Below are 121,473 nucleotides of genomic sequence, written 5' to 3' on the forward strand. Positions count from 1 at the left end.
ACAATTATAAAAATAGTCTCGCGAATGTAGAAAGGCGCAAATGATCACCTAGCAACGGTGAAAGACCTAATAGGTATGGTATTCCTAAGATTCACAAAACTAACGTGCCCTTAAGACATATTGTTAGCAGCATAAACTCACCCACGCATCTACTGTTCAGACTTTTGCTAAATATCCTAAACGCATTAGAAGGAACCACGGATTCTTATATTAAAAATCCAAGTTACTTCTTAGAAAAATTAAGGTTTTTGTCCATTGTCATTGGATCGTTTTGGCATTTTTGCCGAAAATAGCCGTAAAACGCCATGATGGCACGCGCCGTGACGTTGTGAAACAATAGAAAATTTAAACTTTTTAAAGTTATTTTCGTAACTTTCAATGCACAATCGAGTTGAGGCAAAATAAATTTATCAAGTGAAAATTATGGATGTTATGTGCAAGGCACCTTTTGCTTAGAAAAATTAAAGTTCTGTGCATTATCATTACACATTGCGTTATTTTCACATTTTCAACAAATATGCCTATGGACCGCCATGACGGTTGAAAACAATTGAACGTTTGTTTGCGTGTTGACGTCGCATCGGAGACTTTTATTTCACTTAACGCATTCAATTCATTGCGTAAAGAAAATAATATCAAAATCTTTCCAGTGACAACGTTACAGTCATAATGGACTGTATTCCCCATTGAAACACGTAATTTAAGATGATGATCCATATCCAGGGTAGTCTGACATGGGTTTGCTGTGACACCAGGAGCACTTGATCGGTAAAGAGCATGGAAAACACTGAATATTTGTGATTTTCATGAAAATTGCCGTTATACAATCGCAAGCGGAGAATATATTAACGTTCAACTAACCTGAACTAGCCTTGCATTCCTGATGCTTGCAAGAATTACTTGTGGACCGAACGTTCTAATGGAGTTCCTCAAGGGTAAGTTATTTTCATTATCCCGATTGTTTTCGTTTTAATATTCGTCTGGGTGGTCCACTCACATGGCCGTTTTCCCCATTAGATATTGTAATATAATAACTCAACGTGAAAACCGTTTCAAACTGAAAAAAAGCTTGCTCACTTGAAAAGTTTAGCAGCAATTGTTTCCGGGTCAAGTTTCCCCCACGATTACTCCCTTCATCAGAATTTTCAATTATAGATACAACAGTAAATCTTCACTGACCGAAGTAGTCGTGATATCATTTGCATGCTTTGTATATTGTATTTTACCTACCCCCATTTAAGGTAATTTCTTGAAGAGTTTTTGCGAACTATTGACCTAACCGTGCAGTTTCTTGTACTTAACCTGCACGCAATCGTCATAAACTGCAGAAATTTACATTTATTTTTGAATCCCTTTTCTTCCAACGTTTATGGGAGCTTCTGGTTCCAAGACATTTTACGGGCCCCGCCACATCTCCTGCATACTTATATATTGTTTTTCAGGTCCCCTAATTGCGAGGAAAATTATTTCTATTTTTTTATTATTTTTTTAAATTAGGCAATATCGCGGTAACTCCATAACAAGCAAATTTTAAACTCGCATTTTGTTAGGTTTCGCAGAGGAAAAACCTCAGGAAAAAGTTAACTGACATCTCTCATTTCTTAATGATTAAATCTTAATGTAAAGATCTTTCTGGCCGGTTTAGAGTCAAGGAATAACGCATTCTGGCATAATAGAGGTGAGATACAGAATAGGACTTACAATAAGACAAATATTGCTATCTTTTTATTCATATTTTCTTGATCTGAATTATGGTCAAAACAGGTGTGGTTGTGTTCTAAAGATTGAACGTCATTATTATTATAATATTTGTTTTATTTTTTGAACGGAAGCCTCCATGTATTAGTAATCTTGTGACGTCATTATTTTTGTGCCATCTTGTCAGAATATAACATGCGTCAGTGTATAATAGGTACAAAGATATAATGTAGTCCCGTTAGGTGAGTAATGTTCTAAAACCTCTGTTAATATAAACTTAACCTCAATTGTTTGTTGTTGATATTCAATAGGCATATTTTATTTTATTGCTATAGTTATAGTTGGCATGTTGTAACTTAGAAGTTGCAGTCCTTTTATAATCCAAGATGCCAAAAACATGGGAAACCCTAGGAGGTATCCTGAACAAGGAAGTTCTGGACGCCATAAAAAGCTTAAATTTTCCATTTATGACTCCTGTTCAAGCCGCAGCTATACCTCAACTTTTAAATAAGAAAGATGTTGCTGCTGAGGCAGTTACTGGTAAATATAATATCTGATTTTTGCAAAGTAGCATGCCATGAAACATTCAATTTTTAAAATTTTCTTTACCCATCTCCCCCAACAAACCAGAAACATTTCGCCCAATAGAGCTTGATTTAAGTTGCTAAAATTAACAAAAAATCGCGATGTAGGCTTTGTTCCAATAGGGCAAAAAACCAATTTGAGTTTATCAAAAAAGGTCAGAAATATTTGCAAGAAATTCTGATCAGTACACTGCTTCTAACAGTCCAGAATCAGTTTGTCTCTATGTTGCAACAGGTTTGTAACTAACACAGATTATTAATTTGGACTCACTAGTATGGTGAAATTTTAGGCACTGAAAGGTATGAGATAGAGATGAAATTTTTCTATGCTGCAAGTGCCTGTGAAAATCCCATGGAAGTATCTTTAAATATCTCAGAAATCACCCTAAATACCTTGGAAATGTTTCAAAACACCTTGCAATACCTTGAGAATATACACCAAAGTATCTCAGTGATCTCCCTGTAGTTAAGAATATAGTTATCTCATTATAAATCCAATTGCATTTACACTCCCTTTAAATCTCTCATCTAATATATGAAGATAATTACATTTAAGATAATTTTTAATGTGATAATTTCATCAGGATCTGGAAAAACACTAGCCTTCTTGATACCAGTTCTTGACATCCTAAAAAAGCGGGAGTTAGAAGAAAAATGGCACAAGCATCAAATAGGTGCAATTGTAATATCTCCTACCAGAGAACTTGCCTTACAAACCAAATTAGTATTGGATCAACTTTTAGAGAATGTCACTGTAAGTTATGAGTTTTATTCATGTAGAAAATTAATTATCAATATAAATTTATTCTCCACAGAACTTAAAAGAAATTCTATTTGTTGGAGGTAATAGTGTTGAAGAAGATGTTAAAAATTTTAAGGATGTTGGTGGCAACATTGTAATTTGTACCCCTGGTCGTCTAGAAGATCTTTTAAGCAGAAGGCAGGATATCAATCTACCAACTGCAGTTAAAAATCTAGTAAGTGGACTATTTAAAAATATTGTGTTGATTTCAAAATTTTAGATTGAAAAATTCTGTTATTTCAGGAGGTATTAATATTAGATGAAGCCGACCGGTTGCTGGATTTAGGTTTTCAAAAGTCTTTGGACATAATCTTAAGTTATCTGCCCAGGCAAAGACGAACAGGACTGTTTTCTGCAACGCAGACGAAAGAGGTTGTACTTCATATGCTATTTGGTCTTGAAACAAAACTTTAATCATAAATCATGAAAATTTCAGATTCAGGATTTAATAAGAGCGGGTCTTCGCAACCCAGTTCTTGTCAGCGTATCGGCGAAGGCGCAACAAAGCACTCCAGATTTATTACAAAACTATTATATATTAGCTAAAAACGATGGTAATTATTTTTTAAGCCATATTATCTTTCAATTAATAGCTAATAATTTAGTACTTCATTGCAGGCAAACTGGGGGCCCTTCTTTCATTTCTCCAACAGAGACAAGTAAAAAAAGCTATTTGTTTCCTACCAACTTGTGCTTGTGTTGATTATTGGTCAAAAGTGTTCCCGCACATTATGCCTAAAGACATTAATCTCCCAATACTGGCAATTCATGGAAAAATGAAGAACAAAAGAAAAAGCATATTAGAAAATTTTAAAACCAAGGAAAAAGCATTGTTGTTGTGCACAGACGTTATGGCCAGAGGAATTGATATCCCTGAGGTATTGAAGTACTAAGTTATCTCATACATATGGCTATTAGCCTATAAGAAGTTATAAATCGTTGCCATTATGATTGAAGTACACAAAATATTTCAAGCATTATAAACGCAAACGTACGTGATTGCCGAAAATGCGGGAGGATGCTTTTTTACTTTCAACTTGATAAGGTGTTTTAAAGTTAAAGCCAAATACATTGAGTGTCCAGCTCATTTTAAAAATTTGCATTTGATATTTTCTGAGATGTTGTTACCTAGCTTGTTATTAATTCTGTACAATCGAATTCTCATGTTAGCGCTTTCTCCGATATTTTCATTTCCTCCAGGTGGACTGGGTTCTGCAGTGGGATCCACCGGCAAGTGCCTCCTCATTTGTCCACCGAGTTGGAAGAACGGCACGGCAGGGCCAAACTGGTAGTGCCATAATTATTTTATTAGACAATGAAGAATGTTACGTTAACTTTATTGAAACGAACCAACGGGTGAAACTAAATCGAATAGATGACGTTTCCTCAAGAGGTCATGTAAGTAGTGTCATTGCTCCTCTTTTTATAAGTAACCTTCTTATAAAAATAGTCGAAACGGAATATTTTTCAGTAATTTTTGAGAACTCATATTTTGAGAATATTCCATTTAAAAAAAGTTAAGTTTTACATAGTACCGTTTTATAAAATACCTTGTATTTGCACATTTATTAAAAAATAAATTTCAATATTAGCTCTACAACTTTTGTATTTAAGACCATTAAATTTCAATTAATGGTTTTATTTAAAAACGTGGTCATCACTTACATTTTTTCTATATTTGGCATTTTTGTTCAAATATTTACGAAAATGTGATTCAGTGCATACAATATTTACTGACTAATTTGACCTTTTTTGGTTTTCGTTTGGTTTTTTGTGAACAGCAGCACCTTTGAGACAGTATAAGTTTCTTAGAAAAATAAACTTCTTATTTAGATAGATGACTTACGGGAAAATATACGCAGATTGCAAATGAAAGATCGAGTATTAATGGAATTGGCCACCAAAGCTTTCGTATCACATGTTAAAGCATATTCGAAGCACGAGTGTTCCCTTCTTCTAAGATTGAAAGTAATATATCTATAGTTATTCATGTCTTTTTGCTTTTAAAAGTTTTTTACAAATAGGAATTGCCACTCGGTGCTTTAGCTGCATCGTATGGACTGCTGCAGTTACCTAAAATGCCGGAATTAAAAAACAGGGACTTATCCGATTTTCCAACAGTAGATAATTTTGATATAAACAATGTGCCTTACAGAGACAAAACTCGAGAGGCTATTAGATTGAAGAAGCTTAATGAATACAAACACACAGGTTAGTTTAAATTACAAACAGCGTTTCTTTCTACATAGAAAATATTACCCATCTAAGTGGATAGGAAAATCCAGATGAATTTGTCAGCGTTCGCTAATATGCTCAAAAGTTAAATTAGATGCTAAAATGATGTAGATTTAATTTTTTCTATCCTTTAACACGAACATCTAAGAACTCTTCCAAGAAATACAACAATATACCTCAGAGAAAACAAAAATCGATGCATACTGTTCAAATTCGTTTCTGTTGTATTAAACATCCAGCACAAAAAAGGTGACAGTCGATTATTATTTTTGTAACTCGCATGCTTCGAATTTCATGAGATTTTTCATCGGATGCTCCTCAGCTTCTAAAGTGTAATTAACATTTAGGAATTTGGCCAAATAAGAAAACGAAGTTCATTAAAAAGTCAACCGAAGCCTGGTCGACAGCCAAAAGATGCAAGGAAGCTCGGAAAGAGAAGCGTTTGAAAAGAAAACAGGCAAAAGAGACATCCAAAGCCGAGGGTAAAGGCAAAGGAAAGAAACGTAAAGGTAAAAAGACTACTAAAGTTTCACATTCTTCTCAGCTCACGATTTAAACATAGTACAATAATATGTACTCGTATATTATTGTATTGTGGTGTTAGATTCTACTTTAAAACGGCTATTGACGATGTTTTTTAGAAGTATTTTTAGAATCAAAGATATATTTAATCTTAAGTTTGCAACAAAAAGATTTTGTTATGACACCATTTTTCAAATACAACACTCGACAAATGAAACGGAAACAGTGAAATTTTGGGTTGAATTGAAACTCAAATTTTTCGTGAACCACTGATTTGGTTTCTATACCTCTTGAAGACTGTGATTGGCCAGGATTCTTTTTTATTATCAGCAGCGATTTTCCATTGTGAATGTGCAGAAACCTTACTATCCCTCATAATTCTTCTATTATCATCGTCAGTACCTTACGCTCCTTTACTAATATCACCAAAATTTTATTTCAGGCATAAGCGAAGAAGACATGGAAGAATTGAAAAAAGATATAGCATTATTTAAAAAATTTAAAAAGAAAAAAATTTCCAATGAAGAATACGAAAAAGCAATGGGTCTGTTGTAAGTTACATATTATGTTGGTTGGGTAATAAAAATATATCAGTTGACACTAAAATAATTTTAGTGCCCATTTTACATATCTCGTTAACAAGTCTTAGCCATAGCCGAAGTGACTTCATGTAATTCTTATGCATATTCTAGTATATTCCCCCAAATATAAGAATCACTTGTTCTTTATATCGTCAAAATATATTCATGATATATGCTGATATGGCACATGCAGTTCAATACAGGTTAAAAAAATGTTTCCCTTGAAATAAGAATTGACGTGTATCACCAAACATTTTGAAATCAAGCGATATAGGAAATATTCAAAGAGGCTCGTTTTCGTTAGACTCCCTCTATATTACTATTACTATGTATACACACACGTGTATTACACACATTATACATGTATTTATGTGTGAATGTGTCAATTTTTAACGACATAGTGGATACCAATTGAAGTTATAGAAAACTCCACCACCTTCGGAAAGACGAAAACGTCGACGCAGAAAAGGGCACCATAAATAAAGAAACATTTATAAAATAAATGCCAATGAGTTGTTTTGACTTCTTTTATTGTAGAACGCCTGATCGAATGTTATAATCTGTACTATACAATATAAATGTTAAGCTAAAATTTCTTATTTCACGCCGACCAACTTTATACTATACATATCTACATATAAAAGTTCGCGCAATTTAAATTAGAAGTTGGATAGACGGTCATGGTATGGTAATGTTGTAACTCAAGATTAAATTAAACTCATTTTTAAAGGCGACATTGTTAACTTCTGAAATGAGCTAAACAATAGGGTTACTTTCCCACGTTAGTAAGTTGGGAACAAAAATATAATTACCAATCTACTAAAAATTTCAAATTTGTTTGTAAACTGTAAAATGAGAACATTATAATGTGCTTGGGTCTCCGGGTTTCTACGTCATCACAGTTATTTTAATTCCGTACCGTATTATGGGACTAGCTTCATATAAAACCGCTCTGAAATGCACGAATAAATCGGATTGATCGTCATTGTTCATCCGATCAATTTTCGACGTCGATTCAATAAGTCTACAGATAGAAATGCAATATTGTTGATTGTTCCTACACTACCAAAAAACTGTGTTTATTGAATGTTTTTCCATATTTTTGACTCAGCAACAGACAAAAATTTACGTTAGATAAAAGTTGCATCTTGTTCATCGTAAAGAAACCTTTGCAAAGCTGCAACATTTCTCCGAGATGTTTAGAAAAAATATTAAAATTGCCCAAAACTTCAATCTCTTCTGTTTCCTAAACTAGTTGTAATATTCAATATTTTACAAATTGGGTAATTTTCTTGTAATTTTTTTATTGCTTAGGGTGTCTTAAATTTGAGGCTCACTATTGTGGCCTCGGGAAGCGTAAAAGATACGATCTCTTTGAAATAGTTGCGTATTTGAGTAATTGTTATATTTCAGTGGAAACCACTGGGAATTTTCTTACTGTCAAAATTACATTTGATTGAAAAGGTGCAACTTTGCCACAAAGATTTTAAAAACTATAGAAAATATTTGACACCTAGATTCTGGTAATGACTAGTTTGCGGACTCTGCTTACTTTGACATAGAATATTAACATTGATTTTAAGACGCAATGCTTATTTAATGATTAAATACACAAATAATATATGATTTTATTATGCAATATACTGATTAAATGTTATCAGCAAGAACCAGTTTTGAGAACGTTAAAACATACTTTGCATACCCGAACAGGTTTATTTTCTCCAAATTTAATAATGGGCACTTCTTGAGAGCTGCATTTTGAACATAAAGCTCTTCCGCAATGTCGACAGTGATGAGGTCTTTGGGTAAATGAAAATCCTGCAAAATGTCAAATAATATGTTAAAAACACATAATAAAATGCATTATATCAAATATTTTTATTATCGCACCACGCGTATATTTGAACGTAGTCTTAACCGAAGAGTTCAAAGTTATCCCATCAATCCTTTCACATTTTTCCAATCTTATCTCTAAAAAATACCTTTTCCGCATTCCTGGCAACTATCAGGATGTGCCCATGGAGCTGGTTGAACCAACTGATCTAGCAAACGGGTGAGTAACTGTTTACTAGGAACTTGATAATTGAAAATGGTCACTCGATCTCCATTTTCTGTACCGAGGCAGGCATTCGCTTTGACCAGAACTCTGAAACAGAAATTTGTTTTTTTATATAAATGTAAATCAAGAAGAAACAGTCTCTCATACATAATTTAATTTGATTAAATAGGGTCAGATATTTCCTAGATATAGGATAATTAAATAATAATGAAAAATGAAAATGTTCTATGATGGGCGAAGATTTTTAATAATTGGAATAGCATAGAGTTTCTGAACACCCTCTATACATTCCAAGGAAATTATTAGTAACCTGCAGAGATTTCCATGTCCTTTCATGTAGGCTAGGAGCAAAGGCGAATTCCCATAAACATCAGGTGTATTGATTGGATACGAAGTCATACACTCCAGAAATAATTCGCAAATTGTGGCAGCGTTCTCTTTTCCATATCGACAAAGTTCATGGAGTGGATTTCGGCCTTTTATATTCACACATTCAGCATCTATCGAAGATTCTGTGAGGAGCACACGAACTACATTTAAATGTCCCTCCCTAAAAAACAGAAGAATATATTTAATTAAAGGTAGGCAATTTTTCATAAATTTTCTTCTTAGGATCACTAGATCATTGACCTGACAACTTTATCTGAGTGGTAACTTCCATGGACCCTATGAAATGATCTAATATTCAGTCTTAATTCCAACATTTCTACGGATATTATCCTTTTGATAAAATTGTCAGAATTTTGATTTATTGGCCCAATGAGAAATAAAATCCTTTTGCCATTTTGTCACGAAACTGCTTCACGACATACATATAGTGAATTAAGACAGGTTTCGTTCGAAGCGCTAATATTCTGTTTTCGACTAAACGCGATGTCAGACGTAAGTGACGGGATTTGCCCAAAATTTCGCATGTAAATATGTTTCTTTACATTCAAATTTATACCTGACTGCTATATGAAGTGCATTATCTCCTTCCTTATCAACTGCATCGTAGTCCGCGTTATTTTGCAATAATGCAAGAACAACTGTGGCATTTCCCGCTTCTGACGCTATGTGCAATGCGGTTCTTTTCTCTGAATCTTTATCATCAACCTAGTAAGCCAAACAAACATATTAATAATAATTGGACTTCTATATTGGATCAAAAATTGGAGTTGACCGGTTTTTATACCGGACCGTTCAAATACAATCCTGTATATCATGATACCACTAAGAATAAAATAGATGATAATTTCTTACCCGAGCGCCAGCTAACAGCAAACTTCTGACTAACGTTTCATTTCCATATTTGGCTGCCAAGTGTATAGGAGGTGTTAACTGATTATCCTGAACCCTTGAATTCACATCTACATTGACAGTTAGAAGAAAGAGTGCACTGTCCATATCGCCCTTCTTGATGGCCACGTGCAAGAAGTTTTGACCTTTACTGTCACATTGTTCTGCGGCTGAGGGAAGTTTATCTAATATTGCCTGCGCAGCTTTGTGGTTCCTGTTAAAATTATGAGAGAATGCGTTAAGTATAATCAGCCTCGGTATTAGCTGACTGACGTCACTATTTAGCAACGACACACACAGCCCTTAAATTCACGGAAACAGTGACTCCGTCAAGAGATTCATGAATAACTTGTCAGTGGAATAACAACAACTAAGTACTTCCAAAGAACAACCTTAGAGTCTGAAAACTGAGACAAATATAAGAGAGAAACCTACCTTAATGTTAATGCTGCAGCAAAAGGCGACAAACCATTTTTGTCCAAACGAGCAAGGTCGATTTCAGGCACAGTGAGCAAAAGCGCAATTATATCATCTTGCTGATTCTCAATAGCAAGGTGCACTGGTGTTCTCGAATCGGCATCTTGAGCATTAATATTGGCTCTATGCTCTATTAATGTTCTGAAAGAAGCATTAAACATTAAATACTAACCAGAAGAATGCACAGGAACGGGAAGCCAAGTAAACATTTTCAGTTATTGCTATTTTAAGAGAATAAACCTGTGTTAAAACATATTGAGAAGTTTTCGTTTGATTTTTGATTATTTGTCATATTTTAATTATTGCCTTGTTGGTAAAAAAACTTTTACTGCCGCTGATGTATTAAATTTGCAGTGAATAAAAATGCCCTGACTTTAAAAGTGATTATTTACGGCCTGTTTTATATCGTTAAAATGCCACTTTTTTAACACAATAAGTGAAGTATAACCGATTACTTAAGTTTCTGTTTACCTTGATATACTTTCAAGACCCCACATGCAACATAAATGGAGTGGGGTATGGCCCTCCACAATCTCGTCAGTGTTCTCTTCTTTTGGACCTGGAATACGGGATGCTTCCAAATCGCAGCCTGCTCGTATCAGAAAAATTGCAACGGTTTCTTTATTTTCATCTATAGCTCGGTGCAAAAGAGTTTGTTTGCATCCGTCGGGCCCTGGTCCCCAACAGTCGGTATCAGCCCCATGGCGAACAAGGATACTTGCTATTTGTTCTTGACCTTATTATAAGAAAAAGATTCATTATTCAGTAAAAATGGTTTTCGCATGCAGGTAACGAGAAAGAAAAGAACAATGACTAATAATTGCAAATCGGATTCACGATATTTAACGTATTTTTCAACTTATCAAATAAAAAAGTTAATGAGGATGTTCAGTTATTAAAATCGATAGAAAAAAATCGTCTTACCAGAATCTAGAGCGGTCCACAAAGGGCAATCCCCAAGTTGATCGGGGGCCGACATATCAACCCCTTTAGAACAAAGGGCATCCACGATTTCAGGTAGCCTTTAATAAGATAAATAAATTAAAAAGCGATTGTCAATTCCTAGCTTATTTGCATAAAGCATACCGACAGTGTATGGCCAGCTGCAATGGAGTCTCATTTTCAGAAGTTAAAGCATTTATGTCAACCCCTTGCTCAAGCAAATACGCAGCAGTAGTCGCATCTTCCTTCAGTATTGCTTGATGCAGTAACGTGTAATCTTTTCCATTTCTAACATTGATGTCCGCCTTGCCTTTTATCAACAACGGTACCAATTCTCTAAATCTCAGCTGCAGTGCCAAACTTATAGCAGTATCCCCATTAATATCTCGTAGATTAAAGTTAACGGGTAACCTGAAGACAATTCTGTTATTTTATTTCATTATACTTGAGTTTAATATCTACCAGTCTACCTTGTGTCTTCGTTATTAGATGTTTGCTCTAAGGATTCGTTGTGAGCAATCAAAGCTCGAATGCATGAGACGGAATTGCTTTTTACTGCATAGTGTAGAGGAGATTGTCGTAATTCGTTTGACAAAAGGTTGGGATTAGCTCCCAAAGATACCTGTAAATTTTGTTAATTTAATTCATTTAGTGAGGTGGTTGGTTAGGTATACAAGGAGGGCGAAAAGGATACAACAACGATCTGAATTAAATCTATAGGGGGGGCCAAAAAATTGTTTGGACACGAGACGCTTCATTTTTAAATGTTCAAATTTTGACAATCAAACATATTTTATGTCGTCATTATTGTCACAGATATGACATCACATTCTTTTACATTATACAGAGTGTTTCTAAACAGATAGCAAAAATTTTAATGGGTGAATCTTGAGTCAAATTTAAGACGAAAAGTTCATATAAAGATATGTTTAAAAATGCTTCGTCTTTGACCTGCAAGATGTTAAAAAAATACTTTTTATTTGTTTTTTAATTACTTGTTTATTTTTTATCGAAACTTACTGAAAATTTGTATATATCATCCGCCGAGTATTTTCTACGAACAGAAATTTTTTGACTTTGATTTCACATACAGGGTGATGCGGATTGATGAGTCTTGAGCTCTCATTTATCACATTTTTTTCTGTTAATATTTTGATTTTTTTAGACAAATTTCTGAAATCCGCATTGAGTTTTCTCACTTTTCAGACTCTTGCAAAATTTCGCTTAAATTAAATTTTCTCTTTTTATTTTTTGATTAGCATTGATGTTAATAACTGCATCTGCGGGAAACAGTTGCTTATTATCGCGAATATTACCTAAACCATCGTTTTAAGCGAAGTTTTGCAAGAGACTGAAAAGTGAGAAAACTCGATACGGATTTCAGAGATTTTTCTAAAAAAATCAAAATATTAACAGAAAAAAAATGTGATAAATGAGAGCTCAAGACTCATCAATCCGCACCACCCCGTATATGAAATCAAAGTTCGAAAAATTTCCGTTTGTAAGAAAAACTTGGCGTATGATAAGTACAAATTTTCAGCAACTTTCGATAAACAAAATAAACAAGTAATTAAAAAAAGTGTTTTATTAACACTCTGTAGATCGAAGACAAAGCATTTTTGGACATGTCTTTATATGAATTCTTCGTCTTAAATTTAGCTCGGAATTCATCCATTAAAATCTTTACCGTCTATTCAGAAACGCCCTGTACAGCCACACTAATAAGTTTAAATGTAGGCTAAGGACTAGGTAATGGGCGTAATTTTTGAGTAGAATCAGAAAGTAAAGCGAAATGAATAGATTCCCGTAACAAAATGCAACTGTAGAGTCGTAGAGCCTTACAAATGTGATATAAATAGGTATGTCTATATTATACCAGATTCTCACCAATGCAGCTGCAATTTCTTCGTAACCTCTCTCACACGCTAAATGCATGGCGGTCTCTCCTTCGACATTAACATGGTTCAAATCATGCACATGAGAGGCCAAATGTACAACACCTTTTCTACCACCGCTCATAATTAAAGTTTGTAACAAATCGACACAGCCGTGAGATGAATACACAGTATCCGTCGAAGCGGCCTTTTGAAGTAGAGCATCCACGTAATGAGTTACATCAAGTTCAAACTTGTTATACGCATAATATAGCGGTGGATGTTCCTCGTTCGTTTTTACGTTGGGGTTGACCTGTTCCTGCAAGATTCAAAATTCAGTTTAGATTCGAAATTCGATGGGCAGGATGGGCACAAAAGATAGACCAATTCCCTACACACAGATTTGTCAAACAAAAATGGAAAAATGCTGTTTGAGCGCGAAACGTGATGTCTTTTTCATAGCCCTTTTTGACTTGGACACGTACTATTTAGAGCGTTCCCATATTTTAAAAATACAGTTTGAAGTTAGAGCGTAGGAAATAAGCGTTGACCAGGACGTCTCAGGTTAGTTCAGGTTGACCGTAGCATCACAAGTTTTTATCTCTATTAACCCATTCGATCAAAGGGTTAACGCTTAGTTGGTAAATATTACAAATCACTGCTGATAGAACCTATCCTGGCCGCCTTTTTCGGAAAGGCGGCAGAGCTCAAAGAACTCTGAGACCTCGAGTTGCAAAGTTCCGTCTCGTAAGTTTCAATTAAAATTCAACAATCTTTCCAATTAAAATTGACGCGAGGGCTCTCACAGGCAACGTTGCCTGATTGCAAACATATTTCAAATACTACAGGATCTATGATTCCCACAAAAAACAATGTTAAGTAACTTTAAACTACTGCGCATCTATTGTGATGTCACATCGCGACTCGCGGTGTTGCCAAGACTTCAATTGAGAAATTTTAGCGGTTTCGCCAACTTAATACTACATGATTTATGATCGGGTTAGTTCAGGTTTTCATCTATGCGTGAAATCTACAAAAATCACTATATCTAGACAAGTTACAGGAATTACAAGCATTTTGACCGGTGACCATCTGTGCGTAGCGAATTACCTAATTCTGGAGCATATCACTATGAGCATGTGAAAATAACAGAGATACTCACGTGTTGGAGTAATATGTCAAAAACGGGTGCATTATCCGCCTGTATTGCTATATGTAACGCAGTAAAGCCAAGCTTATTTTGACAGTTAATGTTGGCGTTTTTATTTAGTAACTTTTCAGTGACTCTTTCACAATCTTCCAAATTAGTAGCGCCAGCAACCAAATGCAAAGCGGAATCATTCTCGTTTCTACGAAAGAATATAGCTCATTACTTTCCTGGCTAGTTTAGACGTGACAATATTTCGTTCCAACCTGTCAAATAAACGTTCAAAAACCAAATTGCGCCTGCGCAAAATTATAATGGCAGTTAAAACAGACTTGAACTATTCAGACGGCCCACCATTCCAACTCAACGTGGAATCTGTTGGCAGTCGCTTGTAGATGGTTTTATTGGTATTTGTTAAAAAGTATACTTAATTCGTCACTAATACTTATTTGATGTATTAGGATGTATATAATACATAAATGATAAATTTTAAAGCACTATCAATATTTTTTTTAATTTTACGTACAAATAAAACTTCCACTGTATACGACATAAAAATCTGTCTTTGAATCTCAGTAAATGTTAAACTAAAGAACATCGTACGAAAGCAATTTTCACTGTGCACTTAAACACATGCATAGGCAAACCCTTAATTTCAATACAAATCGTTTTCATCCCTATTTCCTGTCATAAAAGTTGTTTACTTTTTACGATCTATATATACAGGGTGTTTTTTTTGGTGTGCCTACCATTGCTATCTCTGAAATGGTGAGAGTTACAACTTCGAATAAGTTAGACTAAATTGCCCTTTATGGAGCTGATTAAGAAAACCACTGCAAGGTTGCCACATCTTCAGTAGTTTCCTAAATATTTGAAAAAATATGAAAATGGTCCAAAACTTCAATCCCCCGTATTTCGTATACTGTTTGTTGCAAAAAAGAAATTTAAATTACAAAGTTTCACGACTTTTTACTCTCTACAAAACTATATTTAGTCTAATTTAATCGAAGAGGTAACTCTCCCCGTTTCGGAGATAACGATGGTGGGCACACCAAAAAAAACACCCTGTAGATCACTAGGCGCTAATGGGTTAAGCAAGGCTTACAAGCAAATGTACATATACAGGGTGATTCACAACTTATCTATACAATTTTAGAGGTAAGTGTGTCATGAAAAACTAAGTCGATTTTGTAAGAAATTTTTTTGGAAAATTCTTATAATTTTCGCTGGAAAAATTGTTAAAGTTTAACCGTTGTATAACTGGACGACTGTAATATTTACGTTTTTCTGCAGAATCCCTTTTAGATTCATCAACCTTACGTATAATTTATAATTAGGTCTACCACGTGTCAATGGTTGGGAGCTGAAGACATGGGTGATCCGACTTAAGGGTAACAATTTATAATGCCAAAATAGCTTACATATGTAAGCTCGCTTCTTTTATTTCGGTTGATACAAAAGTGCCCTTAAGTCGGGTCACCCATGTCTTCAGCTCCCAACCATTGACACGTGATAGACCTAACTATAAATTATACGTAAGGTTGATGAATCTAAAAGGGATTCTGCAGAAAAACGTAAATATTACAGTCGTCCAGTTATACAACGGTTAAACTTTATCAATTTTTCCCGCGGAAATTATAAGGATTTTCCAAAATATTTTCTTACAAAATCGAATTCGTTTTTCATGAAACACCTACCCCTAAAATTTTATAGATAAGTTGTGAATCACCCTGTATTGACATACTATTAAATAACCCAAGTGTTGTGGGATAAAGGGACTAGCATTTAATTGGATCAAATCATACTTTATTAAAACAGATTTGTTCTACCTATCGGAATAAAAAAAATGTCAAAATAGATGTGCCACAGAGCAGTATCGTAGCTTTAGTGCTGTTTATTTTTTATATTAATAATTTAATTAGATTAAAGTAATCAGGAAATACGCCAAATGACAAGTATCTCCGATGATACTAGTGTAATATCAAATAAAACAAGACGTTGGAAAAATCATGGCACATGCTAGCACTAGGCTAATATTACATGAAGCAAAGACCAACATCCTACCATTAAAAACATTGGAAAATTTCCAACTGGATAAATAATATACAATATTATCTTGCATTGTGTAGCGTTCGTACGACCTATGAGCTGTACCCTTACAAAAAGCCGGCCGTAAAGTTTTTTGCATGTTTTGAAGGGATATCATTTCTTAGATGATTCAGTTGTGTTTAAGCGCGAACGCGAATAAGATGTTTGTCGTACGAAATAAACTAATAATCGGTTGTTCTTTTGTTTCAAAAACTCATAAGATACTTCACTAGTGTAACTGATATTTAATGAGTGATAGTTAGAGGTGCATAACTGTAATTTGGTGTCGTGAAAAACTTTTTCTCTTTTTGCAGTGAAAGTGGAAGTTGTGCTCAGAGGTGCGTTCTACCCCCGCGACCAAGTAGAACGAGGTCTTCATCTGTGCTCTCTCATGTTAAATCGCTACGTTAAGGGGCTGTTTGACATGAGGAAGTCCGATAAGATGCAAGAACCAAATCCTTGGGGGGGGGGGCTCCTCTGAAAGAAGAGAGCTGCTATCAGGCGGGGCTACGCATAGGATGCAGCAAGGGGAGTAGAAGATAGGGGGTAAGTAGCTAGTTTCATTTAGAAAATAAAATTCTAATTGATGTTTTTTGTTGTCTACAGGTAAGTTTTGACACGTCATCGAAAATGATTTAAATGAAAAGACACCGTTGGATGGTCCCACGCATAGGATGGAGCAATGGGAGTAGAAGATCGGGGTAAGTGAGTCATTTCATTTCAAAGGGCAAGTTCTGATTGTTGTTTTTCATTGTTTACAGGTAAGTTTCGGCATGTGGATGGTGCTGTGTTCAGGATGGGGCCATGAAAATATTATAAAACATCGGGGTGAGATTAATACAAATTCCACTAAAACAAAGCTTTGTTCAAAGTAACATAAAAGTTACGGTCCTTTAAAGAGGTCCGATCTAGCGCCAACGCAGCGGCTACTTTTACACTGCGCAACAAAAATGTAGTCGATTCAGATATATCGCCCCTAAAACCCCCAAGTGCAAAATTTTGCTCAATTACTGCTATTACAAAAGAAATTTTTTTATTTTTTTATTTAACTTTGAAGCCCTGCATTTCTAAAACCTTCAACTTTTGCATTGGAAGGCAAGTTGGACTAAATCCTCGTATATCGACCTGAGAAATAAATGGTAAAGTTTTGTGTAGATTATTCTAGAAACGTCCTGTATATTCACATTAATCTATATGCATTTCAAAAGTACTTACCGGAATATTACTTGTTTTTAAGAATCAAACTTGATATGTAGACACTTTTGGAAAGTGTTAGATAAAAATACGTACCTTGTAAACAGGGTAGCATCACAATTATTTTCAAGAAGAAAGAATGCAGCAGCGCTGTCACCTCTTTTAATTGCTCTGTGTAAAAGGGACTCTCCATTTGGATCCCTTATATTGATATCTGCATTATGTTGCACTAGAGTTGCAGCAATACTTTCATTTTTGCCTCTCAGAGCAAGATCTAGCGGTAACTCATCCTGCTGCGACCATACATTGACCACATCAGAAAGCTGAAACAAGCAATTACTTAACATTAGGGTAAACATGTCTATGTATACAGTGCGATTGTAAAAAATCTCAATCATTCTCACTCTTCTTTATTTCTTGATTTCGCAACATGAGAATTAACCTAATATGAATTTTTAGTGAAAGAGTTTAAATCTACCAGATTTTTTAATTTAATTCTTAATTATCTTTCTTTAATTAAAGTGGAAAGTTAAATTAAGTTATAATTATTAGCATAGATGGTATAAGTTAAGCATGACTGGAGTGTTTCGATAAATGCTTAACTGCCGTTGACTGCGTTAAATGTAAGCAAATTATGCATTCGCCATATTTTCAAGAAACATTGGTTTTGAACTAAATTTTAAATCTTTTGGAAATTAAGCGATGGTACCAAATAAAATAATACGCATCTATTAGGTGCTTCAGTACTCGTTGACATTTGCTAGATTCGGCTCATGACATCTCCTTGTCCGTAAAAAACTCATATTACAAGTCACCTACTGGACAAGTGACGTCAATAACTATTTCTTATCAATACACAGAACCTTCTGTGTTGAAATAATTTCACTTTTGGCCACTGTGACGAGTCATAAGTCACCCAACGATGGACGCAACATGCATAAACCTTTATTGGTCCTGCTAAACCACTTTTATCATAAGAAAGGATTGCGAAGCGCCAAAAAGTTTCGCCAACGGTAGGTACGCTGGAACAGCACTAATGATTTATTATTTCATGGAATTTTATGGAAAAGATTAAGCAAGGATGCAGGATATATATCAAGATTGGCTGGCTATTTTTGTACAAAGTGGTTATGCGTTGAAGGTCAAGAAATGATTTTAGCTCCACAGAAATCAAATAACGCTGGTGGAAGTAACGAAGTCTAAAGAATTAGTGGCCGCAAAAATATAGTACGAGCCGACCTTCAGACCGACATTGCCACATTGCATTTTAAACAAAATTTTAGATAAGTGCATCATATGGACTAAAAAAGTATTAAAAACGTATCGAAAATAGCCAATACCAAGAAACGTTACATCCATACATACGCAGCTATAATGAAAAAGTTTCATTAGCAATTTCAATGGCTCAGGTTTGTATTGCATTTTACAATAGACGTGTTAAAACAAGTTTCAAAACATGGTGTGGCAACCGCGGACTTAAGATAGCAATATTGTTTTCGGCTCGCGACTAATGTAGTCGACTGGTGACTGTTGATAATCGAAATTAAAGGAATTAATATTCGAATTAAGTATACCGTTGAGTTAACAGCAGCTTAAGTGACGAAGATTATCAATTACCGGTGTCCTGCAAAGTTTAAGAGATCCGCATTACTTTAAATAGGTGTTTGAATTGAGTGGCGCCAAAATTTGATTTTTAATTCTTTGGATCTCTTGTTCAGGTAAGTGGGTGTTCTTGGAATTTTAATTCTTTCAGATTATTAGCAGCGTAAATTTAATCCTATATATTATGAAAGTGAGTTTATTTCATTTACTATATTACTTTTAACTTCAAGGGCGTTTACTCTTACAGTCGCGTTAATTAACATAATCAATACAAACTTTAGATTAGAAATGTCACGTTACAGAAGAAAAACATTACTAAATAAGGATCATTATTTCTTTGCTTGTCTTATTTGTATTTTGTTGTTTTGCTGAGTACAAAAGGAAACATTGTTTCTATAGGAACGTTTTTGTTAATCCCTGTTAACGCTAAATCATATGCATAAGTTTTGCTTCTCGCATAGATGAAAACATTGAATAATCTATCATAAAGGTAAGTGGCTCCTTCCACTTTTGCCTCCAAATGAGTGCGGTAAAATGCACTTTCCCGCATGCGAATAAAGTCCATGGCCCTTGAAATTTAATCCTATTATTATGTAGGTTCATGAACTTTTCGATGAACTTGGTGTCAAATTTTTAATTCGTTTTTATTTAAACTTACAGCACAGAAAATCAACAAATAAACTTCCTCCTAGTGCACCTCTAACCGTTTATTTCTGAAAACCGCAATTTCATGTTTAATTTTGAAACGAATGTCTTTAGTAATTTTTATTTTTTTCTACTGTCTATAGAGTCCAGAGAGATTTATTTTTGATCCATGAGTATTTTCATGAATTTCAGTGTGTCAGTGTAACCGCTGGCTTAAAATCATATGTTACACTGAGAACAATGTGCATATACGATAAACGCTCCATCATTTGTGATTCAGAACATGATTAATTATTTTAACAATAAAGAACTTCCATATAAAGCAGGTGCCCCGTTAAAGCACATATTTGACCCATAACAGATTCACTTTGGCGTGGTCACATTTAAGACCCAAAATAGCACTATAGTGGATTATAAAGGATCAATTAAGGAAGTTTTATCGATCGAAATCAAAATTTAGAGCGTAACAAGGCCTCCAATTGACATAAATTAACTATATTACCTATAGCCAAATGAAAAAAATTCATTCATCCATCAATCCTCTCCTACTACAAATAATAATCAATAATTTTATATATTACAGAAAAATAATAGAAGCAGACACCGCAGGCACTAGAAAAGAGGGAGAAGGTCTCAGCAACGTACTTAATATCCAATGTATTGAAAAATTTATCTTCAAATATGAATTGATGGGCACAAATTATAATGACATGTTTAAATTCGTATATAAATTAGACGACTTCCTGCGTTACAGAGTTCTAAGCGATGGCAGTCAACTCCAGTTGTACCGTGATCCTTATTTTATTAATTCAAAGTAAGTAGTATTGCATTGACATCTCACACAGGGTGTGTCTCACGTTTTATGATCAGAACTTCAGGGAAGTTAGAAAAGAGCAATTTGAGTTGTTGCACAAGTCTTATTTCTTTTCATTTCCGAGTTACAGGATGAGAATATTAAACAAAATTAGCAATTTCCTCTTTTTTATTTCTGTACCTTCAAAGTGCCTCAAACCAATTTTTTATGATATCTATTATTTTTATTGTATCTCTGATGTATGTATGATTAATGTCCACAGCTCAAATTCAAGTGCTAATAGGGGACAAATAACAGAAATCAAGTTTACGACGAAAAAGAAACTGGAGTGAAAAAATATCAAGGAAGGAAGGAATCATAATTATAGTCATTTTTCTTTTTTCCAAGGAATAATTATTTTTTATAGGATTATTAGTACTAAATATCCATATTCCTATTGATGAAATTAGTCACTCAATATTATTTAGTCTTGTGATATTTCATGAGAATATTTTATGTATCGAACTTAGTTTAAGACTAAGAATTCGGAAATATAAAAATTTAAGATTTATGTTTATATGAGCAACACGTCTAAAAATGGTCTTTTATAACTATACCTGAGTATAAAACCTGGGGCACCCTGTACAGAATATTTTTCCCATTAAGCAGTGTCGTGTTAAGTCCTAATTCAATTCAACTTTCTATGGAACTTATTTCCGGAATATCATACATGCAGGATGCCTTTCCAATGTTATTCCAAGAAGGATGTTATAGCTATCTTTGTAACCAAAAGAGATATAAAAGTGTAATTGTTGGTGACAAATTCAGATTCAATACGGCATCAACATATTGAAATTATTTTTCACCTTACTTTATTTGTTTTGATACGAACATGAAATACTTATTTCAGTTTTTAAATGTTACTTTTTCTCTCTCCAATGATATTTCCATGATATAGGTTTCAGGTGTTTTAACTCGGCGTTAATTTTCCACTGTAAGTACGCCCCCGACTTTTTTTAATTTAATGCCACGTGTTACTAATGCATACTTATGCATTTAAAAACTAATGAGCTCGGAACTCAATAAGAATTGTTGACATTTTACTAAATAATGGTAAATAATGTAAAATAATTAACTTTTTCTTGGCTTCTATCGACACTTTATCATTGCCGTTTTTTGCCCTCTGTAACATAATACTATCATACTTAACTACAACGTTTTGATTTCCTGCAATCATCGTCAACTTAATTTATTACGAAGTACCACGAAATATTATAATATACAAAAATATTACATGAAAGCAAAGAAAGACGTGACGACATCAAAATTTCCCATAACGTACCATAGTAAAAAAAACTTTGTTGCTGCAAGTTCGAAAGCAAAGTCGTTTTAAGCGCTCTTAAGAATTTCAAATGAACATCATTACAACATTAACCGCACCATTTAATTGTCTAAAGCAAAATTATATAATTAGTTTATATAAACTAAATAAAATGACCCATAATATAAACCAATTTCAAACCAACAGTTATTTTGCCGCTGATGATTGAACTGGAACATGTAATCGTTGACTAGCAGTTGAATGTAGTAAGTAGAATGAATATTACGTAAAAGTATTTAATAATTTGTGGGGACAATAAACCTTAAATAATTTAAGAGATATTGCATTGCACAGATGGCCGTTTTTCGCACTTTCCAGGGCACTAGCTCCCAAGCTATTTAAAAATATTTTTGTAACGTAATTAGTTTCCCCATTAAAGTGTTTTAACAGTGTTCGAGTTTCATCTTTTTTACAATGAATAATCAAGTTCTTATAATATGTAAGAAAAATAAAATTCCAAACATTCGCTATTTTGCATATATTTCCGGAAGTATTCGTATTCTTTTCAATTTTAAATTATATTCTAAACGAGCATAAAATTGCGCAACTTTATCTTAATTTAACCAACCTCCTATCTCTTATAGTTATCGACCCGTGTGTGAGCTCCAAAAATCACCCCGTGTATGTTTAATAAACTATCAGAAGAGTTAGTGGATGTACATGGCATATCTTTTTAAGTGGTACCACAATTGTTATCTTTGTAACTATAATAGATTTTGCATACCCATTGTACTTTCTATTCAGTGATGCCGTTCCAATCTTAAGAACAACTTCCAACCTAAACTGATTAAACAGTAGGTTTTTTCATTTTCATTGCCCTTTTCTAGATAATAATCCTCATAATCAAGAAAAGCCAAAGTCGGAGTTTCAGTTTTTCCCCTTAATCGGCAAAACTAATTCGCCAGTTCGTCACCCCATATACTAAAAGCAGAGCTAATCAAATATCCTTCTTTTATCTGAGCAGTTTAGCTCATGACGAGTTTCCTGACTGGGAAGGTCATAATATTTCCTTTCGTAAAGATAACAGCATGGCGTAAATTAAACAGATATTCGAAAAGTTCATTAACCTTTTGGATCTAGATCCAATCAACATCAACTGTTAGGTTTATGGATTTTTATTGTTATGCACATAACTCCCACTTTCCGTTTCACGATTGATTGGTACGGGGTGTTGAACACATATTTTAAACATGATTAATATATGCTATAGGTACGTACGATTTTACCTCTCAGCATTTTATGGACCTGGTCCAATCTACACAGTGCAAAATCAAAAATACTTTGGAAGGATTGCAATAGTTTGGGCTAGAACTTATAGCAAATTGCATTTTGCAAATTATGATCTGTACTACTAAATGTGACGACAGTCGGAAAAGGTCAAATATGAGGCATTTATAAGCACATTCTACTTGCATAATTATCAATTTAAGTCACACTTAGATATAGACGACATAAAAGCGTCACTTATCGTCCTACGAAGAATATGATAATTAAAATGGAATAAACTGTCAGTGGCCACATTCAGCTGAGGTCAAAGTTGTACAATTATAGGGCAGCTGTTTCAAATTCGCCACAAAAATAGCGTAATATGCTATTTGGCAAAAATCTCAACAGTTGTACAACCGTTAACTCTACTGAACGTAGCCACTCTTTCATAATATAATTTTATTATCTAGGTATAGGTAATATTTAATTGTTTTATCACAGATATTCTTCCTTCTGAGAGTGTGTTGTGCTACAAATGTGTCTTCGCCCCATACGTCTACTTGATAAATAACACATATTTATGTGAAGATTTTGACTTCTCTGAGAAATTCATAGTGGATTGTCGCTATTCAACACTCTGCCTTAAAAGGAATACACACGCAAATATAAATGGAGGTAAAGTATGTAGTGGTAAGGTTTGATCATTTTTCTTTAATAAAAGATCACAGCGGGATATTTCTCATTGCTATCTTTTTCAGGCCCTGTTTTATGTTCTCTCAAAGCTAATAATTAAGCGAGTCTTTTTGACAAAAATTATATATCCTACTCAATTTTGAACTTTACTGGTCCACATTTTAATTTCATTGCAATTCATAGATTGCTAAACTCAATTTTTTCTTTAATGTAAAAGTTCTTGGATTCTGTCAAACATTATCTTGTATTGAAGCCAGCGGAAACACTTCCCCATAAAAAGACGAAGAATGTTAATAAAAATCGTGTACTAAAGTAAATCAAAAAACGAAACATTTAAAGTATTCAATACATTAAATCAACTCGTAATATTTTGTCGACGGAAGACTTCTTAAACAAGCTGTTCTTTTAGTTCAAATAAACGGAACCGAGAGAGATTGCGCTTCTCAAAAGTTGGACACTCAGTTTCTGAGTAATGGCAAATGGCATGCAGAAACTAGGGTTGAAGAGCCTTATAAGGAGGGATGTACGGAGAACCAAGACAAAGGCCTTAGAACAGCGGCCATCGAGCATTGTTATTGTAGGGGAAATCTATGCAATTCTGGCCATTCTCTAGTAAATCAAAGCCAATTATATTTATATCATAAGATATTTCTCTATTATATATTATCCAGCACAATATTTAGATACATAACGTGAAAGTGATCTTTAAATGTGATAAATAATAAAATGATTAATGTGTTAACTTAATAAACAGATAAGCTTACATATAATTAAGACAAAATATATAAATCCACGTCACTAATTATTCTCTCGTGGTCAAAAAATGCTGTATGATAACAACAATGCAGGGTATCACAGGTTCTATAATCAGGACTTCAGGAATGGTGTCAACGCATCTCAAACAATAAACAATATCGAATGACTAACCAGCGGGGGACATATAGGTATTGAATACTAATAATCCGATAGGGAAAATTATAAGACTACTTATAGCCCAAAGAAGTATCTTGATATTTTTTCGTACATGTCACTGTTTTGCCAAAAATTTAATTTTTATTGTTTTTTTCCCTTTAGCTGGTTGCATTTAAGCTGTGAATATCAATAATAGATATACAGAGAGCTGCATGAAAAACAACTAAAGCTATTAAATCGTTTTTCGTCAATCGATTTTCAAAATTAAAAAAGAAAATAAAACAATTAAGAGCACTCTACAATTAGAGTTCACCAATAAGATGCGAAGTTGTTAATTAAGCACCTATTAATTCCAAATAAAAGCCAATTTTCCAAGCCACGATTTCTTTGATTTATATTGGACTAGTTGGTTAAGACTGTTTTCCCCTTATAATGTAATAAAAGTTTAATCAGCTTACCCTATTCGAATTTTCCACAAGGCACAAAAAAACGACATCTTCCCTCTGTAATCTAACAGCACTATGCAAAGGCAGCTGCGTTTTACTTTTTAGCATTTGATACAGCAAAGCACCACTCATGTGCTCAAAATCTGAAGAATTTAAATCATCCCAGTGGGTAGATATTAATCCTAAAATAAGAAAACTGTAAGAAGAAGGTTCAGGGATTCCTTATAAGCTAAAAACCTGAGCAGTATTCCCTTAAACTGGTTGCATGAATTTCCTCAGCTACACTATAGAATTTGACGCAGTTTCTAATGTTAACCACAGATATTAGGTACTGTTCGCAAGTTTCTACCAGACTATCAAGCTTAAAATCGTATGCTTTCTTGATAAGTTTGACTGCCATTTCATCGGAAATCAGACTCACTTCGCTCTGAAATTTACCTTGTAATTTAATAAATATCACATTTCATTTATAGAGTATCTACTAGGCTGCTATCTACTCAACTAAGATCTAAGAAATAAGCATCAATCATCACGGAATATATTACTTTTCACTTGCCATCCATTTAATTAATTCCATTGAGAGAGTAAATGAAACCCCAATATCCCTTTAATACGTGTATCAGTTGATAATTCTAAGACTGAGTTGTTAGTAATTTTAACCCTCGTATATATTAAGGAATATATTTCTTATGAACTTGTAACAAAATTTACGAGGGTCTGTTTCACATGAGCCAAGCTTCAGCCACGAGTCAACGATTCGACCTTTCATTTGTAACTATCGCCAAAACAAATTAAAACTTTATTTACGTCCGACTTGATCAGAAAGGGTTCTTTATGATGCTGATAGAAATTGATTCGTTATGATCCTAGTAGATCAACGCAAGGGGAATTGACAATAGCTGAATATTGACTACCAAACATGCATTTCTTTTAACAGGTGATTAAAGTATTTCAGAGGTATTTTAATTGACTTAAAAACTAAATTATTAGCAAATTAACATGAAATCGGCCATGAAAGTTGTATGTAATGGAGTTTTATTCGGCTCATCTATTTATGGGCTCGTACGCAAACTCGTTCGGCTATAAAATTTTACATTACGTAATTATTACATAAATAATCGTTAAATTATATTTTGTAGTATTTTCCTGTTCAAACCGAATTTTTTATTTTAGTTGTTTTTCGCCCTCATCAACAGAATTTAAAAAAACAGTAGTTATCTATACAGCGTATTTTATAAACAAATTTGTAAAAATCATCACCAATTTTACAAGGTTTATCATTTTGTAATAATAATTTATTCAATGTATCCACCAACCATATCCACACATCTTTTGATCTTTCGTCTAAATTTCTTCGAATAAATAAGTATTACAAAATGGTAAACCTATTGCTAATTAGTTTGTTTATAAATCTGATGCGTTAAATTTAACGTTTATTGTTCTTGTAATATTTACGCAATGTTGTTCAATTCGACATATTCTTTTTTCGAAAAATACTTTTATATTATATAAGAATATATAAGTATCATCTCCATACCAAATTACCGAAGTACCGAGATGTAAAATTGCATTCTAAACGACTTTTTTTAGTCAAATTTTTCCGTACCTTGAAGAATGAAAACACTTTATTGGTGATGATTTTTACAAATGTATCTATAAAACACCTTGTATAATATGGAATTCATTAATTTGTTGTATACCATAGTTTTACAACAAGCAGAACACGTCATTCAAAAAATTTTGGTCTATTTATCCTCTTCTCACGTCTATCCTGGGACACACTGTATATACAGGGTGTAACATATGATCATGTGAAACTTTTTTGCTCTGTATATCTAAAATGGTACGTTTTTCACCATGGCTCTATTGGTATTTTTTTATTATTTTCCAGAGTATTATCTCCTCCTGAAACATCTCTAAAATATGTTATACCCTGTATATACATATATTTACATACATATGTAACGTATATATATGTAACTAGATTGGTTTGGATTTAGCCAGCAGTTTACCTGATCCAACAAACTCACCTTATACAGCCACAAAATAATCACTACACCAACTTCAACATCAATATCTGTCCAATCAAGTTCAGACCTGTTTTCAAGAAACTCCTCATTCCAAATCTTTGATCTAGCCGTAAGGACTATTTTATGGGCTGGCATTATTCTGTCTGGAATTAGCAAAATGTTTAAAGTATTAAACTGAGATCACTAAGCAGAAAGAGTGTTTGAGGTATATTAATGCAATATACTGGATGAACCAAACTGTGTGGGGGGTCGCAAATTCCACACTACCTATTATTATCGCGAAAACCATAAAAGAACAAAGGTCTGGCCAGTAAATTTGCGTATTTAGGTAGCTTTCAAGTCAGTTTCGGAAATTCCAAATACTTCCAGAAATATACGGAAAAAAACAGTAAATTGCGATTTTCTTAGTTATTTTTTCTGGCGTTGTGGCTTAAAAACAGGAAAAAACACCAAGATTACTTCCTGAAAAATAATATTAACGCGTTCATTTTAGCAAAGTTATTTTCACTCAATTTTCACTAATAACGCCAGGAAGAAATTACTATGAAAGCCACAATTTCCGATGTTTCTAGATATTCCTGAAAGTATTAAGATAATTATATCTATCCAAATAGACAATTTTGCCCCCATTTAAACCAAATCATATCTTTTGCTTGTGGTTTCAGAGGTTACAATGGTGAACCCTGAACTTGCCACTTCCTCTACATACAATGCGTTTATTTTCCTTAATTCAATTTAAAATGTTTGTCATTTTTGTGTTCTTTCTTGTGCAAATGAATACTCATGTCCATGAAGCATATCTTTAATTTCCTTGATTAGGAACATCCGGTAGCTGCAACAAACGCTTAATACTTACGACTTACCAAATAATTTAATTTCAATGTCACTATATTTCTCAGAATTATATAAATTTGAAATAGTGGTAACCAGTCTTGAGGCGAAACTGTTGAGAAGGTCATTATCAATAGAATCTCCACTGGTAGCAGTAATATATGTATATCGTGATTCCAGATCTCTATATTTAGTTTGTAATTTGGAGTACTCCTGTTTCAGCAAGGAAAGATGTTGTTGCAATTTGACTACTTCTGAGTTCGCTAAAAAAATATACAGATATCACCAATTCAAGTAGAAACATGGAGATTGGAGCAAGTAGGAGAAGGATAGCGCAACGTTTAATATGTCACCGACAAAGACCAACAAATTGCCTCAAAGGTACCAAAATCGATACTAATCTAAATATCGAAGTGGAGAGGCTAGCCAGACTGACTCCGCCCACTTCTTTGATCTTTGTTAGAGGTATATTAAACCTGTGCGCTCCTCCCAGTTGTACAATCCCTATATTTCCTCTTGAATCTGTATACTTGCTACAAATTATACATAAACAAAGCTATACTCAAATAGTTAGGCTTTTTCAAAAGTAACTGATAAGGGCTTAATATAACCTTTCTGCCATTTGTTGTTTGAGATATTGACACTCGTTAACTTTTTTAAATATAGACCTATTTTTGTTCACACAACTTTATTTATTACTATAAATAATATTTTTTGAGCAAACTTCCCACAAAATAGTTTGAATACAATATATATTATTATTATATATATATTATATATATTATATATATATATATATATATTTCCATGATTTCAGAGAACTCATATTTAGGATATTCTTAGGCCGATTTTCAAAAAAATGTTTCTCAGTGCCGTATTCAATTGCATTGTTGAAACTGTGCCATAATTCTGGACAGCTCAACAAGAATTGATGAATACAAATTTGTTGGATTTCTGGTAAAAATCAATTGTGTCCAAAATTCAACAGTCTTTATGTCTTCTTCTAATTTACTGCCTGGAAGAGTCAAATTTATTAAATTTAGGACTCTTTCTCTATTATACAAAAGAAGTGAAAAACATTCTTTCTTTATTTTTGACCACTCGAAAGTTTAACTTTTCCTCATGTGAAAACTAGATGGTCGAGATGATAAATCAAAAGGTGCCTACAAAATTAGCCCTTAAGTATAGAATGGTGGTAAATTTACTAATCACACATAATAGTTTGTTAGAAGTTTCTGTAATGTTAACACGGACATGCCTTCTGACTGCGATTAAATAAAAGCAAGATTAAATTGTTAAGATTAATTGATTAAATATCTTGTGAGAAATCATTTTAAAACCCTCATACCAAATAAAATTCATATTGAGTTGTCTTTTTTGATCAGAACTTCTTTGAGTTTTAAGAAAATACTGAGGAAATGATGGAAAAAGGTTGACAAGTGACCATAAAAACACAAAATGTTCTATTGCTTATACACAAATTAATTTGTCAAGATTATCGACCAATACAGCTGATTGTGGCAGGAAGTTTGACATGTCCATTGGCTACTTAAATTTATCATTATCCTGTCAGTTAAATCCTTGCATACTTGCTTTAGTGACTAATTAAATGAGATGACAAAGTATGCAATGGATAGTCAAGAATCTGCCAAAACCCAATTTTGATTGCAGGACTAGTCACTTGAGTAAATATGAGACACATAGGATCATGAACTAAAAATTGGACGTGAATAATCGCTAATTTCTAATTTAGTGGGAAGTATAATAGCACTTGTAAAAAATTCAATCTGACCAATAAAGATTCAATACTCGCAATAACTTTTCCTAAGTTGGGACATACAAAGTAGGCCACTTTGTATAATATCAATCCAGTTTAGTTCTCGATAGAAACCTGTTTATAGAAATAGATAAACCTGTTCGATAGAAATACTGTTTTGTAGATACATCATATAATAATGTTCATTTGATCTATTTTGACATTAGGTAGTGAACAAATCTTTGAGCCAGCCTAACTAATTTCTCAACTAACTGTTGCCCACGACTTACCCATTGTTTAAATATCTGCTAAACTGTTCAACAAATTACACAGTATCAACACTCCTACTTATTAGCCGAATTACGGACGCCCAGATCCAGTATTCCAGTTCTTTAATCCGACTTTTAAGTAATACTGATAATACGAAATAATCTTAATGCAAATATTAAAAAATATAATCTAATGATAAAATAACATAAAAATTATTTAGATTTTTAATTTTTCTTCGATTTGGTATTCTCGATTTTGGTTATGTTATTACATTATTATGATCTTCTATTTCTGTTCTGTATAAATCTGTCGTCCGTAAAGCGGTATCAATAGGCGTTTTCGAAAATAACGATCTGGATTAGATTGATCTCTATCAACTGATTAGCTGATTTTCATCGAAGTTGATGCTCGCCAATCATGTCATCAGTAAACGCAGTACCTCCTCCTGCATCCAATGTCGTTATTATATTTTAATTTTTTTTCGTTTTAAATGTTGCGCATGCCTGCCACGCCTGTCTCAGGCAAATAAGTATTTACCACTTCCAAAACGAATATTGTTATTTGAAAATAAAATTGATCAAAAACGAGGTCTAATATTCTTCCATACAGACGCATATCACTTAACGCAGTTAAAATGAATATACTTTTTTGTAATCACTCTGTATATATATATATATATAGAGAGAGAGAGAGAGAGAGAGAGAGAGAGTGATTATATATACATCTATGTAATTATCAAAATTCTTAACATTGAATCTCCAAGTTAAAAAAAATATTAAAAAATTTTCTACAAAATCTACACTCGACACTTACTCTTTAATTAGCAAACACTCTGAACACATGCCGTGTCGGCGAATCATCCGTGCTATTTTGTGTCGAAGCATGAAATATGTATTGTTAAGATTTGAGTAATATTGTTAACAAGTTGGTAATTAGCAAGTAACAAGTTGAAATAACGAGCAAAGTAATTAATAAAAAATTAACAACAGGCCGTGAAGTCGATACAATGTGATTTTAATTGATCTAATTTTCCATCGAGTAGCTAATTTTATCTGTTAATGTAATCATTCTACTTTTAACTATTTTTATTGCTATAATTTTCAAACAGACTAAGTTAAAATAATTCTTAACGAAAGTTCATCAGAAAAATCACCTCTTTTCAAATACTGCGTAAAAAAGTATGTGTTTACGAAAAAAACTCATTCAATACATAACATTTTAAAAAATTAAAAAATAAATTTCTAATTGTAACAATTTAAGATCCCACAATGAACTCTCCAATTTTATTTCCCGTATCTTCACTCAAAAAATAAGGCGCGAGCTTGAAACACTCTGTAGAATATAACCAAAAAAGAAGTTCATATTTTTGGTGTGAGAGATCCCCAAAAAAAAAGATTAATTTCCATTGATTTTTGAAAACTTAACAGCCGTACTTCTGAAATAATGACTTATTGAGCTAAAAACGTGGATTCGCCCTTTCGAGCATAATATAACTACTTGACTTGTATACTGGTAAAATATGAAAAACCTAATTAAGTTTTAATGCGTTTTATTATCACTCCATTAAGTTAAATACATTAAAGCTAAAATATTACAACAAATAAATAGCTATAACCATAAGAGGCAGCGAAATATGAGTGGTAACTACCACCGCCAAATAGCTGTAAATTAATTAAACAATGGAAAATGCTATAAACTTCAAATAAATTTACAGTGTATAATTTGTTGAAATAACTTAGCCATTACGAACTAGATCAAAAAATATTTCATTTAACTTGATGCCTCATCGACTGACTTTCAATATCCATCTTTCACTTTGTGGGAGAAAATTCCGTAGGTACCATGACTCTGCAGTGCATTTCTCTAATTAAGGGTACTGTGTAGGCAACGCATTCGTCCCAACCAGGAGATCTCCAGGCACTTTCTCTCGTCTCTTTCCTTTTGTTTAAGCTTTCGTAACCTAAAGAGTTAAATAAAGTTTAATAACTCACATTTGCATGGACGTTTAAATCTAAAATTTTCAAAGAGTAATTATAAGTCATTCAAATTTTGCATTTATTCGTTACTCTAAGGATTTTCATTCAAGCTGCACACTTACACCAAATGTGATGCACGTTGTATAATCGTCCTATTTGTGAAAAGAAGCCAGCAAAAGCTTCGTCGTTGTTTTTCCTGAAGTTGATAGCTCGGGCCCAGTTGTTACCCCATTCAATCATGGTTCCTAAAAAGAAGCAAAATATAATACTAATATGTAAATAGATCTTCGTGGAAACCGTGATTGAGATCGGATTAATCCTTACCGGAGATTAATCTGATCGGTTGAAAATCAACAGATAGGGGTTATCCGATACAGATCATCGTTTCTAAAAAGACCTAGCATTTGCTCTCCACTTAATAAATTGAATCAATTATCCATTCAAATTCGACTTTGATATTTTTAGCATGACGTACTTAAGTGAGATACGAATAACTCAATCAAAACTTACCGGGTTTTAGTGCATAACTTCTGATTTCATATATATTTTTCGATTCTCTGAGCAAAATTTGTGGCCAATAACTGAAAGCCAAAAGATATTGCAAATGCCGTGCACGTACTAGTTTTCCCTGTTCTATCCTTAACTTGTCATAATCCTAAAACAAAACGAATACTTAAAACTCTCATTGAAAATACACGTCAGGGGCCTTTCGATAACAGTATATTCTGTATCTTTTATGTATTCAATCAAAGCCCACAATATTTCCACTATACGATGAATCGTTTATGCGTTATTCAGTGTCAAAAAAAACTTTAATCCAAGTTCTCGACATGTCATCTGCTTATGTTCATAATAGGACGCAGGCATAACAATTTAGTACCTTTTTTTTAAAGCTATTGATGAGACGACCAAAATATCTAATAATATATAGGGTGTTCCATTAGATTATAGTTAATTGCTGTTAAACCATTTGGTGCAGAAAAACAAAGAACTACGCCACTGAATTCTACAGCAAAATTCTATCAGAATCCGTTTTTAACTTTCTCGATATCTTGGTGGATAAATAAATTACAGAGTGAGTTCCAGCCTGACCTTTGCTTATCATGGCCCATAGGGATAAATGTCACATTATAAAAGACGTAATATTTTAATTGACAGTGCTTTTTAATTTTATTTCAATTAAAGTTGAAAATAAATGAGTGTGTAGTACCAAATTAAAGAGAAAAGAACAAACTACGAGCTTGAACTGGTGCGACAATGAACTGCCTTATGAAACTTGTTTCTTATCATACTATTAAACAAAGATTTTTGACTCCGATACCTGCCACTTTGATTTGTGTGCGGTAAAATGCTACTTTCAACTAGCAAAATGCGTACAGTATAGTCACTTATTATTGTTTATAATTTTTATTATAGCCACTGCGTGCAGCTTTGTATGCTTATAGGAAAAGACACTTTCTCACGTGTTTGATACAATATTTTTTCTACGAGCGGATGTGTGTTACTTTACCGCACGCGTGAATGTCATTTCGCAACTAGTTGTGAAATTAAAGCAGGTACCTTTATTTCGTAGTTCAGTAAACAAATGGAACCAGAAACAACAATGGATACAGTTTTCGTAATCGAAACAGGTTACAAAATGGATTTCATTTCGCATTCGCGATTTCGAAGGCTACTACTTCGATGACTTCATTTCGTAACTCCATTAATAAATGGGTCCATAATAGCAACGGTTGCTGTAGTTCTACAGAGACAGGGCAGGGCGCCGCTTTAATATGTTCAAATCTCAAACGCACCACTGTCTTTTTCTTGTAATTTCTTCCCGTACCTGAAAATTAGAAAAAAAATATGAATGAAACTCTTTCGTGTTATGTTCCGGAACCAAGCTTAGCTCGTCCTACAGAATCTCATTAGTGTCACAAAACTATTAATTTCCTGATTAATTACAAATGGTACAGGGTGTCCCATTTTTGATGACTTTACCGGGCATCTAGCTTTATAATAAAGATAGGAAAACTGCTGTTTTCGCGAACTGTTGTTACTTTTTGTGTGTTAACAATGGTGGAAATAAATTTGTCATGGCTATACTGCGCAGAACATTATGTGATGGTTTCAAAGAACCTCTGAACAAAAAAAAGTTATTTTCATATATCAGTGGTTAGGCAGACGCATATTTGGCGGTTTTGTATATTTAGGGTGTTAGTTAAGTGTCTAGACAAACTTTAAAAGACGAGTCTTTGAATAATTTAAATTAATGATGGCGCTACAAAAAGTTTCACTCCTCAAACTTTGTCTACATACTTAATTAATACCTTGCAATTAGTAAATTTTTCGACCCATTTGAGCTATCACATACCAATGAATACAAGGAGAAATAACTCTTACCTCGTCAATATTTGTGAGGTGATTAAATACATCAATCTGATGAAATCCACCAGTAAATTTCCATAAATGAAGAGCTTGGTCTTGATCTCCTACATTTACAGTCCAGCTTCCAACTAATGCAACTGAATCTTTCAATTTATCTTGGCCTTTTACCCATTGTACCATATTATTTCTGAAAATGTAAAATATGTCAAATCTGGATCTTTTCCATTAGAAATAAAACATCCGTTCAGATCAGACACAGTTATATTATATTCAGGGTGTCTCCTTTAAGTGTTATCACTATTATTATTGGCGTAACCGTAAGAAAGTCGAGAACATGCCTTCATTCGTTAAACCATAAAAAATATCAACAAAATCTATAACATTAAAAATTCCTGCTGCGTCAGCATGTAGAAATTATAAATTCAAGACCTATAGAAGAGCAAGAAATTTAAGACCGAATAATATTTTAGTGGCCTATATGCATGTGGGAATTTTATTATAAGTCACATATCCGACGATGGGACATATATCCGAAGTCTACAGAATGGGGTAATTTTCAGAAACAAATGCTATCCAGCGTGAATAATCATTGAACTCATTATTCATCCTCGATATTATTCGTTGCGTTACAGAAATTAGAAAAATTAGGTTTTCATTTTTAACATTAGAAGTTTTCAATCTCTAATGAAAGGGTAAATCCAAATTAAGTAAAGTGATTTGTATTTCAGAAAATTCAAATGAAAAACTAGGAACATTTCATTGAAGAAAGTCATCATTTTAAAGGAATACTTACACATTATTTAAATAGGGCTTCTTAGAGTCTGGCCTATAATTGTGGGTTTGTAGAGAATAGATCACCTCTTTGTCACTGAGCATTCGACTATGGCTTTCCTTTGTAGGTTCAATTTTTCTTACAAAAATTTTTGACAGCCAGGCATCACTTTTGGGTGCCGACGACGAGATATGCCTTAAATGATGTGAAAAGATTTTTTTTTAATTCAACTTAAAAAAGATTTTTTTTCGGACGCATTTTTAAGTTATACCTGTTAAAAGAAATTTATATCCCTTAGTCAATAGTTCCCACCGAGGGACCCCGACCGGAGCACTTCCACGGTCGGGGCTCACCGGTCAGAACTTGACGTACCTAACAAAAAAAATAGATGGTATATACATATACATATGTATAGAATATGTATTTAGAATGGTCTATTTATTGTGCTCTAATTACAACTTCAAGCATTATTTGAATATCTCATTTACATCTGTTTCCACTATAAAAATGAATTTTCTATGTAACTAAGTAATATTAGACCAAAAATGTTGATAACATGCTAATGTGCGTTGCAAACTTGTTAATAACAGTTTAACTCATTGAAAAACTTAGCATTTATTCATATTCTGACACCAAAAGTTTCAAGACCTAGTAGAAAACAAATGTAACAGAGCCCAAAATCACATATTTATTAAAAGAAAAAACCTAATGCCACAAAAAATTTCTAAAAGGGTGCAATCAAAGGTAAAATGATTCGCTAAATCCAAAAATATCAAAGAATGCAGGGTATTCTATTTAAAAATCAAAAAGTAGGGCCATTTCTGGTAAAACCTGAAGTAAAATATCATTCAGAATTACCTATTTTTGCTATGAAATAGTAAAGCTGCGAGACATACCAAGTTTCTGGCAGTGTAGTGTCTGTGTACATATTGTAAATAATTATCAAAAATTTTTTAATTTGGGGCTAAGTATTATACAGTCTATTACCGCACAATTATGGAAATGAATGCTCATTGAAAGCAGTTTTTAATGTAACCCAATCCATTTTATTCTTTAAATTGATGTGGTAACTAAATCAAATTCAATGATTCAATGGTTTTGAGAAGTTCATGCAGTTTTACGCAATATATATATTTTTTAATATCCAACGTAGAATTGGTAACATTAATAATGTTTCTTGTCAGACTAGAAATGTTTAAAAAATATCGAGCCTTCCTGGATGCTTAATTCTCCTTCGTCAACACAGAATATTGATTCTGCATGAATGAGCCTTTAAAGTGTCTGCCATTTTCATGTGATTCTTTCATATTATAGCAAAATTAGAAAAAGCCATTTAGGTGTGAGCCTCATTAGGAAATGCAGTCTGCATCAATAGTGTCACATTGCGGAGCCTCACTTTTGCTGATTGGACAAAATCCAAAATCTCTCCTTACACAGAACTCTGCGCTTCCTAATTAGTTTCATTGAGAGTAGCTATTTTTATCAGTCATTTAATCCACAATCATTATTGTAAACAGTTTCTTAAACTCTACTTGGGCACTAGAAATTTTACTGCTTTTAATGTATTGCTTCGCTTTAAGAACTTACCGAAAGTTTTGAAAGGTGGATTTAACCAATTTCAAAGGTATAGCCATGATCACGTTTAATTAAGTGTGTGAGTACGTATGAATATTCTTCAATCCCAAAGTATTTTATTTTTAATTTAAATTTTTGCCTCTAATGTCAGGCAAAGGTTATCAGCAGTAATGACGCGACGAGACGATGAACGACGAGTTCGAATTCGTTAATCGAAAAGAATCGAAACGTTAATGACGTTGGTTGACAAGTCCCCCCGGAGTAAACAATGGGCACATTCCTAAAATCATCGTAACAGTTTGTCCGAGCCCTTAGTAAAGGGTGAATGTCACCCTTAGTTAATTTTAATTGAGCATTTTCACCCCTACTTGTTTGTGAGGCTTTAGTCTCAAACTAAAAGAAATAATTAACAATTTGTCTCATTTTACACTGACACCGGGGAACACACCAGTAATTAGTGGTGACAAGTACTGGGACTACTGGGACATTTCTCAAATTTACTTGAATTACCTTTTAACACCAAAAATAAGGAAAAAGTTTATGTAAATATGAAGAGATCCATAAACGATTCACAATCGTTGGAAACACAATTTTAAGTTTTAATTTTCTTTTCTGGGATGTTTTAATTTATCAACAAAAAACTTAACAGAGCCACCCAAATGCAGCTAGTCTTGGAATATACAATGACCCTGGCTTGGTGCATACCCTGATGGATTTTGCACTACAGGAAAGTGTCCTTAAGAAGGGACATGTAGTTTGCAAGGACATTTACACTAGATTTTATTCAATTTGGGTATCTTTTAATAACCGGTCAATCAGTGTTTGTGAAATATAACAAGAAGGGAATATCCTTTAGAAAGGACATAGGAGGTTCATGCATTATTTATTGCAGGTTTTGTTCAATTAATGTCTCTCTAGATATTTGGTCACCCAGTTTTTGTAAAATATGTGAAGGAAGTGTTTATTAGAAGGGACATGACCTTTTCAAATTCAAAAAATTATTATGTGCACTGTATCAAATGCATTATTACTCCGAAGTTTGGTTAAATTTGAATCACTCTAGATACATGAACAATACTGTTTAGTGCAATTTTACTAGAGGGAAGTGTCCTTGAGAATAGACACGGCAAGTGCTGGATTTATTAGTGTATCAGGAGCATCAGCCACACCATGTTTGGTTGGATTTGGGTCATTCTGGACACCCAGTCTATCTGATTTTATGACATTTTGGTAGAGCAAAGTGTCCTTTAGAGAGATCATGGGAATATCAGTATCTCTCTATATATGCATGGTGTTGGGATTGAATATTCACCAGTTAAAGTTTCGCATCATTTGAGATCATAGCTCCTATAGACATCAATTTCTCTTTAAATATTCTGGAGTTAGAAGTGTCCTGTTAAGACAGTCCAAATGTGATCATCTTTGTAGAATAATCAAAATACTTTGATGTACTACACTTTAAATGATTACCAAAGGGTTGCACTAAACCCTATTCAACTATTTTCAATTTTTCTATGAATTAAAAAAACTGTTATGCGATTTCAGTATGACTAAATATCCAGCAATCTGGAACAAAATCAAGAGGATGGTCCTCCCAAGCTGATGAAATTTGTTTAATAATGCAAACAGTTTTAATGAAGTAATTTTCTTTTATTTTTCCAATAATATCTGTAAAATGCAAACAAAAAATGAATAATTAAATACCTTTTCCCAGCAAACATAATATATGTATTAAAAATACACAAATATTGCTTATTATAGTGTTAATAAATAACATTGTTAGGGCCTTTATTGTCTTAACATCCTATTAAGACATAAAGACCGACGACACATATAATAATGTATAAATATAAATTAGATATAAATATTCCTTTTAGAGAAGTGGTTTCAATTATACAAAGTGCCCATGAATTAATAAGTGTGCCACATTAGAAATACCTTTTAAAAGAAAACCAAATGGGTATTAATATTATGTTTACGTCATTAATATAAAGTTAACTACCTTATTGCAAAACCACATAACAAAAGACATACAAAAAAAGTTTAAATGACAATATGGCGCCAAATTTATCAATGGTTTTTTTACAACTCAAAGAGAACTGGGGTGTAGAATAACGGGCATAAAAATGTATTTTGTAGACCGCATATCAATCTGCAAAAGTTGGCTATACCGGCTTACGAGTGACATTAAAGAATATATGAAATCTGTTTCGTCGAACAGTTATTGGTGTTTAACGATATTTTATTGAATTTTTATTTGAATAACTGCTAGGGTACATTAAAAATAGCACCCCTTAAAGAGGCAAAATCCTTAAAATTTAATATAATTACAAACATCTCCTTGGCAGTTTTCAAAAACCTGATTTTAAGATGATCACTAGTATTAAGGCCGGGTCTATAAAACTTAAGTAAAAATTAGAACAGAAGTGTACAAATGCTCCCTAAAATTCTGTCATATTTATCACAATGGGGAGCAAAATAAAATTACCTCAATAAATCAAGCTACATATCCTTCGAACACACTGGCACCACGCGAGCAATATCTTAAATTCTTGAGATTGTCGTCGATTATATTCGAAAGAGAATTTCATGACCTAAATGCTACGCATTTGTGAACCCTTTATACAATATTTCAATGACGAAATTCTAGACATAAGTTTGTAAATTGATTTATCAAGAGACTGAATATTCTCATGCATTAATGGAAATAGTCCATAATCCATTGCAAATGACTACCACAAGTCTTGACTACATTCAACTAGACCTTAGACACTATACGAACAGTGGTCAAGTTCGTTACAGTACTTACCATTGCTAAGGTACTTAATGTCGCTTTAAGGCCACCAATTCACTACTATTTGATAAATAATTAATATTACTAATGGACTGTTATTGAGCATTACTTTATAGTATTTTGATTATAATAGTAAGTACTTATTACATACACACATACATATGTATACATTATATATAAATTTGCGTGTGTATATCTCGTTACCTTATTAAATAAGTTATCTATGTTATTTAGGTATGAGTAAAAATCTATTTTAAGATTCTCGCATAAAATAAATCTTCTATTCAAGTAAAACCTACCTTCCCATTATTAGTAAAATATCAATATTGCTTTTGGTTAATTCTCTTAAATACACTGTCTCCGTGGTGATGTCTTACATGGGAATCTCGGAAACGATGACAGTTACAGGCATATAACAACTATAAACAATCAGAATACTCACTCTACCCCACCTAACTCTCACTGATTTTTTGCTTTTAATGGCGAAGTTTTCGTGCTCATTCATTAAGCCCGTAACTTTTTCGTTTTTAGAGATTTTCATATCAGACATCCTTTTCTTGAACATATTGAATATCTACGACTGAACCTAAACAAAATTCTAATATTTATAATTTAATCATTTCAAAGGCACTTATTTTGATGAAAATACTTTCATTTGCTCTTGAAATTCAAGTTATAAATACGATACTGTGCCATTGGCGTCTAAGTGACCAGATCTCGAAATATTCACAATATTTTCAGCTATCCTTTAAATATCAAATTACAGACATCTTATACATATTACAGACAATAGTTCTCAGAATTACATAAAACAGCTTCCATTTGAATTGAAATCGAACTATGATTCAAATTCAAGAATTGATTCTATCATTTTTACTTCAAAACGATTCGGTTGCCTCGTTAAAATAAATTTTTGTAATGACAACTTCGCCAGTGCTAAGAGTCTGAGTGCTGACGTTAGAGCAATTTTCCTTAACTTGAACGACATCACTTTCGCTTAAAACGCTGCTAACGTACTGATTGGTCGGTGACAGCATTCGTTCTGATTTTACTCCGTTGATTTTGCTACAATGACAGTTGCAGGTACATTTGACGACATTACCGTCCATGGGCAAAAGAGTAGCAGAAGTAAGAACTGATTCTAAAAAAGGGGGCGAAATTGGATTAAAGTTAATAAATAAATAAATTTTGCGAAGGGAGATAAAGGGGCTTCGAAAATTGACTTCAAACTCGAGAAGTATAAGAGTTAGAGGCTTTTACCAAAAAACTTTAAGGATAAATCTATAATAATACAAGCTTCTGAATAACATCTCGCAACTCTAGTAGTAGGCAAGACCGTATCTGACGTTAGCAAGTAATATTATATTACGGCACCGGTTTCCTAGGAACCTTAGCGAAGTCAATGTTATCAAATCAACTTACCTAATTTGTCGATTTTATCAAGTCTATCTATCTTATTGTCGTTTAAAATAGAATCGACTAACTGCATGGATTCGGTTAAGCTAGTGGGTTCTGAATTCCGGGGAGACGTCATGTCACTTAAAAGGCAGATTTCAAAGATTCTTATATAAAAAATCTCCACACAAAACGTACCTATCAAAACTTGGATAACCATCGTCATTTTCCCCGTCTTCATCAGAACTGTCATCTTTTTCTTGCCCGAGGCTCTCCAACTTTTCTAATTTTTTTGCTACTTTAGCTGAGGACTTCAATTTTTCCTTTTCTTCATCAGTCAGTTCAATGTACCTAATATAATTATAGAACAATGGTAACCATATTAAGGCTATCTTGAAAAGTATGAATATGACCCCGTACCTTAGCAGCCTCACTTCCCTATTACTAAGAACTATACTTTTGGCTGCTTGTCCCATTTTGGCCCTGAGTTCCTTCACTTCCGTTTCGGTTTTTCTTTGTCGTTTCTTTAATTTCACATCATCTGGGTTTATATGAAGATACACCTTGAAAATTTAACTTTAGATCCTTCCTATGACATATCAAACGTTTTATAGAATACCTGCTCATCGCACAAATCCACCATAAGACTTCTATTTTCTTCATTTATGGCCCCCAACATGGGATAAAACACTTTCTCGTTTACTAAACTTAGAACATCAGCTGAGGCATATAAGATCATTTCTCGAGTTAAAGGTCGTCTTGACCAATATTTTTGATCACGCCTATAAATATTAGAAACTAACGATAGGTTATTGTTCAAAACTGAATTTTTTAAATTTCCACAGTTTGCAAATATTATAATATTTATGTAAATCTCAATCCAAAATTTTAACCATTTTAACCATTGTAAAACAAAACCGAATTAAATTTTTTTGCATATTTTTGATGAACAATCCTGTATTTCATTAACACCTTATGTATTAATCCTTTAGCAGTATTACATATCTTAGTCTTTCGCAATCAATAAGTGTTTATTAAGTACTACCTACTATTTACCTATAAATGTTTTTAAGTTGATCCTTCATAGGATTTACCGGAGCTCCGTAGATTTCGCAGAGAGCATTCAACGCGACACTTTTAGCTTTATATACGGGACGCCCAGTTTCTTGGAAAGTTAAAACGGCATGTGCCGCTTGAGTGTCGAATACGCATTTTAACGATATGTTGAATTGACGAAAAAGATTGACAGAATCATTGCGGCAATCATGAACGATCTGCAAAAAATTAAAAACTAATTTATTTATCATTATTGTAGATTTTCTTTAGATTTAGCAGTAGTAGTAGTAGTTTTAGATTATTAAGCATTTACCTTAATTACTTCCGGACTTTCAAGAATCTTTCTCAAACCAGCATCAATCATTTGTGGACAAGATATTAAATCGAAAACATATACAAATCCTGCAGTTGTGGCTATTTGCAATAAGGTAAGCTGGCCTTTAACCCCCAAATTTATTCCTTCGCAGTCGAATCCCACTATCACTTTTCCATTAGTGAATGGCCACTCAGGGGTTTTATTAGTTTGGACCTTAAAATAATGAACAGTACATATTATCTTGAGAAGAAATGTAGCAACTTGAGGAAAGAAAGAAAAATGTGCGAAAATTTGGATTCGTTCGTTAGCCCTGTTTTATGATAATTTATATATCAATATACCGGGTGATTCACGGTCGATAGTAGATTAGACGTTTCCGTAAGACTGATATCACGATCTTTCTGAAAATTTGCATATATAGATAAATGAACTTGCTCTATCGACTTAAAATATTTTCAGTAATGCAGCGTAGCCGGTTCTATCAGAAAGTATTAGCATCTCCGATATTTTAAATGGAACATCCTGTATATTTTTGGGTTCTATATTTCGTTCCAACAATTTCTGTATTTAACTTCCTATACCTCTATATATATCTCTAGCAGTTTTCGGAATATTATTTAATTTTCTTATTTTTTGTTCAAAATGAGGCCTCTAATAAAACCTCTGTTATAACGTGATTTGAATTTACAGAAGGACAAAATTTGAAATATAATTTGTGAAAGGTCCATCAATTTGTCGCATGTAAATGAGAATATTCTGTCTTGTACAGGGTGGCTCAAAATTAATGGTCTTACGGGTAGACGGTAAAAATGTCTAAAGTGTGTTTTTTTAAATGGAACCCTCTGTATATTACTAACCATTACTTGCCACAGCTGAAAGCCAATTAAATTTCCTTTAAAATTATGTGTTATGCCCCTATACCTAAACCATCATATTTCAAAAATAAATGCTGTTTTGTCTAAATTAAATGATTTAATGATAATTGCCAAAGGTGGGTCTGCGACGCTTTGATTGTTGAAAACTATGCAATTGTTTGAAGAGTTTGAATTCACTATTAAAAAAAACGCAAGAAAAAATAAAAATCGCAAATGATAAGAAATAAGTTGTAGGTAGGTAATATCTAGATTAAAATTTAATATTGCATGAATCTTTTTTACGGTGTTCTATCATCACTCACCTTATTATTAACTTTCCTTTGTAAAATATCTTCAATCACCATCTGGCACTCCTTTACACTACAAATTACTCTAGTATTCTGAAACAACTTAATTTTCCAGGTGTCATTATAAGGCTGCTGATTTAACATTGTTTGTCTATCTCGTCCTGGAATAAACACTTTTTGAAAAATTGTTAAGTCACAGTAATTGTGGTATGTCATGGTTACAATAATTAACCTGACTAATATTAAACCGAGACCTGACCAATACTATCATCATATTTTAATCTACATTGGCGAAAAAAACCATCCTTCATACATATTGCATAATAAAGTTCTAAAATCTATAATGGTTAAATGTTTCAAATCAAACATACCTGTATTTTCTTGTAGCGTTTTTAGCACCAAATTATTGATTCGTTGTTTAAGACTTTGATTGTAATTCACTTGCTTGCCCATTGAATTATTTGCTTTACTCTCTTCATTAGCCAAGTTATTTATAGGTGAGTCATTAAGTTGTTGGTTCTTAATAAATGATCTTTGCCTTCCTGAAAAAGTGGTATAAAATTGCGACTTAGAACAAAAAAGCGACTTGCACAACATATTCTGCAAATACAAGGTATCCCATGTTTTATGATCATAATTTTGGGAATTTCAAAAAAGAATATTTTAAGCTGGGTTGTTTATGCAAACAAAGTCTTTTTAAAAGAGGTAATTGTATTTATGCCGAGCAGGGGAGAAGACTTTTTTAACCTGCTGTCATACTTGTGGTAGGTAACTAATTATTACCTATTTTAAAATTAGCGTCGTTTATATCCTCTTCGGTCAAAATTGGAGGCTCAGGACTTAACGATTTTTGTTGCTGAGCTTCAATCTGCCTTTGTTGTAGCTTTGGTTGTTTCAATCTATAACTAATAGATCTTGGGCTCAATGGTAAAGAAGGAACAGGTGACTCAGATTTCGGCGACAGACTTTTTTCAGACTAAAAATGACATTAAATTATACTTTTCACAGAAATTGTTGGAGGTCATTAAACAACCTTCTCAAAAGGTATTGATGTTGGGGACTTCATTTCATTTGGTGGTTTCTGAGTATTATTGCTTGAAATATTTGTAAAATTTTTCTCTTCATCATTACTTGTTTGCTGCTCATTTGCTTTGTTTTCTTTTATTAAACTAACCTAAAAAAACAGTGAATTATAGGGAAAGTATAACATATATTTTGATTTTAAAACTCACCTGGGCACTAATATGCTTTTGACTTATCTTAGGCGTTTGCAATAATGTGACCAAATTAGATTGTATATGGAAACTATCAGAAAAGAGCCTTAGGAAGCTAGAAAGTTGTGTGGGAGTATTAAAAAGATTGGACCAGAGGCTCTCAGGAAGATTACAACTAACTATTTGGAACAGTTGTTCAACTAGAATAGGACCCTAAAAGAAAGTAGGCACAGGATGAGATTGTTATATAAACCATCAGGATCTTTAATAATGGGAATAACATAGATCTAGTAAGTTATAAGTATATCATATCTAAGTAAGTAAAAACTACCTACCTTAACTTCTATGCATTGAGCCAAAAAATCTAAAAGAGTTTGCGTCTCTTGAGGATCTATCTGAACATCTGGATGGAAGTGAAGTTCGGTATTTGGACAATTTAAACGAACCTTAACCATTAACATTTATGCAATTACTTTTATATTACCTTAAAATTGAATAATGAAATATACATACCTGATTATAGTTAGTTAAAACAACTGTTTCTTTCTCATCATCTATCAAAAATGTTTCACTCTGCTTTAACAAGAACTCCCTGAATTCATGAAAGTGCTGCCCTGAAACATGACGAACTTCTGGGGATGCTTGGGATCTAGAGCAGAAAAGCAGATAATTCAAATAATGTTTTGCACTTGATTAATTTGAATAATATGCTCATACCTATGACCCAATAAACTTCTAATAGGTACTTCTGTACCCTCACCATACTGAAGAAGTTTTTCAGAAAAATATTCTACTGCTTGTGTATTGTAATCTTTGCCATCTGGAAAGTTTATTTACAGCTATGAGATCTTGAAATTAAAATATTATAATATATTGGCCATGGGACTGGTGACAGAGAGAAAATTTTACATCTAGGTACTTACTTGCAGAGCTCTTGCTTCCAGAATGTTGAAAAGTGTTAATGGTAACATATTCACCTTCTAGAGAAAATAAAGAAGGATACTGAGCCAAGAATTTCTTAAGCCCACTTTGGGAGCCTCCAGCAATCTGCCTCATTTCCTTGGTAAATCCCTTGGAACCAAACTGGCAACTTAGATCATGCAAAGTACGTGGTTCACCTTTATCTAACAGCCGTTCAAAGAAAAACAACAAAGTCATGTTACGAGCCAGTTCATATTGCATAGCTTCCATTCTTGATTAATAGCAAAACTTTTTGGTTGGTTGTCTTTTTCCTATAGAGCCCTTTGTGGTGTTTTTTTGGGAATAGATATGTTTCTTTCCAGCTCTCTTCAAATTTGGCAAACAGTGTTTAATAAAATATAGAAAAATAAGGTTTTTAGGCTGTCTTTAAAGTTGTTTTTGTATCAATTTTTTCTTATGTCTTGACCTTTCCTTAGATTTTTTGTTTGCAGGAATGTTTCCTTAAGCGAAAATAAACGTAGTAAACAATCGAATAATAGTGCCTTGCCCTAAATAGTGTTAGAAAAAAATTGTGGAATCTTTTACTGATGAGTTGTAACTTCTTAGTCGGTGCCGTTTCGTTGTGTTTCAAAAGTAATTCCCAGCTGAATTAAAGTACACAATACGCACATGGTATTTAATTTTCAAAAAAACATGATCATTTTAAAGGGAAATTAACAAAAATAGTAAAAATAGCTGGAAAAATTTTAGCCTCTCACAACATCAAAATGGCTTGCGCCATCTTGAATATTATTTCTTCTTCTTCTCTTGAATGTAGCCTCATCAACAGGAGGTTCAGCCAATTCAAATTTTTTAAGTGTCTGACAGAGCCAAACAATGTCGTTCACATGTCAATTTATTTTATTACATTTGCGACATTTACAACGTGCCAGCGTAAAATGTAGATTTAATGTCGCGAATGTTACAATTGTAAAATACGTCGATTTAGGGGACGTTAGGTACTTCTTTACGTTTTTCTTTACATTTTCATCATGCTAAAATACATTCGAAAGTTTCAAAATAAAAGGAACAAATTCAAGAGAAAAGTTTTTTGGAAACAATTTATTCTTAATACATATAAAGTTAACGGAAAAAATATACCACAAATATAAACAAATGTAAGCTTTACATTGGCTCATCGCGCGGAAAAGCACTTGAGAAGGAAAATGCTCAGAGAATGCCTATTTTTGACTTATGATGTCTGATCAAAAAATATTATGAATTTAAATCACGTGATTTTTAAATTATACAAATGTAAAAAATCACTTGATTTTTGTGTCTTAATACGTTTTGAATAGAGTTGACAGAACGTTAGTTCAGGTTAGTGGTTGCCTGTGACGTGACACGTGACTGACGCCATAGTTCACCTTAGGAAAACATAAACAAAAAACGAACAAATTAACTGAACTGGCCGCTGGCGTCAATGGACACAACACTTTAAAAGTAAATAGAGTACACCCAGTGTTTTTTTAACTTTAGCTATCATATGATCATATTCATATTTTGTCAGGTGTTAGAAATTTCCACGCCACGAGTTCTTGCCCAACAAATTTTTAGTTTTAACTAACCTACAAAACGGGCGAGTGTAAACCATAATCAAATGACAGGGGCCCCAAGATGTTTCGATTTTTAAGTGGTAGGAAAGGTAGGAACACGCGAGTCGATAGAACAGATGGCAAAAGTAGCAATAAAAATCTAGTTCAGTGTAAAGTGATACTTCTGGATGGGACTGACTTGAGTGTGGAGCTCTCGGTAAGTACTTTGCTGAGATCATTTGAGCAGACAGAAGTTGATCTTGTGATCTTGGTTAATGATCTGTTGGAGATAGTGGTAATATGTATGGTGTGCCAAAAACAGAGACCAATCCACTAACCACAAATCCTTTGAACAGGAAGCAAATTGGATTCCTACTTTTCAAAACTTTAGAATATATGTGGCATTAAAATTCAATTTCAATTGCCACATTTATAGCAAACTTTTCAAAATGAATTTAAATGTAAAATTTGACAGATTTTACAAACTATGCAAGCTAAGTCATTAGATAGGCCTTGAAACATTCAGATAGGAATGTATCATCCTTTTTCTGTAACTTGAATCTTAAGGAACTTATGTATGTCCATTAAAATATTTCACATTGCAAAAGCCAATATTTTGGAAACCATTGATTTTTGGAATGTTACATTTTCTGAAATATTTCTAAAATTTTGAGGTGAATTCAAAAATTCAATAATAAATAGAGTATTCCATTTAATTAGTATATTATCCAACAAGTGACAGATATAGCATTTTCTGTAAAAACAGCCAGGACCGTACCAAATGAGGTAAAGTTCAGATTGGTAATATTCTTGAATTGCAAAAACTGATTATTGATGAGTAGTACTATACAATTCAGGTCCAGAGCCAGCATTTCAGATCCACCTGGGAGACCTCAGTAAACTAAATCCGTATATATGCATGAAAAGGCAGAGGGAATAAAGATGAAACATGTAAACATGTTTGGAAAAAACACTAAATGAAACTTAAAACCCAAATGACCAAATTTTAATTAAATTAAGAAATATCCAATTTGAAATAGAACAATGTGAAGCTTTTTAAATTCCAAAGAATGATTGTTTTGTATGTTTTACACACTAACATACTGATCAACTCCGGATATGTAATCTAACTTCGAAATTTCTTTGTGGAAGTACAATGAAAATCCTATGAACTTCATTCTTGTTTCCCCTTCTAGTTCCCTATCTAGGAATGCGTTTTTATTTAAAAGCCGACATTGAAATACTGTAATATGTTAATTATTAGGCTGTTTCACATGAAATGTCCGATTTTAAGTCTTAACTTTTCTTCCGCCTTTTTTTGCATCAAGACTTTTTTCTAGTTATGCGCCAAATATATCGTTTCAAACCTGAGAGTGTGCTGTTTCTTATCTGATATTTTTTGTGGGATTGTGTACAGTTCTGACACATTTTTGGACCGATCATGTCTAACATGTATCCAAGAGATTTTCGCGTCTTGTACTTGTATGAGTGGAAAAGTGGGCATAACGCCGTAGAAGCTGCCCGAAATATCAACTGTGCGTTTGGGGAGGGTTTTGCAAATGAACGCACTATTCGTCGCTGGTATGCCAAATTCGAATCTGGAGACGAGAGCCTGGAAATTGAAGACCGTGGTAAACCAAAGAGTGCCCTGAATGATGAAGTTTTGCAGGTGCTGGTTGGGGCAAATCCCCGCCAAACAGTCCGAGAACTTTCAGAAGAGCTAAACGTTAGCATCGCAACAATTTCTCGGCATCTAAAGCTGATTGGGAAAGTAAAGAAAATGGATAAGTGGGTCCCGCACGAGCTTAATGAACGGCAGAAAATTACGCGCCAGGAAATTTGCAATTCTCTGCTGATCCGAAACGACAGAGACCCGTTTTTGGATCGCATTGTAACGTGCGATGAAAAATAGATGATGTATGACAACAGACGACGCTCTGCACGATGGTTAGATGCCGATGAGAATCCAAAACACATGCCTAAACCGAGTTTGCACCCAAAAAAGACGATTACTGGTCTGGGTACGGATGGTTACTGGATACGGTGGTCAATGGGGGGCGTAATCCATTACAACTTCTTAAAACCGGATGAAACCATTACTGCAGAGAAATACTGTGCCGAACTTACCGAAATGCATCGAAAGTTGTCTGTTAAGCAACCGTCATTAGTCAATAGAAAGGGGCCAATCCTTCTTCATGACAACGCGCGACCACATGTTTCGCAAAGAACCGTGAAAAAGCTCAGAGAAATGGAGTACGAAACACTACCACATCCACCATATTCGCCGGACTTGTCACCGACGGATTATCACTTTTTTAAACACCTAGACAACTTCCTCGCCGGAAAACGGTACCTTGATCAAGCCACTATAGAAAGTGCCTTTAAGGAGTTTATTCAAAGTAGAAGCAATGATTTTTATGAAAATGCAATTGCAAAACTTGTCGCTAAATGGCAAAAGTGTGCAGATTGTAATGGTACATATTTCGATTAAATACATATAATAATTTTTGAAAAAGTTATAGTCTCTTAAAAGTCACGAGTAAAATCGGACATTTCATGTGAAACAACCTAATAATTATACAGCAAATTATTTGTACACATGCAGTGACAGCCAGTTACATTTTTTGTAAATGTAATTTTTTTTATGCGTCTGTGATTTTTCCTTCTCTTTTGCGCCTTTTTACTCTAATTTTACTGTAGGTGTTTATGATCACATGAGTAAAAGTACAATCTAAAAAAAACTATGCAAATCAAACGAATATTAGTACACAAATGATGTTGTTTACAAAATTTAATGCTCGTCCACGCTTGTAGAATATTATACCTTCCGCATTCTTTCACCTTACGGTCGGATTTTTAGCGAGTTTGCATCTTACTTCCTCTTTTACAACCCGTATGAATGTGGACAGTAGGCGTTATCTACCCTTAAGAAGATATACTATAGATAATACACGAAAAGACAAATATTTTGGTATGAGTAACTTTTTTCTTGGAAAAAATGGACTTTTATTGTTAATTCCTCCTGGCTTTTCATATACTTTTGAAGTATGAAAATTCTGCCATCATCTGTTGATCGACTCAAAAAAAAAGAACAATCCGGTAACCTAAATAGCTATAAGCATGTGCATGACATAAAATTTTGGCCAAAAAAATAAGTGTCATTTAAAAATTCTTTTGTATTAAGTAATAGCGTTTATTATATTTATTCATAAAATATAGAACTGCTATCAAAATGTTGTTATCATCTACTTTGTTGATTCCAATATCAGGCTATCATTAACTGTAAACAAATTTTAAAATTTACTAAATATTCAAGTGGTCAAAAAATAATAAACCAGCTACATAAAAAAAGATTAGATGACAAAATATTTAATATTTCGTCATTTAGTGGGGATGAAAGAAGTTCAGACTATTACAATGGTAATATTACAAAAAACAAATTCATTTTTAAGACACAACATAAATTCAAATTCTATTCATCTTTTTATTTAATTTTTTATAGATTTTTATAAATACGATACGAAAATGTAATTTAAATTTATATCATATAATCTAACATAAAATTGAACAGGACGTTCAAATAAACGCGATTTTTAAAGAACAGGGGCTTATAAGCAATGTTCCAATGTCTTTCTTGCTTACGTCTTACATCTTACCATTACGGACCTAGGAATCGGGCTTTAAGACGTTACAAATTAGAAAAAATACTTATTATATTTAGAACGTATTTATATTAAATCTCCTTGAAATCTCATGACCTCTTTCACAGAAGACAATCGACTCGGTAACCGAACATTTCAGAATAGAAAGTAATATTGGTGCTACCACGATATTTATCATTCTCAGAACTGGGTACTTATAGCAATTTTGTAATTGTTAGAGTCATTAGTGACCTTTACAATATTTAAGTGGGGATTCGTAAGCGTTAGTTGACGAGTTTTTATTTAAAATATTTACATTGTCCATTGAAGGAACCCCAATTTTAAGACAGTAAACGGATAAGAACATCAAGTCAACTGTTAAGATACATACATACATAATAAGGGTTGTAAGAAGCTTATCGAAGAAATGCTGTTACAACATGAATTTTGTAGTATTATTATCTTTGACCAACGCCTATGCCAAGACGTAGTTTACTTTTTCTTAACATTTTGAATTCATACACAGGGTGTTACCAAAGTTCAGGTAAAAAATACGGTAGTATATTTGATGGCAACAATTAAGTTGAGTGTGTTAAACACCTAGGTACATAAAAAAATTTAACTTTAAAACTTCGCCAAAATATAATCTTAAATAACTTATTTTTTATTCTTTTGCTAGTTTTAATTTTTTTAATTTCGTTATTTTGTTTTTTAAGGCATATTTTGCTGTTATTCTTTGCCTACTCCGTAACTTTTGTATGGTCATTTCAAACCAGGCGTTGTATTGACGTTGCCACGAAATAATTCGTAAATTTTTGAAATCACTCTGAAGGAATGTCAGCAGTCGAATTATTGCTCAATCGTTTTATCTCAACCATCCATTTGAAACTACGTAACCATGATCTAATCTAAACTTTAGGCTATTAACCAATTTTTAAATACTGAACATTACAACACTTTTGAAAAAAAACCTCACATTTTGCTAGTCTAATATTTGAGCTACCGTACGAGTTAATTAGTAAATATAGCTAATTATTTGCGTTGGAAATAAATTTTAGTGCTCTTGTGGGAGTCTTCTGCTCTGCTGAACCATATATAAAAATTACAATAAATACGCAGCAATTTTATGCTTAGTTACGTCGCACATTTTTTTTTTTTACATTTCGTCAGCGTGTTAAGTTTGATCGTTCTATTGATGCCCGTTTGGCATTAACATATCTCCTCTTATTTTACAGAAAAAAGCCAAAGCGAGAGATTTGTACGAACAAGTCTTTTATTCGTTAGATTTGATCGAAAAGGACTATTTCGGTTTGCAGTTTACGGATGCTAATCACGTTAAGCATTGGCTGGATCCCACCAAAACGATTAAAAAGCAGATTAAAAGTAAGTAATCTACTCTAATTGGTACACCTATTATTTTTACTGGTAATATCTAAAAGTTATACCGAATGTTTCTACAAAACAAAGGGGACCCCTTCCATTTTTGTAATTTTTTTAAAGTAAAAAATTTGAAGTTTAGATCATGGAATATGTTCACAATTTGCCATTTTTTTTGTCATATGTAACAGTTATTTCTGACATCGAATTTAATCGGAAGTACCCCCCACTTCACTATTTTAAGCGTGAGGTTACAGATATTTTTGCATATTCGAAAATGTAGTGTCCTTTGCAACGATTCTTGGCAAGTTGATATTTGGTGCCAAAATGGCAACAAGCGACGCTTTTTTGAACTTATCAAAATGGCGCCATATTTTCCTTTATTATTGTTTTTATTAATGTGCTACAAATAGCATCGCTTTTTTACATATTTTTGTGTGCATAACAAAGTGAATAGCACATTAATACAAATATCAACAACGAATACGTTAGTAACATTATAAAATGTTCAATATTGTGCATGTAGGGTTGTACTGATAAGGCAATAGATCCTTGATGGGTTGGCAAAATATTAAGTATTAATTCCACTCAATGTCCGAGTCCAGGGCCAAATGTTTTCCCCTTGAAATTAAATTCATTCCAAAATTTTTTCGATTTATTTCAAAAATTCCCTAAACCTAGAAGCGGTTCGTTAGTAACTGCAGTTCCGTACATTTTTTGAGGGCGACCATCTCGGAGCTAGTTGTAGCTACTCGCATTCTCGCCCCATTTAATTCTGAAGGTTAAAACATATTCGTTGGAGAATTCTTAAACGTGTCTTTTATGGTTTTAAACCAAATTTTTAAAATAACTCTAAAACAACATATGCAATAATCCTTGGTTAGAAGTAGTACAGAACGCGTTCCGCTAGATAGAGCTAGCTCTTATAGAATGGTTTAACTAAAACTCGATAGGTGGCTCTTTAATAAAAAATTCAGTTAGAAATTTTTGCATTCACCATTGTCAAGAAATTTATTAACCTTTAGCTCTATAAATAATCCTCACAGAGGTGTACCCAGACTAACCTGAACTAATCCAAATAAATTCAAGGGACCTGAACAGGAATTTTGAGGATTTTTAACAATCCTGAAGTGACCTAACAAATACGAAATTTTATATTAACTCAACGTGACGTGTCGTTACACGAAATTGATTTTTTGGGCTACTAAAAGTGTCTTAACTGTTAAGTTTTTGAATAAACCTTACAGATCATGTTTATGATTTTTGCTTAAAGGGATCGGTCAGTCTTGACACCTTATAGGTGATTGATGAATTCTTCAAAATTCTGGTGAAAATGGACAACGCTTAACTTGGGTTTGGTTTTCGTTGTTTATTGCCGTACATAATCAGACTTTATTTTTTCAATTTTTCCATTGTAGTTTCTCTAATGCACCCCATATACAATGTAACATCCCATACCTGCGAATTTTATTTACTTTTAACAATATTTTATAACTATTTCAGTTGGACCTCCTTATACTCTCAGATTGAAAGTCAAGTTCTATTCATCCGAACCCAACAATTTAAGGGAAGAGTTGACCAGGTATCAATTCTTTTTACAGCTCAAATTAGACCTCGTAGAAGGCAAACTAGAGTGTTCATATGAAACGGCTGTCAAGCTATCAGCATACGCCTTACAGTGTAAGTTGCTTGCATTTTAACGTGAAATTTAAATGAACTATTATTTCTAGCATTCACAGTAAAAATTACACATATTCTACATGACATAATGAAGACTTTTCTAGGTTTTGTTTATGATATACAGCAATATTTTACGCACTTGAAATATAATAGATATATCATGTAAATGGTATTAGATACTGAAAGGGTAAATGTTCTTAATAATATGAGAAAGCGCATTCATACGGTTCTAGAATTTCTTAGTTTCCCAGTTGTAGGGTATTTAATATTTTTCCTCTATATTTTCTACAGCTTTGAGGTAATCAGCATAAAATTTGATTCATTTTTATTGAAACTAACTCAGCCTTAACTTAATTAAATATCTGGAAAAATCTCGGAGTTAAGGAGAAAAATGTTTTAAAGTGTGAAATTTTAGCACCCTTTAACTCAAAAAACTAAGCACTGTGTCTAAGCAATAGTAATGATATGTTAAGTTTAGAATTTTTAACGTTTTCACAAAAGTAGATGCAATGAATATTAAGTAAGCAATAATATAACAAAATCGATATTTGCAAGCTTTGCGGTCGTTCCACTGGTTGCATTTAATTATTACAGGTTGATAGAGAATGAAATTGATAATAAATAGCTACAAAACAAAGCAGATAATTGATGAAACAATTTTTATTTGTTGTTTGTTTATTTTACTCAAAATGTAGAATACAATAAAATCTCTCATATATGCTTTTACACAAAACATAATTGTGTTCTAAAACGTTGTAGCCGAGCTCGGGGATTACGATGAATCACAGCACACTCCTGCCACTGTGTCCGAATTTCGATTCGTTCCCAACCAGACGGAAGAAATGGAAATAGATATAGTCGAAGAATTTAAAAAAACTAAAGGTTTATCACCCGCTTCCGCAGAACAAGCGTATTTGAATGAGGTCAAGTGGCTTGAGATGTATGGAGTTGACATGCATACAGTTTTGGTAGGATCGTTTTTGCTTATGCTATCATCATGATTGGGTAGTATGGCTGTTCTTCAGGGCAAAGATGGAATGGAATACAGGCTTGGTCTCACTCCTACTGGAATTCTAGTATTTGAAGAACCCGATATTAAAATTGGACTATTTTTCTGGCCTAAAATTAGTAAGCTGAATTTTAAGAAAAAGAAGCTAACGTTAGTGGTTGTTGAAGATGACGATGAAGGAAGGGAGCAAGAGCATACATTTGTTTTTAGGTTCGTAATGTTATTTCTTCATTTAAATTTTTTTATATTGTATTCATCAAGGCATAAGCAATACTTATACAGTGTGTACCATTCGCTACTAGGCTTGTCGTTGTTATCAAAAGTTCAAGGTTCGAAGAATCAGAAATTTACAGTTCTGATTGTTCAAAATTTAAAAAAATTCACAACTTTTATAGTAGTTAGGGAGGATATAGGCAGCTCGTCATGAACTGAAACATTCCTTAAGTTTTCTTGACCTGTTCCTTTGAATGTTTAGTGTTTATGAGCCTATCTGCAGATTCATTATTATACGATTTTGAACTGGATATCTCAAAAATTGAGGGAGAAAATATAAAATTTTAACATCCTGTATATTTCAACAAAAACGAAACTGATAATAGTTTGGCCTGGGATCCTGTGCCCACCGTAATGGGGAACGTTTCTCAGTAAGGCAGTGTAATCTCTTGTGATAAATATGTTGGGGTTAGAGGAATTTCTTTGATCTCATCACAACAGTATTGTTTTATTTGTAGATTACATAACGAGAAGGCGTGCAAACATTTATGGAAATGCGCAGTTGAGCATCATGGCTTCTTTAGATTGAGGGCACCGGTGAAAGGTCCGTCAGCTCGCCAAAATTTCTTCCGCATGGGATCACGATTCCGGTATTCTGGGAGAACAGAATATCAGAGCACTTATCAAAACAGAGCTCGAAGAACCGTACAACTAGAAAGAAAGCCCAGTCAGAGGTACGCATGACTTCTACGATAACTACTGGCAGCTTTATAAGTTCACATAAAACAAATCTGAAAGTTGATTGAAGAATCGGCCTATCAGCAAAGGTTGCTACTGAATTTAATCCAGGATGTCAAAGGCCTCTAGTCTAAGCTTGATCTATCAAATTGGCCAGTAGTAGGCTCATCATTCTAATATACATATGCTCGCCGGAAAAATATTGTTCTTAACACGTGCGACAGCATCTTTAGAGCATTCGATTCCTGATTGAACTCCGCTTTGCGCTGTTTGGGCAACTGCAATCAACATGTAATGATGTATCACTTTCCGCACTTGTTAGGCAAATAACCAATATCGCGATATTGCGCACCAATAATATCGTATTGGGAGATGGAGCAAAAAAAATCTCGAATTCTAAAATCATGAGGCTAAATCTCTCGGCCGTGTGTATTAATTCCACGCGATGCTTCTTTTTAAAAAATTGGAGAATATCTTAATGTATACTCTGCCCCAGTATTATTTTAATGGAAATGTACCTATGTATTTTCAAATTTTCTTCTGTTGTAGATATGGACGACGTCAAAGCCATGTTCTTAGGGAAAGACAAAAACAACACGGAACTCAGCACAGTGAAGGTATGTTTCTGACATAATTAATAAATACATATTTGGGCTCACATTTCTAGTTAAGTTGCCAGCAACATATAATAAACCTTTTGTTGGAGGATAAATGTTTCTCATCTGTATTGTCGCACTTATTTTAAGCGTTTGTTTTCAATTCTTTTCCCTTTTAACTGACTTCGTAACGCCGCTAGTTTCCGAAATCTCTTCACCAAATATAAAAAAAACTTACTCTGTATAAGGGTTTTTTATTTATTTTTTTTATTTTATTAATTTAAATTTTAATATTTTTTTGTTGAAATAAATAGGTGGAGAAACTTCATCTACGAAAACGTTCGAAACTGTCCAGCCAGCGTCTAGTAGATGTAGCCAGCGATCGAGCAAATCTATAGCTACCGATGAACCAATTTATGCTCAAGTCAAGGACGATTTAACCAAAAGTCTGACACCGACACCAACTAGTAAGAGCATCGCAGTTCCGGAAAATGGGTTGCTGTTTTTACAAGGTGTTTATTTTAAATTTTAGGGCCAAGTTCGTTGGGTTTATGTAGTCAGAACAGCTTTGGCAAGGGATCATTAGGGCGGAATTCCGTGGGGAAATCATCGATTGCTTGTGGTTCAGCTTACAGGTAAGAACTTATCATTCCATAAAAAGTTATTAAGTCATTTGAGTGCAAACGTCGTAAGTGTACTTTAACCATTAATATCAAGCGGGATTAAGGTTACCAAGATAGCAATAGTGGTACTATGTAAAAAGGAGACGATCTGTGCAGGGTGTGTAGAGTTTAATCGGGAAAATTTAATAGGCAACGTATAGTCGAACTACAAAAAATATTGGGGTGGGAAAAGGGGGCCTGACCCCAAAAAACGAACCACCGTATAGATTTTAACAATTTTTTAAATCTAATTGTTCAGATTTTGGGCACTAGTGTATGTACAAAATTTCAACTGAGTATCTCAAAAATGGAAGCAGTCCTAAAAAGAAATCTTAACACCTTATAAGAAAGCACATGAGATTGAGTAAAACAATTAAAGAATCTTGAAACGTAAGGCTGCGATTAAGCCATCTATTATTTTGAATAATAAGTCTGCAATTGACAATAGATAATAAATGAATTTATCTAAGATATGCCTCTGACATTTTAAGACCAACTTACTTTTTTTAAAATGATTCACTGTTACATAGGTGTACATAAATATATAATATAATACTTGATTATATAAGGAATATACATTTTAGACTATTAGGTATTATTAGGTATAATGTCCGATTGCTGATTATCATTTTCTATTTATATTTTAGCCCGGTATTATCAAACAATAGCAAGAACAGTACACTTAAACGCAATAAGTCAACGACACCGACAAGCAACGGTCCAGCTATAAGTCCTATATCTTCAAACGCAGACAGTCAACTCGATTTTCTATTGAAGAGCTTAGCGAAAGAATCGATGACCGGCGTAGCCAGAGATGAGTCCAGGAACAAACTTGAAGGTAAGTTATGCGTTAAGCTGCTCTAGATGTTCAGAAATAAGCTAGATAATTGATTAAACTTAAATGATTGGTGATTCGTCTTCATGTAATTTCTAAAGAATATTTTATCCTACTTACACTTCAACATAGAAGATATTCCATAATAATCTAGATTCTAAAAGAATCGAGAACTTTTACCTGAAAATATTATTGGGCCACTCTGTATGTCAACTTTTATTTCCACTAAAGCGATTTGAAGACTGACAAACTTCGTCTGTATCTCTGATAATGTGTGAAACTGCAATACAGAGAAAGAGGATAACTTTAAACATTATGGCATGAAAAAGGCATGATTTATGAAAATGTATCGAATAAACAAAGTTGGTGTTACGTCAAAACAGGACCTAACACGTGCTCCAATGAAAGCTACCAAGATATATTACAAGCCATGAAATAGCATGCCAAATGAAAACGTTTGATCCATTTGGCTACATTGAGAAGTGGACTGCACCAACTGTTTCAGGCACTTCTTTTATCGTATTTTCCAGAATATTAATTGTTGTGGAACAATTTTTGTCCTCCTCTCCATGCAGTCCACTCGTTTATCTGGACAAATGGGTCAAACTTAAGACCAAATCTGACATCTTCACACTTTATTAAATATGGTTTGACTCCACTACTACCAAGCTTGGCGATATAAAATTTCACGCTTTATTTCCAGAAACAGAAAGTACTACTGGATCGAAGTCCCTTCCTGCAGAGATCCCAAATAATATTACGAAAATCACGGGTAGTGCAAAGCCCTTGCAGCCAAGTCAAATAAAATGTAATATTTTAAAAGGTATCATTGTTGTTTTAGTTTTTGTTTACGATTGATCATCCTTTTTTCTTTAGCAAAAGTTGAGGAAGAACTACAGAATCCAAAACTGACCAACCAAATGTTTGTTCAGGCTCCGAAGGAAGACACTGCCCTTAACGCTGCAACATTTATCTCTGTTGTAAGTATTTATTGATGCATTATTTCCTGTTTTATATAGTATAGTAGAATTAGTAAACGTGGCTAGTAAGAGATCCTGACGTGTACAAGGTTTTCTCGTGTATTTTGAAACATCCCTATTGCCCACACTTAAAAAGGGTACAAGAATTATATTTTCAAAATAATAGTTTTCTGGCAATTGTCAATAGTTGTCATACTATAATATGCAATAGTATACATAGTATTTTCAACAACCTTAAACTCTGTACAGTCAGAAAATTTGGTACCGCTTTCGATTGAATTGCTCTGTTTAAGAGGAAAATGTATGCCCCTTTCCCCTTCCTACACATACGATTATCCACGCTCCTATAATAATAATTATGAATGAACTATTTAGAATACGTACAAGAAGCTTTAACGATATTAATTATTTAAATGAATCAACCTCTTAAATTTTTATATCGCAATAAAAATGCGAAAGCTAGGAAACGCAACATCGCTCTGCGAGTTGATTATGAAAAAATCTATAGAATCGTATTTTGACTAACTATTGACAAACATTAGATTTTTGGACAAAAATTGCTTTAAAGCCAAAACGGCTCATTTTCAACTAATATTTATATGCAAATATTTTCTACCACAATATACTCTATAACCTCCTCAAATTTGACACCACAGTTTTAAAACATCCTATGTAAGGTAACACCCTGTAAAATTCCATTTAAACTTACGCACTTGATTCCACGTTTCTTTAAAGTTGTGATATGCCCTTCTCTTAAGCAGAGCAATCATCCAATCAAAAAGGTATTTCATTTGATTAATGCTTTTATTACTTAGGCCCAGTTGTGCAATAAAATTTATTAAACACGAATTGGTCCCCATTTAAATTCATTATACAGCAATCGCAATCCAATCATTTTAAATGCAGGTGGATTTAAGATGTACAACCGGGCCTGATATGATTAATGTGTTTCATTTAAATTGAGTAACATGTACAGGGTGTCGTACTGGGAAGGCCATCGATCTAATGTGAAAAAACTGTTGATAAGGAAATTTTGAAAATTTGCAGTAATGCTCAAATACGAGTAGATAGGGCCGTTTCCTCTCAATTACTTTTAACATCAAAGCTCAATCCCGAAGCTGATGCCAACTTACTTATTTCACACAGATGACCCCCTTTTCTAATTTTCATCTGTTTTTGAGATATTGGAAGTTAAATTCTGACACTTTTAACTATAGTAAACCGTTTCACTCTGCTTTAAGCGCTATTTCAAGTGACAATTCTTCGAAATCTTCAAACAAGACAGATGCTATCACCATACTGAACAGCTGGAAGTGTCTTCATCTTGAAATTCTCCTTGGAAGTATGTGAAAAAATTGGCCCCATCAGCTTTAGTCTAACTACAAATTTTGCCTACCTGTGGACTTTGCATATTATGAGATCATACTGGTCGTAGACATTCCCAGTGAGACCCCTGTATAATACTTCAAAACAGAAATTTATATTTATCCTTCTTTTCAGTATAAACATTCAGTAAAATGTAAGTAATCTCTCGCTAAACAGGTTTGATTGTGTTTTCTGTCTGGCTTGCACAAAGCAGGGTGCTTTAAGTTATATTTTGATTTTTACGGGATAAAAGGTATGGAAGCGCTGTACCTCATTCTTAATGTTCAAATTAATTTTAACTGGTCGCGTTAAATGTTAAAGAAAAAGGTTGATTCTCTTAATGCATTTTTTGTCAATTTGTCGTAAATTATGTCTATTAAGTATATTGAATAATTACAGGAAATCTGGGGAACCATGGTTTTAATAACACGGAAGTTCTAGCTGTCGGCAATCCTCAATGTATGTGTTATTAGAAAATATTTGAATCTTTCGATTCCAGAATGCATAATCAGAGGCTAAAGAACGGCAACGTGGCTTTTTATACTTATTTAGCTCTTAAAGACACATTGATATTCAAAATTTGATAAAACAAAATCTGACAATGAGTCGTTAAAAATTTTACATATGTGAAATTTAACATTCCGATTTGCCCTGAAAAATTAAGATAAAAACTTAAAGGCAATTTGGCCATAATTCAAACCGTTTGGAAGTTACGACTGTCGACAGAGGAAAAAAGATCATATTTGGAAGATAGTTGAAATTCGGGAGAGGGGCTATATTACATAAAATGGATTATTAGGTTTTAAAGGCAAATCCGAAATGTGAAAATATACAAGAAAATATTCCACTTTTTTGAGCCTCCGCCTTTTACATGCTGCGACCCTCCGTCAGCTTTAACAATAAAAAAAAGGGGGGGTCCCAAACCAGTGTATGCTTTGGCGCTTTTTCTTTTGTTTCAAAACGCATGTAGAGTACATGATTAAGGTATGTATGTCGATTTACTTTGTGAACGCCCTGTAGATTTGTTACATTTCTACATTATAAAATAATCAAAATGTGTGCTTTTTAATGCGCAACATTTAATGGGTGAAATTCATAATTCGAAAAATTATTTGCCCACGTTTAGGAGAAATTTCATTGAGATGTAGTGCTTCTGTACCTGTATCATATTTCTCTAATTTTGTTGTTAAAACAAATCAATCGGCCTTTCAAAACGCATGCGCTGTCTGTGATTTGTTGTCTCTGACTGATAGTTATTTTTTGGTCAAGAACCTTCTTTTGTCATCCCAATGTTACTTAGTGTCGTAATCGATCGATTCGATCCTCAACGTGTCACTTGGTTTCAAGCGTTATATCATTTTTGCAATCGATCGATTCGATATTTTGTTATAAACAACCCCAGCGTGTCACTTTGTTTGAAATTATATTTATCATATTTTGGTTTTTTAAGGGGGGCGATAAACTAACGCTGACCGTTAGCGGTCCGCCCAGCATCGAGCCCATAAAAGAAAAAGAACCAGTGAAACGGTGCACAACTCCGATAACAGTTACGTTCTTCGGGCAAGCTATGAATGATGGAAAACTAGGCAAGTCCAGAAATCTTATTATCAATGTGATATTTTCATTTATCTTTCACTATGTTTAGAAATTTGTCAAGTGGCAAATAACACGTCAGTTAAACCGGAAAACGAGGAGCAAAACAACAATCCGTTCGCAGACTGTATGCAGGATGAAAATGTCAACCCATTTAGTGGGGCTAACAGCATTGTTTACGGGAAGAACAACCCCTTTGTCGATGTTGTAGGCAGTGGAGAGGAAACGGAAACCAAAAGCGACAAAGAAAGCGATAAGAGCGACGGAAATGGAAACAACAGTTTAGAGGTAAGGTTGCATTTTATTTTTACATGCTGTCAGTTACTTAACTTGGTACTTAAATGGATTTCGCAACAGTTGGTGCTAAGAACTCATTACTGAACAAGAGTAAGGGGTTTTTAAAGCCCACGAGAACTCTAACATTGTTTTTATATGAAAATTATAAAGAAACAAGATGAAGAAATCAATTGCAAGAAATGTTAGAAGAGATATTATATTATCTAGCATTTTGCACCAAGCTGTAATCCAGCAATTTAGATTCTCTCCTATCTATGAGATAAATTCTATTTAAAACCTCCATGTTTCGATTTCCCCATGTATCGCATCTTTAACTATGGATTATTTTTATTGACTAAAAATTAAACTAAAATTTACTTTTTTCTTTTTTGAATTTCAGTCCACAGAACATACAGATTCTCTAGAAAAATTGCCAACGCCGTTGAGCCCCAACTTAAATAAAGTATCACCATGGCTGGTCTCCCATGAAGTTGTTTCTTCACCTGTGGCAAAAGTTGATACAACTGAAACTACCATTATACGGAAGTCCGTTATCACGACTCAGCTTTAGTTTTAACGTGGATAAGTATCATAAGGCCTCTCACATATTTAAATGGTCGCGCGATACTCCACTGCAATATGAACGAACATCTTAATTTAAAATGTATTGCTGAATTCTTCTTTTCAGGCGGTAAACCATCGCTCGTGGGGTGCCAATATGTTTTGAGGCAAAGGGTAATAATAATAAGTGGATCTTAAGTTGAAAAATTTATTTAAATGTTTTACAGGAAAAGTTTAAGGACAAGTAATTAATAATATTGTGATACACATATTTTGAGGGTTTGCTGTACTTAATCGTAATTATTCTAATTTTTTAGATAACGTGGCCCTTGACCGTTTCATTTTATGGGTAATTTTTAATAGAGGTACAAATTCAGTTAAATCGTAATAGCATAGGATCGATAAGAACGAAAATATCCATTGGAATTAGTTATTGTAGATTTTTCCCCTTCGAAACATTCGTAGATGAATCATTCTAAATAGATCCTCGATTTCTTCTATCCCTGCACGAACCATTTAAAATAGATCTCGATTTCCGTCTCCAAAATAGCAATATCAGTGCTATCTTGAGGTCAAAATGTAATTGCTAATTTAACTGACCCTGGGTCTCAAGGACGCAAGTAATACGTTTATTTACAAACCGAACCTTTTAATAATTATTTCCAATAGTATTAAGTGCCATTAAATATCTACGGTTTCGCTGCTTTTATTATTATAGTATAGATTTAGGCAATTACGTCCGTCCTATAATGACAACACATACTCAATATTTCTTTTTAATAAAATATTTAATGTACGTTTTAAGTAACGATGTTTCATATAGAAGGAACAGACTAATCGTAAGTGTGCCGTCACTTCGTTTTAACCTAACAGATGGCGCCACCTAAACATCCTGCATAGCACTTGTTTCAATATGGGGATAGATTCCTTCTATCACACAATACTGTTTTTGTATGCATTTTTAGATGGCGCTACAGGAAACTACAAAGAAATATTTGGCATGACATGCAGATAGCACCGTGTCAAGTTTTAGACAAACCACAATATAAACCAGTGTTCCTCACGTGACCACTCATAGATGGTTACTTTTTTCTTTTGTACGCCACTGAATTTTCAAAGGCCTGTTCAAGGCAAAATTTTACTAACAAATTTAACATTTCGTATTAGGAAAGCAAAAAAATGCGAAAGTATATTTAGCTCCTGATAGTTTTTGAACCATGGTTGAAAATCGTCGAAATTCGACGTTTCGCACCAGGGATGCAGAAACGTTAGGAGGTATATTTAATTCCTGATACTCCGATGTTATTTTTCGTTCTTCGCTACTTTATAGTTTAAATCGCAGATTGTGAAACTTAAAGAATAGTCAAAATAATCTTTTTTGCCACTACAGAATGGTATCAAGATGAATCATACGGACTTAAATTTCGGAAGACGGCCCTTATAACGTTTCTACCATTTCATCAACAATGTTTAGACGTAACGTCATCTATACACCCCTACAGTGGGTAAACCCTTTCTGAGAAGAGATCTGTAATATTATATATAGTGCTATAGAACGAATCTATCCTTGTTTAGCACCTAGTTCCTTGCGTGATCTATAGATGACGTTGTCAGTAGAAAAAAATTAACAATTTTTAAAATGAAAAATACGTTTCTCATTCGTAATTGTTTAAAAATCGTAAACATGAAAAAGTAAAAAAAGTACAAGGTATCTTAACTCGCTAGGGAAATAAGTTAGATATTTAATTACTCTTCAAAAAAATAATGCCCTCCATATCATGGGGTTTATTCTAAAGAACACTTTCATCTTGCGCCAACTCACAAAAATTGATTGAGTAGAAAGTGTTCTAATATTATTAAATTATGAAGAAGGTAAAGTGGTCGTTTTGGACATAAGAGAAATAATAATATTAGAAGGGTTCCTTATTAGAAAATGGAAACTATTACATATATGTTTCCAGGTTGCCCGACTTCCTTTTTCCATTCCTATTTGATGATTCAATTTCTTTAGTAATTCAATCGAGAATTGCATCGGACCGGCTATGGAAAAACTATAAATTGCAAAAATATGAAAATTTCGCGTCGAACCACTCAGTGTATGTGTTTATTCATCTCCACTAAACGCCAATCTTTTGAAAAATCCGCGCAATAAAAAACTCTCCAAAACATATTAGAAATATTATTCGTAGAAACTCGAACTGCAAACACGGCATTAATATCCATACAAAACTATTATTCAAAAAAAGTATGCTTGTGTGTATGTAAGTATGTATTATAGAGTAAGGATCTCATTAGCTTTCCCTTCAAGTAATTTTTCCATAGTGCTCACGTGTCCGCACCAATCGTTCAATCTGGAAACCATCGTCGCTATCTGGGTTCGATCTAACACTCTGGGTTGCACCCAAGTCATATTAACGGTACTATCAACCTAAAAACATGAATATTAAATTACTTTTGGACGGAACTGATGCAAAAACGTTGATTTTACAAATTCGATAAATACGCAACACATGCGCATCTAGAATCTGAGCTAAGGGCGCAGGATAATCCATGGGAAAATTTTAATTTAAACGATAATTAATGGATTAAATTGAAAACAGTATAAATTATAAATAAAAACAAATTTCGATCAATATCTGTCTGACCGATATTTATATGAAGATTATCTTGAAAGTATGCAGTGATTTGCCCTATGATTTATGAATAATTATTTATATTTATATTAGTACCTGATCTATAGCTCCCTTAACTAATCCTTGAGATAGAGCTTTCATGACCAGAAGCTCAATTTCGTTAATGGGCAATTTCGTTTCCCTGGCAATTTCAGCAAATGACAATTGTCTATCATGTGAAGGTCTCTTAAACGTCATCTAGAACAACAAAAGTACTGAAAGAGAACCCAGAATGGCACTTTTGCATAAAACTAACCTCCATAAGACATAGCAAAGAAATTTTTTGTCTCAAAAATAATTCCTGAGCTGCCAAGTCTGCAATGGAACCCCATCTAACCTTCATCTCTTCAAACTTGTTTATGTCCCCTGAGTTGAAAGCATACAGTAAATCGACTAACCATCCATTTTCAGTGTTTTTTAGTGATTGCAGAACAGGATGAGCCAAAAGCTCTCCCAAATTGTATACCCCCTCACCTAAAAACAAAAATATGAAATGGAAATATTGATTATGAAATAAAATACTCAGAAACCTACCAAGCAAAGCAGCTAAACCCAAGAAGAAAGCATGCTGCATTTTGGCTTCTTCAGTTAAAACATCCAAGTCGATGCATCCAAGATATCTTAACGCTGTACGATAATATTGTGCGTGATCACCCTGAATCCTATAATACTGAGATGCCAACAAGTAGAATCGTCCATGGACTGCTGTTACTCCATCTGCATTATCCAAAGTGGCCTCCACTTCTTCAATAATTTTTTTGGTAGCATCTAAGTCATGTAGTTTTTCCAAATATATTTGACCAGCTAGAACTATCAAAAAACACATGATTAGAAAGTTAAATGATTTAAGAGAATTTAAAACGCTAAAAGATCAAAAGAATAATTTTAATTTACCCTTGCATAGATTCTGAGCATCTGAATTGGATTTAACTTTAGGTTCAGTTTTCTCTAAGAATGTTGTGGCTTCCTTTGGATCCTTAAATTGTTCTATTACGAAGACTATAATTTCTACTAGCGACAAAGGATTAATCCTGTGAAATGAAATATCAAAATTATGAAAAATAATTATACCTACTAGGCGATTACTTCAGTAAAAAAAAAACTTTTGAGAAAACTTTTAGGGACGAAAATGCGAACTCACACATGCATACGCTAAAACACATCACCTTAAAGGAATAGTTATTTGCGTTGCAGATCTAGTAGGTGATTTGTTACGGTTAGAGTTCTCTACACATGAAATGTCAGAAGCCGGGTCTGGCAAATGTTAACGAGTACGGCAATAACACTCAATGGACCTGTATCGTGTATTATTTTATTTGATACTATCACTTATATTAATTTTGTCTTTTAAACTAAAACGATGTTTCTTGCAAATATGGCGAGTACAAATTTTGCCTCTATTTGTCATTCTGACACACTCGAGCGCAATTAGTTATATATCAACATGTAGCGGTATCAAATTATCTTCAGCTTGAAATTAGGGTCCACTACGGTCACAATTAAAAAAAAAAAAACGTAATTTAGGTAAGGAATAGTTTGGGTTAGTTCGGCATACCGCCAGCAATTACGTACTGAGCCATGGCTTGCTTGATAGCCATTGAGGATGATGAGAACCACAGCGGCTATGGAACGTCTCCTGAACCCTTTATCACCCAATTCTTTTAGAGTGGGGAGCCAGGAAAGAGACGTCACCACAAGACTCAAACAATTGACATTACAAGACCTAGTGTTATTCAGCTTAGAAATCAATTATCTTTCAAAACTATGAAACAAACATCCTCAGAACTATAGATATTTAAACATGGGTTAAACTCATGATAAAAAAAAGTTCTGGGAATACACTTCATACATTTATACATTCATATGTATATACATTCTCCCTCTTAGAGATGAGTGTGGGTACCAAGTGGCAATGAGGGGTAATTTGAGATTCAAGGGGAAAGAGATTGTCAACACTTTCACAAAGGGGGAGGCAAAGTTGACCCTCATGGAACCTTAACCAGGATTGGAGGATATTCTACTACTTGGTCAAAACGGAGCTCCAAAGATGAGTCTGTATACACCTTACATTGAGTGGGCTCTAATAGGCCGAAGATAGCAATGAAGGTCTGTTATCAGTTCATGCATTGTATTGTATTGTATTGCAATGAATGTGATACAATACAGTACAAGAAAATAATTACGGAAATAACCACAATTTTGCAAACAATAGATCCCTAGTTAGAGTTTGATAAAGTTGTTTAGCATGAAAATTATAGTATCAGGTACTGTAATGTTGCATTAATCAGCAGTAAATCAGTCCAAGGTAGAGAAATCTACCTGGACAGTATAAAATGAAAAAAATTGTCTTTCTTTAATGTAATCGCATGAATAAGAGAAAATTACTGTGTCACCTAATTAACATAACTAATACTCACTTATTTTCAAATGTTTGAATGAAGTTATTATACAGTTGAATCAGGTTTTCTCCTCTCTGTAATTCTGGCCTCTTTATCAACACCATAAGTTTTAAAGTTAGTTGATGCCATAACCTAAAAATAAAATTATGCTTAGTACTTAGTTCATAATTCAGTTAATAAAAAGCAATGATTGCTGTAGTTCTACAGGCACAAAAGGCTTAGCTTGAATATATTTACATTTATGCTATTTTCTTATAGTTTCTTCCATCTTGACAGCTTGAGCAATATACACCTCAGAAAAAGAGTTATATCGTATCACTTATGAATAAAACTCTCCTATAACATGAATTATAAGAAAGGCTATCTTATTTAACAGGGTTCATTTTCAAAATAGAGAATAAAACTTGATTCAGTCATTCTGGAGAGTCTGATGTGCTATTTGAACTTGCTGTGAGTAATGTTAACATAAAAATAACAGTAGGTAGATACATTGAGAAACAGAGTATTTTGAAGACCCAACAGATGATTTAGGATATAGAATTGGTTCAACATTTGCCATCAGTCTCAAAAAGTTGCACTACAATTGATACATATCTGAGACATTCAAGATGCCACTCCTTACAAAACTCACTATGCATAAATCAAGTTTTGACATTTGATTATTGCATATAAGAATTTGTAATATCGAATTATTAAACATTTAGAGTAATGTTGTTTCTGTAGCAGTGTACATATTAAATGCATTGATACAATTCCACACGAACAATCCCTACTTTGTTGCAGCATTATACATCCTTAAATAGAATATACACCAAATCTGACACTTAATTCCCCAGTTAAATTTAATAAGAAGGCATACAATTGTTTAGAGATCACTTAGTTAATAAGCTGGATAACAGACACCTTTTAACATAGTAGATTCTAGTGAAGTCACTTTGCATACCTGCAATTGTATGCTTATACTTAGATTCTAGTTGATGGTTTGACACCTATTTAAGAGCTCTGTAAGATCTATAAGAAAGCTCTTTCGGAATTGTTAGTGTTATGCTTATTTTCACAACATGACGCTAAGCTTTGCTTTCTTATTTGAGTACGTTGTTTTTAACTTAACTGTAAGATCGAGAGTATAATAAATTACTCTGTAGGTTGCTACTGATTAAGTTAGCTGTTACTAAAGATTCATTATAAGAACATTAACAGTTTCATTTGAATTTATGAGAACTTTTAAGGGATTGAAAGAAACTTATAAAAGAGGGGGACTTACTTTTTATTGTGTAATTCCTCAAGAGCCGCCCATTCTGTAACGATATCTTTAGGGCCTTCTTTCTGTTTTCTTGCTAAATACTCAGAAATGTTCTGTTGTTGAACACTAATCCCTGCCATTTTTACTAATAATACTAATGACTTGCAACAAAGCGTGGAATGTGACGTTTCTCTTTCTTCTTTCCTGATTCGTGACTTCTGCTCCTGAACGGGCAATTAGCCAACATGTTCGGGGTGCCAAATCAAGAAACGACATACGTCCACGTCCTCGTTGCAGCGTAGTTCAGACATACGGCGTTGCTATCGTTTGCAGCGTCACTGGCACTTTGCGTTGCTTGGAAACCGTTATCACGTTCTCGATATTATGGCGAAGGAAAATTTACTATGATAAGCCACACAAGGTCAGGGTGAATCTGGTAAAAAATGTGTGTGACGTAGCCAGGCACTGATTAAAATCCAAATACAAAGAGGCAGATCCAGATAAGATTCGCTAAATTCAATATTAAAACAAATATCTCTGTAAAACACAAAATAATGCTTAAGAAGCGTGCAAAATACTGCAGCTGCACGCAAGAGAACACTGGACCGAGGACAAACTCGAAAATGAAAGTCGCGAAGCTTATGGGGAAAACCAGAAATACAGTGCGTTTTTAAGGCGTAACATAAAGTTTGACGCATTAAAATTTTAATCCTACATTAGCCCCAGTCTTCTGGTACTACTAAATTACCACTCGTAAATCAGTTGATTTAAAAAGCTTCCGTGGAATCTTGAAGAAAAACGACAAATCCAAAAATTCGGTAATATACAGGGTATTCCATTAAAAAATATAACATTGATGCTACTTTCCCGCACAAGCAGCAGCGCTGCATCTTCTAAAATAAATTTAAATTCTAGGGCAGTTTCAGCGATTCTCTCAAAGGAGCTTCCAGAAACGTCCAATGTTCCATCCAAGGTGGTACCCTATATAAGATGGGAAAGAAACAAGAATTAAAAAAAGTCAAAATTTCTAGGTAGATAAACTAATAGTTCATTCTAACATGAAAAAGTGTAGGCGAGGTCCAGATGTTTCGGGTGTATTCTTTTACTGGCGCTCTTACGCTGAAGAAGTGGTTTTTCATCCGAAAAAGTCCGTTCATCACATTTCCATGATGAATGAAGCAATGGTAGCTAATCTGTAATCTAAAGTTACGTTTTACATAATCTAAGATAAAGTATATGCCCGCCAAGACCCATAATTAGTAATACCGGTGACTGGATACAGGCAGTGAATAAATTAGTAATATTTGAATTATAACGAAACCATTCCTATCTTCAAAAACATGAATTTCAGGATCAAGTTAGCGTTTCTTAAATGTGCAACTTACCGTTGTCTCGCTTATTACTTCTTCTATTGGGGTCTGCAGTTCTCCTGCACTTAACTGAATAAGGCTCAATATAAAAGCCTTCTAATGTAGTATAACTCATTAAGAATGTATCAAATGAAAAGTAGCTACAATAAAATCTTTCAGCAGGTTTTCCAATTTCTGGTTCATATACAGTAGTGTACCATAAGTGCATTAAGGCAATAAGACATTCGATAAGGTTAAACAGGATTTTATATTATTTGGTCAGAAATGAAGACAAAAGTTTCATAAATGTGGAAGTATGATCCACAAAATTATCGGTAGATATAATGCATATGATTACATTACTATGATACAACTAAATAAGAAAGAACGATTAAGTTACATCAGCTTGCTTCACCCTACTTATTTTGAACTCAAGTTCAAGTTCAAGCAAAGAACAGAGTTTTATATTGAATTGTTAATGTTTAAAACAAGTCACTATACTTTACCTGGACTAGAAAATTTTTGAACTTGCACAAAACGCATCTGAAACTGTGCTAAAACTTGGCTATCACCACTTTTGATAAGTCAAATAGAGCCCCATATCAACTGCAAAGAGACCTGTTTGAGATTTTTGCAACTTATTTTATAGAGCGTTTTTTGCCATTTGCTCATTATTACTAGCTTCTGTTGCTAAAAATTTCCCCCTACAAAGTTCTCAAACCTAAGGTCCTTCCAATTCCTACCAGTTCTTTTTTTAATTTTCCTGTAAAATAAAAATGTTAAAAGAAGATGTCTTAAATTTGAATATATTCCAGGTGCTCTGCGTACCTGTAGAACCACAGCAACCATTATTGTTACTGGTCCCATTTGTTAATTGAGGTATGCAAAGAAGGTACTTACCTGCTTACTTACCCTCATGATATTTACTTTTGTTTGTAAACTTGATTTTAAACGAGACTTTTTGATTGCAACTAATAGATATTTTGTGCGTCCGGTGTACGCTGTGCGGTTCATTGGTTTACTTTAATATATTCAAAAGGTAATACGAAACACATGAAGCACATTTCATATAAGAATCGTTCTTTCTTTAATCCTCGGTGACTATTAAAACACCAATAAAAACTTCTCATAAATAAGTACACTTTCAAATAAAATTTCGTATTTATCTCCCTGTTATTAAGGGGATATGTTTCTTCTTGATTTTCTGCGCCTACAGAAAAAAACTAATCTCAACTGAGCAAACAAAAAAATTCACTCGATGCTAGTAAAACTCATTTTCGCTGGAATGGTTGGAACCCTCGTTCTTAAGGCCAGATATGTTTGACATGGAGAGTTCTAGAGCCAACCCCATTGCGTTCGACCGAGTCTCTGGTCCTATGGAAGCTAGAAAAATCCTATTATTAGGTAGCCATTATTTACTGATTACTATAAGTAATATAGTTTTATAAATCAAGATATTTTTCCAATTTCTACAGAATGAGCAAGCATAGGGAGCTCCAAATTCTCTCAACATGGGGATTTCGACAACTATTGAAGGCAACACTGTATCTTTATGAAAGAAGAATTTTGCATTTTTCATTTATGAAAAGTTCAATTTATATCCGGAAATTTCGGGAAGGAATCGGCGATAATGGGAATGTCTTGGATGTTAAAAAGGTGAAATGCTCGTGTCACAAAGTCACAACTTTACCTCCATTTAACTGGCTTGGTATGTCTAATAGTTTTCGCAATTCTCAATGCTGTGAATCCAATTTGGGACACCCTGTATTTATGCAACCTTCGATAAACCATAAACCAATTTACACCATATATTTTCTGATATGGGTTCATATGAACATTTAATGCACATACATATATTATATTATAGATATATTATTAAAAGAAAATTTTAATGTAATGTGGCATGGAAACATTCAGATTCAGTTATTTTGATTGACAACCATTGAAATGCTTTACCTAAGCTAAAAATGATTTTTTTAATCTTACTGAATTGTTTAATACTAATTGAATTTTAATAATAATACCAAATATTAATTCTCAATATGTAAAAATATTAAAATTCATATATAGTGTATCCAAGATAGGGATATGCAGCACGGGGCTGAAATAAAATCACCATTTATCGAATTAACTTTCCATATCTCCAATAGGGAGAAATATTTAAATTCAAATATACGTATTATTTCGTGTCGTGCATCGTTACCGTGATTCGACCGGTGAGTTGTAGGCTTGCAAAAAAGGCTGTTAAGTTTTTTGAATGCTTGGAAGCTATTGTATCGTCGTTATCGTTCGACCTATGATTGATACCTTTGCAAAAAGAACATTGTAAAGGTTTTTGTATGTTTCATACTGATATCGTTTCTTAGATGATTCAGTCGTGTGTTAGCGCGCCGGCAAATAAGACGTTCGTAATGCGGAATGAACTAATAATCGGGGTTATCGGGTGTTCTTTTATTTCAAAGATATATGTGGTACGTCACCCCAATATCGTGTAACTGTCATTTAGCGTCGTATATGCTAGTACGTATCGCCAAAACATTTTTTTCTTTTTCTGATGAAAGTGGAACTTGTGATGCTTAGTAGTGAGTTCCTAACTCAAGGCTAAGTAGAATGAGATCTCCACCCATGCTCAGTCACGTTAAATCGTTGTTTGAGGGGGGGGGGGGGGGGGGGGGACCTCTTTTGAGTGACGCGAGACGTCGTTAATTGGTTCCATGTGCAGAGTCGGGCGATGAGAGTAAAAGATTAGGGTAAGATGTGACCAAATTTGATCTTAATATTTTCGCAGTAAAGTTTTGTTAATGGCATTACACGGCATTTTTTTAGGAATTATTTCTAAAAATTTAATGAATAACCCCTATTCTCTACTTATATTCGGTACACTGTACATTTATTATACAGTATTTCGTGACATTAACGATATGAAGGAACGTATGTTTCCGCGCATCTCCATTTATAGTATTATATATAAAAAAAGGAGTAAACATGGTAGAATTAAGAATTAAATAAGAAAATAATTACAACTCTAAAAATTATTTGAAATAATTTTAGTAGCAAATTTTAAATAATAATCAAGCAAACTGGGTGTTTAAAAGTAAGCCGGCAATATTGTAGAGCTCATGCAGTACGACAGCTGATCTCCAGTACATTTACTTCGTTTTTTATATACTACAAATGGAAATGTGCGGAATATGTGCATTAATATCAATTTTTCTGAGTTTTCCAATATCTATGTAATACCACTCTGAACAGCGCGGCGTCTTTTTGACATAATGGTGGAAAACTACCAAACGAAACTTACTAGTTGGTGTAGATCCTCGATCCAAAAAGTCGGGTAACGTCTGTAAAACGAGCGCCAGACACTGAGCAACACTATAACTTGGCGCACAAGATAGGGCAGGAGTCAGTCCTTCATGATCAACAGCCAAGACATTAGCCCCCTTTTTTAACAGTTGTCGAGTTACATCTACCAGTCCATTGCGAGCCGCTAAGTGAAGTGGCCTACAGCCATTAACGTGCAAATAAATTGGATATCTATTAATTTATTTAAAGGGAAACACTTACGTCTTTTTCTCGTTATTAACTAGATCGACTATTTTATCATCTTGACAATGCTCTAATATTAATAAGGCAGTCTCATGGTGCTTCTTAAGGCACGCCCAATGTAAGGCAGTGTTACCGTCTTTATCACAGGCTGATAAGTCTACGTTGCAGTCCATTAGTAATTCTGTAAAGTGGTATGTTTCAATAGGATCAAGTTAACGTTAAGACATCAGGCTACAGTAATATTTCTCAATTAAATCATTGACTGATTGTACTGTTTTTTAAATTACGTTAAACAATTTGTGAATTATTAGCAACATACCAAACTTATTTTCCACCCTATATTTGCCTAAAATAGAGCTGTTGCTATAATTATTCAGTGAAACCTATAGTTTTTAAAGTATACTCAGCCCTAAGACCTCATTTCAGGGCAAACGGTGTGATCATTTACTAATGGGATTCTTTCCAGAACGAAGTTTACATTTTTTTGCGAATAAAAAAAAGTACTTTACAATAATTTATAATTTGACTAACTTGGATTTAATGTCCATTTTTTCACATTTTCACACCACTTACCGGCTATACAAGATTGACCATATTGGGCAGATGCAATCAACGGAGTCCGGCCTTCTTCGTCAACCACCTGGGGATTCGCCCCGTGCTTTAAAAGGAGATTTGCACATTCTGTGTGACCGTGCAAAGCCGCTATGTGAAGCGGATTTCTCTGTTTTTCATCCTTCAGGTGAACGATTTTGTCACCGAAATGAGTAAGAAGGTGTTCTAGACAAGTTTGGGAACCCGAGAAACTATAATTATTAACGTTAAGCCGAGATTACGTTAGGACTTGATAAGAATTACCAGGCGCAATGGGCTGCCGAATATAAATTTCCCTGTAGCTCGCTAAAAAGTTGCTTTGAAAGAAGATATTCCAGGCAGTGAGCGTGACCTGTAAGAATTAGAAACCTGGGAATTTTATTATTACCAGTGGTAAGACTTTACCATGATAACAGGCCCAATGCAAGACTGTGCATTCCTGATTGTCTTTACTCAAAATATCTTCTACCGACATGTATTCCATGATCAGTTGTAGACAATTCAAATGCCCGCAGGCCGCTGCCAAATGGAGAACTGTTTTGCCATTCACATCACGAGTTTTCACGTCCGTGTTGCTGGACAATAACAACTGTACGGCGTTGTGCTGACCATTTACAACCTAAATTAAAATAGCGTTTTATTACAATCATACTCGACATTTGAGTTACTTAATACTTAAACATTAAACTAAACCCACAATTGAAATAGAAATTTCAACAGACAAACAAATTAACATATGTCAAATTTGAAAGTAAGGCACACAACTAAGCCTTAGAGTAACAGAAAAATCGCCCTGTCTAATTTTCACCATTACGAAATTTGAAGCGTCTTTTACCTCCCACATTTTCCGTAGGAGCACAAGTTAAACTTAACTCTAAGCGTGGCTTAAATTGATAGTTTAGCATGTAGACTTGTCAATTTAAGCTACGATTAAATACAAGTTTGGCTTGTGGGTGTACGAAAAATACGGAAATTAATAATGTAAGGGTGATAAAAAGTGGTCTGGAAAAATGGTAGACACTAGACAAGAAATGGATAATAACCACAGCCTAAGTAATTTTAATCGGAGAGAAATTTTTATAGACACCATGAATTGAGGTTCCGTATTGACCATATGGCTGGCATGACTCATTTCTACAGAAATTATCTTCCAAATAAGGTTAATAACAATAGCCATTTGAAATAAGAAAGTGGATTCGAAACTTTGCTAATTTAAGATGCTTGTTAAGGCTAATACTAACTGATATACTCGTTGGATTAAAGGTGATATGCTGTAAATTCCACAGTATTCATTAAAATTTGATAAGATTTGTTCTAACTCACCGCTCTAAAAAGACAAGAGTGCTCATCCATGTCAACAATATTTGGATCGGCTCCACATCTCAAAAGTACTTCCACACAGTCAAGATGATTGCCAGACACGGACAGCATAAGTGCTGTTCTCTGTTGCCTATCTACCTTGTTAACCACCTGCAATGAAAATCTACGTATTAAATCGAATTTATTAACATCTAACTGCATTCTTAATTGAATGTGTAAAATTTACAATCGGAGGAAATTTTTTAATTTTTGACCAAATCAAGAGATGCATTTGGCATCCATCTTTGTCCACAACATTGCTTCAGGTAATGTACAACTTGTTTATAAAATCATTTTTATGACAGAAAAAACGTAAAAAGTATTCGTATGGTTAAAACGATTTACTACCTCCTCGACTAAATCTGAAAAAATGATTTTCAATACCTCTTGGTCCTCGCTATTGTGCAACAAAAATGTTAGACACTGCGAATGTCCGTTTTTGGCACTGTAGTGGACGGCAGTCATTAGATTTATATTATCACAATGAGATACTTTAGCCCCAGCTCTCAAGAGGAAGTGAAGGCATTGAACATGACCTTCTCGAGCAACTAGGATCAAGGGTGTTATACCTACAAAGAAAATGAGGAAAAAATGGGGAAGAGCCAACGGTACTGTCACTTGAATCAATGCCCATTTCACAGCAAGATTTTTTTAAAGCCTGAATACGTAATATGTATTAAAAACACATCTTATAGCATTGATATCTACTGGGTGACTGTGGCAGATCTACAGCAATTTTTTCAATAGACAGAAAATTCGATAGATAGACAAGAATAAGAATACATTACTTTTGCTTGGGTGCTCCCAATAGAAAACATCATATACAAAAGCTTATGAATTGCTATTGAACGATGTGAACTTTATCAGATAATCACTCACCTTGATCATTGCACATATTTACATCATTGCACTTATTTAGAACAGCTTTTAAAACATCAACATTGCCCAGTTTTGCCTAAAAAGGATGCAAAAGGCTTAAATCATGTAATACTAGCAAACTTTAAATAACTTACAGACAAATGTAGAGGGGTCACGTCGGGCGATCCTCTTTCTTTTCCGAATACCGACTCTTCGGTCACTTTTAGCAACAAATTGACACCCTCCACGTTTCCACAAGCGATGGCATAATGCAGCGCAGAAAATCCTAAATCATAATTAATAACCGTAAATAACAAAGTATTTATAAATTTCGATATCTTTTACTAACCTCTGACATCCCAAATTTTGGGATCGGCCTTGTGATTTAATAAATACTCCACACATTTGGCTTCATGGTCATAGGCTGCTGCAAGATGCAGTGGGGTGCATCCTTCTATATCTCTAAATCAATGAGGCAAAATAAAACAAATAGCAAAGTCTATTCGAAGTTACTAGGAACGACGTTCAAATTGTATAATCAATATTCTACACCACACATTGAAATACAATAACAAAATATACAGGGGATTTTTAAGTTGCGGATTTCCTTTCACCAAGAAATAAAGCTAAAAAAATATGTATATTTTTCCCTTGGTACTTTTTTGAAATCGACATTTAGTGGAAATACAGAGTGTTAATTTAAAAAATTAAAACTCATGAATTTCTTCGAAACTGCTAGAAGAATTTGATTGACATTTGTACCTGTTGATGGTTACAGGAGCACATTTTTGTCAATCGTTTTTATTTGCGATCGTCCTGTATATAACAAATTACTTATTGAATAACGTTATTTCTTAATAAGTTACGAAAACCTATGTTTGGCAAAAAATGCCAACTGCTGAATAACATTTAGTTTTCATATTCCTACAAGCGACTTCGTATACAGGGTTGGCCATATGTTTCACAATGACTCAATTACAAGTGAACAAAATAAGTTAGAACATACTGAGTTTTATTTGGCTTTCTGCATGACAAAAAATATAGCATTTTTGGACGAATTTCATTTACCTGTATTGTTATCCACTAAACAGCAATGATAATATAAATATATTGATGATTCTAAAAAATAGTAGACAAGGTGTCCCACTTCAGGAAATTTCAAGTGATATCATCACTGTTTGATAGTGGACAACAACATGGACAAAGCACAGAAGGCCCATAAAAAGTATTATTTTTAGAGTTTTACAGAATTCTAGAAATAAGAGGGTTCCAATTTCTTTTATTCGCCTGTAATTGGGCTGTTTTGGTTATAATATAGTAAAATAATCGTGCTATTACGAGATATCGTTCTAACCTGTCATTAATGGGACTGCCAATGCCGACTAAGGTAAATACGCACTGAAAATGACCTTGTGCTGCAGCATAGTGTAGTGGCAAACGTTCAAAGTTATCCTTTAATTTGAAATCGGCAGTGTTACTTGTGAGAAGATCTAAACATTCGATGGAACTGTAACGGAATTATTTAAAATGGGTGAAATACTTTAATCTCTACTATATTAACCCTTTGTAAGCAGCACAATGAGTTGGCGTTCTTCCGCTATCGTCTCTTTCATTTAGATTAACACCGGTTTGTAAAAACTTCCTACAACACTCGACGTAGCCAGAAAGACAGCACATGTGCAAAGGCGTTCTGCCTTCATACCTAAAAATAATGTTGTATTTTATTACTATGAATTGGTTTGAAGACTTTACCATTACCCTCTCTTGGTAGGACTAGCTCCATAACTCAACAAGGTGTTGGCTAAAATGTCGTGTCCATATTGGGCAGCTATGTGCAAGGAAGTTGATCCACTTTTATCTGCGCAATCTATTAAAGCTCCTTTATCGATTAATGTTTTGCTCCTGGTAAACCTAAAAATTAATTTCTTAGATACATTAGGAATTGACCATTTGAAAATGGAAAGATTGATAACGACAGTGAAGGCAATAATATTTTTCAATTCGCGTGCGTGAAATGGCACTTTCCCAGATCTATTTTCAGGTCAGACGCTATTTTCCAGCTATCTGTTTATTAAATAAAGAATCTACCATTTGTTGGGTTGTACTACACTCGTAGAACTCTGACATTTCGCATGTCGTTTTGTGATCCATTTTTTCATCAGCTCACTACTGTGACTGCGAGACGAGATTGCATTTAGAACCTCTTACTTATATACCTCTTTGAGCCTATTGTATATTGTTTACTTTATTTACTAAATGTTGGACTTACCTTCCATAAATGGCTGTCATATGCAGTGGGGTCCTGCCATCAGAGCTGCATTTATTTAAATCAACTCCTTTCTCCAGCAAAAAGGCCAAACAGTCAACGCCATGTGTGGATGCAGCTGCCACATGTAACGGTGTTTGACCTAAGCAATTAAATTGTTTTAAGGGTGATTAATATAATGATAATAAGACGCGGGTTATATTTCCTCACGGGACGCTAGAAATATTGATTTTTGTCAAAAATATCGATTTAAATTTTTCCTTGGGATTCTCTTATTTTGGAAACGCGTTATACTTATACATTTAATATATATATTAGTTTTAAAAACGGTTACGAACTGAGCAATTATAAGGTGGTAAAGCAATTAAATCATGAGCTGAAATTGCCTCAAAATGTGCTCAGAAATTGGCAAATTTTTGTTGCGACCTTTAAGCAATTTGAATGTCACTTCTTGGAGTTCACGTACAATGATGGCACAATGATATAACAGCGGGTGACAATGGCAGCAATAATAACAATTTTAATCCAAATCTCACAACACATAACTCGTCTTCCCCTCACCTAACCTGAACTAACCGGAGATTTCTGATAAATTTGAAGTAAAGAAATTCAATTTTTTAATCTATTTGCTCCGTGACTGCCTAATGAATGGTCGTCTTCAATTCAATAATTCACCTTCGGTTACCAAAATAAAAAAATTTCCCAGGAACAATATTAATTCTTTCAATTTAATTAAAATCTAATAATGCAAATGCTTGGATTAGGAAATACTTTATAAGGCATTGTACCAATTTCTTATATAAATACGGGTTGAAATATATCGTAAGAGCATTTTTAACATTTTAACGCTTTGGACATAATAGTGCATTCTCTGAATTAACATTTAAGTGACTCTAATGTAACCTTAAAAAGTTTGGCAATAAGCGATTCCAGCTCACCACTGCTACCTACTTTTAGTTCTTCAAATGCGTACCTATTGATTTCAGATCAAAAGTACTAACATCACGGTATGTCTGATACTGCGTACTTTTTTTATATTTTCGCTTAGTTTACTCTATATTTTCTCTTCAGGGAGGATTAACAAATCAGTAAAGTACCAATACCCTATTACTTATTTAGCACATCTTATCTTCGATAGAAATGTGTGCATTTTGCTCCCTGTATAATTTGACAAGCATTGTCATCCTTTTGAGGTCACGGTTTAATTACTGAAGCGTTATGATTTCTTACTGCCTGGTTGCTAGAACGATAAACAATTATTCGATTTTAACACCAATTATAACAAAAAACGATGATAAGTGTTCACTATTTTTCAAATTTTTAGTAAAATTGTGGAAATATCTACTAAAAGTTCTGTTTCTTTTGTGATAAGGTCTTGGAGTTGTATGATGCTGTCAAAGGTAGGGAATTGGATCTGGAGATCTGGTTGATATTTTAGGCTAGGGTAAAATATTAATAATTATTGTTTGTTACAATATATATTACAAAATGCAATTTCACTATAAAAGAATCACCTAAAATATCGCTAATAATTTGTGCCTTGTAAAAGCTATTTGCGATTATTTTCCATATTAATTCCAAAATGTATGTAAGTAATTAGCTACTTATCCACGTATCTACTAGAAATCACTTGGAGACATCTCTGACTTCAAACAAGTTATCTATCAAAATATCTTGATATGATAAATTTAAGCAAAAACAGTGTTTTCAAATGGAGCTCATTTGAACGCCAGTTTCAGCATTTTTTCATTCTAGAGTCCGAATGTTTGATGATTGGAAACTGCATCAGCAAAACAAGTCTTTGAAAAGCTGGCATTGTTTCTAAAAATGATGCTAACTCATACTCGCATGAAGTAAAAAATAACTTGGGAACCTACCTTATGTCTAGAGAGACTATAGACGACTTAGATATAAAGCAGTAACTAACGAAGCTATTTTTTATCCTTTGCTTCAAATTTCGTTGGCTAGTGATCATCAGTGATGTTACTGCTACTTGGACCTCATCCATGCTCTTTCAGAATTATTATAATACCATTTATACTCCTCGCCAATTTCTCAGATTTTTTAATCAACAAGCAAGAATAAATAACATGCGACAAATGTCCCTGTTGTTCTCGAGTTATTTTGTAACTTTTGTATCCTTGCAAATCGCTGTTGTGATACATAAGAGACGAAAATACCCACCTAGGCGCCTAAAAGTAAAAGGAAGTTATTATTTAACGCAAAAAAAATATGAAAATCAAATTTTTTTTTTACTCTGGTAAAGAGAAATAACGGATGATAATTTAAAAAAAACGCAGGAGACGATGTGTAAATTGTAAACGTAGAGCGTTGATTAAGCATTTTTTTTTGTTGATTCCATTTTGAATGATAAAAAAATACATTTGTGTTTTAAAGTACCCTTTTTTTAATTTATCTTCTTGTAAAAACGGGAATTGAAAACATTATTTTAATTATTTTTACAAATTTGAAAGAGATATTAACAAATTTGGGAAACATAATTTACTCATATACAGACATTTAAATATTTTTTTCGGTTTTCTTCTTGCATCAAAAAAGAGAGAAATCAATCACCTTGGCTTTTTTAATTAGAACTTTTAGTATAAACGCAATTATTGTATGTTAGATATTATATTTGAAATCTACGTTCTCGTCTTTTATAGTTTATTTCCATAAAACGCATGATTATTGATAAAACAAGATATCGTGACACGCGCAAATAAATAAATTGCAATTTATTTGTTAAAATTTAATCGGGCAAATCGAAAAAAAATTATGTAAAATATTCCCACATGAATAGCTTCATCTCTAACGATTTTCGAGATATTTTCAATTAAATGAATTCAAGCATTTTCAAGTTTTGTGAATATTATTTTCTTGATATCTCTCGTCGGCCGGATAAAATATAAACACATTAAAATGTTTCTTTAGTTCAAGTTAGTTCAGATTACTATTATTTGAAGTAATTAAGTCCATAGCATATTAGAAAACAATCCCAAATATCTGTAGTTAACGTGTACTTTAATTAACGAAACCAACTACATTCTTAGTTGAACTAAGAGCTTTACCTACATCTTGAAAATTACAAAAAATAAACTAAAGTGAATTTTCGAAATGTTGATCGTCTGTACCAATACACTGTCTAAGACTCAAATCAAAATATAAAATTCAAACAGAGATATAAGCAAAAAACAAAATATTTTGATTTTTTATTATTTGTTGGAATTGATCAAGAAGTCTGAGGACACTGCTAGTTAGCCGCGCTGGGGAAATATTAGGAACCCTTAACACAGCAGTCTTGAAACCCAAATATTCCTTCCCAGAAGTTAAATTTATTCCAAAAGCAAGGAATATGCTTACCTCAAAATGTCTGAAAGGCTAGTAATTGTCCTCCAATTCTTAGCATTTCCTGATGTCGGTCTATTCGGAATTGTTTGTAGTATTGAAGTATTTGCGCTCTGATTCTTCATGAAGTTATTTTCGGCATGTTTCTATTCCAAACATTGAATTCTCGGCGTAAAAATTGTGGTGAAAATAGAGAACGTGTAACTTTCACAGATATTTCGATGCCATTGACACTGACACTATTATCAGGTGGATTGCACACATTAACGTGTCTTACAGGTCTAAATATTGACATAACACTATACTGTTGGGCAGCTTTCTAAAGTTTATTAATGTCATCGCGAAATTCTAAAACAACCTTCAATGGATGAAAATGCTTGTCATATTATATAGGAGGCAAGATGTTAGATTTCCAGAGCGCTTAAGGACCTCCGCAGACTAACGACTGTGTTTCGGCCGACAACTTCATCGGTTGCTTAAATAGGATAAAGATATATGTATATGAGTGCTTCCATTCACCGATTTTAGATCAGCCGATAAATACATGCACGACATGATGCACCCTGATCCGACTAAACTATCCGCTGATTATTTAGCCCGCAGTCTGCGGGAAGCCTAAGGTGTTTTAAATTAGTAAATAGTACATACAAAAGTCTACTTACCTCTAAAATTAATCGTTTCTAAATCTGCGTTGGCGGCAGCTAATTCCTGGCAACAAGTTAGATGTCCGTTAAGACAGGCTACATGCAATGGGGTATTACCATAAGCATTTTGGATATTTACTTCGGCCCCCGCGTTTATTAAAATGTTCGCAACAGATTCTAGCCCTGAAAAAATCTTCAGCAATTATTCAATTTAAATATGTATATTATTCCAACTTATTACATATCTTTGTTCTTTATGAAAAGCATATGTGTTTCCCTACGCAAGTAATTGACAATAACAGCGGACAGAATATAATTATAACGATAATATTGAACTCCTGGAATCACACATGCGTGTGTGTATGGCTCTACTTATTTGAGCCCTGATCTGCCGATTAGGATTGGGTTTTAACTGTTCCGTGATAAATTGGCATTGACATCGTTGAGTCGGAAAATCGCGGTGTAATAAATAAGGTTTCATAATTTTGATCTGAACTAGTTTATAAAATCGGTCAATAGGGCAGTCAGGATTTTCTTTAAAATCGGGCCGATCGTTCTGTGTGTTCGTCTATTCTAATAAATATTGGTTCCATGACGAATTCTAGGAAGGTGAGTTTTTAAAAGTCTTTCTAAATTTTATTAGCTATTTTAATGTAAACATTTTAAATAAAAAATTAAAATAATCCTAGCCGAATTCGAAATTGGATCAACAACAGATGACCCTAAAGTGGCGGCTTCAGTTTGATTACATTAACTTTTTGATCTAAGGAATTTGTTTATCTATGACTCAGACACAGTTAGATATAATTAAAGGAGCCTTATCATCCTCCAATTTTACTGATTTTTTTAACTAATTTAAATAGACTGAACGCATATTAAAGGTGAGAATGCATTTTCTATCTACTGAATAGATGTCTTATCCCAAAATGTGAGTTTCACTTAGAGCACTGGCAACTTGTCTGACCTTATACCTAATAATATGCGCGGTTTAAATGTTACCGTTGCGCCTCATTAAAATTTAGGATTATTAAAATTGCTGGTGTTAACAACACGTAACACATACACAATTACACATTACCAATTGATGGACGCTACTTACCGTTTGCTGCCGCTACATGTAAAGGAGTATATTGATTCCTGTCCTTGGCATCTATTTCGGCTCCACACGTCAGTAAAAGCTCTATGGTGCCAATATGACCCATCTGAACAGCACAATGCAAAGGTCTAGAAAGACACAATAATATTCTACTTCCACTATACTATTACCAATAATAAGTGCAATTTTTTAAATGTATAATATGATTTCATTTGTAAAATTTTTAAACTAATGTTGAGTTTTGGTCTGTTAGAATTTTATCTACGAAATTTGACAGAACAAGATTTGAAGTTCTTATTTTGTGCTTATTTAGCTTAATGCCTATGACTACAAATTTATAGATGTCAGTCGATTTATCGGTACCGACTTAAAAAAACTTATCACTCAGTCCCTATTTATCACTTCCTCATTTGTTTGGCTTACCTACAATCCTTCTTATCACACGCGTTAACAATACATCCTTTATTAATTAACATCTCAGCCACAAAGGTATTTCCATTATACGCAGCATGGTGCAAGGCTGTTCTTCCAGATCGGTCTGTAACATTTGGATTAGGAATACAATTTAAAAGTTTTTCCACACAGTTATAAGCATCGTGGGCTGCTGCGATATGCAATGGAGTTTGCCACAACCTAAAAAACATTGAAGGCAAAATTTGACCATTAATAAATACTCTGAAAATTAAATTTCAGGGAAGTTTTTCTTATAGAGCTGCGAAAACGTTTAAAGGAACCTCGTTAGAATTATTGTACTAGTACTATTGTAATATACATAAATAACAAAAATAATAATTTTAGTATTTCTAGAAGATCATACAAAGTATTTTAAAAACGTGCCTTTAATATTCATTTGCGTTAAATCAAGAGATATATGTGATAATAGTGCATACATAATTCAGTTTTTTTATTACTACTATACAGTTTTTTAAAGAGTGAGATTAAACTACAATTATCACACATTTATAAGATAATAAAGTCAGAAATTAGTGGAAGGTGGAACATCCTCTTGTGGGTTGCAGGGAAGAATGTTCCATTCCCATTGAAGGTGAAAATTTCTGATAAATATCCAAAAATTAAAAAAATAAATTAAAAATTTTGAGCAAAAAAATATTATGAGGTTTTAAGTACCAGTTAAATTTGCAAACTTCGATCAGAATTAGATATTTTTTAGTTTTGCTTTCTGATTTAAATTACTAAACGTTTTTAAACTCTGGCGGGAAAACCAGACTCGATCATTCCAATTCGGCAAAAAAGTAAATCCCACAAAAATACCAAATTAAAGTTACAAATTCTGAGAGTTTACTTTGTGGTTTAAATGGCCAAAAATTTTGCGTCCACAATTTCAAAAGGATTAGAAATTGTTTGGTGCCCTGGTCTTGACTCTGTGCAGTCTTTCTTACAATGGAGCCAATTTTAGGAACTAAGCAAAAATACTACATTTAAATGAGTTGTTAACAATGACTGCCAATATTAGGGCAAATCAACCTCCATATGCCAATGAATATGTTGAAAAATCTTAAAGAAGATATTATTCAACTGTCATAAATATCCAATATCTTCTACTGAGTATGTTGATCTACATTATAAATGAGATGCTACTATCAAAGCAGAGTTGAGAGTCTTCAAATCTGTGAGGATTTTGCTTGTGAGTTCAACTCCTCAAACAAAATTCTAAAAACAAACTTTGCAAGATTTCGTCCGCATTGTACAAAATACGAACGATATGGGAATTAGTCACATTATTGCACCACCCTGTATATAATAAATTCCACAAATGTGATAAAACATACCTGTCGCGAGCAGACACGTCTGCTTGATACCTCAGCAGGACATCTACAGTATCCTCTGAATTAACTGCACATGCCCTATGAAGAGGGGTCACCCATTTGGTATCTTTAGCATTTACACGAGCCCCATGTTCAAGTAAAACATACGCCATTTGTGATTCTCCCTTAAAAGCAGCGGCATGTAACGGAGTACGTTTCTCACAATCTAAAAACGAAGAAATTTTCATTTAAAGCAAGAATTATAAAATAAATTTGTAAAACATAGCTAGCGTCAACATTTAGGTGTAGCAACAAACGACAAGAAATTCATAGATAGGTGCAGGGTCATCCCTATGAAGTCCTCCTACTGGGGCCATCCAAATATGTACTTGATGCATTCTTAAATATCTTCTTTATTTTTTAAAGAACAGAAAAACATTAAATACAAAAATGTCTAGAATTTTCAATATTTTTCCAAATGCCTTATTTAAAATGTAGTTGAACTTCTGCCGAAATATAACGAAAATTTCTTTCCTCGAATATTTTCTGTTAATCATAGCGACAATACGGGTGCATTCATTTCAAAACTCTCATTGTAGTGACATTTAATAGCTACGGCCGATATTTCGGGATGTATTAGACCATTAATTATTTTTTGGTCTAGGACTGGGCGTTTACAGAAAGTTAGCGGGAATACCGCTGCTGATTTTAATGAGATTCATTGAATTTAGTAATTGATTGTAAAATCTGAGACTGACGATTAAATTAATAAAACATTTGTTGAATACTTTCGGAACGTTCTTTGGCACATTCCGAAATAACAGCCCAAGGAAATAAATGTCACAACAACATAAGTTCTAAAACTGTCCTAGTTATCAAATACAGTGGGTTTCAATCAAGATCAATTTTCCATTCTGAAACTAAAGAATGGCCTTTCAAAATCTCTTTAATTTATTAATTTTCGTTAAAGCAATTCCGAGATACAGGTCCTTAACAAAGAGAGTTACTATATTCTTGTAGAGCCTTGGACAAAAAACATTTTCGTCTACAACAATTGAAAGAATTGCATTTGCAGCTTCAGCAACATTATGCAACTTTTTGATTTCTTATAAAAAAAGTGTCTTGGCAATATCGTAGTCTTCTCTCTTTACAATGAGTAGTTGTTACAGGTACCATTAAAAAAAAAACTAAATCCAAATCTATGCCGTACTCTCTATAGTTCTCCACCTACTGGGAGGTTTTTCTTAACGATCACCTCTTATTTGTTAAATAATATTTGTATTGATGTCTCCTAAACTGTCTAATCAATGTATGTACCTACCTGAATGTATAGTATTAGGCTTTCATAAATATGTGGTTCCCTTTAAATCATTCATATGTGAGCAATCTGTACACGATTTTAATAACTTAGATGTGTTTAACATGAATTTCAGTTTTATCAACCACATTATGAGTTTTTTTGTTTTTGAAAGTGCTTTTAAACTAAAGCTATTGAGATTTTGTACAGTAGTCTTGTGTGCAGTGCTCTTGAGTACAACTATATTTTCATTTGTAATAATTATCAGAAAATCACAAATGGACATTTTAAACCTCCTAAGTTTTTACAGTATGTACAAGCAGCACTTCCCATACTGGCTTCTGTCATATATGACAAACTATTAGTCGACAAATCTTGAGAGTTTGGAACACAATAGAAATAATCTATCTGTGTTCTTTTTATTCAAACTGATTGTCTTTCAAACTGATCATTCCAACTGAATCTCATTGTTTTGCTGAATCAACCAATGAGGAATTACAGTGGTATGTTGCACTAATACAATTAACATGATAATTTTCTTGGTTGCAAATTTTGGAAATTTTCTTGAAGACAAATGTCTCTTTATGGTTGAAAAGAAATGTTCTGACACTAATTCAAGCATATAAGGAAATTTCACACCTCACCATTGTTTTATAAATGTGATGTGAGCATCCTAATGATTATGTGCTTACTAAAATGTGAATTTTTCTACTGAAACAAAATACTATTTTCTTTAACACTACCTCAGAATGTACCATTATGAGCCTAAAATTAATAGTAATATTAGTCCAAATACAATGACATAACTGAATATTTAAAATTACAATTACACTCATGTATTTGTTTAAATTAAAATCTTAAATCAACATGGTAGGAAATCCCTTAAACAAATATTGTGCATCCAGAAAGTGTTGAGTACTATAGAAAATTTAAATAACAGATCTCCGATCCTCGGTTTCACTTTATGATATGGTAGATCTTTAACCAAAGTAGGAAACTTGTTGGAAAAATGTATGACAATGCACAAAGAAAACTCCAAATCTGACACTGATATTTCTCCTTTTAATTACCCACATCAATTCTCCAAATTTGACATTTTCCCCTTGACCCACTAACATCTTTCTTTATCTCTCCTTTAAGGGTTGACATAATATAAAGCCCTTAATTACTTATTTTTATAAAGTAGTGTTAGAGAAAGTATGGTCTAAAGCCTGTACCTATGAAATAATATTCATGCATTCATGAAAACGTAGACCTCACCTTTAGCTTAGCCTACACACTTTTCACTCATGAAAGTTCCAATCCATACTTGCTTTCAATACTTGACAGATTGGGAAAATTTCCATTTATTAATTTTACTGACAGCTATGACAACAGAAAATTTTGAGTTGCCATGGAAACAAAACATAAGTTCAGCTTCTGATTGGCTAGAGAATGCAGGTGTGAAATTTTCTATGAAAATATTATAGGTAGTTATTTGAATATTTTAAGGTGGATGTTGAGAAAGTAGAGTGCCTAAGAGGTCATGTACATAGACACCTACCTGTGTAGTTGATATATTCTGGATGGACCATTAGATCCTCAACTTCAGCTACAGATCCAGAAAATATTGCTTGAATAATGAGGGGCTAAAATTTGTGGTAGATAGATTCTAAACGAAAAAAAAAACATATTTTCTTTACCTGATCTTCTAGCTGCAAAATCACCATTTTTACTGTTCCTGTACCTATATACCAAATACAATATGTGTCAATTTGTTTAGTGTGGGCGTCCTGCTTAATCAAACACTTAATACATTTTGATGAACTCTTATTTTGCTGAAACTCTGAAAAAAGGGCACAAACCAAACATGATAAAAATCATCAAAAATTTCACTGACAGTAAACTAAACAATTGAAACTGACTGGTGCGAAGTTGAAGCTGTCACATGCTTCCAGCGATTGATGCGCCACGGGGCCTCGTTCGCAGAGGAAGATTTAAAGACAAACTTATATAGCATTGTGCAATCAGACCAAACTAGTTTTTATTAATGTTCGCAGTCGTTTTTTTCAAATTGGAACGAGAATTATATACATTGAGATTAGTCATTGCATTCTGAGCGCTTCAAACATGTTCATCTATCTCTCTCCAACTTGTTAAAAGTGATGGTGAAGAGTGACAGAAAAGTTTACTGGGTGCATTCCAAGGTTAATCCCGATTGTATTTATATATAGTTATCTATGTTTAGGGTTTCATGCACAGCCGAGCAGTGGCGTCCGCAATTACAAGTCTGCGGGGGTACCTTAAGATGACGCCTCGTCGGAACTAAATTTGCACAAAGCGAAAAATTGTTAATTCTAACGTGAAAATCAGTAAATTTAAAAGAAAATCGAATGCCAGTTAAATTTCTATTTTTTTCTGTGAAGCCCAATGAAACAGAACAAATTTTAATGACTTCTTGACGTTATGGTGACGGAAAATCACCATGGAAACTAACTGAAAAATAAACTGTAAACCAGGGTTAACGCTTGTAGTAAAACTTACACAAAATCAGGGGGCCTTAAAGATGATGCAAGTGGCGTAGTCAGACACGTTAAATATCATGAAACTTAAAGGCCACCTAGAAATGCTGCAACCGTAAATAATGCGTAACTAAAATCTATGGGGGCAGGTCCGGACTAAGTCCCCGGAGTAAAAAAAATTCCAGTGCAAACCTGCAAAATATCTCTGTTGTATGCTAAAAATCCTGAAAAGGGCACGTTGGTGATCACAATGCAGACTCGGCGACAAACGCAAGAAAAAGATCATTACACTGAATATTAGCTGAAAACGAAGTCGCGAAGCTTACAAGGCCAACGAGCGATATATGGATCTCGTATTAGAAATGGCTCGACCAATTTCTAATTTTTACTTACCTTTGCATATCCGACTTGTTTATAAAGTTATTCGCACTCATCAACGGGTTGCTATAGACCTATTGCATGCACACATCATGAAATTGAGTAAAGAAGTGACGCGCATAGTGACATTTTTCCAAACCCAGCTCAATATCAAAAATCTGCCAAGTATGGTCCGAGCTATCGCAGTCCTCTGTATACTGCTATGCCAAGACACGGCTTCAGAACTTTTTTGGAAAGTTATGTGTCGAGGAAATTTCATCAAAAAAATACAGTCGTTTCATCGACCCTGTAGAGGTTTTCTTGCGCGACGTGCGGAAATTTAAATAGCTATTTATGATAGTCCAAGGATGCATTTATCTGAAGGTGCTTCCCGCATCCAAATATCTTTCTGATTTTCGGAGATATATAACTTGAAATCCACAGTATTTAGGGATTATTGCACCAATGATACCCGACGCAAGGTTACCCTCTAAACTCGATTTATTGTCAAAAACTATGCGACAAATCTGGTCAATAAACTGGGTTTGAAAGTACATTTTTGTCAAGTCTAATAAAACGATGTTCTCAGTTAAGTCGACATTTAACTTATATTTTGAGTACTTTCTGTATAATAACATAAACGAATTACTTTCAGTCACAAATTTTTTGGTTACATTGAATCCCTGTATTTTCCTCGAAACAGCACACTACTGAAAAAATTGTACCATCTGAGATGGTTGGGAACATTGCATCTGTCATTAATATTCCGCGGGTGACCCACATCTACTGTACTTACATAGTCATATGTCAGTTATTATGGTAGATCAAGATTTGACATTTAGAACATTAATACGACATAATGGAAGATCGTAATAATGTCAAATGTCATTTTACGATTAGTCGCAATAGAGGAGTTTACAAAAAAATTAATTCTGACTAAACATTTTAATGAACATAATTAGATCTGGCACAGTTGAAAATTGCTCGAAATGCCTTTTTCAAGGACTTTGGTTTTGGATTTTTTAGTCAATGAAACTTTTTGTTTGCTTTTGTATGCGAGTCGAATTTCGAAAAATTGAACACGCCTCTCCTTAATTTTTTGAGGTGTGACGAATCCACATTTGTTGTATCACGACAGGTCTGCTTTTAAATTAAAATTTTATTTCAAAAATACATTTAGTAAGTTCGTGATGGTTGTCAATATTGACAACGAAACGAAATCTAATAGTGTCATATCCTAGAAGGCAAAAAATTGCTTTGACAAAATGTCAATTATTTATAATTATCTTCATCAAATAAATCCAAGAAAAAAGAAAAACGTTGTTAGAAAAAATAGATTTTTTCCGAATATTTTCGGAGCTACAGTAATGGTCAAAAGTAGGTAGACAAACAGAATTTTTCATTTAAATCATGCATATGTTAATTGATCTGTTTCCTATGCTGTTATGCTATTTTATCTATTATGTTATGTTATTCTGTCTATTATGTTGTGTTATTCTATCTATTATGTTATGTTATGCTGTCCTGTGTTATTTGCCGCAAAACATGTTATAAGAAATAATAAACAAATTTTGAGGAAGTTACTTTATTGTCAATAAAAAAATAAATCTTTGGAATTCACCCGGTCAAAAGCAGATAGATGTGGTAAAAATAGTTGAATTTACTTTAAATTCTTAAGATATCAGAAAAATATTAGTACAATTTGCATTTGATTTATAGTCTACAACACGCCTCGTGTTGTAATAGTGTTCACTGATTTAAAAGAGCGAATTGTGAAAGCTTTTAATGAGGGTGAACGGCAAGCGCAAATTGCCCCAGGTTCGATGTTAAAAAAGGCACTATTTGGGCTATAATAAAAAGATATCAAAGAACCGGATCAATTAACCCGAAACTAAAAACTGGACGACCAAAGAAGCTAAACAAAAGGGATGTGCTGAAGATAAAGGCTATTAGTTCGAAAAATGCATTCATGTCTTCTGAGAAAATTCCATTCGAGCTAGAAGTTTTCGGAGCTTCTGCGCCTTCAAGGAATGTAAGACGAATATTAGTCGAAGAGAAGTTATTTGCACATAGGCCAGCAAAAAAACCTTTCTCAGTAAGAAAAATCGGAAGGCCCAAATGGAATTTGCTCGACAACATTATATTCATTGGCTGAAACAGGATTGGAAACGAGTTTGCCGGAGCGATGAATCCAAGTTCAACTTGTTTAATTCCGATGGTATTAGTTAGACGTCCCACTGGTCAGCGATTAAACCCTAAGTACACTAGACCCACGGTTAAGCATGGAGGAGGATCGGTAATGGTATGGGGATGTTTCAGCGGTTTTGGTATTGGCCCACTACATAGAATAAATGGAATCATGGACAGATTTGTGTGCAGGGATATACTTCAGAATGTTATATTATCTTATGTTGAAGACAATTTACCCTTAAGATTCTATTTTCGACGCGACAACGATCCCAAACATTCCTCGAAGTTAGTTAAACGGTTTCTTGAAGAGGAAAAAGTGCCGATTTTGAAGTGACCTTTCCGGTCGCCCGATCTGAATCCCACAGAAAAACTGTGGCAACTTGTTGATCAAGCATTGAGAGATAAAAATTGTTCAAATTGCGATTAACTGTTTACTGAAATACAAGAAAAGTGGCAAAATATTGATCCAGCAATATCAAACAAATTGATCAAATCGATGCCGGGTCGACGTCAGGCAGTCATTGACAATAATGGGCATTTTATCAAATATTAGTGCCTTGGGAACGGTCCCAATTGATTTTTAAAATAATTCGAAGGAAATTGTTATGTTTTTGTCTTCATTTTTAAATTGTCTATTTTTGACCAGGTGAATTCTAAAGATTAATTTTTTTGTTAACAATAAAGTAACTTTACCAACATTTGTTTATTCCATGCATAGGAAACAGATCAATTAACATATGCATGATTTAATTGAAAAATCCCTTTTGTCTATCTACTTTTGGCCACTACTGTATTTGAAATTTCTCCAATTTCACAACGACATTTTGTTAAGCTCCAAACTACGCAACCCTTTTCCTAATTCAACCGACCTCGCAACTCTTTAAATACCCCGTATCCAAATGCTTAAACCCGAAAAATTGTCACTTTTTACACCCTTAACATTTAAAGGGCGAAAGGAAAAAACAAGGAATGTCACATTTTTCTCGAAATTGAGACAATGGTATCCTTTAATGGGTATGCAAGGGAACTACCATTCGCAGCAGAGTGGTAGGTAAAAACTAGAAACGTTCAGTAAATATGCGTATTTGAAGTTTTTGTGCGTGACCCACCATCTGGATTTAATTTGTTTATTTCTTCTCTCAGTTTTCTCAGTCTCTCTTTCAGTTTTTATGTGTTTAGTAGGAAACTGTTAGAAACGTATTTAGGACCTTAACTGAATTTTTTTTTCTAAATTAAAATATATTTAATTTATCGATTTTTCAACGGTTTGAAAATATTTAGTTGCAAATGTTAAAATTCCATTTTCGCACAACAACGAGAGTGTGACATTCCCTGTTATTTCTCTTCTCTCTTCATTTGATATCAAAATTTTAGCAGAAGTATGTCATATTGATGCTATAACTTTCAAATCTCTATCTTAAATAACAACTAAGATCGGCTATGTACAGGTCGGCGCAATTTCGACGGATTTAATCGGGGCCAGGGAAAAGGGTAACAGGCAAATGAAATCTGACCGGTCATTTTCGGGTCCGATTTCCCTTAAGAGACAACGCATTAGAAATAGCATATTGCCCATTAGATTTAGGACAGACAGTCTCAAGGGTCGGTTCTTTTTAACTCATTGCTACAGATAAGAAAAATATTTTTTAAAGTAATTTTTCATAAACTATTAATGATAAACATATCAAAAAGTCATATCACTCAAATCAGCTAAAAGATACCTATCAAATGAATAAATAATATACAGGGTGTGCCATTTAAAAAATATCATAACTTTATATCTGAACTGAAAAACCGCTAGCGATAGAAAAATTGGATTGGCTACGGAATTGTTACTTAAAATTTCTAAAATAGCGCCATTTGCTCTATCTTTTATGACTTCCGAGATATGGCGCAATGTCCAAATGGAAGATTTTTCAAAAACGCCGTAAATATCAAAGATGTAACAAGTTAGCCGTGAAACAAGGACACCATAAAATTTCACTCGGATCTGAGATGTGCAGTCATATTTCATTTACCTACTACCATTCTGCCTATATCTCATAAATTCATCGAAAAGGTGCCACCCTGTACATTCAATTTTCGACATCCTTTCACGCTCATTTGCATGTATTTTTGTAATGTGCCGAATTACGTGTTCAAAAGTTCATGTTTTAAGGGGGAATTTAAAATATTGAAGTGCTCTCGCGAAGATACTAAGACTATTACCACATTGTCGTCTTCGATACTCTGGTTTGACCATTTTGCGTTTGAATAGGTACTATTCATGCATTAATAAATCTGTAAGTACTTGTACATTCACAGTTTAGAACATGTGTGTCGCAGTCGCAAAAACAAAATTACCCTGTTCTTATAGCGTTTTATGTATCTCTACTAATTCTAATAAATGCTTTAAATAATACATATATTATGTTTTAACAGAGTAATTCATTCGAAACCATTTCTTGGTAATGCTTCACATCAGAGTAGTGATCCTTCGAGAGAACAGAGAAATCGAACGTATCACCCTGTATTTCCATTATATTTAATAATATAGAGAGTGGTCCCTATCTAATGGGCCAATCTTCGTCTACATATTCTTTTTACTAAATGTTATGATTCAATTAAATTCGTCTAATACAAAAGTTAGCAGTTGCTGATATCTAGGATATTAAAAGTCCAGTTATTTTTTCAATTCTGCCTATAGCTGACCCCATGGAAACTATTACGACGTAGATGACAATAATAACTTTATCTGTCCAGTTAGTCAGAGCAATAGGTAGAATTTGAAAAAAATAATTTTAACTTCGACGCTTGGTTGACGATAAAACAAATGTAGTCAAATCGTAATATTTTTTGGAAAGACTATGTCAATGTAGTTTGGCTCACTAGGTAGGGGCCACTCTGTATAACTCTAACTAATTAATTTTAAAAATTGCAACTAAGAATCGATATCACAAAATAATAATATTAATGGCGAAATAACACGAGACGTAATTTGTATTAGGTCAAGTTCTCCAATGAATGATGGATGTGAGTACACTGTATCCAAGCTAAAGATGCATTGACAGATATTGACAACAATACTATAATGTCGAGAGAGAATTAGTATTACAAAATCTAATTATACTATCTTATAGAGGGGCAAAAATGACCATCTAATATAATTCCTGTAAAGTGCATGCTTACGTTGGACACACTGTATATTCACGACAATTTTACCATTTTCTCATTTTGAAAAATTTCTCATCATCGTCACAGACGCCAAGTCTCAGCTTCAATTATTTCTGTTGACATGTCTAACATAATTGACCTATACGCTAAGCAATATGAATAACCAAATAAGAAAGCTGACATTCTAGAGTTTGTTTCCTTTATAAGTCAGCTCTGTATGATAATAAAAAGTAAAAAATCCTAAATTTCTTTTGGTATAGCTTAGGTTCTTGTCCCTGGGAGTACAGGATGTTTTATCCAAATGGTGACCCATTTTTTTATTTCTCATTTTAGAGTAAAATGTTAAATACAAAAGTTTTAGCTATTTACACGAAGATTTACAGAAATTTGTTTTTGTTTATACAATATATTCCATAAATTGGAAACAGATCACATTTTTTTTTAATGGAGCTCCCTATATTTTATTTTAGGTTAAAGCTCACAAAAGCTCACAAGTATGCAACACCATATTATTAAAAACTAAAATGTTCGTCCTTTTTGACCAAACGGATGAAAACAGGGGTGCGTGATTAAAATACCAATTTGCATAATAGCTGCAGCTTTTGTATTTAACATTTTGCTCTAAATTGTGCAATAAAAAAAAAGGGGTTATTACCATTCTTTGAAACACCGCATACTTTACAACAAAATAGCTGCCTCATATTGTTTGAAGATAAACTAAAAAAGGCCGAATGTTAAAATGTTAAACTTAAAAAAGCGCCTAATATATTGGCAGTGGTATTAAAAAATCTTAAATTTACGTTATACTTATCAACTTTACACTACCAATAACAGGTAAATAACGCATAGAATTGAAATTTGTAAACCGAGACGCAGCAGAGATTTATATTCAACCCAAATTCGTTATTTGCGTATTGGCCGTGTATCGTTCAACATTTTTCGTTACACCACTTATCATTTAAAAAAAGGTTTATGAAATCATACCAAAACACTATCCGTCTAACCGTCTAGGTGGGACCCGTGTTTATGAAGAAATTTGATAATCACGTCAAAATATAAACACATGACAGTATGAACTTCGCTAAATATAATGGAGAATTTGGAAACTTGTGTTTATACTATGATGGAAAATATATATACAGGGTGTTTCATGATAACATGTCAAAATTCAATGATAACATTTTTCTTCCTAATAGGTCCGTTTGGGAATTAAATATGTTTATGAAAATTGAAGGCCTAAAATAAGTATAGCGACACATGTTTTAACGGGAAAACAATGTCTTTAATTTCATCGGTGACATCCCCATTGATGCGACCCTGAACATTTCAAACGGAAAAGATGATACGCCATTGGTTAAAAAAAAAATTTTCTAAATGCTCCATATTTCTATGACAAAGAAGGTCTCTTGAATATTTTTCATAACATTAACCGTTTTCGTGGGAAAATTAAAACGCAACAATCTGCGACTGAGAAATCGCATAATTCATTCTTTTAACGCAATAACAAATACACCAAGGATTTTTCAAAAAGTGGGCGATAATATATTAAAAAAATTATCACCCTATATTTCAGACAGAGGGAGAAAATGGACCCATGTTCATATGAACTATTTTCCTTAAAATCATCCACAGATTAATCCTCTAAATTTTTGACATACTATTATGGAACATCCTGTAGTGCGCAGCAGTTTTTAACTTCACGGTCTGTCATCATATTCATTTTAAGGTATATTAAATGTAAATAGTATGGTGTAACGAAATAATAATTAAAAAATGATTTTAAAAAAAGCCATAGAGAACGTCCTATGGCACGTAATGAAAGAAAAAACGCTGTTACAAAGGCCTATTAAACTAGACAGCAATAAATTACGTTATAAAATACTAATCTAATTCTTGTTCCACTTAATTCTAGTTCAGTTTCGTTCCTAAGCTACCGTGAAATACCTGTACATTTAACGATTAAAATATATACTTAAGCCTTAAATATTCTTCAAAAATGATTTTGTTTTCGGTATACTTGCAGTCGATCGTTAATTATAGTTTCTTCCGTTAAGATTTCTTTACGTTTGAGTAAACTGGTAACTCACGAGTCCCATCTGATCTAAAAAAAATGTCTTGTTAAATAACGTTACTACCAATGCAAAATGCTTCGCACATGCGTGAATGAATGTCTAAAATATCAGAAACTAAATACGCTAAACTTACCTTAAAGGTAAAAATTTCGCATTTGCAAAATATAGTGTGAGGAGAAAATGCGCTTAGAGGTAACTTAAAACTGCAATAAAATAACAAATTAGTGAACAAATCAAACAGAAACAATGATTAATTGAAACAAATCAAAAGTGCAGGCTTGGAAACAAAAGAAAAGTAATTGTGCACACAATAAAATATCAGCGACTTTGAGAAATAACACAAATTATCTACATTTGTTTAAAACAAAAAAGTTGAAGCTGAAGACAAATCGCAGGCATTTCGCATGCCGAAAAGCAACAAAAAAAAAAGGAAAAACGTCCCCGACAAATGAAACTAAAGAGCGTAAAGATAAACAATTTATTATTTATAAAAATAAAACATGCATCATGCTGGAGTTTCTACTTTAATACCGTATCTTTTTATATAAAGGGTGGTCGGCCAGTACGTTTAAGTTGAATTTTTCGATTGTTATACGACTTAGAAAAAAAAACTAATATAAAAGTTGCAGTGACTGGCTAGGAGCATACAACAAAATTATTGATAAGTGTACTAGGTTGGTCAGAAGGTTCCCATTGTGTTCATTTATCAATAATTTTATTTTGTGTCTACTGCCACTACAACTTTTGTATTATAATATATTTCATTACAAGTTCGAAAAATGGTATTTTTCCATTAATTTTTCCATTAACCAAATAAAAAACCATGTAACTTTTCATTATAAAACTCTAAAAATGATAAGCAATATTTCGAATTGAATTATTTGAAAAATATGATAATTCTGATGTTTTAATTTGTCTTGCTATTTACATTTATGGCAGCAATAGAATCTACGTATGTGCGACATCCTGTATAAAGCAGAAAGGTTCATTACTTATCTTTTCAAATGAATAAACAGTAATATCGTTTATACAGTGATATACCAGCTTTTCTTTGTCTTATATAAATCACTCGTACTCTGAAGACGGACCTAAAGAATATCTTTAGATATTTATATAAATTTTGAAGTTCCGAGAGGCAGATGTGAAAACGATAAGAAACTGATAAGAAAAATGTAACGTTACCTATCCGTGCAAACTGCGAAAAATACCGATAAAGGTTGCTATAGTTTATAAAGCGGAAATTTTCCGCGCGCTACGGGGAAGGTATATTTTCTCGTGCCCTTAGACGCAAGTTGTATTTTCAATACAGTTAACTAACTAGTAAATACTTATTTTGAGTGTCGTATAATGAAACACATTGCTTTCTAGGTCCCATAATAACCAAGAAATTTTACTTGAACATGCTGTTGAACCACCCTGTATGTATATATTTGCCTATGACATAAAAATAGGATAATATAAATGTCTTATTAGTTTTTAAAATAATAATAGATAATAATATACACATGTTTTTCGATGTATTTGTTAAAATATATGTGAAAATCAACATTATTTTTAATGTCATACAGGGTGTTCTCTAAACATGCGACATACATTTAAAGAGATATTCCTTGGGTCAATTTCTGAAATGCAGTGTTGAAAAAAATCCTGGTGTCTTTGAAAGACTTCGTCAGGCACCTGGAAAAAGATTGGATTCGAGTATTCTAGTTGGTGGTAGTCGTTTTGAACAATTTTTGTAAATTTTGAAGCATTACATCCATTTTTTTTCCAATTTTTTGAAATGCATTTTTTATTATCTAGAGATCTGTAAAAAAATTTTATTTTAATGGCCAAAACGAAATACGAAAAAACTCAAGGGTAAAACTGTATTTTCGGTAGGATTAATTGAAATAGGTATGGAAATTGTAAGAAATATTGCGTGTTGGCGAATGTCCATAAAAATCCAACGAACTTGCCCTGTGAGTCTGCCCTGAATTTTTTGGATGATCTCTGATATGTCCAAAAGACACCCTATAAAATTATAAATAATGAGTCAAAATTAATTAATTAAAACAGTATAAACTTTTTAGTATAACGTAAAAACCTTTTCTTTTTTTAATTCAATATCCTGTATTTCGGAAATGAAGCGTATTGGAACATAAGTTTATAAGAACTTTTTCTTTATTTTGACACAAAGAATATCCAATAAATTTGTATCGCCTGCTTAAGAAATACCTTGTACACAAAAGTGTTGATGGTGATGGATTTAAAATATATTATACAAAAATTATTCACATAACTATAATCACATTATTTATAGCAATTTTAAAAACTGTTTTACTTATATATTACTGCACATTTGACAAAATAGGTTCTGGAATATCATGCCTAGCCTAAAAAAATATTTTCAAAATAATGCAAAGAAATAGATAATATTTTTCTAACAATTTTTATGAAATTAAGTTAAAAGATGCAAGGAGATGAATAAAAAATTATGGGTATTATTCAGTATCCAACGAGAAATTGGCAATTTTGAATTTCTTTGAACCTCCTGTCGTTCTATAAATAGGAAATAATGGTACTGCTCAAATGCCTAGATGCAAGCGCTAAACCCTTTACAGTGCTTTGGCCCTCGCTCCTAAATATTTATGGCATTAGAAATTTAAATAATTATTAACACTTTTGGAAAAATTAATCTGTTTATAACCTATTAATTATTCAGTACTAAAGGCTACACAGGTGCCCGAATGGGCTCCAATATTAGGTTAAAAGTATTACGAAAATTTTCTCTAACCATGGATTTGCAAAATCTACATACTCAATTACAAGGTGTCATGGTTTTAAAAAATCCGTCTTTTATTCCATAGCTCCTACAGGCTTTCAATTTCCAAATTGTCACCAGAAGCTTACTCTTTAGGGCCTACATAATTACATTAGTCAAATCAATATATACATATGCGAGAATTTGGCCCAAATATGTTGAGAAATCGAATGCCACAAAATCTTTTAAAATCTGAAAATTTAACATCCTGGATCTCAGTAACGAATCTTTTTCGAACCTACGTTCACACAGGGGGCTCGAATTATACGTTCAAAAATAATGCCACTTTGCTATACAATTGTATTCCAAAAATGCTTTGTTATCGAAATACAGGGTGTCAAAATTTCAGATTTTTCAAAATTTCATTCCACAGCTGCCTCAACTTTTGAGATGTCACGCCGAAACTTTTTACGTACACTACATGTTTCGGTGGTCAAAGTCCGTTTTTCCATCCCCAAACTTCTTTGGACACTTTATGATTTTCTAATAATACAGATTTCTTACTTTCTTACACATAAACTTTGGATCGGTACGTTAGATTTCGATGACGAAGATGCTATGTTTAATGACTACTCCTATTATGATCAAAGTGCAGTCAAAAAACTGTAAAACCAGTGAACCTAAAATTCAAAATGATATGCACGGCTTCACAATCAACCTTACACAAAGCAGGGCTAAAACACCCGAAAAATAGCGTCAAACGACTACGTCTACATCACATCGACAAACATCTCACACGGGTTTCCCATAGCTATTTTAAAAGACTGTCTACTACCGGCTATATCTTTTCCGCCCGCCGCAACTTGGGTTCCGCTACTCCGCTCCGAACCGTTGCTGCTGCCGTTCCCGTTCCCTCCCCCCTGAACCTGGACCGATCTTGGTCCCAGTGAAGTAAGATCGGAGTCACTAGCGCTGCTGTGACCGCCCACATTGTCTTTTAACGGGTCCGAGTTCGAACTGCCACCTGCAACAAGGGTACACTTATGTACATATGATAGCTACTGACTTTAATGTTAAATTGGAACATGGGGCGTGGCTGAGGAATTTAAACAGCACAACGCTGCTGCACCCTGATTACGACGAAAATAAAATAGTGTGTGGATGTGAAAACTGAAATAGTTCGCTAACTCAAATCGGTCAGTGTTACTGCCTGCTCAACTTCCTTAAACAAATATACGGGATGGTCGCTATCTAACTTGCTGTAAGGGCAATTTTTTGACAGATTTTCAGTTGTCATTTTTTTCGAGTATACTTTGCAAACAATAATTGTTGTACGGTCGACTAGATTACGGCACTAATGTATTAAAAATGTGACGTTCGACATAGTATAGTAGGCTCAATACATGCTGTCCTTATAGCCATTTCTATTATGCACGAGTTCACAACTGAGACGTATGTCTTAAATCTATAATAAGTACGTTTCAGCTCCGTTCGTATATTCAGTATTGATGCAGGATAGAAAAGAAATATTAAAGCGACGCGCATATTAAATTCTCCCATTGTACGAGTGCACACAAAGATCCATTGATCTAACTATATCCTATGGGAGAAATAAAATACAGGGCGAGTCCCAAAATGCAGAGGATTTAAAAATACCGCATGTTTACGGAACTAGGCAATAACAACTGTTGTGTCATAACTCGTTTCATAAAAATCGAGCTCAGGATTGCGAAAACTGTATATTTTGAAGTGTAATAAGGATTGGGCGGCTGGCAGATTTTCAGTTAATATATGCAGTATGCAGTAAGCATATCAAGGGGCTTGATGGTGCGTAAATTCTAGTTACCATGAATCACTTTTTGGAGAACGAAGAGATGTTCCTCATGTAAAAGAGAAAAAAATTAACATGGCAATTAGATTCTAGTAACTCCTATTTAAGAAGTAACTTGCAACTTTCACAACTAGATACTTTAGATTTTTGCTATAATATTTAAAAAATGCATAAAATTCAGGTATAAAATATTTTATGCTTTTGAACCAAAGTTATTTACGTCACAAGTCCAGCAGGTAACTTGTTATAGAACGAGTTTTTTACGAACGATGCGGCATGAGGAAAATATCAACGAGTACTTTAACAACACCTAATGGACGTGTATTACATATTATTTTATTTCATGCTATTCACTAATTTACAAACGATTTATGTTTCGAAAATTGTCATTTTAACTCAGTCGAACGCAATTAAATATTTATCGAAATCTGCCAGTGTACAATTGATTCCATTCATCTTGCAGTAGCACATTTAGAATAAAGATTGCAATGTTTCAAATTGTATTTAGGGTCAAACGACTGCCCGTTATGGTCATAGTATGAGAAGAATGTTTAAGTAAGAGGAAAGTTGTGAAAACAACTGCAATTTTTCGAATTATACATCCGTAATTACTCCAGAAAGGTTACTCAGCGACATTCTAACATTATTGTATTACGCACTGTAATGTTAGACCTCACGCAGCGTTTGAAATAAAATTAGATAACGCACCACCCAAGCAAAATCTTACTGGGATGTAGGAGTCGATTGAAGCTCATGCCTGAGATCAGACCAATTACCTGTCCGCCAACGCTATGTAAAATAATGACATCAATTATTGCTAACAAAATCGACTAACATTTAAAAGAAAACAACGTTCAGGCCAGAGAAGTGTTTCACAATCGCGATGTATGCACGACTTCTTCCAGTAGCAAATTTGTTAGTTACAGCAAACTTAACTAAATTAAGGATAAATTTGATCTGAAAAATAACACAACGTGTCTATAGTCACATCAGCGGTGGCGTTCAATTTAACATTAATTTCCATGGCAACCATAAATAAAACAATAATATATATGTATATATAGATATTAGTTCCCTAGGTAAATAATAAGCTATATGCGTGCCATTGCTAACTTGCTATCCAACTGTTTTTTGAAAAATAAAGTGAGAATATGTATTTTGTGGTCATTCAACACACCTAATATGGTGTATTTCAAAGCTACTAGTGGGAAAACTCTTGATTTAACCAAACCTAATATTAGACGTTCTTTAGTGTTGAGCTGTAGCTTTGCTGATAGCAATCTAACTAAAGTTCATATCACTTAACATGAAGGTAAATGGCTGGCAATGGAAATTTGCCTCTTCGAAGTTCATAATTTTGAGCTCTATTGGTGCCAAACCTCTGTAAAACAAGAAACCTCCTAAATTCTTACTTTTATGGGTAAGTGCTTGTTCTGATATTATGAGGGAAAAACCATCCCCATCAAGCGCACCCATCATTTTATACGCAGGTGGTGTGTGGGTGAAAGATCTCCAGTGTAGTTATGAGGCTAATTATTACATACGTTACACCCACCGTAATATTGGTAAATTTATCTCTTAGATTAGAGCGCGTTGTCTGTCCAACCAGAGTTTTTTGATCTAAATAACATGAACACCACTTACCATAATGGATCATATTAAATCAGCTTTCACTTCCTCGCCTTAAATTAGATAAAATAAATGAACGAGGTATCCATGAGAAGGCAGTTTAAGTAAATTAAATTTAGTACTTCATGCATCTGAATGTTTAAACCTCTTCTCCTGGGCCATTGTTCAATAATCCACTGATAAGGGCGAGTTCTTTTTCCGGAAAAATCATTATTTATCGGAGTTGATTAGCATCTACAACACCTGAATTGCCACATAAAGTTGATCATACGTTTCACTAGCATAGAGATTGTCTGGCAATGAAATTGCGTGTATGTCTTCCTTTCGAAGTTAATTTGGTCACATTTGATATAAAAGTTGTTGAAATTCTCAATAAAAATTAGACAATATCTAATTTGTAAAAATTGCTTATTGGTGTTAAAACTGGCATTGTTGGGTCAATTCATAAGGAATAGCTGCCTTAATTAGGTGAATGGTTACATATTAACATGACTCAATGATATCGGACAGTTTTACAAAATTTTAACAAATTCATCACACAAAAATAAAACTGGCTTGATAAATTTATGTCGGCAAGTATGAATTTCCAATTCAGGTGCTAATTTGAGGAAAAAATATCCTGGCCAGCTACGCAGCCACTGTTCAATGGTACCAATTACAATTAAACTTCCCACAATTTTCCTTATTTTCAGAATGATTTTCTGAAAACTTTGGATACACTCTCCTCGAAATCAAAAGTGGTATTTAAACGTTTTGCAATCCCACTTGTTGAATCGAGTGTTACTGTCTTAAAAATTATAAACATATTTAATAATAAAGAGAAAGTGTTTAAAGAGGGTTCGTCCGAGCCCTTAATAAAGGGTGAATGTTATTCTCAGTTAGTTTTAACTCAGAATGGTGTGCAATTCCATCGCAACAACAACGGCTACTGGTGTCTAAGAGGTTAATTCCAAAAATTAAAATAAACATTTTTTAAACTGCACTTGCTTGTCATTTAACGCAAATGAAACGTATTAAAAGAATAAAATGCATACAAAAAACACAATGAAAAAAGGATTTTTATTTACAACATGAACAAAACTATTGGTATTAAAATAAAATAACGCATGCAAAATAGGTATCTTACCGTAAAGGAAGGTCGCTAAAACTTAGGATTAAAATAAAATAGAATGTTAGAAACAATGGCACACGGGAACGTTAAATATGAACACTTTGTTTAAAACAGGAACTACAAATTACTAAAATATTCTGGAACGTGTATACAGGGTGGTCCGCCTTTTTGTAACGGAATTTTGATCACACGTTCTATGTTGAAGAATAATTCTAGTTTGCCATGTAAACTACAAATACACTCTAAAAAAAACTTCATTGCCAGCACACATGATATTAAATTTTACACACATTACTCTTTCTAATCCACAGGATTATAATCTACAAACTCTGGTTAAAATGTGTAGGGTGGTACGCTTCTAGTGATCAGATCCTTTTTGCTCATCTAGACTTTTCTGTAGTACACCACTGATAATCCATACCGTTAAATTTTCATAACTGTGATTCAATATATGCGATTTCTCGACTATTTTGACACAGATTCCACCTTTTTTTTATTTGAGTCTCCGAGTCCGAACACCGAAGAAATTTTTTCTTTTGCAGCATTTGCTCGCAATAAACTACATTTGAACCAGTCATTTTTCTCACGGTTACCTGTAGAAAGATTCATTAAACATTAAATTGCACATTTGCTTTAATTTAACAAATCCTGTACATTCGATAATCCCCATAGATTCGAATGAATTATTGATGAATCTGAATAGAACATCCCCATTACTGATGCAATTATTACCAACAGTTTTTAATGGTATTATTTTAGTTGCAAATTAACCAAATCCAACCAAAAAGTTAGTAGCAGTTTGAACTTGTGCTACTGGGGCCCCTCATTGGATGAAGCCTCGTTAAAGGTGTCTCGATTTTAGCGCTACGTCCCGTTGCTAGCACCCATTAATTTTGCAATTTTTTGTTTATATCGTAAACTGATAAATATTGTGTTCTATGAATTTCGTTATATTAAAATTTCTCGAAGGTCTCTGGTTGATATTGTTACGGAACAAGATACAGTGAAGGCAAAAAGTATTTGCACACCATGGTTTTCTTTGTTTTTAGATTCAGGTGATGGAAATTTTATATCAATACGTGATATATCTATAAAAAGTATACTAATAAACTGTATTACCTTTATCAAAGAGAAATGTTTACATATTATTTCTGAAACAAATCAAATTAATTAGAAACGCTTAGAAAAAAGTATCTGCACATTTATTGGCTCGAATTACTATGCTATTTATTAGTTTATTTAAAGGACTTTTTTCTTTCATCCTACATTATGGTCAAGATATTTTGTACTATTACGGCAAGTCTGGACTAGTTTTGTTTGAAACATGGCAAAAACAACAAAGATAAGAGTCGATACAAAGTCTAACGCGATTTTGTTACGAAATGGGAAAAAAATTTATCGCGAAAAAAAAAATTACTGTCCACCTCGGATTGAATTCTTTGAGTATCAGATACATCATCAAAAGGTATAAGATATGAAGAACGAGATAAAACAGGAAACAAGATTCGCAAACAACGTCCATGTAAACTCAATTCGAAAATGTGGCGAAAAATAAAAAAAAGAAGCTTTTGAAGATCCTACAATAAGCACATCAACCCTAGCTACTATTTTCCAATCTACTTCTGGAATCTGGGTTAGTAAAAAAACAGTGCGTAATTCTTTGAATTCGTAAGGCCTTCGTGATAAAAGTCCTCGGAAAGTGAGTAGAATTAATCGTAAGAATCGCCTGGTCTTTGCAAGGGATTAGCAAACTGCCAGGTTTATGGGAAAACGTCATTTTTCCAGACTTGTTTGGATCTGATGGTAAAAGATCAATCTGGAGGTGACTTACTATGGAATTAAAAAACCAAAATATCAAGAGTTTCAGTGTTCAAGTGTCGTGGAGGACATGTGATGATATGGGGTTGCCTTCTCACTATGGTGTGGGAAAACTGGTTGGTATCGATGGTGATTTGAATGCGACAGATTATAAATACATATAACTATGCTACGCTATAACTTAAGGGGACGTGCTGACAAAATAGGGATCTACAACAATAACATATTCTAGCAGAACAACGATCCCAAATGCACAGATCAAAAAACAAAGAAATAGTTGACATTTAACGTTGGCAGACTTATTGCACCATCTGAATCAGGAAGTAAGAACACATGAAATTATTGGATATGATCATCTTAAGAACATTAGTTAACGAATGGGAAATAATTGACCGAAATTGCATTAAAAAAAATCTTGTCCAGTTGATATTAAAACATTTATAAGCAATTATAAATTGAAACGAACTTTTTACTAAATACTAAACGATTCTAAACCTTTATATTTAGAAATAGTTGAAATGTGCAAATAATTTTTTTCTAGATATTTTTAATGAATTTGATGCTACTCAAGTATATACAATTTGTAAAAAATTCTTATTGATAAAGATAATAAAATTTATTAGTATATTTAATGATATATCAAGTGTTGATACACACATTGTATGTAACTTCAATCATCTGAATTTGGAAACACAGATATCCGTGGTTTACAAATACTTTTTGCCGCCACTGTAAATTGTATGTAATTAAATATTACACGAACCATTCCGGCGATATTAGAGTCAGTTTAGTATGCTCTGCCCTGGCTCCAGCGGTGAATTCACACACTTTACTGTTAGGCCTTAAAGAAGCACTTTGTGTGCGTATTCAGGGGTAAACAACTCATATCTGATTTTTCAATACCGAAAATATATTAGAAATTAGTCTTGATCCAAGCAGAACTGAACCCAAACAAATCAATAAAATCAAGAATATTTTATCTTGAATAAGAGTCGTTTCATTTATTCAGGGACACACTATAAATTAAACAAGGAATGGAAATTGAATGCTGTGGATAATCAATGAGACGCCACAGAACATTTTGGGATGAAAAAATGGAGCTTAACCGCCGGAAGGGCACTATCATGCGTATTTTTACGTTAGTTTGTAGATTATACTGGTGCAGATTGCTAAGTAATGTATGTACGTATGAAATTTCAATTTAATATCTCAAAAACTAAAGAAATGATTAAATAAAACCTTAAACAAATCTGGAAGTTTAATGGCAGTAGCAGACAGTTTAAGTATGTTGGTAACGAAAGATTTTTGGAATATAGTTTATGCGGCCAACTAATATTATTATTGAACATAGAATATGTGATTAAAATTCTGCTGCAAAAATGTGGATTACCTTGAATACATAGTTTATAGTACTGTGCAAACTACGTACTGTATTAGACGGATATTAATTTAAGGAGCAAGATGTTTAACATAAAAATTAAAATATGATATGAAACAAAAGTAATGCTGATAAAAGGTAGTGTTGTAAAAATATTTTTTTAAACAAAACTAGCGTTACTCAATTTTTATCAGCATTAGTTAACAAAACTATTAGTGAGTATTAAAATAATATAATTGTTATGCAAAAATAAACTGGTGCAAAGGCCTATGTAACAAAAAAATACAATGCAAACTAGGCAAAATGGCTCAAGGGGGTTTGTCAATATATTAATATTTTCGTAGGAGGTAATTGTAGACATTCTTAATAGGAACTAGCACCAGTTTACTAACAGATAGCTGTTAGTTTAATATAATGGTTAATATTATAGGGTTACATGGCCACAATAAACTTCAGGTCGCAGTGGAGGATACAATAGTCACATATAGGGTGTTTACTATGCAATGCACTTTGTTTTTTTTTTCAAATGGTATTAACCAAAATGACCTATACCGTGCGTTTTTTAACGTACAACATAAGTTTTGACTTCTCACAAATTTTAATCCAATGTTAGCTTTTTTTCTATTAAAATATGCCCATCGGGACAAATCTCCTGCACTAAATTAGAAATGACAAATTAATCGTGATTGGACCCCTGCCTCAGGAAAATATCTAGAATTAGTCGCCTACATTATTAGCGTATAAAATTGGGCTATATCACCCAGGGAGTAACTCTCATGGTGTGCACAGTTTTTATCTTTTATCAGAGTTGTTAATAAAATAAAAAGAATTTTTTCATGCACATTCAACATTTTTGGTATCTCACAGCCCAACGGTACTTTGCATGATCGTGTAATGGCCGTAGCAAAGACCGATAGGATGGTGCGCTCGATGCAGATTACATGTTATCACATAAGCGGAATTGAAATGCCAAGTATTCGGACTGGCCACGTAATAGTACAGCAAAATAATGTGCGGATAATTCGTAGTTCTGATAAAGTACCAACGACAGTTTGGACAAATTGGTCTTAAATCCAATTAATAGAATCGCGAAATAATTAGTAAAATCGAATGTTTCAATAAAAATTGAAAAAAATTATTAATAACTTTGCTACACTTAGGACTTTATGCAAATCTTTTAACTCAAACAAATTATTGGCGCAAATTTAGTAGTTCCAAATCAATAAGGTCCATAGCTGCTGTTACGCTAGCAGAAGACTTGAAATTAAAATTTTAACACGTCAAATCCCATTTAACACATTAAAAGGTAACACACACTGTATAAAGGGCATTGCGTGACATACTTTACGACATACTGTACTGTAAGTTAATGCTGAAGGAGGTCATTTTGAACATTTAAGTATCTCTTCCATTCTGTGCTTTAATTAGTTGTTATTTTGCAAAATATTAAAGGTTTTACTTTAATTTTTGAATGCAAATCAGTAACCGATAAAACTAGCTAACGTTAATCAAATAGGTTAATTTAGCAGTAAAAAACTAACCTGAATTAACCTGAATTACATTAATAAATGATCTATTAGGTCATTTGGCTATAGCTCAATTGAAAAAAAAAACAACGAACTATGTATACTGTCTCGAAATCCCTATCGTTAAAGAGACACCCTGTATGTCGAGGTACTATCGAAACTCGTTATCATTATTTATCCCACATTGTTCAATTCTTCAGATTGGGAGTTTATGCCTTCGTCAATATTAAGAGGATTGAATAAGAAGCACATCTGAAACAAATAGAGTTACCTATTCTGATTTTATTCCTGTACTTCGTTTCTACATACCTAATATTCTACTAGTTTAAAGTGTCGCTTAACGGGCACGTTATAAGCACAGAACACTGGATATCTCAGTTCAATGTGATATTGAAAGAAACATATTTTCGTACAAAGGAAAGGTATTTTTCCATCACTATTTCTCAATCAGTAGGTTTATATAATTGATGTAACAACCCAACGAGGTCCCAAAATATGGCAAAATTTTATTGTCATGAAGTTTTTACATTAAGTTAAGATGTGAATATTAACAGTAGATACACATCCAGGGTCAAATGTTAAACAATTCTTTTTAATAATAATAATAAAACAAGCGTCGGAGGCGCTTAGTGCTGGGAGTTGCTGTTGATAGAAAAGAAACACTTTCCATTGCGATGTGTGTTTACTATATTGTTTACAACCACATATTAGTGAAAATAAGAAAGAAAATATGGAGCTATTTTTACAAATCCCGTATATAGGATTAATACTAACCACCCTGTATACAAGCAAATATATAAGAAAGGATAATAAGGAAAACTAGCAATTTCGAAAAACTCGATGACGTCATTGAATAGTAAACTAAAATCATGTTTAATTTCTATTTTATATGGGTTGTTGCACGCGTTTGACGACTTGACAGCTGGCAATTTCAATAATCATTACATCAGTCAAACAAGTGTCAAGCGTTGAGCATCAGTTACCAATCACAAGCGTTCAGATTTCAGTCTGCCAGTGCAGCACGTTACTACGCCGCTACCTACTACAGCGTCTTCATTTAATAGTGCGGGTTCTCTTACGTAGTAAATAACGTAAATATTTATTACACCTGAAATATTGCGATAAAAGAGCTGCTGTTTGGAGTACCTCCTTTCCTCACATAAATAAGCGTTCTAGATTTATTTAAAAAATAGACAAGTTCCCATTGCATATAGCAGAAACAAGATTTGAAGTAAAATATGTGAAATGTTCATTTCGAATATCTGACTGCGGAATTGCCTTGTATACATTAAATAGTGATACAATATAATAAAAATAACGTGCGAAATGTTTAATAGTCAATGATTAAACTTATAGAAAAAGTCCCCCATCTTGGGCTGAATTTACAACAGCTTTCTGGAGTGTCGCTTTACTAATTGAACTACAAAGGCACTACTTTATTTATTCAGAAAATTTTCACATATTAGCATAAAAGTTCACAACATATTTCATCTTTCCTTCTAATTTCAAACAAATATGATGAGTGTTGTAAAAATAGCCTGATTTGAAGTATACATATTTGACACACAGTATGGGGTGTTCCAAAATTACAGCGTTTTCTACGTCAAAAAAGATCGCACCAACACACATCCGCCAACAACTTTTTACTGAGATATACTCATAGAATGTAAAAGTGTAATTTTCATTTAATTTGAATCCAGAAAACTTTTACTGTCTTTAAGTCAGTTTAGTATGTACCACATTTTACACCGTCCATAAACTTGCAGAAAGATTTCGGAATGTCTAGTCAAAATATTTTACGCTAATTTCAGGAGACCCTGTACAGGGTTGGTCCGTATATTTAGACAGCGCCTATTGCTTTTATTATAAAAAAAGAAAAACTTTAAATACTAAAGTTGTAGGGTTTATCTTTAAAAAAAATGTTATATAACACAACAGATGAATATTGCAAAGTTAAAAAAGGACACAAAGACGGTAAATTTATTATAGAACACCTTGCATATTTTATAAAAATTGAATAAGCCTTTATGTTCTTTTAAAAAATATACAACATGTTGATATTTGGTTTAGCCGTTTTTGTGGTATTTATATTGTTTTTCCAAATCGCAGTTACCATGAATATGTTTGTGTCCTTTTCTTACTTTGCAATATTCATCTGTTGTGTTATGTAACATTTTCTGGCCATTTAGGATAAACCCTACAACTTTAGTATATAAAGTTTTTCTTTTTTGTAATATAATAAAAGCAGTAGGGGTTGTCTAAATATACCGGACCAACCCTGTACATATGTATATGGGGGTGGAGCATTAATATTTTTCTATATATGTTCGCGGTAGTGCATTAATATAGTTGCTGTAGCCAAATGTACATTGAACAGGGATAGTAGTAGATCGTTGAAGATTAGTTTTTCTCCAACCGTCACTAAAATGCCTGTTTACTTGACACAATAGGTGAAAGTAAAACATTTCATGACTTCATTACTGTTATCTCGGCAGCGGGAAAAAGTGCTACATGCCGCTTGTCACCGGTCGGTAGTCTTTTCCTGCTTCGAAATACCTATTGCGTTTGTCGTATTGCCGTAAATAGTAAACATATAGTAAAACGAACAAACTTTTTGCGACAAAGTACCAGAAAAAAATTCATATACGCCCCCGGATCGGCTCTAAACAGTACCTTAAAAAATACATACAAATTCTCATATTGCGGCAAATAGTACAATAATCTAAAATTTCGAAATAAGCATCAGGTAATAGCAGCCAATTTGTCGAATTCGATCTCGAGTTTTACTAAATTATGCATGCCATAAATTAATTATTTTGTATACGTAGACAACGTACATTAAAGAAATGTGTTACACAGTCTTTAACACATTCCTAATGAAATTTGACGTTAGCTGAATTTCTTAACTCACTGATTTGTCAAAAATTATTTGTCAACTGTTACTGCTCATTATTTATACAAGGGAAAAACATCTGCATTCAATGGCGAGCCGAAATTTTTAAAACTTGGAATTACATATACGAGGTATTATTTCTGGTCTATCCACTATTGCTATATATGAAACAGCGTTGTGAAATGAGTTGCGAGGTGGGTAACATGTGAAAAAAATGCCATTATATACAGTGTGGAAGTTTTGGATGGAACAGTCCATATAACTAAGATGCTAGATAGTTCGGCTAAATAATCGGTCCTTTTCAGGACCAAATAAATTTTAAAAGAAATCAAAAGTTTTAGTTTTTGGTATGTTCTATCGTAAATTTTGCGAGACCTATTGCGTTTAGGTATAAGACATGGTACATGGCACACTTAGAATTTTGCGTAGATTTCAAAAATTAAATAAAAAATAGGCGCTTCCATTTGAAAAAACAAAGTTGGTGGTCATTCCTGATTTTTGGACTACCCTGTACACATGAATTTACCATTAAAAAAATCCACAAGAAAAAATAAAAATTGACGTTTCCGAGAATTTTGGCCGCATATGTTTGTTTGGCATCTTAGTTATATGGACTATTCTATCTAAAACTTCCACACTGTATATAAACCTATATACATATATATAAATACATAGATTCCTACTTCGAAAATTTGAAGATACACTCATGACACAAAACGTTTAAAAAGAGCATCTAATATCATTGGCTAGAGAATAAAAGTAGATTTCAAAAATCGAAAAAAATTTATGTCCGCATTTAAAAATAAGGGTTAATATTGATAGGTCGTGGAACCAATGCTCATTTGGCAACACTGTGAGTGTATTTTCAGTGGTCTTGAGAAAAGACAACTTTTATCTCATTTAATTAACCGTCATTGGTATAATTTCTTATGTTACCAAGATAGCAATATGGCAAACGCGGCAACTTTTTTTCCATTTAGCAGCAAGAGCAATAGTGGGCACGCCTAAAAGACTCTGTATGAACATATAAACATTACAAATAATCAGCGACACCCTAAACGACGATAAAAATTTTTTTTGGTCTCATCTACCACCAAACAACATGAAACAACAGACTTACCGCTGCCACTAAGCACGCTCTCCTCCTTATTGTAACCGTAGACTGTGTTTTCACTATAAAATGGCATGGGCATATATTCCAACGGGTTGTAGGTGCCACTGTACGGCATATAATTTGGGACGTTAGGCAGTGGGCCGACACTGTCCGTATCTCCTTGGAGTTTCAGATTGCTCATGGCCGAACAAAGATCGCCGAAAATGTAATAACACTGAAATTCCCAAAAATGTAAATAATTATTTAGGATGTGGTACAAATAAACATCTGACCAAACGAAGCAGATAAATCACTTCAAAATAAAATAGCTTGACCACAATATACCAGAAAAAATTTCAATTTAGACATTAATTAGTGGAATCTATTGCGTGAAATCATTGAACACATAGCCACTAAATATCTTTATAGACCGGTTGGTTTAAAATATGTATCACAGATACATACCCATGAAATTTAATTAATTTTTACCAAGAAAGTTTCGAAATACATCCCTCATTATTCCGACATCCGTACAAATACGACATTAGGTATTAACAACAAACTTTTATAAAGGGTGTTATACAAACCACTTCATAGAAGTGAAAATTTTCATATAATGTCAAATTTTCAGACATTTCCTAGTTGTAGTTTCTGTCATAATCGAAAGATGCAAAAGCAATGCGACATGCAATATGTTAGTTAAAATTATTAAATACCGCGTGTCTTATAGAATGTATTCCCAAAGGATTCCACTAATCGATGTCGAAAATAAAAACTTTTTGTTGCCTCGCTGCCAAAAGATTCCACTTTGAAATCAGAAAAAAAGTTCGTATGGTCCATTTCATTTGCCGCCAATTTAGAAAATGTACGAATTATATTTCGACTAATACCTGTTCAGAAAAAGTGATCTTATTCACAGTGTGTCGGATAAAACCGGCTTTCAGCAAATTCGAAGCGTATTTCCGAGCGTCTCTCCTCTCTTGGAAACCTTCCACATGTGTCAGCAACCAGTCAATCATGTCCGTTCCGATGAATGCGTTGGGAATAGTAATTTTGAGCCACATTCGGTCCCGAATTTCCAAACCGCTGTCTGGTCGTTGCATGGCTTGTACTATTTCCGACATTGGCGAATTTATGGTCAGCGGCTCGGCTAAATCTGCAAGAAACTATATAGTTACTTTCCAACTCGATTATATATTTTTTGTAAAGCCGGCAACAAAACAAATGGAAATGATAAGATAAAAAACATAAATACATGTGTGCTGAACCAACGCGACGCAGTGCCAAATACCTACCAGAACCTAGGAGACACTCACGTTCATTGGCTGGGATTGTGCTTGCGATTGAAGCGCTTGAAACTGTGGAGCTGCTCGGCGGCCTAGCCACGGGATCGCCCCTTACAGCTGCCGTATGAGCCACCCAAGCCCCTTTAAAACCACAAATAAATCACTTTCCTATAACATTTGCGGTTTCAAAACATACCAGGATCTATGGGTCTCACCGGCTCAGTTCTGGGTATGGTGAAGTATCCTTTGGGGTTTGGATCCCAACACTTTGCCACCACAAGCTTTATGGGTCTAAATACAATATAATATAATCACTTAGCTTTGATTCAAAATGTTTTACATTTACATTGGGACATACCCTGGTTTTTGAACCACTTCCCTCAACACTTTAACAGCCTCGTCGTTAGACATGTTTTCAAAATTAACATCATTTACCTGGAGAATCATATCACCAGGCTCTATTCTGCCATCTAATGCTACTGCTCCCCTAAAATAAAGAAATAGTTTTTCTTCATAATACTAAACGGTCTGCAGAACCTTACCCCTTCATTATAGATCCTACATAAATACCTCCATCCCCACCTTTATTACTTTGTCCTACTATAGATATGCCAAGAAAATTCACAGTGTCCATATTAAGTGTTACAGTGATTATGTTGAGAGACATTGTAGAGTCTGTTATACTTGAGTAAGAGCTCGTTCGAGACATTGCCTGGAAGTAAATATGTATAATAATCTTCATCAATCAGTTACACAACTATTAAAAATGCCGAGAAAATATAGGATAAATATCCATTTACCAAATTACCGCTTAATAATTTTCATTCGATCCTACCTGAAGTCGTTGCTTTCGTCGTCTTTGAGGCCTTTTACGACCAGCAACTTGAAGGCGGCTTACACTCGAACATTCTGAAAGAGCAGTATGCCTTCCGGTTGTTTCAGATTGGAAGCTTGTGGTTTCAATATCTGAGCTCACTATTGAAGCAGTCTCATACACCCTAATTTTGAACATTAACATCAGGTTTTAGAAAAATCATGGAGGAAAACAGGGTATGTACAAAATAGCGTGCACATTCTATAACACACAGTTAAGGGCGACGCTACAGACTCTCAAACAACACACTGTTATCATTTATTCAATGTTTTTTTATAATAAAAAATAATTATATTTTTAAAATAATTTTTAAGTTAACACGCTGAAACTGCAGATGTACCAATTTAACACTATAAAATATCCCTTGACATACGTTTGAGCATGTTCAAGCTGCGCCCTGTATCTGCAGAACTATAGCAACCATTGTTGTTACTGGCCCCATTTGTTAACTGAATTATGAATGCAGGTACCTGCTTTCAAGAAGTACAAATAGAATGAGAATTATTGCAATGTGAATTTAGACATGTAGTTGCATTTCCAATGCTAACTAAAGGTCGGTTTTAATTGACCGCATGTTATTATTTACACGACATTTTGTCGATATTTACAATTATTACTGCCAAGTATTTTCTTTTGCTTTACAGATAAAGACTTCGCAACTCATATAACTTATTTCAACATTAATATAATAGTGTTGTGCGCATTGGTATTTCGAAATGATCATGGGATTTATATCTTTATAGTAACCTACTACTGTTTTAAATATACTGAAATTAAGTAAATGTAAGCCTGTTAAAGCGTCTCAAATCAAATTTCATACACTGAATGCTTTCATCAAATGTTACAAGAATAAATAATATTGTGTAATCCAAGTTCATCAATAGCGGAGATATGGGTATTGATTAATAATAATTCGATAACAAACAATTACCCATAGTTAAAAAAATAAGTAACATGTCGCGATAGAGGGATTCAATTATCGACCCCAAGTGGCCTACCTCTCGTGGACTTACCCTAAACTTGATTTTAGTGATTTATTGGCCTTGAGTCACTTGCATTTGCATTGTGAAATTAAATCGGAGATATATCTCATATTAAAAAAAATGATAAATATCACAGAAGTTTGGTTTAAAACGGTTTAAAAGACGCTAATTAACAGTCATAAATGTATATTTACCTTGGAAGATGGCCATTAATTCTAGATGAGTACTTATGATGTCTTCTACCCTGCCTAGAGCTTATAATAGATTCTGTATCAGTGCAAACTGACTCAGGAGCTTGAGGAGGTAATCGTGGTTCCCCTGCATGGGAAACGCTGTCTGTGCACTGGGAACCGCCATCAGATTGATTTGATCCATCTGCTGATACCAACTGTAAATATTCACCTCTAAATTTATTGCTAACTATTTATTGCACTGACCTATAATTAAATCCCAATAACTTAAATAACAATTTCAATATTAAATTCATTTAACAGAATGGTTCAGAAGTTCTCTCTCACATAGATGTAAAATACCCCCAATTTGAATTTGCCTTATATTAAAAGCAATAATGTAAAGTAACTAATTTCATAGATATTTACCCAACTAACAACTCTGCCATTGAAACAGGGAAGATGGGCAGTGTCTTCTATAATTTCTTCTTTGACAACACTGAAACAAATATTATAATGTTTAATCACCTCAAAAATAGTAAAAAATATAGGTAGGTCATTTTAAACACAATTGAAAAAATTTTATGATTCCTTGATAATACAGAATTCATTATTGTCTATTGGACAGTGATTTTCAGTAATAAAACTACCAAATTAAATGCTTATACAGTGTGTCCCCAAATGGGACATAAAACAATTTGAAATTATTTCTTTTATAGTGACTGTGTTTAAGCAAAATCTCATATTGTGAGGTTTTTAGAGGCGATAAGTCAAATTCTATTTGAATTTTTGATGAATAACATTGTCCAAAGCTGATGGGTTTTAAAGTTTTCTCAGAGTTTAAAAGACATATTAAAATCTAATAGGTGTCCACAGCTTGATTTTAAAGGAAAAATTATTGGTGCAAGCTGCAATCTCCTCTTACTTTAGTTCTCTCACTGCAGGGGATTTTTCAAAACTTGATATTCATATGAGATCCCTATAGATTGACAATGTGATGTTGAATTCAGAAGCAGTTGATACCCTCTTATGACAAGAACCTATCAAAATTGTTTAAAAATATGTTGTCTTTTTCATACAAGTGTGCCTTATGATTGTGCCAACTATTGTTACCTCTGAAATGATGGTATGAGTTGTAAAATCACTTAAATAGTAACATGTTGCTATTTAATATAACTGTTAATGTGATATAAATGGTGTCACTACAATGTTTTTGATATCTAAGGTTTTAAGATAAATGTAAAATTGGTACTGAAATTATCATTCAAAAATATTTCAAAAACTATGTGCGTTCCAGCTGATTGTTTTGTGACAGTTTATTGTTATATGCAAGAGATCAGACATGTATGATTTATATTGCAAGATTAGTCATTTATTGGATCAGTTTTACTATCAAAGCCAAAGAATTGAATAGATAATTTCTGAGGAAAGTTTTTTCCACCCATCACAAATGAAATGATACAATTGTCTTGCTTCTACTATTCCCCCAAAATTGCCAGATTGTTGTGGAAATAACAGTTGGGATACAATTAGAACTAAGGAAGAGATCAGAAATGTATGTCACAAAAACTTGAGATGACCAGACATAATCACCAATTCTTTTCAAAAAGTACAAAAAACCAAAGTAGTAATTTATGAGATATTTTAACATGATAGAATCGAATAACTACATCTGTCAAATGTTACTGGCAGTGAACACATTGATTCAGATATGAATTTTGCAGTGTAAATAAATCCAGCTTAAGCATAACACACAGGAACTGCATATGCTTTATTATTATTGTTGTTATTATTATTATTAAACCAACTTGGAATATGGCAACACTTGGCCAAAATGTTTTACTTTGCAGTGACTTTGATAGATCTTTAGTTTGTCATGAATTGAAATATTTAACGCAGGTATATCTGTGAAAAGTAATGATTGTTTACATCTAAATACTCAATGGAATCCAGAGTGGAAATGGAAACAGCAGAATATTTAAATTATTTCATATCTTACAATATATGTTCAAGGTTTACGAGACGCAAAAAAACATTTTCTAAAGTTTACATGAGATATTTACCCAAAATCATCGTCCATTGACTTGAAGAAAAACTTATAATTAGGCCTATTGAGCACATTTTTAAAGTCCGCCAAAGTCACTTTATCTGGCGATATGGGAATTTTCACTAAATAAGGAGTTTCCTCATCATCAATGTGATAAATAACTTTCGTTTCTTCCATTTTCTAAGCTTAAAACATAGAAAAATTCATCACTTTGACAAGAACAATACACTTTCCCATAACATGGCGGCCATTTTACTAAAAATTTCCTTTCCTTTTCTTTCCTCTTCTCTTCACTTCACCACCTCCACCATCATTCACAAAATAAAACTTTACCGCAGTGTTGCCAACTGGTCATTTAACGTGTAACTTGAATCAGAACTGGAAATCTCGAATCGATGTCGATTGTCATTTTATTAAGTTTTTGCGGATTTACCCATTAAAATAGAAATTCGGAAAAGACGTTTTTTTTTTGTAAAGATCTTTATTAACTGTTATACGCTAAAATCTAGGAATATCTTTGCCGAACCTTGCGAAGATATTAATTAATCAGCATGGAGTTATCGCCGTCGCGCTCTACTTCCGCAACATTTGCAGCATGTCTCGTGGCGCCGAAGATGCGTTTCATTCTCACTCTAGTACGTTCCTGTAGAGTCAAGGACCTGGAACATTATTCTATAGGAGTGTGAAGTGGGAATCAATTTTTGGATCAATCACCATAGCTTCTTGATCTTTTCAACTAATCAGCGGCGGCAAAAATTTCATTCTCACTCCGACATATTTTTATAAAATTTGATACAAGACCTGTAGACCGTAGATGGGCGATGGCGAATCTATTACAACATGTTTAAAACGCTATCAACAGATGGCGATAGTAGATATCTTGCACTGAGCGGGTTGCTCCATCTCTTTCGCTCCCCGACATATACAGTGTGATGCATATGTATGGAATAAATTCATTTAAAATTCAGCGGTGTGGTTTTTGGAAAAACGCTCGGACACGTGGATTTTTATTTTTCCTTGCGGTTTTTCTGATGGTAAAGTCATGCATACAGGGTGGCCCAAAAACGAGTTATAGCCATCAACTTCATTTTTTCAAACGGAAACCCCTATTTTTTATTTCATTTTTGGATTCTACATCGAATTTTAAGTGTTTAATATACCATGTCCTATACCGAAATCCAGTAGTTATCGAGAAATTTACGTCTAAACATATCAGTACCAAAGACTACTCTTAAACCAGACGCACTTTGTATGGACGCCATTTTTCCTTTTTTAGCGTTAACCCCATACTAGCACCAGGCAGCTCGCACTCGATAATAATTTACATCAGTCGACGATTCTTAGAACGCTAAAAAACTCCAAAGGATTATGCTCGCGATCGATAGTCCATCCACCCAGAAGAGGCCACTATTCTAAGGGGTGATACAGTCGATGCTCCTTTACTCTGTCCCAATATGGGGATGGATGAGGAGGATCAAAAGTACCCACATATGAAGCTAAGCGTGCGAAGGAAAGTACTGTTACGAGTCATAGGTGCGTATCGCACCGTGTCCTTCGAAGCAGTGTAAGTACTAGCGGGCACTCCCCCCATCGACCTCCTAGAAGAAAGAAGGCATCTCAACTTTTTTACACAGATAACTGAGTCAAACAGGAGCACGGCCAGAACAACGACCATTCGGAAATGGCAGGAACGATGGACGAGTCTAAAAGACTAGGGCCGATGGATCAATCCTGGATTTGGAAATCTAGACTGCGCGTAAGCATAAGCGTCTGAATTATTACTTAACTCAGACTCTTAGCGGTCACGGAAGCTTCAGGGAGTTCCGGAGGAGGGAATGGGGAGAACTGAGTCGGAATACAAGTCATCGACTCCACAGAACTTTGCGATTTCCAGTGTCCGGATTTTGACGACCAAAGGGAAGGACTGGACGCATGCACGAGCGACTTAACACAGGAATCTTTGCTCGAAACAAAATCAACTAGGACCGATGCAGCAGTGCCATTTCTACCATGGTCAAAGAGAAGGAAAGGAAGAAATTCAAAATGTCTTCTCCTATGGAGCAACATTAATTCAACAATTCGACAGTAGTAAAGCAGACCCACTGAATTCATATCTTATCGAGTCCGACGTTTTTAGCCCCCAGGACAGTTTCGGGTCGTCGCAGGTTTGAACAGAAATTTCGGGACTTCTAGTGGATAAGAGCTGTAGGGAAATCCTACACTACTCAGTCGACAGGACAACAGACCGGGTGTCTTTAGAAGATTTTCCTCAACCAAAAAAGGGCCATTAAAAAAAGTAACTTTAGGACAAGGTATTACATCTTTATATTGTTTCCCTAAGACTAATGATAACTCGGCTAAATCAAGTTAAAAAAATCGACGAAATCTGGTTGCTGTTGAATATGCACGGACTTTTTCAAGCAGACAGTTTAACCATCGTCTGGGAAAGATTGGTCCGGACTGCAGGACCTGTGGAATTGCGGACACCGCGGAACATAGCATTTTCCGGTGCCTTACATTTCAAGGAGAACGGAACGTCCTGAGGGATTACATCGAAAACTTGACTCCAGGAACCCTGATCAATGGAATGCTGGAGTCCAGGAGCAAGTTGGATCGCTGCTGCGATGCCGTTACAGAAATTACAAAGGAAAAGGAGAGGCTAGAGAGATCTATTGCGGAGGAAAAAAAAGACC

General features: G+C 33.6%; 9 protein-coding genes across 20 annotated transcripts; 3 read left to right on the top strand and 6 right to left on the bottom strand.

Annotated features, from left to right (window-relative positions):
• Positions 1 to 2,032: 2,032 nt before the first annotated feature.
• Positions 2,033 to 6,450, top strand: LOC136412665 (probable ATP-dependent RNA helicase DDX55 homolog). 2 transcript variants are annotated; one of them, XM_066395805.1, is made up of 11 exons: positions 2,033 to 2,238; positions 2,867 to 3,036; positions 3,098 to 3,259; positions 3,328 to 3,456; positions 3,521 to 3,638; positions 3,703 to 3,962; positions 4,285 to 4,482; positions 4,918 to 5,052; positions 5,109 to 5,295; positions 5,667 to 5,828; positions 6,284 to 6,450. In XM_066395805.1, exons 1-11 carry the CDS (start codon positions 2,085 to 2,087, stop codon positions 6,394 to 6,396), a joined length of 1,788 nt encoding a protein of 595 aa, XP_066251902.1. In that variant the 5' UTR covers positions 2,033 to 2,084; the 3' UTR covers positions 6,397 to 6,450. The 2 variants fall into 2 exon arrangements, with proteins under 2 accessions (XP_066251902.1, XP_066251903.1); XM_066395806.1 differs by lacking the exon at positions 4,918 to 5,052.
• A 516-nt stretch (positions 6,451 to 6,966) lies between these two features.
• On the bottom strand, positions 6,967 to 30,277 carry LOC136412664 (rabankyrin-5). 2 transcript variants are annotated; one of them, XM_066395803.1, is made up of 18 exons: positions 30,067 to 30,277; positions 28,053 to 28,283; positions 27,190 to 27,332; positions 25,397 to 25,586; positions 25,172 to 25,341; positions 17,578 to 17,804; positions 14,215 to 14,401; positions 13,066 to 13,371; positions 11,649 to 11,800; positions 11,323 to 11,601; positions 11,161 to 11,258; positions 10,708 to 10,972; positions 10,195 to 10,377; positions 9,724 to 9,973; positions 9,428 to 9,576; positions 8,792 to 9,031; positions 8,405 to 8,568; positions 6,967 to 8,240 (listed from the first exon to the last, which is right to left on the bottom strand). In XM_066395803.1, exons 1-18 carry the CDS (start codon positions 30,068 to 30,070, stop codon positions 8,080 to 8,082), a joined length of 3,399 nt encoding a protein of 1,132 aa, XP_066251900.1. In that variant the 5' UTR covers positions 30,071 to 30,277; the 3' UTR covers positions 6,967 to 8,079. The 2 variants fall into 2 exon arrangements, with proteins under 2 accessions (XP_066251900.1, XP_066251901.1); XM_066395804.1 differs by having other exon boundaries at positions 6,968 to 8,240; positions 11,323 to 11,589; positions 30,067 to 30,275.
• On the top strand, positions 18,945 to 24,594 carry LOC136412666 (uncharacterized). The gene is made up of 4 exons (XM_066395807.1): positions 18,945 to 19,199; positions 20,312 to 20,542; positions 23,610 to 23,783; positions 24,211 to 24,594. Exons 2-4 carry the CDS (start codon positions 20,494 to 20,496, stop codon positions 24,495 to 24,497), a joined length of 510 nt encoding a protein of 169 aa, XP_066251904.1. The 5' UTR covers positions 18,945 to 19,199; positions 20,312 to 20,493; the 3' UTR covers positions 24,498 to 24,594.
• Positions 30,278 to 31,580: 1,303 nt separating the features above from the next.
• Nipsnap (protein nipsnap) lies at positions 31,581 to 36,927 on the bottom strand. The gene is made up of 6 exons (XM_066395766.1): positions 36,752 to 36,927; positions 35,186 to 35,359; positions 34,408 to 34,579; positions 32,533 to 32,677; positions 32,145 to 32,267; positions 31,581 to 32,006 (listed from the first exon to the last, which is right to left on the bottom strand). The coding sequence occupies exons 1-6, from the start codon at positions 36,796 to 36,798 to the stop codon at positions 31,858 to 31,860; spliced, it is 810 nt and encodes a 269-aa protein (XP_066251863.1). The 5' UTR covers positions 36,799 to 36,927; the 3' UTR covers positions 31,581 to 31,857.
• A 1,441-nt stretch (positions 36,928 to 38,368) lies between these two features.
• egl (Egl_like_exo domain-containing protein) lies at positions 38,369 to 46,408 on the bottom strand. Of its 2 annotated transcripts, none has more exons than XM_066395386.1 (16): positions 45,600 to 46,408; positions 45,394 to 45,496; positions 45,190 to 45,325; positions 45,012 to 45,122; positions 44,695 to 44,889; positions 44,496 to 44,636; positions 44,246 to 44,438; positions 43,834 to 44,004; positions 43,478 to 43,635; positions 42,298 to 42,513; positions 41,985 to 42,202; positions 41,548 to 41,710; positions 41,349 to 41,491; positions 41,127 to 41,279; positions 40,956 to 41,071; positions 38,369 to 40,674 (listed from the first exon to the last, which is right to left on the bottom strand). In XM_066395386.1, exons 1-16 carry the CDS (start codon positions 45,865 to 45,867, stop codon positions 40,412 to 40,414), a joined length of 2,748 nt encoding a protein of 915 aa, XP_066251483.1. In that variant the 5' UTR covers positions 45,868 to 46,408; the 3' UTR covers positions 38,369 to 40,411. The 2 variants fall into 2 exon arrangements, with proteins under 2 accessions (XP_066251483.1, XP_066251484.1); XM_066395387.1 differs by having other exon boundaries at positions 43,478 to 43,623; positions 45,600 to 46,407.
• A 558-nt stretch (positions 46,409 to 46,966) lies between these two features.
• Positions 46,967 to 63,501, top strand: LOC136412772 (band 4.1-like protein 4B). Of its 2 annotated transcripts, XM_066395966.1 has the most exons (16): positions 46,967 to 47,388; positions 52,048 to 52,195; positions 53,693 to 53,869; positions 54,629 to 54,837; positions 54,895 to 55,088; positions 55,610 to 55,825; positions 56,379 to 56,446; positions 56,740 to 56,892; positions 56,958 to 57,060; positions 57,735 to 57,925; positions 58,626 to 58,745; positions 58,799 to 58,902; positions 61,718 to 61,853; positions 61,913 to 62,148; positions 62,537 to 62,714; positions 62,825 to 63,501. In XM_066395966.1, the coding sequence occupies exons 1-15, from the start codon at positions 47,254 to 47,256 to the stop codon at positions 62,705 to 62,707; spliced, it is 2,361 nt and encodes a 786-aa protein (XP_066252063.1). In that variant the 5' UTR covers positions 46,967 to 47,253; the 3' UTR covers positions 62,708 to 62,714; positions 62,825 to 63,501. The 2 variants fall into 2 exon arrangements, with proteins under 2 accessions (XP_066252063.1, XP_066252062.1); XM_066395965.1 differs by having other exon boundaries at positions 62,537 to 63,501.
• Positions 63,502 to 64,861: 1,360 nt separating this feature from the next.
• Rpn9 (regulatory particle non-ATPase 9) lies at positions 64,862 to 69,204 on the bottom strand. The gene is made up of 7 exons (XM_066395968.1): positions 69,033 to 69,204; positions 67,787 to 67,900; positions 66,264 to 66,400; positions 65,904 to 66,179; positions 65,626 to 65,843; positions 65,427 to 65,567; positions 64,862 to 65,125 (listed from the first exon to the last, which is right to left on the bottom strand). Exons 1-7 carry the CDS (start codon positions 69,149 to 69,151, stop codon positions 64,970 to 64,972), a joined length of 1,161 nt encoding a protein of 386 aa, XP_066252065.1. The 5' UTR covers positions 69,152 to 69,204; the 3' UTR covers positions 64,862 to 64,969.
• A 2,215-nt stretch (positions 69,205 to 71,419) lies between these two features.
• Positions 71,420 to 89,038, bottom strand: LOC136412363 (serine/threonine-protein phosphatase 6 regulatory ankyrin repeat subunit A-like). Its single transcript, XM_066395421.1, has 21 exons — positions 88,811 to 89,038; positions 88,672 to 88,756; positions 85,856 to 86,057; positions 84,489 to 84,698; positions 84,069 to 84,193; positions 82,988 to 83,152; positions 78,984 to 79,122; positions 78,473 to 78,625; positions 78,276 to 78,416; positions 78,069 to 78,221; positions 77,064 to 77,176; positions 76,870 to 77,000; positions 76,736 to 76,811; positions 76,241 to 76,425; positions 75,821 to 75,967; positions 74,903 to 75,116; positions 74,762 to 74,849; positions 74,480 to 74,709; positions 73,925 to 74,087; positions 73,662 to 73,861; positions 71,420 to 71,743 (listed from the first exon to the last, which is right to left on the bottom strand). Exons 1-21 carry the CDS (start codon positions 88,835 to 88,837, stop codon positions 71,622 to 71,624), a joined length of 3,069 nt encoding a protein of 1,022 aa, XP_066251518.1. The 5' UTR covers positions 88,838 to 89,038; the 3' UTR covers positions 71,420 to 71,621.
• An 8,048-nt stretch (positions 89,039 to 97,086) lies between these two features.
• On the bottom strand, positions 97,087 to 119,103 carry dsh (Segment polarity protein dishevelled). Of its 8 annotated transcripts, none has more exons than XR_010752437.1 (13): positions 118,797 to 119,103; positions 117,163 to 117,232; positions 116,758 to 116,951; positions 115,542 to 115,704; positions 115,249 to 115,418; positions 115,053 to 115,193; positions 114,903 to 114,997; positions 114,716 to 114,847; positions 114,311 to 114,576; positions 113,448 to 113,655; positions 100,977 to 101,165; positions 97,535 to 97,604; positions 97,087 to 97,425 (listed from the first exon to the last, which is right to left on the bottom strand). XR_010752437.1 is itself a non-coding variant. In XM_066395944.1 (12 exons), the coding sequence occupies exons 1-12, from the start codon at positions 118,955 to 118,957 to the stop codon at positions 97,379 to 97,381; spliced, it is 1,836 nt and encodes a 611-aa protein (XP_066252041.1). In that variant the 5' UTR covers positions 118,958 to 119,103; the 3' UTR covers positions 97,088 to 97,378. The 8 variants fall into 8 exon arrangements, 6 of the variants coding, with proteins under 6 accessions (XP_066252041.1, XP_066252043.1, XP_066252042.1 ...); XR_010752435.1 differs by having other exon boundaries at positions 97,087 to 97,430; XM_066395944.1 differs by lacking the exon at positions 97,535 to 97,604 and having other exon boundaries at positions 97,088 to 97,425.
• Positions 119,104 to 121,473: the final 2,370 nt, after the last annotated feature.

The sequence above is a fragment of the Euwallacea similis genome, chromosome 12, assembly GCF_039881205.1.
Source record: "Euwallacea similis isolate ESF13 chromosome 12, ESF131.1, whole genome shotgun sequence".
Lineage (NCBI taxonomy): Eukaryota > Metazoa > Arthropoda > Insecta > Coleoptera > Curculionidae > Euwallacea > Euwallacea similis.

Excerpts from the sequence above, each read along its gene's own strand:
- LOC136412665 (XM_066395805.1), top strand. The coding sequence starts at position 2,085 with ATGCCAAAAACATGGGAAACCCTAGGAGGTATCCTGAACAAGGAAGTT. Across the intron at positions 5,053-5,108 it reads CCCTTCTTCTAAGATTGAAA|GAATTGCCACTCGGTGCTTT; the intron begins GTAATATATCTA and ends TTTTACAAATAG. Across the intron at positions 5,829-6,283 it reads CAAAGGAAAGAAACGTAAAG|GCATAAGCGAAGAAGACATG; the intron begins GTAAAAAGACTA and ends ATTTTATTTCAG.
- LOC136412666 (XM_066395807.1), top strand. The coding sequence starts at position 20,494 with ATGGCAGTCAACTCCAGTTGTACCGTGATCCTTATTTTATTAATTCAA. Across the intron at positions 20,543-23,609 it reads CCTTATTTTATTAATTCAAA|ATATTCTTCCTTCTGAGAGT; the intron begins GTAAGTAGTATT and ends GTTTTATCACAG. Across the intron at positions 23,784-24,210 it reads ACACGCAAATATAAATGGAG|TTCAAATAAACGGAACCGAG; the intron begins GTAAAGTATGTA and ends CTGTTCTTTTAG.
- LOC136412664 (XM_066395803.1), bottom strand. Across the intron at positions 14,402-17,577 it reads GATGCTACCCTGTTTACAAG|AAACGAGAATGATTCCGCTT; the intron begins GTACGTATTTTT and ends ATTCTTTCGTAG. Across the intron at positions 9,032-9,427 it reads GCACTTCATATAGCAGTCAG|GGAGGGACATTTAAATGTAG; the intron begins GTATAAATTTGA and ends TCTGTTTTTTAG.
- Nipsnap (XM_066395766.1), bottom strand. The coding sequence starts at position 36,798 with ATGGCTATACCTTTGAAATTGGTTAAATCCACCTTTCAAAACTTTCG. Across the intron at positions 34,580-35,185 it reads AAGCCCTATTTAAATAATGT|AAATAATATGGTACAATGGG; the intron begins GTAAGTATTCCT and ends TTACATTTTCAG. Across the intron at positions 32,268-32,532 it reads AAGTTATGCACTAAAACCCG|GAACCATGATTGAATGGGGT; the intron begins GTAAGTTTTGAT and ends GCTTCTTTTTAG.
- egl (XM_066395386.1), bottom strand. The coding sequence starts at position 45,867 with ATGGAAGCTATGCAATATGAACTGGCTCGTAACATGACTTTGTTGTTT. Across the intron at positions 45,326-45,393 it reads AGAAGTTTATTGGGTCATAG|ATCCCAAGCATCCCCAGAAG; the intron begins GTATGAGCATAT and ends TTTCTGCTCTAG. Across the intron at positions 42,203-42,297 it reads AAAGTCCGGAAGTAATTAAG|ATCGTTCATGATTGCCGCAA; the intron begins GTAAATGCTTAA and ends AATTTTTTGCAG.
- LOC136412772 (XM_066395965.1), top strand. The coding sequence starts at position 47,254 with ATGTTTCGATTTTTAAGTGGTAGGAAAGGTAGGAACACGCGAGTCGAT. Across the intron at positions 55,826-56,378 it reads GAAAGAAAGCCCAGTCAGAG|ATATGGACGACGTCAAAGCC; the intron begins GTACGCATGACT and ends CTTCTGTTGTAG. Across the intron at positions 62,149-62,536 it reads ATGGAAACAACAGTTTAGAG|TCCACAGAACATACAGATTC; the intron begins GTAAGGTTGCAT and ends TTTGAATTTCAG.
- Rpn9 (XM_066395968.1), bottom strand. The coding sequence starts at position 69,151 with ATGGCAGGGATTAGTGTTCAACAACAGAACATTTCTGAGTATTTAGCA. Across the intron at positions 66,180-66,263 it reads TGCTCAGAATCTATGCAAGG|TTCTAGCTGGTCAAATATAT; the intron begins GTAAATTAAAAT and ends GTTTTTTGATAG. Across the intron at positions 65,568-65,625 it reads CTTTGCTATGTCTTATGGAG|ATGACGTTTAAGAGACCTTC; the intron begins GTTAGTTTTATG and ends TTGTTGTTCTAG.
- LOC136412363 (XM_066395421.1), bottom strand. The coding sequence starts at position 88,837 with ATGGTGATTTTGCAGCTAGAAGATCAG. Across the intron at positions 78,626-78,983 it reads ATGACAGCCATTTATGGAAG|GTTTACCAGGAGCAAAACAT; the intron begins GTAAGTCCAACA and ends ATTAATTTTTAG. Across the intron at positions 77,001-77,063 it reads CAAAATTTGGGATGTCAGAG|GATTTTCTGCGCTGCATTAT; the intron begins GTTAGTAAAAGA and ends ATTATGATTTAG.
- dsh (XM_066395942.1), bottom strand. The coding sequence starts at position 118,957 with ATGGAAGAAACGAAAGTTATTTATCACATTGATGATGAGGAAACTCCT. Across the intron at positions 115,194-115,248 it reads GTAGGATCTATAATGAAGGG|GGGAGCAGTAGCATTAGATG; the intron begins GTAAGGTTCTGC and ends TCTTTATTTTAG. Across the intron at positions 114,577-114,715 it reads TGAGTGTCTCCTAGGTTCTG|ATTTAGCCGAGCCGCTGACC; the intron begins GTAGGTATTTGG and ends AGTTTCTTGCAG.